Source organism: Chlamydotis macqueenii, chromosome 12, assembly GCF_036417535.1.
Source record: "Chlamydotis macqueenii isolate bChlMac1 chromosome 12, bChlMac1.mat, whole genome shotgun sequence".
Taxonomy (NCBI): Eukaryota; Metazoa; Chordata; class Aves; order Otidiformes; family Otididae; genus Chlamydotis; species Chlamydotis macqueenii.
The window spans coordinates 9,627,176-9,771,354 of NC_141567.1; the positions used below are offsets into that span (position 1 = coordinate 9,627,176).

The following is a 144,179-nucleotide window of genomic DNA, read 5'->3' on the forward strand; positions in this document are numbered from 1 at the left end:
GCAAAATATTTAGTACTGAATAGTCTGCATGTTTGTCTTCTAGAATCCAAACCTCTTGATATAAAAAATAATTAGGGGGAAAGAGGGACCAGCTCCTGTATCTGCTGTGGTTCCAGACACATCCTAATTTTAATCAGTCAAAAGAGAACAACTGTCATAAAAAAAAAATAAGTTCAATGGCTCCTCTATTTCCCTTTCCCACCTCCAATAGGCACTAACTCCAGATGTCAGAAAAGTTCCTCCATTTTATGGTAAATAGGACCCTATCCCAGGGCAGAAGTATCACTCTACCTGTGAATGTTACTGTTTGACTTCTATTCTGAAGCAGGAGTTGCTCCTTCTTCTGCATGCTATTCCCTTTCATGGCAGATATTACTATCATGACCTCACCTTTTGGGGTGAGATATCTGTCCTGCTGAAATCAAAGGCAAAACCACTCACTTCAAAATGCTCATGATTTCAGCTATCTTCTTGTTCCACACATTAATTGTGCTTTAGATTTCAAGTATTTCCTTTTATTTGTTTGAACTCTCTTAATTTTACTGCATTCTTCTTTTCCTGTCTCTGACATGAGAAAGCAGTAAAGAAACCCAGCTGATTTTCCTTATAGCATGTACTATCTCATAAACCTTTATGAATGCAGCTCCTGTCGGCAAAGGGGAGTGCAAATAATTCCAATCTTTTAATACAAAATTCCAGCCTCTGATCACTGCTCATTGCCCTTTTCCTGGTACAATACCTTTGAGCTAAGTAATGAAGATTGACCACAGTATCCAATATCAAAGCATACCATTAGTGCAACATGGTAGACACAGCAGAGGTTCTCTCTCTCTTTTTCCTTATGGCTTCTAAAAACGTGCTTTTCTGTTCACCACTGGGCACTGAACAATTACTGTACAGAGAAGATGGAAAAAACTGCAAAAGGTTAGAGTGAAACAACATGAAAAAACAGCCCCTCCTTGTGATATTTATGTTTCTGCTGCTGGCCCTGGCAGAAGTCCAGATTCCGAATGAACAAAACTCCCAGTGGCTTAGGGACTACAGTATTCAGCCCATAGCCAGGAAATGCAATAGCATGTGACAATGGGAAGAAATAAAAAAGCTTTCCAATGCTTTTGAGCTTCCAGCTCAATCAGTTTGGATCAAAACTCAGGAGCTGTTGAGATTTTGTGTGAATGAGTTCTCTATTGCTAAACAGAAACATGTGTGTTACAGTGTAAGACAGTTAAATAGTAAACAGCCTGTGCCTTTGCTTCCTCACTGATATTTCATTTTTACAGTACTAGCACTATAAACCCCCATTTCATGTACAAGGCCACTGCCCTCTCCATTCAAATACAGTGAGAAACTATTTCCCAAAACACAAAATCAGCTCCCTATTTCTCCTCCTTTCCAGGAAAGCTACTTGGTAACAGTTGTTCACTACTCAGTGTCAAATTATGGTTCTTCTACAAGATTAGAATTTAATAGAGTTGGGTAATGTTCCATGTTTATTGTCATTCAGTGATCCAGGTTAAAACTGTGCCCTTTACAACAGATTTCCTTTGGGGAACTAATATCCTGAAAACTTAATTGTTGGGAAAATAATGTCAAATTCTCTTCTTTTTGTAAACACTTTTTTTTTTTTTTTTTGTAAACACAACATAAATTAGCCACAATTGCATTATCAGGGACAAAGTGTTTCGGGGCTGCTGTAGACACTGTACAGAACAGAGATTTCACCTTCACTTTTTCTCCCAGTATATACATCATCTGCATGGCGGAGATCGTTGTCTTCACAGTCAAGTATCTTCTATCTAGAAGTCACAAGATCACTAAACATGAGACCATATCAGTGCAGTATTTTAAACCTATTTTATAATTTCACTCTCTCTTTTGCAAGTTTAGTGACAGACCAATAAAACCAGGACCTTCAAACCACAGAACACAGAGGGCAGCAGGTATCTAAGCACTCTCTTGTTGACCATTTCCATGAGCAGACAGGGCAAGGATATAAAATTCAGGTTTCTGTTTACATTTTCCTGAAAAGTATAGGATTTATAGTTTGTGAGAACATTCCAAAGAGGCCTCGCTATTTCAGTAAACTAATATTAACTGTTTCAGAGATAATTCTTTCTGTTATGGAACATTTTTTTTTTTAAATTTACAAACTCTTACCACAAAAATTCATTGAGAGAAAGTAGAATTCTGCAGCAAGATTGTCAGTGTAAGCAGAACTGAGGATTGACAGGTGGGGACTGATACATTGATCTGTGTTATCGATGAAAACAGCTAAGCGTGCCTAGGGACATGGCAGAAAGGTGGCTTCCTGCTCCCACAATTGATGGTGAATGCAACTGAAGCAGTGTTTCATGGGGGAAGTCGCCACAACAGTAAAAGCAAATGGTGTGTAATGGAGGCAACTGAGAATCTATGTCATAGTTCATTTTCCAGATGCTCTAAGGAAAAAAGCAACAATTTTCTGAGTCCTTGATCAGGTTGTATCACAAAGTTGCAGTCTAGCCCATAAAGAGGAGAGTATTTAAGAACTGGTAGGTTAAAGGGACCATGTCACTTAATTATGAGCAATACAAGGGCTTGGCATTCAGAAGTGGCTTATATTATGTTTTGGTCCTGGAGCAGAAGTGGCCTGTGAAACTCTTGCTATCTTAATGTTTAAAATATCTGCTAAAAATTACCAGAAACATGCTTGCCATCTCAGCCTCCAGCAGGAAATCCTGCACTCGATTAGCACAGATTCTGGCTGTGCCACCCTGTTTCCCCCAAGTCGGTTTAACATGCCTGAACCCCATCAATCCTAGGACCAGAGAGTGATGGGTAAAAACAAATGAGACAAACTCTTTAAATGGTCTCGCTTCTCTGGGTAGCTGGGAGCCTGCTGGAAACAGTTTCCCCAATACTGCATCCCATTGCTTTTGTTTATCTATCCTTGCTGACATTTTCTTCAATTAGGAAACAATAGCTCCGTTCCAATGTACTGAGCAGAATTACTGAAACCGAGTCACGTGACACCATGAGAGTGTGTTTTCAATTATTCACTCTGTCTTTTTTTGCCAGGCCTATGAAGAGGAACAGCCTTCTGCAGGAGTCAGGTTTGTCTGCCTCGCTGTTGTAAGTTCCTCCTTTTGAATTTTTATTTTACAATTAGGGATTTTAATTTTTTAAATTTTTTTTAACAGTAAATTCAACTTTCCAAGAGTTTCTTACTCTTTATTAGAAAACTTCCAAATCTGTAGCTCTTCCTACTGCCTGGAAATTCTAGACATCTGCAATAGTTCAGTGCTAATAGTACTGCTCAGTAATGAATCTGACAAAGATCACAAGATCTAGATTAAAATGGGATGCAAGATATCATGCTGTTAGCACTTGGTAATGGAAAACTCATCTTGTTCTTGCTAGTAAAGAAAAGTTCTGTTTTTCCTACTGTCTGGTTAACAGCAGAGCATTTGCATTCAATCTGGGAGCTACACCAAATTATTTGCATCTTGTAAATTCTCAGTTTAATATCCAATTGAAAATTTGAACCAAATGGGCAAAACTCAAATCATGTATTTCGTTTGCAGAAGACAGAGTTAGGGCTTTTTAGACTTAAAGCTGGAAAAACAAAGCTTAGGGGAAAAAAAAAGAAACAGAGAAGGAACATTTGGTTTGCATTACAAACCACAGACAACTTCCATCAGGCATGCTGGAGGTATAAGAATGGCAAGAGAAAATGACAAGCAGTGAGTGCACTGGAGGAAAAGATGAATTGTTTGGAGAACTGACTTCGAAGTAGTTGTCCATGCCACCAATACCTTGAATTAAATTCGGTGGAAGATGGCAATGAATCATAAAGCTTCTCTGGCACTTGCGATATTGGTTTTTTTTTTGTAAAATAACATTTCTGGATATATTTATTGGAAAATTTTATCGACTATGGTTTTGGTGCCTCCTGTGTTTCTGTCACTTATGCAACCCTGAATCAGCAGCTCTGCAAAGGATGTTACTTTAGTTAAGACTTGGGCTGTGATCTAAGTCTTAGAGCAAGAGCAAGTATTTAACTGAAAGTCTTCATGTCTACTGGGTTTATTTTCACCTGAGCCACTGACTTGCTTTGAGATACTAGGTAAGTCACTCAGGGTTACACTTGGTCTTTGAGCTGATGCAGCTGTGGTGGGGGTGGGGGAGGAGGAAACAGCTGATGCTGCAGGGCAAGAGAAATGTTCTCTCTGCATAAGGTAAAATTCTTGGAAGCACTGCAGTGGGGTGGGATGGCAGACTGCACCTTCCTTCGCTGTTCCAACAGGTGCTTCTGTGTGTTCCCTGCATCCTAGATGCTTAGCATAGTCAGAGGCATCTCTTGGAGCATTTATTACTGATGGCAGTGTTGCCTCTTAAGCTCAGCAGCTTCAGACAGAGCGAGAAAGGGCTCCTGCATCTCTCCATCCTTCATTCTAGCATGCCAGTCTCCAGAGAGCTGTATTTTGATCATGAAGTTATTAAGTTGTCTGCTAACCCATAGCTGTTTTTAAATTCTTTCTTTTTGGGGAAGTAAGAGTGCAGTTAATGTTTGTGCAACATTGAAATCCTTGAATGAAAAGTCTATTTCTTCTAATTTCCCCCCATAGACAAGATTGTTTAGGTCTGACTGTGCAACTCAGTCTCATTTCTGATATCCTTACTGCTAATGTCTAATAGTGATTGCCAGAATCACAGAAGGAGCAATGATCCCTGTTGCAGACTTTCAAGTGATGTGCATTCCACGCACCTTCAGCAAGTTAGCTCTGTTGCATCCTACTCCTGTACTCAGGGGAGGTACTTGCAGAAGTTCCCCTTGCCCTAGCCATTCTATTGCTTTTTTTTAATTCCACGTACTGGTCTAATGGGACCATTTTTACCTACCTTCAGACATATAGAAAAAGCAACATCAAGCTTTACAAGATTAATTTGCTAATACACTGAGAAAGCTGATCTCCATCTATGTTATACCTTTCCCCATGCCCTCTTGTCTCTGTGTCCTTACACATAGGCTTAGATGTCCTTTATTCAGCATGTGCTCTGCATCACAGGAAGGGGGCGTGGCTGCGCTGTTGGGCAGTCCTCTATCCACACCGTAGCTGCATTCAGCTATCGTTGCAAATCTTGTTATTCGTAAGAGGAGAGCCTACTCTGCAAAAAAAAAAAGAAAAAAGCAGAACATTCTGTGTACTGAAGGGAATGGAGAATGCTAGTTCAATTTGACCCTGAAAGCTTCCCTCATGCCCGCGTGGGAGAGGCTGGGAGCCCAGTGACTTTGGTTTCAATGTTCCCATCCAACAGGGTCAGACTTTCCCACAGGAGCAGAGAGGATCCCAAAGACACACAGGAGACCAGCAGAAAACACGTCAACATTCTGGAACTTGACATGTTCTATGGATACTTTCAGATTTAAATTTTGCCCTGGAATAGTGTCCTGCTAGGAAATCCGATGGGTTCCAATACTCAGGGCATGAGTTCCTGAAGAGTTAGTTAGGGATTTTGTTTTGGAAAACAGACATCAAGGAGCAGAGCAATATTAGGACTGGTATGATGGAAAATAAGTTACAGTGGAAGGCTGTAGGAGCATTACCTATCAAAAATGCCAGAGAGGACTACATAAATAAACATTCTCCTCCTCGGAAGATGAAGGGACCTCTGAAAAAGCTATGTGCAAATCTTTTTTTCCTTTACAAATCTCAACAAATTCAGATTCTTGCTGAATTGCGTATTTCTCAAGCAATTACCATATAGCTCCTTTAGACAAGTACTCAATGGCATATTGTTTATCATCTTTTTGTTTGTTTGTTTGTTTTTCCTGGTTATTTGTATATGAGAGGAAAAAAAAGTCAAATAATCCTGCAGATTTATTATAAGGCTGGCTTGGATTTATTATATGAATCTGGCTTGGTCAGAACTTGCAGGCCTGTGTTTATTGTTGTGGCTGTAAGGAGCCATTAGAAAAGCTGCTGCCTTCTATTTCTGTATCACCAGTGGCATTTCAGGCATAAAGTGCATACATAACTACCTAATTCTGCATAGAAGCAGGGTAAAAAAACCCTCAAAACAAACACAAGCACTCAGTTTAAAGCAGAATGTACAAACTTTTTCTCTCAAAAGTATACTTGAGACCTGCTATTCAAATTACATTGATTTTCAGTTTTGTGTAAAACACCTTTGATAGCATCTTTGATTTATGCAAATCCTTCAGTTTCAGTAGGTATTTTCCCTAGAATGGCAGCATACAGTATCAGTTAGGTACTGTGAAGAGAACAGAAAAGTTTGTGTAATAACTATTATAATAAAAAATTAAATGAGAAAGTCAAAGTAATTAATTTAGATTTCCTCTTGTTGTATTTTCAGCACTGACACATGCCTACAAAATATTTCTAGAAATCTTTTTCTGAGAGAAAAAGGAAACAGTTTAACAAAGCTCTCTTTGTTGTTGTAACATGCTAATTACTTTACTCATTTTACAAAAGCTACAACTTTTGCCACATTTTGATTGTATAGCATTTCTTCCATTTTCTCTTAATTTTGTATGCTGAATCATATGCCGAAACAAACCATATCTGTAATGGGACACTTTTTGTTTGATGTATTGGAGCTGTATTCCTTTATAGAGTTCAATGTCTAATCAGATATTCACATCTTAAGTGCTTCACTGGATCTCTCTGTTACTGCTAAATGCACAGTCTTAAGTGAGTTCTGGTCTGCAAAGGTAGGAGTTTTATAGCAGCCTGACATTCCTTAATCTCTCATGGCTAAAATCTACTTTTGCTAAACCACTTACAAATCGGATGTGCCAAGGAGAGAACTTAACCTTGACAATTTGATTAATCTTATTCGAATTATAGTGGTTTCATGAATCAGACTTCAGAAGGAGCTTCCTCTTTCCAAATAATGTTAGGTGGACAGAACAATGCTTTTAAAGTATCTTCCTTTTCAATTTGGGATTTCAACATGCAAATTCAGCAGAAGCCCAAACGAAGCAGCACAATAGAAGCATCAAAAACATTTATTAAAAGCACTCTGTTGTGCTTGGGGAGCACGGGAAGAGAATGAAAAGGTGAAGGAGAATTTAGTAGAGCACTGCACAGAAACAGAATTAGCAAGTCATGAGATATCACGTGGCTGTAAGCAGACTGAAAGGCTCTGTTGATTCGATTTATTCATTAGGGCTTTTCAGTAGTGTAGGTTATTAAGTGGGAGAAAGTGGCGTATATTACAACTTACTTTTTGTATTTCCTTTCCTGGAGGACATTTAGCACCATAGAAGCGGAGAAAGTTATTGAAAGTATCATGCCGCATAAATGGGAGAATGATAGGAAAAAGAGCAGCACCACCAGCTCTCTGAAGATGGATCGAAAGAGCAATGCTGGGAACAGGAAGTCAAGAAAGTTTCGCTCCATTTCAAGATCACTTATACTTTGCAATGCCAAAAACAGCGACGATGGGTCAAGTCCTGATGAGAAATGCCCTGATCCCTTTGAGTTTTCTACCAGTTGGGGTCAAGAGGATTTTGACTGCTGTCCTAGAACACAACTGCCATGCACATCAGAGACGGAAGACAGCCCACCTGATCCTCCGCCTGTGATCACCAGCATAGTCCAGTCCAAAGCTGCAGCAAATGAGAACTGCAACAACATGAGGAGCAAGTTACTCACCAAGGTAGGCAACTCGGTGCAGTATATTGTAATGTTTCCCATTGCAGTAGTTCCTGAATGGATTAATTCATATTTCTCAGGAACACAAGATTCTCCTCAGCTTTTTCAGAGCCTATGAGCCTGCGGCATTCCTGCTCTGTAGAAACAGCATGAAAATGTAATAGCGTCCCTGCTGGGCTGTTGCACTGTGCTGATTGACGTTCTGCTGAAATCAGTGACTGCTAGGCCACTCTCAGTGTATTCAGACTAGCACAGTTGGTGCTTTCTACCTGTAATGTAGTATTTAGCTCAAAACATAAAATTGTTACTATAGTAAAGTGCATTTGTAAAGTGTGATACCCTGAGAGCTCACAAGCTATGCAAGTACGAATTGTATTAACACTATGAAAGACACGGGAGATCCAGCAGGCAGATATTTTTTCTCTCTAATTCAGGAAGGAGGTAGTGATGGCTCTAAAATCACCAGATATACTGCTTTTTTCTAGAGATGTGAAACTCTTAACAGCCTCACATTACAACATTATTCTTTGACCAAGAAGTAACTATGTTAACCCCAATGATCTGAACAATTTTTCAGTCTGAGAAATCTATTTTAGATGCCGTTAGAAAGTTCCTTTTCAGTGACATATCCTAATTTTTCCATTGTCTCTACCTGTTGGTGTGATGTGTAAGAGTGACTTCACTGCAAATACACCGTGTCTTTTAATACAGTTTGTGTCCTCCAGGTACCTCCCTTATTATATGCCTTTTACTTGTGCTAAGAGTGGCGTATGTGAAATAACTGATTCTTTCTCCTGAAATATATCTTTCTTATATATTCTATTTTATTTTACATACCTTCAATAGAAATTGGCTAAAACTAGACCTCTATGTCTAAACACATAGTGGCACAGTGATGCTGAAAATCAGAACCTACCCTTAGTCCTTGAGTTTCTTGCTAATGATCACAGCATGCAGTCCAATATTGCAAAGACTGAAGCAGGACAGAGTTCTGGATGTGAGATATTTCAGCCCCTGGCAAGGCCCCAGCGTGAGGACAAAAACAAGCCAATTTTCTTTTACATTCTGACAGAAAACATAAACAAGTGACACTGACTCAAGTCCTAAAATACACTCAGTCACCTGCAAAAACATACCACCTTCTCCCTTTTGGAAGCAGTCCATATGCACTCTGCTGATTTCCTTCTGTGAGTGAAGAAGGAGCTGGCCTCTGCAGACTCCCCTCCCTTCTCTTTTAACAAAGCTGAAGCACTTTCTTAGGTGTGTCAGCTGCCACAGTCCACTTGCTTGCATACCTCCAAAATATGCAGGACTCCCACAACTATTGTGATCCATACCCATATGAAACTACTCAGTATCTTATTGCAGACTGTCAGTTTAGAGCATTTGTTTTTATAGCTGGCAAGCAGCTCAAATAGGGCTCTGGAGAACAGAGTAAGTCTCATGACTAACGCCATCGCACAGATAAAATAGAAGTGCTAAGGTTATAAATCCACACTTAGGCTGGAGTGTTATGTCACTGAATAGGACAGGTCAGGAGCCTGGATGGATGGTGACATAAAATAGTCAGCAACCTAGTGCCTTACAGCGGCATTTGGGTTGCTTAGTGCCATTGCTGACAACGGGTATATTAAATTCCCTCTCCAGAGGTCTCATAGCAACATAAACCTCTTCAGATGCTACTTGCTGATCTTCCATACCTTTCAGAGTCATGGATCAGTGAGTGATTCTAAAAAGTCTTTTCTCAGCATGCGAAATAGGATGAACTTTTATAACAGCTGCAGTGACCTTCTCCTGTACCACTGTTGCTGAGGCTTTTCCCTGTATTATGAAAGCAGTGAACTCTACTTCCATATGGCACAAGCCTGTCAGAACAATCTTCCTGTACCATGTGTCTTAGAGAGCTTAAGGTTAAAACCTCTCTCTTTAAGAAAGAAATCAACAAGCATTTTTCAAGTCCCAGTGTAAGAAACTCTCTCTCCTTCTCCTTGTGACACTTCAGAAATTCATGATGTGTGACTCAGAGCTGAAGGATCCTTTTCTTTGTTCAAGAAAATTGATTCCATTCTTCTGTGGTGTTGCTGAGAATATTCCACTATTCTTCTGCTTTCCAGTGCCTACAGCCCTAAGCATGACTCTGAAGGTACTAATAACTCCCTCAGAACTGAGCAACTCAATTTTTGCTGTCACATTGGGAGGAGAGAAGAATGTTTAAAAGTCCTGCATGATTTAATTCTCCCTGTGTGTTTCTTCTCCAGACCAAAGAGGAAACCTGGAACAGCATTATTCCAAATTCTTGTTCCTCTCTTCTGTTGAAAAACTTAAGTATCTCTCTCAGCCATACTCTGCCAATAGCATGGGATTCACTATTGCATAAATCATGAGCAAATCACACAGTGTTTCAGGACTTCTGCAAATGCATAAGAGCCACATTTTCCTGATTACAAAATCTTTAGGATCCCAAAGAATCCTATATCCCATTACTAACAGTCTGAGAAACTAGGTGCTGCTTACAACAAGGAAATGAGAGGTAAGAGGAGGATTTTTTGCAGATAGGGCTTCTATGTGTCATGACATCAATTCCTTTCACTTCAGTCTTCAATAAAAAATGTTGCTGTAGCCATTGAGGGAAGCACTGCAGCATGAGCACAACCTATATCAGACTCTAGAGAATCCCTACAGAAACACTTTATTCTTATTGCACTACCTGTAGAAAAGCCTTTGAGCTAGAACTTATATCTTATGATACACCAGAGAATTTCAGACGGCTGAAATTCTGATGATACTAGGTTTTGTTCATTCTTCTTGTCAACAAAATATGCATGGGTGCCAATAGTACTACAGTGATTGGGGGGGCACTGCAAATTGATGTAATTGCTCCTCTGTCATCTGACTCATAGTGCAGTGCTAGCACGTATGTGTGAAGGTACCTTGTATCGGATAAATTTGGCTCTTGTGAGGAGTATTGCAAAGGTTGGCCCACAGATGAAAAAAAAATTACTTGTACCTGTGCAGATATTTTTGTTTTTAACTGAAGCATCCACAGCCTGCATTTACACCACTAGTGCACCAAAAGGGCAGAGGATGGACATTGTTTAACTGTGATGCTGCCTATCACTTTTACTGTGATGACAGGGGAGCAGTATTCAGATGACAGAGGTTTCAGTTCATAACTGCATTTCCTATGCCGCTTCTTTGCAGCAGTATGTGGGGCACAGTGGCACACTCAACATGTAAAGCTGCAGGGATTGACCTTCCATTTGTATAGAAGTTGTAACAGGTGGAAGGAAATAAGGTTGAGATAAGACTTAAATAAGAGCCTATCCACAACTATTCAGCGCTTCACTACCTTCAGGGCAAAAACCTCAGTCAGTGGTATGCTCATGTGAACTGTGCAGTTACCTCAGACATTTGGATGACCAGATGGTCATTCACATCCTGCCAAGACATGGCCACTATATGTCACAGGGCCCTGTGCAACAGCCCTTAGCAGTTATATCCTCCTTTGACCTCAGCCTTCCCTACTGCCACAGATATCTCACTTCCCGGCTGGAATCCTATTTCCAGTCATTATTTTTTTTTTTTTGGTCACAGAAAAGTTGCTGCCATGACACACAGAGAATGGAAGAAAACAGGAGGTAATCTGGGAAAAGTGAAATGGAGAGGGAAGAGTGAAATTACAAAGACAGGAAAAGAGGAAATTGTTGACCATGGAATACTTTAAAGCTAGTGAAGTGAGGGGAGGAGAAAGCAACAGTCAGTAGCAGTGAAGGAATCATATCTGCAGCTAAGTGCATCACCTAACTACTCCCCACTTCCTATCAAATGCCACATGATTCCTTCTTTTCTTCTCTGCATTCTCAGCACGTTTTGTGGTTGCAACAGCAGCTTCATTCATCTACATGCTGGTCAGCAGAAAGCCAAGTAGAGATGTTCCCACTAAGAACTATCACTTCATAAACTTCCCAGCCCTCTTTCTCCTCCTGCCTCGCTGATTGTACAGGAAAGCAGCAGAAGCAAATAGTACATCACCACGCACACCCAGGCAAAGAAAAGCTGTATCAAAATCTTACAGCACATAACAACTTGTGCTTTGTGAGATAGTACTTGGGAAAGAATATCTCAGTCTGATCCATTAATCTCAACATCTTCTTCAAAGTGTCTCCTCTCATTATATACTCTAAATAGCAAAGATTTTCACCCCCCCTTCCCTAATGTACTGTCAGCAACAATGAGAGCAGATGAACAGTAGTTTAATTCATTTGGTTTCTGTATTCCATTATTTGCTCATATTGACTATTGATCATTGCATCTAGAGCACCCAGGATTACCTGAGTGCCATCTGTTCAGCCAGCTCCTGGCCCACTTAGCTTCCAAGATGAGGTGCACTTAGTCTGGTATGGACAGAGCTGGAAAGCCAGCTTGTCAGTGTATAAACAAGCAGATCTCCTTAATAGCTTGCTTCTCACAAAATCAGCAATTTTCAAGTGGTCTGAAAGGGAAAGAAAACAAAAAAAAATTATAAGCAGTGTCTGATACCTTGTACACTGACACAGCAAACACTGCGGAACATGGCCTTGCCTGGTTATGTCGTTACAAAGTCTGAAACGATGCCAGTTGTAGGGAGAATGGACAGGACTAGACAATACCAGCTCCTGTTCTTCAGAGAACAGCAGTCTCTGCTGGGTTTGAGAGCTGCTTCAAGAAGCAGTCCATTACCTCTTCCCTGCATTGCCAACACCCTGGGAAGTTACCAGCACCAACAGTTACCAGCCAGAGGGGCTGGCAGCAGGGTTGAAATAGCATCTAAAATAAACTATAAAAGGGAAGGGCTGACTCTATGAAAACATTGGATCCAAGTTGATCTGATGGCATGGCTCCACTCAGCTCTAGAAACTTCTCTATCCTCGCTTCCTTTGCTCCCTGGCCCTCTGCTTGAAGGAAGAAAAAAGCAAAAGTTCATTTTTCTCCCTTGGTCATGATCAGAATCTATATTTATTAACTTGCCTTTATGCAAACACCAGTTAGCTGGCCCTTTTGTACCAGGACAAGTGTTATGGCAACAGACTGTAATGTCTCAAACATGAGCCTATGGGCAGGACAGAAAAACCAAGCCAGGAGAGGAGACTGCATTTATTTAGACATTTATATTTTCTCCTTCCTTTTCGTACTTGTTCTTTTTCTGTCTTCCTGGCCTTCTTGCTTTTGTGACATCAGGGCCATATTATCCCCAGAGCAAGTTGGGAAAGAGGCTGTTATATTAAGACAGCATATGCTGCAAAATGTGGGCAAGGGCAAAGGCTCCCAGAAAAACATACCAAAGGCCAGATGATGGGTGGAAAGATCCAACTGTAACATCTGATGTGCTGAATCGTCTGTCTAGTGCAGAACCTGAACCCCATGTTCTGTTTCTTGCACCATACAAAGGCTTTCTAGCTTCTGCCATTTTATTAATTGCAAAGGGAATATGCTGCTGGGGAAATGAATTACATCTACTATAAATATTTTGAAAATACCAAGGTATTGGCTAGGGTATGTCAGAATCAGTGGAGTCACGTCAGTTAACGCCAGAGAGACTCCGGCCCTTTCTTTGTTAGAACTGATGCAGAAAAAAAACACTTCCTGAAGAAAATTCTCGAAGACTGTATCCCCTTAATTTTCCATTTGGAAATCCCGGACATTTCAGAGTCAGGAGGCCAGAAAAGCTAAATATTTAAATTCATGATTGTACTGTCATTAGATATTTCTCTTTGTTTTATGTTTTTAAATTTTTTTTTTAAATCAACAGTCAATCAGCTCATTGTCATATGCTTGGTTAACTGAGTCAAAGACCTTAGTTGAACTAGCCTTGTATAACACTTTACTTCATTTCAGACAATCTAACTACTGTGTCTTATGTTAAGAGTGCACAAAAGTTTTTCAGTTTTCTGCAGATGCCATGGTTACCCTTATTTCTAAACAACATCTGGAATTAGATGTTTTGAGACGAGACTCTGGGCTAGAAATGTCTAATGAGAGCATGAAGGAAAAAGAAATCTTTTAAATGGCAGATAGAAAAACATCCTCAGAAGCTTTGCATTTCACAAGACAAAAAAAGGGGAGTAGGAGGAGCGAGATGGCCTGGATGTACAAATTACTTTTCCAGAACTAAACACATGAAAAATTAATCTACTCTCACTTGTGACAAAAATGCGTTCAAGAAGGCTCTTGAGTTCCACCTTTGATTTTTATCTTTCAGCCAAGCAGATTCAGTTTAAAGACAAATTTTGCAGACTTTCTTAATTTTGTTTTCACAGTGATAAGTGGCTACTATAATGCAGCTACAAGTTCCCCCAGAGTCTTGAAGTGCTTGGTGGCAAAGCCCCTTATAAGCAGAGAGATTTTGTTCACTGGCAGCAAATACACTTTTAAACATATGTTCTAACAACGAGTAGGCAAGATTGACCTAGAATCCACCTGCCCACACCAAACCCGCCAACCTTACTTTAGCAAATTTTCAGCATTCACTACATTCAGCACTATAAATCACCTTTCAGAATGAGCAGGACATTTTAAAAGGAGGATGATGCAAAATAAATACTGTCTTTACTCTTGGAACCATCAGCAGTATTTCTATGCATAAAATAATAAGTGAGACAGGAAATAAGGCATAATAAAGAACAAAACCCAAAGCAAATTGACTGCTGGCACATGAACTGGTCGAATGTTTGTTTTTCTAAAGAACAGCTTTTATTAATTTTCTGTCATGTTGCAATAACTTGGATGTGACTATAATGATCTATATCCATGACTCAAAAAAGTGCAGATGCTAACAACATACAGATACTTGCCACACGTCCCTACAGCCCAATAAAAACTTTTTTAAAAAAAGTAATTCACATAACTGAATTGCAGAAATGATTGACACACAGACCTCATTTGAAATGTAGCCCAACATAGTAAGATGACTACAGATTTAAACAAAAATTGTTCCCAAGATTTTTATGTGGTGTACAAAGGATTTAACCTCTACTTTCTTTCTGAATAAGTGCATGCAACTTATTGCTTTTGGAAAGAATATTTGTATCAGTTTTTATTTGGTGTCATTTCACATGTATGTTCCAATACAACCCAGAATTTCCAGCCTGGCACATGTCCCATTATACAAAATAAAACATCTTCCCCAAAGGACTTACATGGTGCTGCAATAAAAAACCTTACTGCCAAACCCACTGCACTCTGTGATGTCCTGTGAAACTGATGAGAGACAAAGGACTTTTGGACAATTAATGATGAAGATGTTTATAAACATCACAAATGTGGTGGCTGTATACTGTGAACAAGTTATTGAAAGGGCATAAGCATGACTGTGCTCTTAACAGAGATGAGCTGGGCATAGGCTGATAAGGCCTACCGTTAAGTTAAAATCAGGAACAAAATGAGGTGTGGAGAACAGTTACGCAAAGCTCTCTATGCGTGTCTGACTAGTATCTGTGAGAGGATACACAGATATTTCAAGGGAGCAGTATACAAGAGTAATAACTCCTAAGAAGAGAAATTAGCAAGCCCAAACTTGAATTCTGACTACAGAAAAAAAAAGAAAACAACTTCCTTGAAACACTAACTCTATAATACAATTATTCTCTCACAACAGCCTCACTCCATGATCTGCTGATGTCTCAAAATACTTAGGAAACTGACAATAATTTACTACCTTTAATATCGATCTTACATTTCTCATATTTTAGAACAAGCACACTACCTTATTGAAAACCTTGTGAGTTTAATGGATGCTTCATGTATGCCGAATCTGGCCTGTAATTTCTTACTGATACCTAAAACAAAGGAGTAATGCAAACAAACAGGTAGATCACATCTTTTTACTACTCAAAATTTGAAATGTCAAGACATCAGAATTCTCATCTTTATTTTGTTACCATGTTGAAGACTTCAAAGCACTTCCAGAAGATAAAAAAGAAAATAATATAGTCCTGATTTCAAGTATGTATTTCCCAAGATATTTACCTTGGGTGAAAAGTAAATATAAAAGCTCCAAAACTAATACTGGAGTTCAAACAAACTGGTTTAAAATAGAATTCTGTCCATGCTTATAAGACTTACCTATTACTCACTAGAAGCACTCTTCATGAACAAAAGCGGCTTCGTAAAAATCAGACACTCCTTATTAATGGCAGACAATCTGGAATGCAAGCCAACCCACACAGTTAACAAATCAGTCAATACAAGTATGGCCCTTAGACATTAGCTACTGAATTCAGCCTGCAGCGAGCCTAGGGCTCAAAGTTAAATACTTTATTCATTCACAGCCTTAGATTTACTCTGGCAGGTTTCAAAACAGGAGCCAGGCTTCCATAGTCAGCCTGAAAGATAATGACCTTTATTGACATTGCTGTGAATTTGAAGTTTGTGTTTGCTGTCAGTCAGGTGTGAGGAGATCCCTACTGATTTGTGGTGAAAGGGCACCTGATTCTACGCCTCAGGGCTGGATGAACTCTGCTTAGGGCCGAAATGAAGCCCTACTGATGAAGAAGGTGGTTACACAGCTTTCCTTGTGCTGTCAGAGAACTACAGATTACTGGAAATAGTTCATGCCACTCTGACCGGGGACCCAGGAGCAATACAGACAGTTGACCACTGCTGTATTTTGTGGCCTGTCCTAACATATGAAATTTGCCTCCCCTTCAGAAATCTATACCTCAGTCATACAAATCTCTCGGGAACAAGCCTGGATCCAGGATACACTGAGAGCCCTCTTCACTTTGTGGAGTATGGAGAGGCTGGCGAGGGCAGAGGAGGTGGGTTCAGCTGGGAGCAGAACGAGGGAATACTTGAATTAGGAGATTTACCAAGAAAAGGGAAAAGAAATTGTGTGCTACCTTTCCAGCTTTCCTTGTCTCTTTAGAATTAAGTGTTCACGCATTTGTGCTACAAATGTGTTGTCCTTTGTGTGCTTAGTCAGTCCATTCTTTGCTTTACTTACTCATATGACTCTAGGCACTATTTCTCTTTCTGTATGGCCATATGTTAATGATTCATCGCTATGTAAAAAATGTGCTTACAATTAGTCCTCCAGATGTAACACACAGACTACAGCTACCTCACCCAGTCTGGAGTGGACAAAGAATCTTCCACTGTTGCAGTCCTCTCTGCTCCCCTGTCCCCACTTAAGAAGTCAGCAGCAGGGGTGGAGCTTCCAGTGTTTTGTATACACTTATAATTCATTCAGACCTCTTCTGTTTTCCAGAGTATTTCCTTTTCTGGCACATGTTTATTTTCCTCCCTGTCTTTTCTTACAATAGTTAGCATAGGCAAAGCTTATCCAGTTACTATGAAAAGTCTATTATGTGCTCTCTTCCCCTCTATGCAAAGGGACACTATTCTAATACTTCCCTCTTGTAGCCAGAAGCCACTGAAGTCCTAAGGAAAACAACTTATTTTAAACACTGACTATAATACAATTATTCTTTCACAACTGCACACTGTTAAAGGCCTATTCCTGTTCTACTTGGAGGCAATCTGGTTCTAAGAACATTTTCTGCATTTTTTAAAAAAGCTCAAGATAACTGTAAGTAACTTTTAACATCCTTGGTGTATTTTCTTTCATGCAACCTGTCATCTTCTGAATCAGGACAGCTGCATCTGCAGGCTGTGTACAACCACAGGGAACAGCAGCTCAGGAATCAAGCTCGCTAGGACTCCGAACTGTGCTTCTCTCTGGAAAGGGTTCATAGGCAGCCACGTGCCTGCTGGTGTTGCAGCAAACAGGTACAGTACACGTGGGGTTATCCAGCTTTTTAGGGAGACATTTTTCTGCACAGGTTTTGCATGACCAGCTTTCTGTGACAAACTATGCCTTGAAGCTCAGTTTCAAAAAAAGGCAGTGATGTTTGGGAATAATTTCTTACAATGATTCCAGTTACAGAATCATCGAATAATTTGGGTTGGAAGGGACCTTTAAAGATCCGCTGGTCCAACCTCCCTGCAAGGAGCCAAGACATCTTCAACCAGATCAGGTTGCTCAGAGCCCTGTCCAACCTGGCCTTTGGTCAGCGATCTAACGCTTCTCAATTACACTAAGAAATAAAACCTAGAAGAATGAAAGATTGTACATAACATCAAGTTTTCAAATAGTGTTTTCCTACTTGTCCTATTAAAGCGCAATGTAGAATGTCACCAGCTTAGCAAGGACACAGAAAGCAATATGAGACAAAGTTCCTGAAAGGGAGTAAAGCATATAGTCTCCGATCAAATTGCAAATACAAGGCGATGAGAAAAGAGGAATATTTTGCCTGGCTGGGACTACTCTATGCTGTCATCTTAGCCTGGATGTAAGCTGTATGTGGAAAGGCAGCCACTGATCACTAGGACTGAGCAGAAGAGAGCAGCAACAAGAAAAAATCCTAGAAGGGGATGGCATGCGTCACACATCAAGACATCTCAAGGCAGCTCTGTTCAAACCAAAGGGAGGATTTGCACCCAGCTCCTGAGTTAGCGAGACTTTTAGCAGAATAGAGCCATATTGTTTGTAAAATGATATGCAAGCATGTTCCTTTTTTCTTTTTTCAAGGGGTGGTCGTCTGAGCCCAGGGGATGAACTGTTAACACTAAATGGACAATCACTTAAATATCTGTCCAGCAAGGAGACTGAATCTCTTATTCACCCAACAACACGGCTGATGAACATCATCATGGCTAGCAAAGTAAGCAGGAAAGTTGTGGTCCCCTCCCACAGCAGTGGGGTGATTTGAGAATATTTACTTGAGAAAGAAGGGGAATTTGTGCATCAGACATTTGAAGAACATCATTTTGCTCTTCCTGACAAAACCCCAAACCTCTCGTGGTCACGCTCTGGTGACTTTCAGCATAGCTTTTTCCCAGATAAACAGAGGCTGTGGGGAGGCTGAGGCCCTGGGAAATTCTAGCAAAGGCTGTGCGACCCTTCCTTTTAGAAACACATAGTTTGCCAATGTTAATTTTCCATTTGGAAGCTGAGCAAAGGCAGAGGTGGATTTAAGGGAAGATCTACAAATCCAGCAGGCAGAGAGCAGGCCCTGTACTTAAGTAGTTTTGTGGATCTAGGATCTATAGCTAGGAACATTATGAATGTTCCTGGAGGCTGCTACAGAGAGAGGGGAACAGGAGGCAGCATTAAAAGGTCAGCAACCCCAGATTATCACCAAATCTTTCAGTGGAAAATCCTTTTGATCTTTCTTTCACAGAGTACATTTCATTGGATTAGACACTTTTCAGGCTTTTTGTCATCTCACCCCCACCCCAAACTAGGTGGCAGTAAAGGCTTTTAACTTGCAAATTCTGGAGGAAACTCGAGGATGTTGACTAGACAGAGTTAGTCACCTACTACACGTTTACCACTTTGAAAACAATAGAGTTCAGTCAGGGATTTGTTGCTTCAGATCTTGATATTAAAGGAAAAAAAAAGGCACTTTCGGCTTGTTATCTGCAATGGGATGGCACAGAAAGCTCTGATATAATCCTAGACTGAGAGAACACCCCTGACTGGAGCTGCTATCAGGCCTGAGTAGAGCGTGCCTCTTTTTAGGATGGCTGTGAACTGTCTCACCCAGATGTCTGCTGAATTCTGCCAAGATTTTTGTTTATTTTCTCTCCTTTAAATGCCCAAGTGGCCAGAGATTAAGTATATTAAACTTTTCTAGCAGAGTACCACCCAAGATGCAGCTAGGTGAACTGTGCATTTAAAGAGAAGCCTGCACCAAATTAATTAAGGGTTAATAGCAAATGCTTTTCAAGTGATCTAGCTTGCTAGAAGAAACACTGCAAAATCATTTTCGAAATGCCTCTTTAAGCATCTTCTCTGCATTTCTTATTCTGATGAGCTCCCTAGGCGAATGGGACTGGAAAGCCCTAGTAGGATTTTGCTACTTGGCAATGCCTCCACCTGCTGTCGCAGAGCATTCATTAGTTCTTGAGGTATTTCCTAACAGCACTACTAAAATCAGGCTTCTGGAAGAAAGTGTTTGTCTTCGTTTGCTCCAGACAGATTAGAACATATAGATCCTGCTCTGATGCTGCTGTTGTGGCCTTCTTAGCCCCTACAGAATACCACTGAGTAAAACCCTTTTATATTTGGAGTTTTACTGTATTTCAATCAGTTTCCATATGCTGTTTGTAATAATGTTCTTCCTTTAGCTATGATTCCCTCAGGATCTCTGTGTCACAACAGAAGCAGGACTTTCAGGAACCATACACATCCAAAAATTATTCCTAACATCAATTGTTAATCAGATGTAATTATTTATTTTCAACCTCTTCTAAAAACTTGCATTTAGAAAACTAGTTTTTAAATGCTAGTATATTAGTGGCCACATTTTCAAAAGCAACTAAAAGTTTCCAAGTAGAAGGGGCCGAATTTTTGGAAAACACTAAAGCCTAGTCCTTAGGTTTTAAAAAATCTGAATCATATTTTGACTAAAAACCATCCTGCTAAAATCAGCAAAAGTAACTATACACCATTGCAAAGCTGGGCCTAAGAATTGTCCTTTTGAAATTGGTGATGGAAACTGAATACGCAGAAGTGCCAATTATCTCCATAAATTAGTCAAGCATAGCTACTGTTTAGCCATATGTCAAAATATTAGTCTGTCTGAACCAACTGGAGGTGTCAAATTAATTTGCTATCCATTTTGACTAAAGACTAGAATCTATTTCTATCTTATTACTTTAGCAAGTTATAAGCATGTTTATAGCAAAGTTTTGAGCTGCATTCTCCTTTATCATGCTATTTATTTTAAATAATTAATTTTTCTCCATGTTTTTTTTTAATTCAAGCTGAAATTTTTGCAAGCCAAATTAGGAGAAATCTCATTTTTTAGTTTAGATCACTTTCAAGAATTTTTTTTGCATAGCAGTAGTGTTTTGGCTTTGTTTTTTTTTGCTTTTTTGTTTGTTTGTTTGGGTTTTTTTTTGTAGGAAACACCAACCTGTAAGGAAAGGCCTTTGGAAATACAAAATGGTTTCCTGCACAGTAAAGCTGCGTGTCAACGGACCCGCAGCAACTCAACCAGTAAGTTGCCAAGAAGTAATCTCTTCTCTTGTGATGTTCAGGGAGTGCACAGCACAGCACTTCATTCTGTGATGGTACTGCAGTGTTGAAAGAAACTGCAACTATTGTCCAAATTTAGTCTGGGATCCTCAGCTAAGAATTGCTGATGCATCAAAGCATCAGCCTTTATATTCACAGTCCACTACAGTCAGGGATTTTGTGCATAAGCATTCAATTTTACATTTTTAAAGGTGTATTCTAAATAGGCCAATGCTGTTTTGATAGTGAATTTTTGCTTTTTACTATATTTAACATTAATGGCTATACCTCCAGTAAGGATTGAAAAGATCACTCCCTTCAGAGAGAGATTTACAAGAGAAAAACATTTTTAAGCAATATTTACCTGATAAAATTAATGTACAGAGATGTCCAATGCTTGAGAAATAACCCAGCCTCTCTCTCCATGTCTGACAGGTGTAAACCCGTACTGGGTGGGAGACATGGACTGCATGACGCCCCAGAAAGCCATGCCCCTCAGAGACCGGCAGCCCCACACTCTCCATGCCAGCCGCAAAGCTCTTTCACAACAGCTGGACTGCTCTGGAGGGAGAAACCCAGTAAGTGCTACAGGAAATCACCTGAAAAACCAGACAAAAGTGTCTCCATTAAGAACCTCTCCTTAGCAGTCGCTTTCCTGCCAAAACCTACCTTCCTTGTAGGCCCTGTCAGGGAAGATAGCACTTGCACTGTTTGACCCCATCCCTCCTGTATGAGGAGGAGGAGAGCAGGAAGGGCTCTGAGCCAGCAAAACCCCATTTCTTGAGCAGCTTTTACAGGTTGTGTTGCCCCAGCAGGTTTTACAGCGTATGTAAATCCCACTGTGTGGTTTTGCAGCACCTTGGTAACCACTTGGACCCTCCTCAGAGCTGAACAGGCCCTTCCTGGCTGTCTCCCTGGTGCTGGCCGCGGAGGTGCTCTGTGCACGTGGCCCATAAATCCCTGCACTGAGCTTTGGGCCTTGCCGCCGCAAGCCTCCCGAGTCACCTCCGTTGGCCCAGCCATGGCCACAAGCAGGTGTGGACTCGCCTTGTGGCTGGCAGTTGCTGCCCCCAGCTGCACTGGCTGTGTGAGGCTTCCCCTTTCTGCCTCAAAGCGACTCAAACATAGTTAAACAACTTCATTAATGTAGGATAGAGACTGACAGTCTCTTGCTTTCCAGAGGAATTCCAAGCGATTTGTCACATGCAGGGAGAGCGGAGCCTGGGCAGGGTAGAGAGGGTGTGGGTATTTATGGCTGAAGATCTCCAGGCTCAAGCCTGGAGTGAGGAGATGGAGGTGAAGCTCCTCACTCTCAGCTGCCACATCCCACCCTGCCTGAGGGACTCACTGCTGCTCCCCTGCCTTTTCCTGGCCAGTCCCTCACCCTGGGGGCATCACAGACTGACCTAGGGCTTAACAGGGCTGAGGAGGTGGCACACTGGAGCACAAACCCAACCAAACAACACCTGTGCAGACAGACAGACCTTCAGGGATTTGCTGGGCTTCCTCCTGCTTGAAGGTCCTGCGTGGCAGATGCTGCACGTTGGAAGAGGCTCTTCGGCGGCATCCTGGTTTCGGGTGCCATTACCCACCACACACAGAAATACAAAATACACCCCCTCATACAGAAGCAAAAGAAATTTGAAAACTTCCACTTTCAGATTCAGAAGCCCTACAATGGAATAAGCAATAACCCAGATCTGGCAGAGGTATACTTTTCAGAGAGCATGTTTTTAGTATTGCACAGACATTTCCCTATTTATTCAGTATGGGATTTAGAACATGATTAAGAATCTTGTTTTCATGTCAAAATTGAGATATTTTCTCACATATGCAGAAGCTGAAATTTTGGCTGATGTTCCACACACTTCAAAATCTGTTAGTTTCACTTTGCTGCATTAAAAAAAGGTGTTGAACTCTCTTGGGCCTCTAAGGAGTGCAATTAACTCTGGCCCTGCTTAACTCCATGCATAGTTAGCTTTAGGTAATGACTTTTGTCAGTGCTTAAATTAGTTTGTAATACCCAATTCCGTGTTCAAACAGGAGGTTTTCATTAAGTGTTTCATTAAAGGTTGATTAAAATGGGTCAAATCTTAGGGGCCTGAATTGAGAAACCCACTGTCCGTGGAATGGAGGGAGGAAAAGTGCTGAGAAATTGCTTGTCTTGATTATCAAGCGAAAAGGATGTGCTTCATCTCTTTCAGCTGTAGGAAGAAGCCTATGTGGTGGCTTAACAGAGACAGTGGAGGGTAGTTTACAGTCTGAAGAACTTTTGTGAGCATTAATTCGTATTTTGGGGGAAATGCTGAAAACAGGTTCTATATGTGCCAAGATAAGGTTATTTAGTGGCAAGATGAGGGAAGGAGTTAGAATTTCTTGTTCTTATTTCAGTTCTTCAAGGCAAATATGATAATACTTGTTTAGGATCTCTAATGGACACAAATGAGATTTTGGCATGGAGAAACAAATGAGATCACAAATATAACTTTCTACGCCATCACTCCACTTGAAGGGCCAACATTCTAGTTTCCCTCTAGTTTAGTTGTTGCAGGACAATTTCAGTGAGCAGTGATTGTCTGAATAAAAAGTGGCTTCTGAAAATTGGAGAAAATATATATATATTTTTTAAATCTTTAGTACCATAAGTTATAAGGAGGAAATTTTGAAATAAACAAGCTGTCCTAATGTATCTCCAATAATTTATTGTTCTGCATTTAAAGGTTTTTTGTTTGGGTCTTTTTTGTGTGTTCACAGGCAATTTCGAGGCCATCTAGATCACTAAGTACAGCACAGCTAGTGCATACATCTTGTGGCTCACAGGCTTCAGTAATCTCAAACATCGTATTGATGAAAGGACAAGGGAAGGTGAGACTGGCTCTGTTTATTTACCGTCGGGTTTTACTTTGTTTCACAAATGTAAGCTGCAAAGTGCAGGGAAGTGACTTCAGGTATTAATGTTGCTACTTCTGAGTTGCCAATTCACATCCAGGCTTTGCTAGGAATGATTATCATCACTTGCTTCTTAACCTTCTGAAGCATCTCTCTGCTGAAGCACAGTCTTCAAGTTCTAATAACACAGCCACGCCAAGCTAGCCACACCACTGCTGACATTCACTGCTACCCTTTTTGGCAGCTGGAGGTAGGCTTGAAATCATAGACTCTGTGTCATCTGTAAGTTGCACTAGCACAGCAACCTTAGAGCTTCCTTCAAGTCAGAGTTGAGCCATAAAGACAGTTCTGTGGAGAAGGAAAACAAGAGCTACCAGGAATACAAACTACCTCCGTAAAAACCAGTAAACACTTGCAAAAAGACACAATAAAAACTGGAGAAAGACAGAAGATAATTAAGATAGAAGATAATTAATCTCTCAAGGCACGTTTTTGGTTCAAGGGCAAAAAAAAAAATTCAGATGCCTTCCTGTGTGCTTACAATAGTGTATTAATTGATTGCAACAACAACAAAAGCAAATAATGAGGGCATTCTGCTGAAATTTTCATTTGCTTTTACTACTAGTATGTGGTTGACTATTTTTTCATGGATTATACCACCTTGTTGACCAGTACTGCCCTTGCAGGTAACGCAGAAGATACTGCAAATTAACTATTATAAGAACTGAACATGGGCTCTCACACGCTGTTTTTCTTCTATAAATTAGGGATTGGGCTTCAGTATTGTTGGAGGGAAAGACAGCATTTATGGACCAATAGGCATCTATGTCAAAACCATCTTCCCTGGTGGAGCTGCTGCTGCTGATGGAAGGCTACAAGAAGGTGTGAAGTTCCTCTTCTTTCCCTTTTCCCTACTCCAGATTTCGAAAGAATGCTACCAAAAGGCAGAGTAAAGTGAAGCTGAAATGAGCCATAAGTGACTTTTACACCTGCATCCATTATTGTATTTGCAAGATTCCTTTTGAATACATGTATGTATCATGTAACTTATTGCAAAATACAGTAATAGTAACATGGTGCAATTTTTGTCTTTAAAACCAGGTGATGAAATCCTGGAACTGAATGGAGAATCTATGCATGGATTAACACATTATGATGCTTTACAAAAATTCAAGGTTATGTACTCTCCTTCCAGTACAATGTCTGTCTTTACATACAACGTGCGTGTGAACTCAGCCCATTCATTCATATCTTTTCTTTCTAGCAGGCCAAAAAGGGTCTTCTGACACTTACAGTCAGAACAAGCTTCAGCACACCTCATTCTGCTTCCAGCTGTCTGTCACCCAACTTGTGTCAATCCCTGAGCTCTAGTACATGCATAACCAAAGAAAACAGCTCTTTCAGTTCTGAAAGTGCAGCATTCTCATTAAATGCTACAAAGCCCAATGACAGGGTCATAATGGAAGTAACCCTAAACAAAGGTAAGTGCAAAAATTAACTGAGCACTGGCAAGGCACTGATTCACAAAACGCTGTTCGTTCGCTCTCTGTCTTTCCTCACTAACCTGATTCTTTTCCTGAACTAAGTTTTTTTAATATACTAAAATTAGGACTTTATGCCTGTCTTAGTGCTAACAGCTATCTATCAGCTATCTATCAGCAGGATTTTGAACACCATCTGTCCTCAAGAATCAATTAGTCATTTTTGTTTCACTCAAGCATTAGAGTCAGATTCATATCCTTCACATGAAAAAGTAAACATCTTGGCAACAACTACCAATTATTAAGCAGATTATGCAACTCTTACCCTTAATTATGTAAGCAGTTCATTTCATTCTTGAAAAGGCTTAAAAACAAATAAAATACATATCTATATCTTCTTGTAGTTCTTTCACCTCCTCTCCAACTGTCATCATCATCTATTTATAAACAACCACTGGCAGCATGAAATAAACTTTTAAATATGGGAACATCAAAACAACGAACAAAGCAAAGTCTCTATGAGGTAACAGTATGACTTACCAAACACACAGTGTGGGATCTAACATCAGAGTCATTCTCCAGAGCAAAGAGCGGAAATTCACAAAAATTTTAAGCTGTATTATATAAAACAGAAAGACAATTGAGATGATATAGTGAACAGTCGCCACATATCCTTTCCCTTGTTTTTTTTTCCCCCCTCTCCTTAATTTTTGTTCCTTTTTAATTTTTGTTCTTTAAAAAATTCTATTCTGTCTCCTTGTAAAGTAATTTGAATTCTTTCTCTAACAACATATATTTTGCAAAATAAATCTGCATTGCATTGTGTCTGTGACACACCAGTAATGAATTGCAAACGAGACCTTGGAACCCCACAAGCAATACTGGTGTGCAATTACTTTAATCATGGGCAGGGGGAAGGCAAAAAGCAGCAGGAGCAGCAGCTAATATTGAATGTGAAACATTCATGAACCCAAGACTTCGGTTCTGTTTTGTATAGAAAAAATAATTACATCAAAGATAGTTTTAAAAAAGGTGTCTCCAATGGTTTGTTTTGACTGCTTCTTATGTCTTTTTTAACTAATATTAATTCTTTCAGAGCCAGGTGTTGGCCTTGGAATCGGGTTATGTAGCATCCCTTACTTTGAGTGTATTTCAGGGATTTTTATCCACACCCTCTCACCAGGTTCAGTGGCACATATGGATGGAAGACTCAGGTAGGATGAGAAAGAGTGTCTGTCTTATACCACAAATTTTTTATTGCTGTTTTATGGGTTTATTTTTGATCTGTTTAGGCAGGAAGTCATAATGCTTACTGGGAGTTTTGGGTTTAAAGCATAGGCACTCTTCTGAGAGTTTGAGCACACATATTTAGGATATATGGGATTTCCAGATAAGTGGCAATCCAGTGAAATTATTGTCTCTTGTCCAGGCTAGCTTTGGGAGTCTTAGACAAGCGTATAACATTCCTCCTGGAGAAGATTTCTGAGTGAGCAGGTATCCGGAAAAACCCAAACATATGGCTTATTCTAGCTTGTTTGAGCACTAATATTTCCTGACACAAGCTCCTCAAATTCTATCCCTTCTTCCCACACAGAAATACAGATTTGCTGAAATGAGCTTTATAGAATCATAGAATCATTTAGTGGGAGTGTAGAAATTTACTTCGTAAGATTTATGACCAATTAGTAGTGTTGATTATATTTAGAATTGAACAGAACACAACATTTTCAGTGAAGGCTTTTAAATTAAATTTTACGTTCTCTGTAACCTCTGTGCATGTCTAAGACTTTAGCTGAAAGAACTGTGGTCTTATACTATTTGGAAATTTGCATGATATGAATGAGTGTCTTCAGTCAGACTCTTAAAATATGTGTATTGTAGTAGAGCAGAGAAGGGCAGTTTCAGTTTCCATGTGGACCAAATTTGGATTTAATCTAGAAAGATTCAGTCTAGCAGTCAGGACAATTACAATAGTTTGCCACTAGAATTTTTCTATTAACAAGTTATTCATATGTAGCAGAAACACAACAGCCTTTCTGATCTTAAATAACACTAGCAGACCATGATGACATGAAAACTGAAGTGTTAACTTGAAAGGAAGGAAGGAAGATGTAGGTGGAAGCAGCAGCTGAGCTGCATATGGCAGAAAGATCACAGACATGAAGTGTGCGTAGCTGAACATGAAGAAGGCTCAAATGTTGCATGCAACAAGGCAGTTAAGATCAAAAAAACCTTGATGTTCAACTCATTCCCACTCCATTTTCTGTAACAGAAAGAGAAAAATAATGGTTTAATCATTAATTTTAATGCAATGAAATTAGAGGTCAGCCACATGGATTTGCTTTTTGTATACTTTCCCATGGGTGAGACAAAGTTGAGAGAAAAAGAAAATCTGCTTTGTTTACATCCTCTCTCTTTTTTTTTTTTTAATATCTCTGTAGGTGTGGAGATGAAATTATTGAAATTAATGAAGCTTCAGTACAAAATATGACTCTTAATGAAGTTTATGCTGTGCTAAGCCATTGCGATCCTGGTGCAGTGCAAATTATTATTAGCAGACACCCTGAACCACAGGTAGCACACTCTGTATTCTTTCTCACTTTCAATAAAGCACATATTGAGAACTAAGACTAAGTGAGGGAGCAGGTACTAATCTAAAACAGGTGGAAAAATGTTGATAAAGATGCTAATCTCTTTATAAGTGTTGCTGCATTCAAACAAGCCTGAGATATGCACTGTCTTAAATATAATAATTTAAGATTTGAAGGTCACCGGAGACAGTCTTGCATGAGTTTCTGTGCTGTGAGTAAGAAAACTACAGAAATAACATTTAAGGAATGAACAAAAATACATTTCTTATTCAAGAAAGAATTCCCAATAATAAGAATATAATTTGAAAGAGGGAACATACCCCCCCCAAAGAAATAAATATTTATATGCCTGTCTTTCAGTAATTAAAATTTAGATCTCGCCCAAAAAATATTTATAACTAAATTAAAATATTTTATTCTTGCAATGTTTTTCTACAAAATACTTCCTAACACTAAATACTGTATAAATTATTATCAAATTTAAAGCATTGCATAATTTTTAACTAAAACACAGTATTAAATTATCTTATAGTGATAAATCCAAAACTGTACTTCTAGTGAAATATGCAAAAGAACATTTATCTTTGAAAGATCCCATTTTACCTAAACAACTAATATAAACAGCACATCCATCGATATACTTCAGCTATACTGGAATATATAAAAATTTAACGGTGTGCACTTAGCTTTAAATTTAACTGATGTGTGATAGAACTAGGTCTATTCATTTCCACTAGAGGACTTGCAAGACTTGGAAATCTTTGCGAAAGGAATAAATGTTACTCACCCCACAGCAGTCTCATGAGAGTCTAATGGCATGGTATTTCCTAGGTATCTGAGCAACAGCTAAAAGAAGCTGTTGCACAAGCTGTGGAAAACAACAGATTTGGAAAGGAGAGACACCAGTGGAGTACTGAAGGTAAGGGAGTAAGTGTGTTCATTGAGACGTGATAATTTTGATTTAAATTATCTATAGGATGAGTACAAGCTGTATTAGCATCTTTGGTAACAGTGAACTAACCCAGAGTAGAAAGGAAGGAGGGGAAGCCTCAAAGGACAGCACTTCTAACGTGCCTCCTAAGATACGTTACCAGAGTGATGAGAAAAGACCATGTCTGTCTGATCATCAGCAAATTTTTTTTTGTGCAAACTTCCTCTCGCTCTTGCTCATCCTCTCCAATTCATAACCTCTGCTTAAAGCTTTTCAAACAACTGTCAGTGGGTGACAGGACTTACAAGAGCAAGGAACTGTACAATGCAGGTGATATCCTGGGGACAAACACCTTGATAATCCCCTTGTGAGGGAAGGCATATGCAGTCATGGTTAGAGCTATTTGCCCAGTTCAGCAATGACATCCTCCGACAGTAATATATTGCAATGATACTCCTTTCAGCATCCTCATTTCTTCTAAAGGACCAAAGGAAACAAAATCATCATAAGTAAACTGTATTGCTGATATATATATATATATAAGGAGAATGTAATGTTATTTTGCTGTAACTGTTGACTCTTCAATGCATAAATCATGCCTTTGCCTCAACCAATGGAGATATTTAGCTGCAAATTGAATCAGCTGAATCTTAGAAGTGAGCACTTCGCATGTATCTGAACAGACATTTGGAGTGTGTTCCTCATACAGGTGTTAAACTAGAAGCAAGCTGGCATGGAAGACACCCATGTGAAAAACATATTGAAAGGAACGCTGCTCATTGCAACCACAGGACACAGAAGCTAATGACCCGCTCCAGCAGTGACAGCAGCTACAACCCGAGGTCCTCATGTAGTAACGGTGCTGCATACCAACTGCCTGACTTGAAAGCAAGAGTACATAGCATTGACGTACCAATTACCAGACAACCTGGCCTGCTGTACTCATTGTCTGGTAATAATTCAGAGAAAAATTCTCCTCCTACTTGTAGTGAGGGAGGTCGACCCTTGCAAAACACTAAGAAATCATCAGAGATCCTCGTTAGAAAACCTAAATCATCAAAGCCCAAACCTCCACCAAGGAAATATTTTAAGCAGGACTGTACATATAATGACCAGTGTAACGCAGACAGAAAAGAAAAACTTGTATCGGAAGTGGCTGTATTGCCTTCTGCAAGTGTTCAGGTAAAGCAAAACTTGAAAAATGTTTCTTCTTTGTGTTTTTGCGAGGCAGGGGAAGGAGGAAGGTGAAGTGACTTTGTATGATGGCAGGAAGAAAGGCAGGGAAGAAAGAGAAAGTGTGCATACATATGTGAGCACTGGGTGAAGGGGATGAGGCTCTCCTGTTTTGAAAATATTGTATGTATCTTGGTGAATCCAGTTTAGGTCAAAATGTGATGTTCAAACTAAGGTCAGAAGGCAGAGAAGTGCCTGAATAAAATTTTCTTCCATATCAAGGAATCTGAGTTAAAATCCTAGTGAGAGCACCAGTGAGAATGAATTTGGCATTCCTTGTCAACATGTGCCACTGTTGATATCAGACACTCACTGGTTCCAGTGTGACTGGACCAGTGATGTGCTCTGGGCTGGGACTGGAGGAGTTTGCACAGCCTCTGATGTCAGCTTGGTACGGTTGATCCTAACCTCGACACTTACAGAGTCAAATCATTTATGAAGCAGAGAAGTTGTGAAATAATTTCTTTGTTTCAGTAGTGGATTTCTATTGGAAGAAAGCGCTAACATTATGTATAACAGGTAGTCCTGGGCTCATATAAGTTTCTTGAGACCAGGAGGTACTAAATAAATTTACTTAAATTGCAAGGCGCATACTTCTTTGCTGATGAGCTACAGTATTTGAAAACTGAGTGTATATTTGTGCGTTAATAAATTTCAGTTCCCTCTTATCTAAGATAGAACAGAAAGAGTGTTTCACATTTGCATGAGTGTGAGGGATTGAGAGATCTGCATGTTGAAACAAAGTTGTGGTTTGCTTAAAAAAGAAACCATTTTCCTCTGGGTTTAGCAATATGCTAGCAAAAACGAGCAGATCTCAATGCAATGCAAACAAAACCCCTCACAGTTCTGAAGCTGCAGACATCAAAATAAAACGATACAGCTCAGACTGAAGTCCATGTATAATGTTAATATCCATGAAAGTTTCAATTGAGCACCTCATGTAAGGTCACTCTTTTACCATCCCCTAAGAAGAGAGCAGTAGAAACATTCATCAGCAACTACTACAAAATCACCTTTCAGAAGTAAAATTGAGGGAAATAAGTACTTGTTGAACTTAGCACTGCATGCAACTTATTTTTGTTCAGTATGCAGTTATTCTAAATGATAAGGAGAAAAAAAAATAATCTCAGGATCAATAAAGTCTATGAAAAGTCAAACTCCATTAATGAAGATAGCTTCCTCTAGTAAGACAGCCTGTATATCTCAGGGCAATAGCTCAAGTCCCCAGAAGAGAGGGTTTCTTGTCAGAATATATTTCAGATAATTAAGAGAAGGTTTTATTATTGCCTTTTTTTTTTTTTTTTAGCACTTATTCCCCAAATATTTTGTATTAGTCAATTTGAGGCCTACATACCACAGTTTTATATATGGGGGTTCTGCAGACTGAAAGGTTTCTTTTTCATAACCAAGAATGCTTAATTGATATTTTTAGCTGTGCTGTAGACCACATCAAGAAAAAGGTAGATATAACTGCCATTAGTAAATAGTAAGATAAAACTGTCTGTTTGTAGTGCTTCCACACATCTAACAGCAAGAGAACACAAGTGCAACTTTCAAGAAGGACCCTAGTAAGCAGGAGATGGAGAAAGGCTTTCCTAGAATAAGAAAGTTGCATAATAAACACCACCCCATTAAAGAAAAGCTAAGAAATTGTTCAAGTACTGATTTTTTTTTTTCAGGACAATCTCATTTGTTTCTAGACCTTCACTCTCTGTCCTGTTTGGTTTTGGTTCTTATTAGTAATCCTGGAGCTTAACTACATAGCATAGAGCATTTCCAGTGTCACAGCAGAGCAGATGGTAACTTGGTATCATTGATTACAAAGAAATCAAGTAATTCCAGAGCATGTGTTAATGATGTTGAGAGTGGCATTTGTTGCCACCTCAAACTAATCCACTCACTGTATGTTTCCAGCCAAAAACTCAAACTGCAGTAACGATTTAGCTTGTCTATCTTGTGCTTAAGGGCAAAAGGGCTTCAACAGAAAAGTGAGTTAGAGGAAACTGGCTTGGCTGGTTTGCAAAAGTCTGCTGAACATCTGATTTAAAAAAAAAAATTGAGAAGTATAGTAGGCACTCTTTTAGTTTATTATAAAGTTTGTTACTAAATTTTTGAGATGTTGCATTTTTTCACAGTCTGTTTACAAGTGTAAGCATAAAATATCATGCCAGCACACTTGAAATATCGACTAAATTAAGTTCTATGAAGATTACATCCCAAGCAGAAGTGAATGCTTGATTTCTATTCAATACTTCTTTTCAGATTAGAAACAAATGAAAATATGGGGTTTTTTTTCAAATTCATATATAGTGTGGTTTGTACAATTGCATTCTGACACGCTTCTGTTTCCTGTTTGTTCAGCAGGAAGCTGGAGAACCAATGCTAGAGGGACATCAAACTGATGTAACCCACAGTGTCTTTACCACTTCTCCTACAGCATATGATACTGAACACATAACTTCTGTTCCAGCAGGCAGAGATCAAGAAAGAAAAGTAAACTTAGGTATGTTTAATTCCATGAACTTTCTTTTGCAGGTGAACATAGCATTTAGTTTGGGTTCCAAAATGAGTATCGAGCTGACTTCACCTTCCTCTTTAACTGCAGACTTCAACCCATATCTGTAAATTTTGTGATTAACAGATGAAATTTCAAACTATTGATTAATCTTTGAAGAAAAGGGGAAAATATCAAAAGCAGCATAACAGATGATTTACTGTAAAAAAGTGTTAATGGACAAGTATACTATTGCTGTATTTCTTCAGATAGCACTGTTTATTTATATTGAAAATTTGCTATTAAAGGTTCGTTTTAACATTTCTAAAGCACATTTTTATGCATAGTTTCACGGCTCAAGTGTTGGAATGGTACAAAGTATTGATAATAAGTTAGTATCTCGTGCTAATTAGAATTAAGGAAACAGTGCTAAGGGAAGTAGACAATCTCAAGAGGTCTCTTAAAACTTAAACTGTTAGATAATTCTGTAACTGCTGGCTTAGGTCACTAAAAAAGTAGTGCCTTAAAAAATACATTTTTATTTACACTGAAGGAGATAACAACTGTGCAACTGCACAAAAGTTTGCTGCCATTCAGCTTTATCATGGCTAATATTAAAATGCTTAATTAGTCTGTGATGTAAAAAAAAGATTCTTACATTAGAATGAAATTTTTATTTACTAGAAAAAAAAGCAACTGAAAATGCCTATACAAATTTAAGAAAGCATAAATATTAATCAAAGTTCTTAATGGGAGAGTCTTTTTCGAGCAGGATATACTTAAAGAGGTAGGAAAGAAAAATTGTATTTTTAAAGAATTACTGTAACACCAGATTTTACACTAGGCTGCAAACAACATTGCAATTTTAACCCTCTATTTTAAATGTTATAGCCTGTGTCATGACTTCAGCACCCCAGAATTTTGGGTTACCTTTAGAAGTTGCTTTTCGAAAGGCAGCATCCCTTTAGAAAAGGGATCTTGTATATATGTACAGAATAGCCTTGCTTTTCAGTCAGTGTCAGGAATTGAAACTTGTAGATCAAGTGCTCTGAATTTTAAAGTTTAATTTTGTTAGAGACTTAAAAAAAATACCTGTTGGAGGCTTGAATCAAATTCAAATTTATTGAATTAATAGCAATGCCTAGATAAAGAATGGAGAAGGAGAATTATGAGGACACATTTATAATCAATGTTTCTCTAATACAGGGAATCCACTTTCATCGTTACAAAGGCCTATACTTAAAAGACAAGCACGAGTAGATTATAGTCTTGATACAACAACAGAAGACCCTTGGGTTAAAATTTCTGACTGCATTAAAAGCTTATTTAATCCTACCATGAGTGAAGACAACGTCCACTTAGATTTACAACCTGGCATCGACACAAACAAAGAGAATGAAAATCAAAGCAGCTCAGAGACAGTTCTGAAGAAATCAGAATCAGAAGTAGTCAGTTCAAAAGTGCTAAAATCAGATGAAAATGACAGTGTGAAAAAGGGTCCTCCTGTTGCACCTAAGCCAGCCTGGTTTCGCCAAAGTTTGAAAGGACTGAGGAAAGCAAATTCAGATCTAAAACCACAGGCAGATCGAAGTCTTCCTGACCTTGAGAGTATTTCCAGCAAAGAACTGCAATCCAGTTTATCCCGCGTCTCTCCTAGGGGATCATCAATAAAACAAAGAATAAGCTCATTTGAATCTTTGAGTGCTCCACAGTCACCTGAAAAAGTACACCGAAGGTTTAGCCTGAAACCATCAGACCAGAAAGAACACTCTCCCACTGCAACAGGGCCAGAAGTGGCTCCAGCTTATTCAAACCAAGCCTTTCTCCAACATCGTGAAACTAGCCAACAACAGACAAAGTCACTTGTGGTCATGGGTACGAAGAGCCTAGATAGATCTTCCCCTCCCAAGGAGGTTCTTGCGGCTAGCTCAGAGAAAAGCAACAGTGCCAACACTGAAAATTCCTCGGGTCTTTTAACTACTGAAGACATTGCAACTTCCCGTCTTGTATCGGTAGCAAAAGCACACAGCCTAAGATCACGAAGCTTCCCACTTACTGCTACACAGTCTTGTGAGATTATGAAGCCATTTGATGAAAAGTGTAGCAAAATATATTCCATCAGTAGCCAGGTGTCATCTGCTTTAATGAAATCTTTGCTTTGCCTTCCTCAGTCTCCAGTCTCTTCTGGAAATAATACATGGGAAACTCTGGACACATTGTCGCAGTCCTCTGTGGAGGAGGATGGGACTTCTCTCTCACCCACAAGTGAGAATCATCACCTGGACACTGGGTTTTCTCTAAAGTAAGACACCATATTTAAAAAATCAGATTTGCAGATCAGCACTGGTGAGCATCTGTGCTAATCCGCTGACAGATTAATATTCTAAGGTAGTGGCACACAACAGTAAAGCACAGACTAAGTGAAGACCTTTTTGGAGTGCAAAGGTTGACTAACTCACATGTTACATTTATTTTAATTTGTACTATATAAGCACATGTATATTGCAAGCTTCCTCCTACTGAAGCAGGAATATTTCTAGCATCTCCATGATGAAGGAGATTTAAATCTGTTTTTGCCTGGGGTCAAGAGATTACTCCTGTTCTTTTATGCGATGGATTCTACTTCGGTTTAGGCTGACATGATTAATTTATACTTGTATGTATTCATAATACTTATTATAGGAGCTACTACCCCAATTAAATGCTGAAAAGATCAAAAGGTAACTGCTCCAAAATTGTCTGTGCTATGCTTTTGTGGGTATGTTCTTTCATAACTCAATGTTTCTTTTTTATTCCTGTCACAATGGGACAGCCTCTCCGAGCTGCGAGAATATACTGTGAGCCTAGCAGACAATGAGAAAGAGAAAGAGGAACATGGCTCACCTCAAGCATCCGGTGTGTCAGGGCAGTCTGTCATCTCTCTACTTTCCCCTGAAGAGTTGGCAAAGCTTATAGAGGAAGTCAAATCGCTAGATGAAGAAACCTTAAAGGTAAATATGCTTTTTCTTTTTGTGCATGATTTTCAGAAAGCTGTGAAGTGGATGCACTTGGTTAATCTTTGCAACTTGATATTATAACAAATAAAATAGTAATCTCAATATGTACCAGTACTAATATTTATCTCTCTTGATCAAAATTCTTGAAGAAGTCTTCAAATATAGCTAAGCAAAAGTAATACCCATTTAACTAATGTGATAACAGTTACTCAGCAGGTAAGGTCAGTGTATGCAGAAGACAGCATTGATATTTTGGAGGCCTTTCATTTTATTTGGATTGCCAGTCTGAGATACCCAATGTCTCATATTTTTGGGATACTGAGCAACCTTTAGTCTTACTGGATTCATCTGGAATTGCGATAAAGCTCAGAATAAGTCAAAATCAAGGTTAAATGTGTGCATTCCATAACTGTAGAGACTTTTAAAGATTACTCATACTCAAAAAGCAGATAACATCTGCATGGAAAACACTTCAGCTTCTGCTGGCAGCTATATGCTTGCTGTGTTAAAACACTCCAAGCTGTGCAAAAGCAGCATAATTACGTTAACGCACCAATAAGCCTAAGCTAATATAACTTTTGCCTCTTAGCTAACTGCAGTGGCATGTCTCCCAGGTTAGTCTTAGTTTGTGTTTGTACTGCATGGAGCATGGGTAATGAATTCATGGCTGCCTATAGAATACTTGGTAGACATATTCAAACGTCAGAGACAAATTCTTACTGACCGCATCAAACTTTGCTAACACATTGCAAACAGAAAGCAGTTTGACAAGCAGGATTTATGAAAGCCAAGTTTTGTATTAATTTCTGTTTCTTGTCAACATCCCATGCTGATATTTTTGGTCTGATTAGCAATAAAAGCTATGTTGCCATATTACCCTCAATGGGCCATTAGCCTCTCATATCAAGTAGTCTGTCTCCATGGAACTTTAAGGCCAATCTCTGAGCAGCACATACCCTCTGCCTAGTTGCAGCTGGCCAGTAGATTCAATTGTGGAAGGAAACAAGACAATATCAAAACATGCAATTACAATTGCTCACATACTGAACATGATTGTGAAATTGTGTCCAAGAAAGCCATGTTTCCTTAGAAAACTCAGTTAAACAGTTGTTACCCTATACAAACTCATCTTTGGGATAACACAGTGATAGCTTACTCTACTCATTACAAAAAAACATTGTTAAAAAAATAAAATTTAGATTGAGAAGCAATTTTTAAGCTGCGACACTTATAGCCATGTGAGTTACATGCCAAATTTTTTCCAATTTTTCAATGAAAAGATCCTCTAACGTGATTCAGCAATATTTGTTCTTCCTACAGTACGTATCTATACTCTTCAATATAATGCAATTTATGGTCCAGATCCAATTGATAATCTGTTTACCAAACCAGAACAATTTTAGACACAAAACAGTATTTTATAAATAGGTAATTGATAGGTAAATTTGATCAAAACCAAATACTAAACATGTCTCAGTATGATGCTTATGCCACTAAGTCTCATTATAAAATGCACAATAGACAAAAAGAAAACATGCTGATTTTCCAATATCTATCGGGAAGTTCTTGACATTATTTCTTTCTCTACCCAGGAATTTGATGATATCCAGGTTACAATTTTGCATAAAGAGGAAGATACTGGTCTTGGATTCAGCCTGGCAGGAGGCATTGATCTAGAAAATAAAGTGATAACAGTAAGTAGCATCCTTCTTAAAAAATACTCCCAAAACAACTACTCTATCTAAAAATATATAAATTACTAGTTTTCTACTACAAAGGTTGGCTTTTGGCATAATCAAAGCCAGCAGCCGCACTGATAGTGTCAGAGGAATCATGGTCTTAATGGGTGAAAACAGGATCTTTCTGCACAGAGCTGCCCTCTTCAGGTGATTGGCAGTGGTAAGGAAGTAACCAACACCTTATTCACATGCTTATAGAAGACCATACAGGGTGGTCAGAAGAAATGAGGTAAGTGTATAGCCATGTAAGGGGTCTGGAAGATAGAGGCTGGCTTCACTTTCTTCCTCCCAGTAGCAGAACAGCAAGAGGGTCAGGAAGTAGCATAGGCCAAGCATGTGTCACAGGCAGCAAGGCCTTGGCCGTCTGATACTGGAGCTAGACAGATTTCCCAGCTCCTTGAAAAGGGCTGTACCCAGGAGAACTTATCAGTACAAATTTATTCAGCCCTCAGTCCTGAAATGTGCTAGAAGCAACTTGTTCCTGGCAAAGAATGGAAAATACACATGGTAAAAACTATTAACTGAGTCATCCAGTGATTCGTCCTTTTTTTTTTTTTTTCCCTCTTTCCTTGTGTATGTGGTGACTGGGCTTTTCAATAGGTTCACAAAGTGTTTCCCAATGGACTAGCATCTCAGGAAGGAACTATTCAGAAAGGAGATGAAGTACTGTCCATTAATGGAAAGTCTCTTAAAGGCGCTACTCACAACGATGCCTCAGCAATCTTGCGACAAGCTCGACAACCCAGACAAGCTGTTGTTGTCACTAGAAAAGCTAAAGATAAAGAAAAAAATCTCAATGTTTCAATCAACTCTAGTACATCTTCAGTAGCAAGTGATGCCTCACAGGAATCTGGTAAGTTCAGTGGCATTAGCTTGCCATCCTCACCTGCTAAGAAATCCTGGTTGTTCATAAAGCAGCTCAGCATTGGCTGTGTAAATTTGAGAAACATGACTAGAGACAGCATGGTTAATAAAACATTCCTGAAGCAGACATTTGGAATGGGAAAGAATAAATGGATTTCTAAAATAAAAGAACCCTCTGAAAAAAACCCAAGCACGATCCTTTGTATGAATTTATGTAGATACGCAAAGATTATTACTGTAGTAACATCTAATTGAAGGTATAATGACAACTCAGTGAACAGTGATTCTTTATTCTAATATTCTTAGATTCTAGCTTACAAGACTTTTTCACTGTAAAAGAGAATTTTGGTTTGAACAAACAATGTGCTATTGTTTGATAGAGCAGGTGGCTACATCTGAAACGTAGCAAGGTCAGATTTTTGCCAAACTTTTCACATTCTTAAGATATTTGTGGTTTGTTTGGTTTTTTTTTTTTGTTTTCTTTTTTTTTTTTTTTTTTTTCCTAAAACAGTCTGGACACCTGTAGCTTTATGTACATAGTGCAAAAATAAGCATTAGCAGGTTTGTAGTTGATACCAATTTCATAACTAACATAAAATCAAATGTTTACCTTAAATTTTGTTCATTTAACAGATTTTTCTAATTCTAGTAAATGTCACCAGCTTTCATTTTTATATTTCCATTCTGCTATGAATTCAAACAACTTTTTCTCCCCAGCTTCGCAGAGGGCCTTATAATGACAAAAAGAGGAATTAAAAGTTATCATTTTCTCTTTCATTTGTCAGTTTACGGTGCCTTTGCAAATAAAATAGAAGCATTTTTTTTTTTTTGTAACAGATGTTTCAGCTCTTCAGACTCGGTGGTGCCCATCTGCTAACTTTCCATTTGTTTCCAGCAACTGAAGATACAATCTGCACTGTAACTCTAGAAAAAACACCTGCCGGTTTAGGGTTCAGTCTGGAAGGAGGGAAAGGCTCTATTCATGGAGATAAACCCATCATCGTAAACAGGATATTTAAAGGTAAACACACCTAAATTAATACGACAGGTTCTTAGCTGATTCATACTTGTGCAGTTCATAACTGCTGATTTATACCCATAAAAATGGCATTTTTTTGGTAAATGCAGCATTGTCGTATGCAGTGTCAGTAATTTGTTTCCTGCTGAGACCAGGTGGTTTATGCTAAACATGCTGGTGAACCTTAATAAGTGAAAGATCTCTTAAAGCCTCCTCCACACAAAGAATTAAAAGAAATTAATTTTCTTTATCCAGGGACGGCATTAGAACAAAGCAGCCCTGTTCAGCCTGGTGATGAGCTATTACAAGTGCACACAACTGCCATGCAAGGACTCACTCGTTTTGAAGCATGGAATACAATCAAGGCATTACCTGATGGGCCCATCACAGCTATCATCAAGAGGAAGAATCCAAGTTCTGTTACCACCAAGTCATCTGAAACTTTGTAAAAGAAAGGATCAGACTACTGCTGATACTACAAACAAAAAGGGATTTTATTACTTGCGGCCATTTGGCTAGTACAGCAAGATACTCAGAAAGCGCATAAGAAAAGTACAGATGATCTTACTGCCAGTTATACAGCAAGCTGTCTGGCATAAAATAAGATGTGCATGATTCTCATTTCAACATTCAGAAACAGATGTTACAAAGTGTAGAATTATAAAAGAATGACTTTATTAATAATATACTGGTTGTAATAAAATATGTAACAGCTATAGTACTCTCCTATTTTAAGCCATTTACTTAAAAAATGTCAGAAGCACATTCTGTGTTAAGTTTTCAGTCCTACTGTACAAGTCTTGCTCCCTGCCTCACCTTCTCAAGAGGAAGAAATGTGTCTACAAGCCTACAACTAAACATTGCAGCAAAGGAAAAACCTTAGAGAATGCATAAAGGGCAGAAAAAGGGGATGCATCTTTGTGTGTCAAAATGACACATGCCCTGGAAAACTCCGGCTTTTCTATTCAAATCACAGAGCAGTCAAAACCTGTCTAGGGTGACTTTCTACTAGCAGTTGGCAGAGCCACCTCAAGTCCAGCAGGCAAACATGGGGAGGGGTGGCGGGAGAGGAGCATCTCACAGTATTGCAAGGGTGAGGCAGGATGCCAAGAGTAATGTAGCAGAGGTTTTTCTAACCTTCCTTTGGCCACAGGTCTCAGAGGACTACAGCAGGAGAGTAACAATGCCATAGAAAACTAATTCTTACCTTCTAACCACATACATTTTTTAAATGTCTGTGTGTCAATTTTGTAAGGGAAAGTACCAGTGAGAGTATTTGGGAACTGAAAGTTCTGAATCCAAGCGTTTATTCTGGAAACACTAAATAACTTGGAGATAAATCTATGTTTAAAATGCTGCTGTCGGCATTTTGGCAGTATGGAATTCTACCAGCAGCAGCATGTACCTCTATGGTAGGACTGTTTTGTTCACCCACTTGGTCTTCTCTGACCTATTTCACTAAAGGGAGAGATGCAACATCGGGGTGGAAGTAGTGAGTTGCCAGTTAAAACCCAGATGGCTGCATTGGTTCTTGGCTGTTCACCTTGTCATAGTCGGGAATTTGCTGCACCCTTCTTTGGTTACCTAATGTCACAAAACCATAAACTACAGGAGTTCAGAAGCTATTTTCCGTGCATTTAACACAGTGTCACAGAAACAGCAATTGAGGGAAAAGGAAGTAGGATAGACAGCAGAAGGTATTAATTGAATCCAGGTATATGACTTGCTATGGGCTTTCCTAACAAATCAACTCTATGTTAAACCTGGAAAGAACATTCCTGATGAGCCATCTGCCCCCACACTTCCAAATCCCTTCCCAGTTGAATCATCTTTTCCAAAAACCAACCAAACAATCCTCAAAACAAAATTTCTACGAATTGGGTAGCAACCAAAATAGGAGAAAAATGTGAGAGGGAATCTGTACGTTTTTACCTGGTACCGACCTAAAACTCTGAATATTTTTTTTTCTTTTTTTTTCTTTTTTTTTTTTAAATAATGTTTTGTATTTAAGTTAATCTGCATTACTGGTTTAGACTTAACAAAGTCTAAGTAAAGACCTGGTGCATATAAAAGATTGAAAGATTTTTCAACCACTTGCCCATACTACCAATACAGGAAAAACAAGAATGATTTCTGTACAGAAACACAGGCCTGAACTCTTCAGCATTGTTAAAGCTATTTCTTGTAAAAGACAGATCACACTTTTTGGTCAGCTCCATAACTTTAACAGAGACTGGACTAGCTACAGTCATGGCACAGAATGCCTTAATTACTTCAATGCCATGTGATGAAGGTGTCCTCACCTGAAACAGCTATTTAATTTCACTGAGTTAAGAACTGACAATAGAACCAGTAAGATGGGTTTGATCTTGTTTTCTTCCAGAGGTGCACTTCTCACTTCACTTCCAAAGTTTTCCAGTTTTTGCATGCCTCTGCAATTCCTGGCACCTGCCAAGATCAAAAGAAGTCAAAACATGTCGTGTGACAGGCAGCATGTCTCACTGGGGAGTCCTCCAAGATCTTACAAAATGATCTTTGCCAAGACATTTCCATCTCCAGTTTGGCAGGGCAGAAGGCTGCATATTAAGGGCTCTTAATTCCTTCTAATAGAACATGTTGAGAACTCAAAAAAGGGATCCTTAAGTTATTGCAAGGAAGAACCTTTAGTGCTCAGAGCAATGAAAAAAAAAAAGTAATAAATAATTAAAAGTGCCATTGTCTGCAAAAGGTTTACTTGTAGAAATAATAAGTGGTGACCTGAGCTGTTTTCCCCGAACTTTTTGCTAATTAAATTAACCACCCTCCTGCAAAGACTTGCTGAGATACTGAACTTCATATGGCTAACATCTTTAGTACATTTGGATAAATATGCACGAGCCTCTGGGAAACTAGGGCCCAAATCTCTCCTCAGCACATTTGTCACTCTTTGTAACTTTGTACTCTTGCTGCAGAAAGCAGCAATCTAAATTGGAAATAAAGGACCAACCAAGGGCCAAGAGGTTGGGAGAGTGAGTGGTCTCACCAAAACACCTTTATCCCCAGTTAGTGGGGAACGTAAACAGGAGTGAAAGCTTTTCCCTGCCTTGATGCTTTGAATTCAGAGAGATACCGAAGGTCCAAGTGGCTCTTAAGTTTCCTTGATGGCAAAGCAGGTGCATTTCATTTCAAATCATTTCAAAGGTGCAAATCATTTCAAAGGATGATCCAGGAAAACCAGCAAGATGTAGCAGAAAAATATTTATTTCATCACACTCATACAAGTTTTTACATCTTTGTACACAAAGACGACTAGATTAAAAACTATTTCCTTGAAAAATTTATTCCACAGAGTGAGATTTACAGTGAGAAACTTTCTGTGCAAGTCCATGTCCTATACTAAATATAAGACAAACAGAAGGACAGAAAGCAGAGCATATTAACCTTGTTAAATAATCAGAGTTACACCATTAAAATCACAACTTGCATTCAAATTCCTAATTCAGCAATTAGATTTCCTTTTGTAATTATATGTAATCCATAGCAATATCTGACACTCCTGCAGTAACCAGCACCATAAATATTTTCTAAAGCTGGTCACATTAATGCACACAATATCAGGAGCTGATTGCCCAAGATAGTGCTGTGAGGCAAACCACTCTTAGAAAAAAAAAAAAAAAAAAGCAATGTCCTTATGGCCTGTCAAGATTAAGCCACAGAAAAGATTATTTACCTGTTAAAACCTCTCACCACAAGAAACCAAAAAGCATTCAAGTGCAGTTAAAAATGGTAATTTCAAGTGCATTTTAAAAAATGGCAAGCAAAGTGCTTAACGCTCTTTATTTATTGCCACTATGTCAGTGCAGTCTGTTTCATGACATTGTGGAAATCACTGGTTTTGGTACAGAAAGAAGAAAGGAAGAGTGTCTACTTGCCAACTCACAGACCTATGGATCTATTTGCACTGGTAGATTTTGATTTAGAAAAAAAGCACTTAAGGCATGTTTACCATTAGTATTGAAATCTGCTGGAACAAACAAGTGGCATCCTCTACACAGTCCAATTTGGTCTGGCTTTTACCATTTGCTGGCTTGGACCCACTGAAGCATCTCAGCAGCTCTACAAGTGCTGGCAGCAAGAGCTACCTCTTGTTTTGGGGAAAGAACATTGTTCCACATGAGTGTACAGGGAGCTTCAGAGACAAATCTAGGTTGACTTGCACCTGGCTAATTCTGTAGTGCTAAGCTTTTAGCAATGCTCCTCCTCACAGACACTGACAAAGAGTGGCCAAGAATAGATCCAGTATGTGCACCTTCTCCCCACAGACAGGCAGCAGTGCTGCCTCCAGGATTCTTCCAGCCTCTACTGCGGTATTTTTCTAATTATGAAAATGAAGGATATTGTATTAGGAAAAAATGCATTGCTTTGAATAGAGACAGGTAGAAAATGCTGGTTTAAAAATTTACTTTAATCAATCTGTTGTTCCTCTTTCACCTCTCCTAAGTATCTTTGCTGGTAGTAAAGTCCTGTAAGGTCAACTTCCTATTTCTACCCTCAAGCTGCCAGGTTTTTTCCTACCCTCAGCTGGTGATGTCAACTATTGGTCTTATCATGCTTTTAATGTCTTAACAGCTTTGGTCAGATTGCTGTAAAATCCAGCTATACTAGTTGGAAAGAAGGAATCCACCACCGTCTGGGGAAGATAGCCACCAAGATCAGTCTGAAAGAAACTGAGGAGTTGAGTCCTGTCTGGCTCCCTGCAAAGACAATGCAAGTGATTTTTGTAGCCAGCAGTTGAAAAGCATTAAGAACTTTACAATGAGTCTTATATGCATTTTCTAATGCTAGATATTTCCAAGTACTTTTTTTAAAACAAAACAAAACAAACAACGGATATTAATTCCAAATTTCAATTAATGTGGCTATCCCCCCAAGTCAAATTACAGTTTAGCCTTGATTAGGTACATGATTCTGTTTATAAATTATGGCAACACAATAAACAACTGGATACCTTTACCAAAAATTTAGATCATACTTTTATGTTCTGCTGAATCTCTGCTTAAGAGGTCAGCGAGAATGCTACCGTGATGATTGTTCCTGAAACACTAAAGACTTCCCTCTAGGAAATGAGGAGAGGCTAATGAATTTGCACAAAAAAAAAAACCAAAAACCCACATAACAGAAAGGGCACTCAGTCATAATGATTACTGGTCAAAAGAAGACAGAAACATGTTATAGCCAAGAGGCTACAGATCACACGTGGCCATATACACGTAAACACACCACATAATAGATAAGAAGGGCTTCAGAATACATAACATTCAAATAGATTGCTTCTTACCCTGGAAGAGGAATACAGAAACAGCCACAGGGATAATTGAAACCTCTCACGAAATCTGGTTGAGGAAGACACAGTGGGTGTTCCACATTGGTGGCTATAAGAAAAAGCATTCAAGAAAAGTGTCATTTTCACAGAAGATGGGAAAAAGTCCTTGGTACTCAAAGCACCATCTGAGAAGCAAACCCACTGTATGACAATATATTTAAGAATAGCAGTATAATCTTTTCAATGTGGGGCTGTGCTATATAAGTGGTCAAAAAAGACCATGAAAAGGAACCACTCTGGCCATGGAATGGAGAAATCAAAAAAGTGTTAGATTTAGAGGCAACCATTACTGAGCTCTGAACTAAGCATCAAGATGCTGTACGGGAGTTCACTGAACCCATGTTGTGTGAGGGCACTGCTTTTCTTGAGAGGTCGTTCAAGTTGCTTCCAACCAATCTCTATGCCACAGATGTAATGTCAGTTGGCTGCTGAGAAGCTGCACTCTAGCAAGTACATAAATTCCTGGCAAGGCATTCCTGAGCAGGATAGGAAAACGGGATAGTTGAACAATGGGGCAGTAAAAGCACTGACATGTAACAGGTAAATAACAGGATGAAAGTGGGGGTGGGGGGGGACAGGACAGGGAAAGAAACATCCTTGCACCCCGTGGCAGCCCCTTAAAAACCAGCACTATTTGGTTTCATAAGAACAGTTATTTCCACATACAGGAGTGGCAAATTTTTTCAATGGCTTCATCAAAATCTAGAGGCGCTACAGAAAATGTTAAAACAGGATTTAGTATGAACAGGACTCCTTTTAAAAATTTCTGTAAATTCTTAAAAAAAACAACAACAAAAGCACACACACAAAAAAAATCCCAGAACTTAATAGTAAATTAAATACTTATTCAGTCTCAAAAGCACAGCAAGGGAAGAAACCACAGACTGATGGTATTATCTGAACATTAACGTGACATATACTCTGCCTGAGGACAACGATGTAAAGAGAACGCTAGTATTTTATCTTCTGATCAAGATCAGATCAACAACTACTAAACAGCATGTCAACTGCTTTTTATTTTAAATTTATTTCTGGTAGCTGCTGGTTATGTCTCAACAAAACCTGTACCCGTTGACAACACAAGCACCTTACCAGCAGATAGCATCGTCCCATCTTCATATTGCTTTATTAGTACCACATCCACAAATTCTCTCGGTGAAATAATCCTCATGAAAGCTGAAGGGGTTGTGGTTCTGCATACAGAGACAGTCTGGAAATCACAAAGCAGAGTTACATCAGTTGATGCTTTCAAAAGTACAGCAGAAAAATCCCTGTGCTTTCTGGTACTCTTTCAGTTACACTTTATAAACTGTATCACGGAGCTCTATTACACCCTTGGCTGAAAAAAAAAAAAAAAACCACAAATCAGCACAGGCAAAAGGCACAACCACGTGTTGATGAAGGACAGTTTAACGGAGAAAAACAGTGATGCGTTGCTTCCAGGTTAAGGACAGATACTACAAGGGATGTTGAAAAGCAAATCTAGCACATTTACACTCGCAGCACAGTTAAAATGCTTCTCCTTTCCAGGAAGTGCCATATCACACGGATCACAACTTGATACCCACATTTGTTACAGTGCAGAAACCTTAACGCTACCATCACCTTCTATGGAGGCTCTGTGGTAATGGGCTTCCCAAAACAGAAGTTTCTACCACACTGGGAAGTGGCAAGTCTGATAAAGTCTATGAATTTAAAGTGGCAGGTTGCAGCATTCCTAACATTTAAGTTTATAATTAATACTAAATGCCTGTAAGGTTCCCCCAAGAAAAATAATCTTCCCAGGACTTCCACAAACATTCCTGGGACTGCTTGTGTTTGCACCCTGGCTGCCTCCGAGCACCCACATCCACTTCAGATTGGGGGATCTAAATCGAACACCCTTTTAAGGTTCCAGCACACTTAAAAATAATTAAAGAAAAAAAAAAAAAAAGGAAATTGGACTGCATAACCATAGCAGCAAAAAATACTGCTCACGCATAGCCCTTTTCATCTGTAAGGCTCCAAGAGCAGCAGCTCCCTTTTAACGACAGAGAGAGCGAGGCAGAGCGCTGGCTCCCAAGGTCAGGCGGGCAGCTAGAGGCAGAGTGCCACACGCGCAGTGCAGAGCATCGCGCGCTGCCATGGTGAAAGACAGTGCCTGAATTAACGGCTGATGACGCCAACGCTTCACGGCTTCGCTAAATCCATGTATTCTCTATCCCTCCTCTTCTGTCACATACAGCTTGTTTAAAAAAAAAAAACCAACAAAAAAAAAAAAGATACTTCGCTTGATCTGCAGCACTAACAACAACGTAGTGCTGGAACCTTTAGTGTTAAAAGTTTACATATTTTTACGTATGCAGTATTTAGCCAAGAATGTATTAGTAGTTCCTTTCAAAAAGATAAAGTATTGTTAAAAAAAGTATAAGCAATTCACAAAAAAAAAAAGATGCCCAATCCCAGTATTGTCAGACCGATACAGACAGAAGCTGTAAAACTTTATTGAGAGCTTTCTACCTCCCCGCACGTAACACCGGCTGTCTCATGAGGCACTGCAACGAAAAGGTCTGTTCTACTCACACCGCCGCAGTTTTAAGGAACTTACATCGCTGACGGCTTCGATGACCTCGAAATCCTTCACGTTTTGGTCCCACCTGGTCCTGGGCCCGCCGGCCACCGGCTTTATGCACTCCCAGACATCCTGGGGGCTGGCAGGCACGATCCCCTCTCCCCTGTACCTGCGGCGGGACGAAGCGAAACCAAAACTCGACCCCGCCTGGCCCCGAACACCCCCCGCGGGGGGCGATCCCTCGCCCCGCCGCCTCAGGAACGGAGCGCGGGGCGCCGGGCGTACTCACACGTTGCCAGCAAACTCCGCGGACGGTCTCCAAGAAACCGAAACCTCGCTCTGCGGAGAGGGGAGGCGTTCAGCCGCCGCGCCGGGCCAGCCAGCACCCCCCCCGCGCCCCTCATCCCGCTCACCGTGCGCCGGCAGCCCCGCCAGCCGCCGGGGTCCCGCCGGTACAGCTCCAGCTTCTCGGCCGCCGCCTCGGCTAGCCCCGCGTAGTCCATGGCCGGGCAGGGCGGGCCCGCCGCTCGGACACCGCCTATGAGGCCGCCGCGCCGCGCCGCCCACCGTGGGCCGATGGCGGCACCGCCCCCTCACCTGAGGGGCCTCGGGTTCCCGCGGGCCCGGGACGCGATCCGCGGCGCGGCTGGCTCGGCCGTCCGGGCCCGGAGGCGCGGGTAGCTGTAGCGTGGCTCTCTGGGCAGCTGGTAACAGCGGCAGCCTCCGGGCAGCAGCCCGAGGGGAAAAGAGCCGGCGGGCGAGAGGCAGCTGTGGGGAAACGTGGCTGGGATCGCCTCCAGCCTTCAAACACAGCTTTGCGGGGCTGAGGAGCCTCACCAGAAAATTAACAGCGGATCTAGGGTTTCAGCTGGAAGGCTGGCACGATTTGCTGCTGTGAAAAACTCTGCCCCATGCAGCACGCTCTAAAGAAACTCACTGTTCTCTGGAATTCACCTGTTGCTGGTTACTTTTGAGCTACACCATATTCAAACTAGGAATGTCAAGATGTCGTAAATTACACTGTAAATAGCAACTCTAGTTGTAGGACACTGATTACCTGCTGAATTTATTTACTGGAAGCATCTTTGGCTGGGAGTGTGTCAAAGAGAGCCTCATCTGATGTATTTGTTGTAGTGGTTTAATTACAGTGCCTCAAGTACATAGCTGCTGATTTCCCAGTAGGTAGGGGTTTTGTTTCTTAACAGCATAATAGTAAGTAATAAATAGGAATAATTTTCTCTTCTGAAATTTACGATGTATCAGTTGTGATATTGAAGCAAGGTACAGCTAAAAGTAAGTAAAACACAAGGCTAGCTATGCTTTTCCCACCTCAATGCATACACTGTTGTTGCAAAGACTATGTCATAGCTGTTCCAACAGACCTCAAACAGCGAGTACAACAAACACACCTACACCTGTTCGAAACACAAAGGTTGGGGCATTTTCTCAGACATTTGAGCATACCAGTTCATTAGGCTCAGACGTATTTAGATCAACACTGGTTTTTGATTTCTTTTTGGCGACTTTTGTCCCAGGTTTTGGATACTTTTCCTTGCTATGAATGACCTGGATATACTGGTCATTGCTGCTGTTCTGTGGATCACTGCTGGATTCAATGGAAATTGAATCAGATTCTGTTAGAGATTGCTCTAGCTTTTGCTTTGATTTTGGTTTCACACGTGGCTCGGGATAGTTCAGGTGCACTTTCTTGTAAGCATATGGAGGCCTGTCCAGGTCGAGCTCAAAGCCATCATCCCAGGATTTGTAATGCACTCTGGCTAGATCCTTGCTCATAAGAATGTGGCCATCAGAACGTTCCCCAATGTAAAATCGTGGTGCTGGGCGAAGATCAGACAGTGAGCGAGGGCGATGGGATCTGTTCATGCATTCTCTCCCAAGCTCCTCTTCATCCTCCTCATCTTCGCTGGGATGAGGGGAATACATCTGGTGCGGTGTTCGAACCACATATCTCCTGACATTGCGTGGATACAACTCAATAATATCTCCTGAGTCGTCCTTTCTGAAGTGCCTTTGGAGTCGGGAGGTAGAACGGAGCGATTTTTTGCGGGATTCATTTTCATTAACAAGAAAATACCTGGTAGCATATGGCCTACGTCCCACAAAAACAGGAGCCACTGCCCCAAGAGCATCTGGATTTACCTGCCGAATGCTTTTTCTGAAGAGAGGCTCAGAATGAACATCTTCAGTGTACTTTTTGAAGGTGACAGGTGTGTAGGGCTTTGTTTTACAGAGCTCACTTGCACTCCCATGCACAACGCTTGGATACCTTTAGGAGGCAAAAAGATGAAGGAAATATTGAGAGATACAGTCATCTATCAAGCTAATTAATACATATTAAAAATTCATTGCTCTGGAAGTCAAACACTAGATTGTAAGGGTGGAGATTATGGAACTTCCATTGTTCTGCATTTTTAGGAATGGTTAGAGAAACATGTCCTAGATGTTAGGAGATACGTTTGTTCTTCCCTGGGCAAAGGCAGCAGACAATTGACCTCTCACATTATGTTCCCATTCTGTTTTCTTATGATTCTGGGAACTGTTTAAAAATGCTCTTTATCTGATCACTTGAACAAAACTAGATAGCTTAAAACATCAGTCTGCTGTCTGAACCAACGTGTCCAAAACTGGTTGTCTTACAGCTAGACTGGCACAGGCATTCTGCACAGATTTCCTTCACTCTTACTGTGTTTGTCTTGTTCATGGAAAGAGTATCCTGCACAAACTATTTCAGTTATCTGCTGGAGGGGAAGCTTAATATTTACCTTTGCTTGAAGTGTGTAAACTTCATCAACTACATAATTTCAGAAGTTTTACAATCCCATTTCAATTTAAGGGTGAGTTAAGGAGGTGGTGTCACTAGCAATCTGAGTAGTACCCATGAATGAATCTGCTTTTAAAAAATTCCTCAGCTGTTTTACTGCTCCAGACAGTCTGAATACATAGCTATTTTGTAAATAAACACAAGTATGTCATGGACCTCCTGGAATAAATGCCATTTCAAAACCAAAGCAGTCTTACCTGTTTGTGATATGATCATTTCTTGGTTTCTGTACACTGGATACTGAGGGAGCTGGCGTTAAAGAGGTTGAAGTTGTGGGAGTTGCGTTGACAGGTCTTGCAACATCAGGCACAGTTTGGGGCACAGACTGGGAAATGGTTTGTATTCTGGTGCCTTTGCTCACGGGAGATTCAAAGTTCAAGACACTGCCATTCTTTCGAGGAGTTGAGGACCGAACAGAAGACTCGTGACTGATATCAGTTTCTTGCTCTGGTCTCTTGTCATTCCCATCCAGATTTTGGATTCTAGCTAGAAAACAGAAATTATTACTGGAACTGTCCTGGTGTCTAAATTTAGAAGCGGTGAGTGAGCGGCTGCTGGGGTTAAACCATGACAGGTTTCCCATTGCTAAAATTAGAGAAATGGAAGCTGCATGTTCAAATTCCCTCAGATAGAGTAGACAAGTCTGAAGTCTTTTCATTGCCAATGAAGTGTTCAACCTGCTGAGGTCAAATAGGGGGCATTCCCTACCCTTCTTCTGCCTACTACCCTCTGAATTTTGCACAAGGTCTGACAGGATTGGAATCATCAGAGATGCCTCCCGGGTTCTGCCCTGTTAGTAGTAAAAGCAGGAAAATATCCAGTCCAAAGCTCTCAGCAGAGTCTGGGTATAAACTGCACACCTTGTGTTTCAGTGCTGGCAAGCTTAAGTCAAGTTGAACTCAAAAAAACATCTAAAAGGAGGACTCTACAGGAAACACTTTTTTTTTTTTTTTTTTTTTAAGTTTAGTTGAACTTTCCTGTTTGTATGAGAAATCAAAATGGTTTTGCATCTAAATGCTTTACTAATAGAGGCATTCCTAAAGCTCGCCAACTTACCCACTGCCATCTGAACCACCTTTTTCTTATCTTCAGTTCTTTCCTAAAATACATTCAGAGGAATGAGAAGCAGTAGATTATTATGGATTAGAGGGTAAACTCACTGCTATGTAAGGATGCTAAATACAGGATTGGTTTTACATTATGAAACACTGAAAGTGACTTTAGAGATACAATTAGGCTAGTACTTCCCTGAAGACCCACCAAGTTGCATATAAAACTGCTTTGAACTGTACTTACTGTTTGGATCTTCATTCTCAGTTGATTGTTGGTGAATTTTAACGATCTTGCAATACTTTGTAGGTAATATATTAGCATGCTAGAAGTAAAAGAAGTGATGATGAGTCACTTCAAAAGTTCCTGACAGTTTTCTCTTTGAGGGTTTATAAGTCATCAAAATGATGTATAGGTTCAGTGGCTGCTTTGCAGCCTTTCCTTTATACCACGATAACTGATCATAGCCTCTTTCAAGCAAACATACATGAAAGAAAGAAAGAAGTGACACTGAAAACACGTTTAACAGCAATTCTAACTGTGCCTGTGTTTTCTGCAGGTCTTTTCATTGTGCGTGTAACCCTGGGTACATTTCTAGGTTTTTTGTTGTTTTTTTGTTTGTTTGTTTGGTTTTTTTTAGTTCTAGACATGCTCAAAATGAAAATATTTTAGTTGTCTTTTTCCCTAGTCCAAGGTTATGGAACAGAGACACCAGAATTACACTGAGTTTGCACACTCATGCAATGCAATTTTGTTGACTGGAGTTAACACCTTGTTTACACTGGCACAGCCGAGCGCAGCCTGACGCAGTGGATTACCCTGGCTTTCAGGTGGAGTAAAGCCTTATAGCTAGGACTTCATACCACAAACATTGCATATGTGCTTAGCCATCATTTTGAAGCAGCCATTATATCTCCTTAAATTTGTAAATATATTCATGTTTACGTAGCTGAGATCTTAGAGGAAAAAGCTACAAATTGGAAGTATTGCTTCAGTCTTTTTGGTTTGTCTGAAAAGCCCACCCATGGGATAAACTCTGCATTCATCTGTAGTTTACAGGGAGAAAAATGATACAAAGGTAGAGGCAAGACAAATGATACTTCATAGAGCAAAGTGAATTTCAAACAGCTCGAAGTAGATATTACTTCCCAGCTGTGAACAATTATTTGGAAACTAGAGTAAGAAAGGACTTCCACTGGAAAGTCTGCAGCAAGTTGTATTAGATTAACACTTAAGAGCAGACCTTCATAATTGATTTACCTTGTCAGAAATCAAGATGACTGGGTAGCTTCTTTAAATGATAGACTGAGCCCTGTTCACAGTCATAAACTGAACTAATGACCATGAAGAAATGGAAAATTAATTTCTGAGCAGCTCTTGAGAGGGAAGAAGGAGCCTGAACTTCCTGGAACAAACAGCACTGCAAGCCTTGACACAATATGGTGAACTTGCTTTAACCCAGTATCCCAGAACAAGAAATTCCTTTTGAAAATGTGATGACAATCATGTTAACATACTCTCATTCCTATCTGATCCATATGCCACCTATTCAGTAAGGTAGATTTTTTCAGATATGCTTAATAAAATTACAGTAATGCAGTGTTTGTTCCTCAGTATCAGCATTTGACTCTCCAGAGATAGGGCCACTATTAATACAATCAATTTATCCTGCCTGTGAAAAAAAGTACTTACAACAAAAGTAGTAGCGCAGGGAGAACAACCACAGGACTGCTGATGTAAGTAATCACTGTGTTGAACCATGTTGGAAAATCATTTTGAATCGTTTCAGAAACAATATCATATATTTTTTCTTGTCCACTGCAAGAGGAAAAAAAAAAATAATAAGTAAGACTAAGTTGCCAGAAATCTAGGTACACCAATTCATTAATCAGTGTTGCACTGAATAAACAAGGAGTTTCATCCAAAACTACTTTGGAACAGTACAGTGAAAGGAAAAATAAAAGATAAAAAAAGGATAAAAGCAACTTGTTCATTATTTGCTTTTTAACAATTTTTTTTTCAAAAGTACAAAAGCATTGGCTGGGCTTGGAGGGTGCCTGAATTGAGACACAAGACAGTGATGTGTGCTAGACTGCTTGGTGGCACATTACATTGTGTAGAAATAAAATAACTGAACCATGTATATAAAGCAAAATGTTGAACCTCACTCAGAACATTGATGTATTCACCTAATTAAATCTTAAACTGGAAAACATTGGCAGAAGAAGAACATTGTCCTGTCTACAATTTTTTTTTTAAGCAATTTGTATATTACTGAACATGATGAATTTATTGTGAGAGGGTGAAATAAAATCTTTGCAATTTTTAGTAGTCCATTATAACTTACCTGAAGGGACCACAGCTTAAAGATGGCTTATATCGGGCAATAGCAAAAATTGTTGGTAACATGCATAAGAACAACATGAACAGCAACATGGCCAAGTAGAAATTATTGGATCTGCAAGAAGATGTAATGTGTTTCAGATTATACTAATCAGAGAGAAAAACAGAGGCAACATGAAAGGTGGAGGTCTATATCTACCCCAAGACGTTCAAGATCTATATTTCTGCAAGATCTAAATCATTCTGCTGCGATTAGAAAGTCTGAACAGTGCCAGTTTAAACAGACTGTTAATGATCAAAATCCTGTTTGCACTGCTTTCCAGATACCGCTGCTGCAGCCAGGGAACCATTTATAGCAGCCTGCTATAAAAACTGACCTTTCTGCCTGGTTGTGTTGGGGAAGAAAAAGAACAGTGGCAGAAGTTGAGTCATCTTCAAAACATGTTAGAAATGACTGATTCTTAAGAATTAAAGATGCCCTAAATTATTTCCATTTTGAGAAAACAATTAAGATGTTCATAATGATAGAAGAAAAATGAGGAAATCTGTTGTGCAATGCAACAGACAAAAGCAGATACTTCATAGTTTTCAGAGAAAGAAAGATCAAGGAATCGGACTTGCAACAGTTAACACATGTGGGTTATTGTGCTCAGTCAGATTTATATGGAAATAAATCATTTATGTTAGACCACATATGTTGCTCTAGGAATATTCTGTCACATATTTTTCTGTTCTTGCATATCTTTAACTACCCTGCTTTACAAACCCTCCTGTTTTTGCTATCATTATTACTGTCAAATTTGATTGTCAACTTTCACAGCTAAAATCTCCTGTCATTTTGTTTGTATGCACAGAAGACATTTCCATTGTCTGCACTTGATTTATTCTTTATCTTTCACTCTTATTTGGACTAACCGAGATGCTCTGAAGACCTGCTGATGTGGTACATTACAGGTTAACACAGCCCAGCTCCTCAGGTACATGAGTCCAATCAACTTGAGAACATTGAATGCTGGTAAGCAAGGTGAAAAGAAAGCTCCCATCCTGGAAAAATAATATCATGTCAATGCTTAGTGTGGCCAGAAGCAATTTTAATAGCAAAAGAACATAAAAAACCCCAGCTAAATAACAGCTCACTATCAACAGACAACCTCTTATTACAATAAAGTATAAAAGATTGCATTACCAATATCCTACTTCAGTACGTTTCCTCAGAAATCATCAGATTGCCTTAGCAATCAGCCGACAAAGACAAGAAAAATGAATTGTGGACTACGTACCAGATCATTCCTTGGTTGTAGACCAAGTGCAATACATTCTCTGCAATTTTGAATTCTCCATATTCTGGCTACAAGAAACACAGCAGCATAAGATGAATACTTTGTCTTAATCTTTCTTTCAGATAATTTATTAGAAACATTAACAGAATCAGTTTGCAGACAGCACATGGCCTGAAACATCCAGATCAAATGCCAACTTTTGGCAGGCAGTGGGAACACAGTAAAACCTGCTCTGCATCAGGAGATGAAATAAATTAATTCTTCTGTAGTTTACTTCACGACTTTAGTTAAGAACAAAGAACAGTCTTTATAGATATGTGCTACCAAGAAATTATTTATCTGTTGAAAGGCTTTAAGGATATTCAGTACTACTAAGGGAAGGAGCCTACCCATCTTCAGCATCTCAGTTTGATAAAATAAACTCTGTACTTACAAACTTGCTTTCTAGATCCCAGCACCAGCAATCACTTAAATATCGGACACACAGTCCACGGAAAAAATCAATTAGCAGGATGCTTGCGACTGTGAAAATCATGTCGATAATTGAAAGCTTTAGCATCTCCTGAAATACAGATTGTTCACACATACTGCATTATTCTGGAAGCAAATGGGTTGCATATGGCTTTTTTTTTTTGCATTTGTACTTGTATTTTGGCTCAAGTTTAGTATCCTGATAAAATATGATTTGAATATATAAATTATTTCCTTTTAAGCTTTTCCTGTTTGACTTTTCCCTTGTCTTTGTTCTAGCAAAGAGAACAAATATAATCAAGCTTCCAGTGTGCCTTCTATTGCTTGCAGCAATAAAACTCTGGTCACGATGGCTTCAAGCTTTCTTTTTAATGACTATTCTGAAAATTTACCTGGATAAACAGAAATGGGTTGATTCTTCTCTTGTACTTAATCCTTTATTATACTGACTGTTGTAATATGTACTCACTAAGTGCTTCACAATGAGAAACGCTTATTATTCATACAAAACCAAACCCCAATGGCAGTCGGATAATCAAGCCATAAAAGAGACCTGTTTAGTGCTTACAAATTAATGTGGTTATCCTATATATAATTAAGCTTTAAAAACTTAAAATGAAGTAGAAAAGATTCAATTCCATATATATCTAGCCCATTCTGGGGAAAAAATAAGCAATCAAAACACCCCATGAACACCAATTCTAAAAATTTCCTGATGCTTGTGCAACAGGCAGAGGGGGCATACAAGAATAGAAGTCAGGCTAATAAACCTAGGAGAGGTCGCTTTTGCTCCAGACAATCAAACAAGCCCTTTAGTGTTGCCCACTCTGGAACAAGAAGCTCAGCAGGTCATAAGCACCCTAGCATTATTCTTAACCTAGTGACGTGGGCGTAAGTGCTGACAGAGACCAAAGTACATTGAGATCTAATGGCATCTTTTTAATTGTGTGTGGTTAAAACTTCTCTCTGTATATGTTAGTGCTAGTCACTGAAAGCAAAGGCCACAAATAACGTACACTTCACACGTAGGGAAGGAAAAGTGTCATATTAAGCCTGCAGATTTCCTGCAACCTAACTGTGGGGACGTGCACACATGGCACTCCCACCTGACTGGCTCCATGCTTATGGACTGACAGTATTTTGCAACCTTTGGTTGTTATCCTCTTTCTCTCTGAAGAAGTGAAGGATGCTTGATTTTCTAGTGATGTAGTGAGGCAGAATGAATAGAGACTTCCCAGCTATTGTACAAATGACCAGTGAATCTCATGCTTAGCTCAGGCCTGCATCCTCATCAAACCAGGCAGCAATGTGATTCTGCACAGGGTGCATGTTACTGCTTATACATTTTTATAGTCATATTTCTTCTGTATTAGTTTAATAGGATGTATATTATTAAAATAGGATCTATGTCATGCCTCTATAGAGATCTGCCTGTGTAGAGCTGAAGACAGAGACTAAATTCTGGCAAAAGAACATTTGTACAACACTGAACACATTGTAGATGCTGAACAAAAAACAAAGCTTGTATCTGTGGCCATATCACTTTGCATAGTCTTTATTCTTTTTACACAATCCTTAGCTAAACTCTGGAATTTATAAAAAGAAAAGCTCTAAAACTGAACGTAAGATGACATAATTTTAATTTTTTTTTTGTCAAATGTTGATTAGAAATAAGTTGATGACACAATAAAACAATTACGTACTTGACCAACATATGTCTCCCAGCACTGATCCTGTGGGTTCTGGGTGTTATGGTTAAAGGAAACTGTGTTGTTAACCAGTGAGTCAGGGACTCCCAAGCCTTGAGCACGACTTCCTTCCAACGTGTCAATTCCATTTCTCTTAAATAGTACATCAGGAATAGTTGTAGATAAATTGTTGTCTTTAGAAAGAGTTTTGGTTGCTAAGAAGGTGGTAGAATTGCTTGCATTGTTGTTAATGTCAGAGTCCTGAAACAGTAAATATCCCAAAAGCTACTTTTTCAACTGTGTATACAAGCAGGTGTCTGTCTGCTCTATAATGTACACACATTGAAGCATTTCTTAGTGTATTTTCAAGCAGCAGTTAGGTGACCGTTAAGTAGCTGTCAATGTACAGATTGGAACTTGTAAGGACAGCACTGAAAGTTGATTGTAGGTAGCTGGAAATATTTGGCTTTAAGCCAAATTATGGCTTTTTAAAAAGTAGTTAAACAATGCACAGAAATCTATTTATTGTGATACATTAGCAATCAAATGAATCTAGTTATCCTAAAAAACTACAAGTAGTTGTAAATAAACATTACAAACTAAACTTTACAATTCTATAGAATTGTAGTATTTTTTAATCAATTTCAAAAAAAATTTCATCTGACTTCACATAGATCACAAATGGAATTATCTCCATAAATTCTACTAGCTTTATGCATCAGAAAGCATCATATTAAACTTACAGTGACACTCATACTGTCCACCTTATCCAGGAGAGCAATGATTAAACTGTAGAGGTTTCCCAAGTATAGAACAAGAACCCTGAAAACAACAAGAGTAAGATATGGGTTATCTGCATTGTTATTCCATCGATTTCTCATACATTTTCTAGTTTGACTGGACTAAAGCATGTGGCCAGAACACATCTCTCTTCCTCTCTTTTTTCCCCCACATATTTTCTACACTGCATAATGCCCATACCTGGCAAGCTGGAAGCGGAGAGTGGTCCTTGGGTGATACATTTCCAGAGCTGCCACAAGTTCGAAAGCAGAGGGTGCAATCATTGTAATCAGTGACACCACTACGCTTACCTACAGAACAGAAAGACGCAGCATTTTCATAGCTTTACATGCAGATCTCCGGTACCTTAACCGCTGATCAAAATACTGCTGATGCACTTGCTTTGGTCATTGTTTTTCTTGGAGAAGATGCTTTAAAAAGTTATTATTGGCATTAGTAATAACAGTAGTTGTGATCCAAAATTATAGATCTGGAATACCACTCAGGAATCTTTAACTCCAGACATTCTAGTTTTAGGGTTACTACTTTATTAATTAAAATTAAAAATAAAATATGAAGCCAGCATCTTCCTCTGAAATGGATGAGTAGCTTTTCCATACCTATTCAATTTCTACTTTCAGTATCCACTCATTCCTCTGAATAGAAATATACAAAAAGCATCCTTGGAAACATTCAAGGCCAGGTTGGATGAGGCTCTGAGCAACCTGATCTGGTTGGAGATGTCCCTGCTCCTTGCAGGGGGATTGGACTAGATGGCCTTTAAAGGTCCCTTCCAACTCAAACCATTTTATGATTCTATGATTCAGTTTCCCCCAGCTGCAATCAATAGCTGTTGTCAAAGCTGATTCCTTTTTAGTCCATTGGTCCAGTGTTTGCTCAGCTCTTTCATGGGCTTAACAAAAGTAGATCTCTAAGTGACAGAGTTTATACTTGTCTTCATGAAACGGCCAAGCTGGAACTGCAGTCTCTGTGAAATGAGGACCTGCAGCATCCCCCTGCCCGCTTCAGAGGGAGCAAGCGTGTGAAGAGAGTTCCAGGTAACAGCTGCTGTGCCCTCTCATTTTCCATTTCTCCTGGCTAATCTCTTACGATTTACACCTCAGTGCACGTTATTGCTACAGAGAGCCATGAGACAACAATCCTGCTTCTAACTCTGAGTTGGCATAAAGACAGCGTACCTCATTTTTTTCCCAAAGAGTCAATTCCTTTTTGGTGCGCTCTAACCTTTGCGATCGATCCACGACAAAGTATATGATGTAAATACTTCCAGCAAGCGAGAGAAGGACAAGGATGTTTGCAATAATTCTTAAGCTTATAGTCACTGCCCTGGGGAGAGAAAAAAAAAAAAAAAAAAAGACACAGCCAATACAGTCGGTTGTCTTATGACACCAGGGGTCTTTTCTAAGATGTTTTTAAGAAGTACGAGATAAGCAGATTAGCACTGCTATCTGCATTGAAATAGTGCTTTGAAAAGTGTCTCTGGGCTTATATACATACAAGTTTTTGCTTTTCTTCTTTTCCTGCTCTTCCAGTATAGCTTCCTTGAAAGAAACACAGCATTATCATTTGAATAGTGTTCAGCAAAAGTAACGCACACATCTTTCACAGAAGGTATCAAGTACACTAATAAAAAACTTCACATCCTGGAATTGCATAGCTTTTTAGGAGTGATAAGTGAGCTTAAATAGTGAAGGAATGTCAGTAATATAGTACAGAACTGTCACAAGTTATCCTCGGTCACTGAAATAGCTAAATATCATAGCTTATTAATTTATCCTGACACAATTTGAAATCATTTTCTTCAATGACTTAATGAGAATACACCAAATTTGATAAATAAATTACTTTTTTATGAAAACCACATCTGTTTTTAAATTCAAAATGCAAAGCATCTGTATTTAAAGCACTTTTCTAATAATGAGAGCGCTAAAAGTTGTCCTTGGACCATTTTTTATGGAGAGATGAAACAAATGAGTGTTTTCATATTGTTAACATGAATTTGATTTTATTACTTAAATGAAATGACATCACAAGCCAGTTTCTAGTTATCTAACTTCTTGTCACACATACAGTGGCATTAAAAAAAACTTTTCTGAAGAAGAGCACAATGGCCTTGCTGGGACAGAATTACGCTGTCAGCAAGTATGATGTGACTGCAATACCACGCAGAGATGCAATACCAGCCCTCCCCTGGGCAAACAGATCTGTAAATGAATACCAAAAAATAGTAGGAAATGCCAGGGAATGAGAGGAAAGATTTATATAGCTTATAGATTAACAAACAAATCAACTCTAAATAAGGTGATGGCCAGTTGCTCACCCTGATGCTGTTAACTATGGCAGCAGCTTTGCTCTCTGCAGCCTCGGGGTTTCCTATTAAATAGTCCCAAGCACAGAACAGTCTCCAGCAGAAAGTGTAATTTTCATCAGAGGCACTTGCTAAACTCATTCTTGAGTTTTTTGCCATCCTGTAAATAAATAAATAAATTAAAAAAAACAACCCAACCAAAACCAAATATTCAACTGTTGTTAACATGTAAAGATGTATATGAAGGAAATCAGTGGTTTGGTTCACAGTTTTCAGAAGTCTACACCTTTAGAACTACCAGAAGTTTGCAGTATTTAGTGTCGTTGTTGGCAGCTTTCTGAGACAAATAAAACAGGGTGAGGTTCAGAGCGTGAACTTCAGTTTTGTTCTAGTGCATAAGTGACTCACTGTGGAAGGGCATTTGGATATTTACATTTTTTTATAGCTGACAAATAAAGCAAGTAAATCTCACTAGAGATGTGGACTTAAACATGTTTCAGTTTCACGGTCTCCAGGTAGAATCCATCTGGAAGACAGTATCACGAAGATCACTATTACTGCGATTACAAGCTAATTTGGCAAAACTAGTGATCATGAACAAAATCTATTTGGTTTTTGTATTGTTTTCATCCTCAGCATAAACTTTATTGACAAACAGAAACTCAATGTGATTTTTACAGACCTTGGGAAAAAAAAGAAAGCCCCACCTCATCTCAGATAGGCAAGATGGCAGAATCTCGCGAAGTGTAAGAAATGACATGAAGATTTATGTCTTATGAAAGAAAGGTCATCCAAAAGGACAGTGTTAAAAGGGGAACTGCAAGCAGCTAAGCAAAGAGTCAGTGAGCTGAGATTGAAGGAGAAGAGCTAATCATATCCAGAAACTGCAGATACGTAGATCAGTGTCAAACACGTCAGTGACCCGTGGCACAAACCAGCAGACAGAGTAAAACTAAATTAAATGGGAAGGTTCAGCTTCAAAACTGAGAGTTATTACAGGCGGTGCTAAAAATATTCCTGGACTGCCCTGTGCTGGATAAATAGGTATCCAGAAGGGAAGGGAAAGCAAATCGAGAGAGGATAGAGTGACCTTGCCCCTCTCCAAGCATTGCGCATCCCTAGATTTATGGTCAGTGCTAGCAGGCTTGCTCTCTGCTAAGTAACTCCTTCTCCTAGCCCTTCAAACAGCGAAGGAATTAAGCTCACGTTTGAACGAGATGCCACGTACCAGCTGAAACAATGCAAATGATACTACATTTAGGATGGAATTTTTATATTTGTATTTCAACAGATGGGAACAATAATGCTGAAAGCATTGAACTTAAAATAAAAATGTCTATCATAGCAATATTTATACTAGAAAAGAAGAAAACAGAAAGACTTCCATGAGCGTTGGACCTTACACTATACAAACACAAAGCACACAGATCATCTTCTGTCCCGCCCTCCTTTTATAGATTGAGAAACTGAAGAAAAAGCGAAGATAAATGATAGCAAGATAAATGCAAGCTAGAATTAAACTCAGTCTGCCTCCCTGATATTAGCAGACTTGAACAGGTTAATAACAGAACTATGAAGAATAAATACAGAGGAAACGGGATAAACACACCATTAACGATTGCCTGAACAGCGATAAATGGGAAGTCTTACTTTTTTAAGAGAATGATGAAGCTATAAGCAAACACTGCCATCCCAACAAGGAAATAGGCAAGAGGCAGCCGGTATCCAGCTTTCCCAATCTTCCTGTCACGGCCATAGTAGCCATAAAACAAAACAGAGTACTGGAGGTAGCCCTGCAAAGACCAGAGGCCGTGAATAAGAGCAGCAGTGAACAGTTGCAACAGAACAGCGACAGCAAAAAAATAAAGAGTGGTTTTAGCCTTGCCCCTAGTGACCAGATGGTGTCCAGGTCTTGAGCAGATGCAATGTGCTCCTGAGGGATGGTCTTGCTGACTGTGCTGCCGAACGGCGTGCCGGCCAGGAGCTGGGAAACAGAGAGAGAAGGTCTCAAAAACCATCTGACCTGGGGCTGCACAGCAGAGCCCACCGAGAGCTGCCTGCACAGATGATGCTTTCAGGATAGTGAGTATTGGGTCATTCCTCCTCCTAAACTGTAAACTCCATGAGAGATCCTCCATTTGTTTTCCACTAAACCAGATGGGTGTTTTTTGCTATCTGTGCTTTAGCTATGAGGAAATTTAATGCTCTGCAGACATCTTCAAAATGGCTAAGAAATTAAGAGAGAGATCAACTGAAACCATTAACAAAATAGCTTTGAAAGTTACGTTTGTTTTAATTTAAACATTTTTAATTATATATGACAGTGTTTGATATCAAAAAGGTATTTCAAGATTAAATCTACGTTTCCTTAAAAATGGAACAAATGAGTGATTTTATTTTATTTCAGTTTACTTTTTTGTTTGTTTTGGAAATACTTACTTTTTTTTTTTAGTTTAGCCAATGAGAAGATAAATCAGATATTCCCATGTTTTCTGATAATGTTATTAAAGCACACATTAGGTCAGGTAAAATAATATTTATAAATTATTTAACAAAGTTAACAAATGGCCTTGCTTGCATGCAAGAATTAAATAAAGTTGCTGCTGTTCAGAATTTCTAGAAAATTATTTCTAATGCAAAATAATCTGTTGTCTGGAGAGAGATGTTTCTGCCTGTAAATGGCACTAACAAGACTTGAGTGTACTCCACACCCACTACAGCTTTTAGGATTTGGTTCTCCATTTAAGTAACCTGATACAAACATATTCTGTAAAAGCATTAGTACCATGTTGACAAAATATAATCTGTAACACTAACAGCTAAATTCTCTTATATTTTGTCAGAAAAAAAATCCCTCTTAATAGTGGAATTTATAAAAAATAATTAAATTTTAATTGTACATTTCAAATTTATGTATGCCTTTAAGAATGACATTTGTTTAATTCAGGAAGAAAAGTGTAACAGTAAGCATTTTTCTGTAAATATTCACCAACATATTCTTACCTCTGGTAAGACTACAAATGCTCCTGTCATTATCGTAAGTACAATATTGATTCCAAATAGCCATCTCAAGAAGATGAAGTAAGAGGCAACTCCAGACCCAAAATGACCTTAAACCACAGAAAGTAGTTATCTGAGCTACACAGTCTGTAAAAGTTCATATCCTTTATTCATGAAGTATTATTTGAATAATTTAAAAAAAAAAAAAAAAAAAAAAAAAAAAAGAAAAACCTTTCTCATTCACACAGAGCGTACAGCAAAGTAGAGAAAACGTTGACATGTCCATGAGGGAAATATAATTCCAACAAACTCTGTTGGGGAAGCCTCACAATTACCAGCAGCATTTTGCAAGAAGCTGCATCAATTTTCCTTTGCAGCTGAAGCACAGAGGTACCACCTGACTGCTGATGGAACGTCAAGGGCTGCTTTAACTCAAAGATTCAAGAGCTGGTGATGCAGCTTACAACCACACTTAACGCTGGGCAGATCTGGGTGTGTTGGCCCAAGGATGCTGCCCCGTGGACTGTGATAAACTATAACCAAATCTTGATGGATTTTCAGAGCCACATCAGGACAAATTTGGCTTTTAAAAAGTTACCCCCCACTAAGACCATAAATGAGAATTGTGCAGTGTCTAAGGCACCAGGAAAAGAAGAAAAAGTAAAGTTTTAAATGAAAATGTCACTGCTGAAAGTTTGTGTGTAACTCTTTACCCCAAATATTATTTAATTCAGTAAATCCAAACATAAACATAAGACCTAACATTTTAGCAAGTGCTCTGCAGTTCAATACCATTAAATCTTTATACTTACTCTCAATTTTCTTTATTCTCATTTCCCAGGGAATAAAGATTACCACAAAATTATATGCAAGTCGAACAAACTTCCTCCAAAGCTGAGGAAAAAAAGAAGAGAATTGAGAAATACGACACTTCTACATGTAAAAAATAAAAATAGTAATGCAGAGTATTTTGCTCATGTCTGTTCCATCTTGTATCGCAATAAATATGACAAACATCACTTGTTAAAATCTTAGAGCATGTCTGTGGGTAAGGTGGGTAAAGCAAACTGTGGTGGCTTTTAGAAACAAGCAAAACATGGGGGGCACAGGAATCCTTAACTGTATTTACCATCCAAATGGCAACAAAGATGAGACAGATCACCCTTTATACACCTCTGAGGGGACAGTCAGGAGCCACCAATCTGTGTTTTTTACACGCAAAGGCCATGAGGACCCAACAGAAGGTAGCCAATGGGTGCCATTCCCTGTCTCCTTCTCCACGACTGGGGCTGTGGAGGGGGGAAATTGCAGAGAAGGGGCAGGCAGCAGCTCCGTATTCTCCACTACTGTATTCTCAGCTCTGCCTATTACAGCTGGCACCAGCTGAAAACCTGTGGTTATATTTTGTAGAGCCTTTACTCAACCTCCATTTTTCGCCTGGTCAGAGGAAAGCATCTTCCTGCCCGCAGTGGGGTGTGCATGCGCGTGTGGGGGAAGAAACAAAATTTCCATGGGCAAAGTGGATGGTGATTTTTGATTTGTTGAATTAGAGCTATAACTTTACAGTATCAACAGAAAAATGATATTTGTATATCATGCATTAGAAAGTATTTTTAGTACAGCTAGATATTAAACCCCCCCTATATTTTAGGCAGCAGCAGTGTCAGTATTATATCATGTAATCTCATCTCCTAAAACCAAAGAGGAGTAAATAACATTTTAATTACTGAATATATCATCGGTCTCTCTGGCTGAAGTTAATTAATTTTTATGGTGGTATGGGTGTTTTATTGCATGAACAGGAAGTGTTTTAATGAATCAAAGAAATTGTAGATGCTGTGAATTGCATGGGAATTGCTGGGATTGCTGCCTTCATTTGAAAACAGGGTTCACAAGGCTGAGAAATGAATCAAGCAGCTTGTGCCAGTTGCACTGCAGATTTATAAAGCATATAAACGTGTCCATGTGGTATATGTGTTAAAACTATAATTAGATAGCTCTTTTTCTGCCTACTGCATACCTGAACATATAATTTATACTCTTAGAATTCAGAGTATGGGCAGCTGGTATCAATTGCAAATGTAAAAAAATACAATGCAAATATAAAATAATTGAACTGAAAAAGGAAAATGCTTTCACTGTCAAAACAGTAAAAGATGCTTTAACTTCAATTTTCATAAATAATAATAGTATGAATGGATGTCTGGTTATGAATGGTGTGTATTTTGCCCATTTAAAAACTTATTGTAAAACATACACTTATGGCTGCATTTTGTTCTTAGCACACGTTCAGTCCCCGAGTTCTTAACTGTGATGATGTAGTGCTTGTTTTTCTGTGCTACAATTTTTGTCTCCTTGGTCACCATGCTATTTTCTGAGATAATACATGAAAATTTCCAATTAAAAATAAAAATGCAGCTCATTCTGTTGCATTTGCTGAATTTAGCCCTGATATAAAGGCTATGTTCCCTAATTTGTGCTGGAAAAAAGAATACAGTTCTCCTACACAATATGAGTGGTGCTAATTACCTGCTGAATTATATCCTTGTGCTAAATATCTTAAAGCAAATACACACAATAGAGGCAATTAGAGCAGATACAAACTTTTATTAATTGTGAACTCTAAGATCAAAGCCGCCTTCTTTTATAGGAAGGGAAATAGGAACAAGTACTGATCCCAATCTCAGATTTACTGACAGGTATCGCAGACCTTATCACTTCTCTTTCTAGGTAACGTCCTAGTTTCACTCAAGTCAAAGGCAAAACCCAGTATCTATTTTAGCAGCCTTGGTTACTTCCGCTACATTTGCTACACACACAAAGGCAGAACAAGGAAAAAAATGAAATGAGGCTTTCCTACATTGAACAGTTGCACTTTTAACCTTCGCTGTGGGCCAACATAACAAAACAGATACACCTGCTGCCTTTCACTTGTTGATGTGAATAAAACGCATGTTGTTCTACTTTACTGTTACAACCCTGCCTTTCTGAATTAAGAGAAGCTACTCATTAGAATTCTGCTCATTACGATGGCAAAAATATTTTTGTACTGCTTCGATGACTAAAGATCTCTGTTGGTTGCAATTTCCTACACGTTATTAATTTCCAGAAATTAGGACCAGGGTCTATTTTCAGTGGTGTAAATAGATTTTTCTAAGATTAGATACAAATTCTTTGAGTGTCAAGCAAGCAAAAACCCTCTTTAACAATGCGTTTGCCATAAGCTATCATAGGGTTGTCTTCCAAACTAAAAGCTACATATTTTTCATACTAAACTATTGGACTGTGGCCCCAGAGTCTGGTGAAATAGCTCTTCAGAGAATACTGGCATCATATTGTTGGTGTCCCATTCCCATCACTCCCTTTAGCAGGCATCAATATTTGTAGATTATTTGAGAAGGAAGCTTATACTGCATTAACAGAAGGACATCCATCCCTCAACACATCAAATTAGTCTGCAAAAATGTAATTACTAAAGTCACAATAAATTTAAAAAAAATAAACTTTTAACTCCTTTTTCCTTCATCTAGAGAGTTCCTCAGTTGGAGATCAGGACTGCAGAGCAAACATAGGTTTCTGTGAATGAAAGCTGCAGATGACTACTGGTATAGAAAAGAGCTGTAATTTAAGAAAAAGCAGCTGTACCTCTGCACCAGCAGCTTGGTAACCTCTCGTTCTGGTGAGCCTCCCCTCGTACTTCAGCACAATCTCCTTCGCCTGTCTGCACAAGAAGTGGAAGTTCATTCTGCATTGATCTTGTTAGTCAGAGCCCCGAATTCTGTGCAAGCAGCAACTAGCAAAGTTGTTAAATTATCTGAAATATAATTGTGAATTGTCTCACCGTAAAAATCCTTATCCAGGCAAAGCTTTTTTTCTTTTGCTATTGAGGTTTTTGCTGGCACTTCACAACTACCGAGAATTTTGAATGAAAAAAACTCAGCATTCAAAACTTTGACTGCAGGGACGAGTTTTCTCTGTTTTTTTTTTTGTTTGGTTTTTTTTTTTTTTTGATTCCAAGTCTTTCTTTTAAAATTGTGCAGCCCAGGAAAGTAAAATAAAAAGATTCCTATTACAGTCTGGTTAATCGCATGCGGATACTACCACCTCTTCTGCAAATATGCTGTAGTGCTCTGCTAAGATGCAGAGAAGTGCATATTCCTCTGGTCATATGCAGTCTTTGACCTCAGCAGGAGGTGGATGGGGACCACCAAAATCTCCTCAATAGGAGCAGAAAGGCAGCAAGTCACAAACTCTGCCTAAGAGAGCTCTACTGCTGGTAGAGATTACTCATGGCTCAAATGCCATCCTAGCGTCATACAGGGTTCTAAGAGAAAGATACCAGATGAAAAGGGAAAATAAAGCCAGCCCCAAACAGATCACACTGTGAGAGACCTGACACAACTTAGACAGGTGGCCCGAGGAATTAGGCACTCAATCTTTCGTTGTAAGTCTGGAATTATTAATATAAATGTGATCTTAAGCTGTGAAACATGTTATTACTACATTGAATGTACCTCTTAAACCTAGAAGCGTCCAGTATTTACTGCCATTTACCATTTATTACCTGAAGATTATGACCAGCTTCTGTTCTCATACCATGCAATCACCTTGAAAGTGGCAGACACTTTTTCCTTTTTAGGATAGAGCAAAACAATTTAGCTTAAAAATTTATTACTGAGCATTACCAACAGCCTTTCCTTGACCACTGAATAGCTGGCACACTGTTTTAATAGTTAATAGCCAAAGTGTGATTCCTCGCTCTCTCCCCTGTACGGTGGCTGTCGGAGGGGAGCCCTGGGCACGCACAGGAGACAACTGCACCTGCAGACTTTCCACCCCGAGGCTGCTGCCTTCAGCCAGCTCTCAGATCTTGTCAGAGCGTCCTCGTGGCATGCTTTCCTGTCAGCTCTTTATCATTTCTTTGCGCAATCCCTTCCAGCTTACACTGAAAAACTTCTGAGGCTGGGACCACTGCCACAGTCAGCGAGCCTGAAGGCTTTCGTGCAAACAGCCTTACCTGAGCGCTCTCAGCTTCTGCCGCATTGGCCACGGCCGGCAGCGGATGTTGGACATAATCTCCTTCTGGTACTGGATGTTCTGAAAGATCCGCTCTGGGTCCTGGCTCTCAGTCTTTTCTTCACCGATGTCATCGTCCGAGTTGCTGGCAGCCCAGAGCACACCCCATGAGAGGAAAAACAAGTTATTCCCATTCAGATCCCTAGCAAACTCTTTAGAGCAACCCATTAGAGCAATATAACAGCAGTGAGCTGGGGAACTTGCATGACCTTATTGTTTTAAAGTTGATGAACAATTTGGATGATTTCCCCACCTCCAGGATGTGCCTTTTTTTTCTCCCCACCGCTTGCTGCTCAGTCATAAATTATCCCCGCTCCCCATCACGAATCCCAATCCTTCCTCTCTGAGCGTTTCCAGCCATACAGCTTGTACATCATGCTAGCAAGACACTCTGTATATTTTTCTGGAACAAAGTGCTGTCTAAACATTTCCAGCAAGAGCACTTAGTATACATTATTCGCCATGTGCTGTTGGCCTTTTGTTTTGATTGTAATAATGATAAAATATTTTCTTGTTTGAATGGGGGCAACAGATGCTCAGAATGTGGTTGCTTTTCATCCCCCTTCCATGCTGGGGGGGACGGAAGCGTAAGATCCCAGAGCATCAAGAATTACTCGTCCCTGTAAAAAAGATGCTCTGTGCTTTGATGCAGGTAGCTATGGGCGATTTTCAAATCATCCTTTCTGATACTGTCACCACATTTGCTAAGCTATAGCTCTCTCAGTTCCCCGTTGGAAAGAGGGTGTTGTGTATGAAACAGCAGCAATATTCATTCTTGCAGAAGCTCAGATCTAAAAACCTGTGGCAACTGTTTCCTCCAAATGAAGTGATGAGATCTGAAGTACTGCAGCAACAGCCAGCTAGGAAGTTTTCTAGTTGTATTGCTATGTACTTTTTGGGAAAGTTCCCTACAATTTTGCTGGAAAAGCAACAGAAATAAATCATAACCTAAACCATGCCTTGTAAGAACATTCAAAGGACATACTTTGTCAGACCACTGATCCATCAGTCCACAGTCCCATCTGGTTGGTGCAGGGGACATTGAAGGGAAATGTATAATACACAGAAAAAGTACAGAGAGATTTCTTGCCCTGTTATACCCTGAACTCACCGGAGTTACACTGTTTGCCGTACAGTGTTTATGTTGCAGTACTGAAACACGACTTTTGTGAAAATAAAAAAAAAATCAAAACAAAACAAGAGGTTTAAAATACATCTACATATAGAGAGAAAAGTGATTTTTCTCACTTTCCTTTTCACACTACTGCACTGTCTAAATGCAAGTTGAAAGAAAAGATCCCACTTTTGTGTTAGATAAAGTGGATTTGCACTTGAGGAGAGACGAGGGTCTCTTACCTGTGGGGTGGCTCCTGGTAGGTGTAGATGCCAGTGTGCCGCTTCACCGTCCGATACTTTTTGCAGGACTTGGCAGTTCTCGCTGCAGCGGAGCCCGTGGCTGCGGCCATGGTGGCAGCTGCCGCCTGCACCAGGTGAAACTCTGCCGCGCCAGACAGAAGCCTTCAGCTCGCCGGTCAGCTGTCTCGTAAGCAGCCAAATGTTATTAAGTGGAGAGCAGCGAGCGGAGCGGAGGATTGCTGCCTGCGCCTGGTGCTCCAGCAGTGGAGAGGACCTCTGCCTGGCCCTGCATGCATGCCTTAAAGCGGCAGAGCGCAGCAGCCCCTGCCCAGGCGCTTTCAAGCGAGATGCCCAGAAGAGAGGCGGGGAGCAGAGTCCAGCCGTGGCCCGTAATTCAAAGCCAAGTTTCCCTTGTCATGGCTAAGGTATTCACCCAAACCAGCATCTCGCTGCACAACGCTGGCCCCCTCTGGGTGATCTTTCCAAGGAATGCACTGGACATACTTGCTGACATCTTTGCTTCACATGCTTGAGAGAACATCCTTGCTTGGGTAAAGCAAGGCAGTTTGCATTTTGGCTTCTAATAACAGAGAAAATGCAACGTCGTTCTCCCACAGGACATCCAGATCGTCTCTCAGAGGATTGTCCTGACAGAACGCATGGCTGCTGCTTTCCTGGACCCTGGCCCCAACCTCTCAGCATGACCTCCATTCCTTATACCTAAATTTGTGGCTTTTCTCTTGAAGGTATCAAAAGCTTGCTATTCAGACAAATACAGCTTACTAAGCAATTCACTTTTCCTTGATAGTTGTAATATCTTAATTATGCTCAATTCCATTAATTAATGTATCATCTTTAACATTTACAATAAGCATTGACTAGGTTATTGATAATAATAATAATGTTTATTCTAGATCTAAAACACTAGAAAACATTGCCATCTGATGCTCATTTGTTACTTCTTCAGCTTACTACTTTCTACTACTTAACTACTTGTACTACAAAATTAATGTAATAGATGCTAAAAGTATATTTAACAAAGATCATAACTTTTAAAAGACAACAAATGAACTGGTGCTGTGACCTTGAGACCCCTGTATTAAGTAACTATTCTCTCTCTCAATTTCTATATGTCCTGAAGCAAATTCTTGCACTTTTATGCCTCATTTTCCATCCTTAAAGAAGGTTAGCATTTCTGCATTTCAGAGGAATAAAGTACTCAGTATCTATCATATGATGTTTGTATATTATTACATCATTAACTGGCATCATGAAGGCATTAATTTCCTAATTCAAAGTATTCATGTGCATGGTGAAACTGATAGCAAAACACCAGTTTTCAGTTTCGAATGTCTCAACCAAGATACAGCAGCAATAGCTTTGACTCAGTTTACATCTGCTCAAAAAGTAATCCATCCATTTAATCCAAAATTATCTATGGGCTACAGCACAACTGACATGCTGCACTTGCCAGCAGTTGTATTTTCATGGTGGAGAGTCCCCTGACACAACTCCTATAGTCAGCACCAACACCACCTCTCTTGTCAACATCTCTGCCATCCTGGTGTTTGGTTGTCAGGACAGAACAGATTGCTCCAAGCTTTGCTAGGACCAGGGCAGCTGGAGAACTTGACACACAGTCAAGTGAATTTCCAGTGCCTTTCTCCATCACTGAAGTTGTGGGTATTCTGGGTCACGTTATTAAAATGGAGCAAAACAGACCAAGGAAACTTTGTATAAATAGTTTCTATGGCCACAATTTGATACTCAGAACATGGGAGAGAAAGGAAGAGTTTACAGAGAGATTTTACTTGTTCCTAACTTGGTATTTTCTCTTCTTAACAGCTCTGTGCACAATGCACAAGGGTTTCAGTCACATAAATCAGTGCTCTGTTGTAGTTAACTTTTATTTGCAGCCTCTGACAAGAAAGAGCATTAAGTTCTCTCTGCTAAATTTCCTGTAGAGAATAGCACAGGCTGCTTTTTCTCCTCTGCCCTGAGTTAATCTGAAATATTGCCACTTGCTGAGAAATTTTACTTTTCCATGATCGTGGTTCTGTCCATTGTACTGCACTTATTTAATTACATAACCGAAGGGCTAAGTACTCACAAGCCTCATTATTTGTAGTGTTTTACAGTTTTGAAAGATTAAGTCCGTTTGGTGTAATTCACTCTGCACTTCTTAGATGACAAGGAAGGACCAGATAAAGACGACTCCACATTTCCAAAACGTAGCTAATAGTAAAGCCCTGGGCCCCAGGTTGTTTGAAGCTTCCCCAGGAATCTGGGATTCTGGTAGCACAAAGCAGAAGAGCCCCAGAATTGTAAAGAAATGCCCCTACTGAGAGTTCAGTAAATTCAGGCTGCTGTATTCTGCACCATTTCTACTTGGTTGTAGTCAGTTTTTTCCTTTGCATCCTGGCCAGCGGCACAGAGCTGGGGGCCAGATTCTGCTGCCTTAGCTCACGAGAATAAGTACCCCTCTATTCAGGCCAATCTACTAAAGTCCATTAGTTTTCTGCTTATTCCAGTTACGTACAGAAACGTTAAACTCGTAGTGCAGATAAGCATCTCACTAAAGAAAATTTTCACACACCCAGAAAGTTTTGACACAGTAAGATCCCGAGCGCCCCAGAGAACATAAGCTACATCGCCGAAAACTACAGGAGAGAAACCCAGCTATTTCTCCCTCTGTATTACTGATCTTACTTCATGCTTTTCCCTGAGCTTTCAGGTGCCCTATTTTTCATTCGAAGGAACCACAGTGGAGAGATTAAGACTTAACATCATTGGAAGTTCCCAGGGATTACTACAGTTCACAGATAAAGCAGTATCCTTGAATATCGTGGTGGTATAGCACTGCCAAAAACATTAAAATGCTAACATTAGTGATTTACATAGATTTAATTACCTGGTTTATCTTAACGTGTCAACAAGGAAGACAAGTTTTTTTTTCCCTTTGTTAGACAAAAGTCTAAAAAACAAAGGGACAATTTAAGACTGACGTTTATATAGCTCTAATACTGCCAGTGCTGGCATCACATACGTAATATGAAGTTACTACCAAACACTAAAAGCACAATGAGCAGCAAGAGACTCATTAATTCAGAGCCCCTCTGACAGAAGGATGCAGAGTGCTTTATAAAAGAAAACAGAAAGCAGGCTTCAAGAGCTTATCCCTGAAGATGGTGGCATCCTCCGTTGCCCATGATCCCTGCAAAGGCCTCTTTAAAGAACTGAAGCATTAACTCAGATCACAAAGAAGGTTTTGGTCTTGCTTTTCAACTCAGCAAGCGGTTTAGCAACCAGAGCACCCAGCTGCCCATTTCAATATGCTCTACTGAATCCAGAAACCTACCGTGGTTTGTTTTACTCTGAATGAATACTACGGGGGTTATAGATTTAATTTCAATTACCATTAACTGGATGTAAAACAGGACATTAACCTTTTACTGCAGAACTTATAGTGGCGGCTCTCTGTGCATAATAGGAAGCCTCACATTTGATCCATAGGATCATTTTGCATTTTCAAACACTTATCCAGGAAAAAGCCAGGTTTGTGAACTCTGCTTGCTGAAAATTCAGGCAAACAGTAGGCTGTATTCTCCACATGCTTGTCCATTCCCATAGAGTTTCAGTTTAAATTTTACTCAGTACTGCAGTTAAACTCTGGAGCCTTTCCAAGATCTCCCTGCTTGGGAGATTCCCACCAACAGTGCCGATTCCCAATGCCATAAAGGACCAAGTTTTCCAATCATCTTTGTAAAAAGATGATATTGTCCTTCCAGATCCTTAAGTACATAAAACAGGTAGGGGAAAAAAAAGTATTTGGAAACACTGAAAAAGGAGGCTTGTGCATCTTTAAGTTCTAAAAACATTCAACCCCATAGAAACCAGTGATAGGTAATGATGCTGTACAGCATTCAGGTTTGTCTGAAAACAGTGAAACTCCTCTTAATTTGAGGACCTTTACTTTTAGAGCTAAAAGAGCTAAGATCAAAGAACAACCCAGTTGGACTCCAAAGCCAGACATTCCATTCTCAAATTACAATCTATGTCCACCTGTTTAGTCCCCAGAGATATTAGAGATGTGCTGCTAGACATAAGAGCAGTTGTGGGATTTCCAGGGTAACAATGCCAAAGCCATTGTCTTCACTTACCGAGAATAAAATTGATCTACTGGACTGTTAAATCACTGTCTCCCCATAAGATGGTTTGGAGAGTTTAATTCCATACAGCAGGATTTGCTTTTCAATTTCAGCATGTTCATAACTCTTGCTGACATTTATCAGAGTTTGATCGAGGAAAATACTCCCATCGTGGTTCAATTTTCTTTCTGAATTCATTTCCCATATAAAAAATATTCCATTTTAAAAGCTCCTCCTATGCAGTTAACTGATCTTACATCATCATAAGATGACTATTTTTATTCATTAGATGAGTATCATGACTATTAACAGAAACATTTCTGTGACAGTACAATCCACAACAGAATACACTGAATTCAGAAAACCATCAAGAGCATTTCAGAGCCTGTTGCTAAGACAGTGGCTAAGGACAAATGGAAGGGGGGCAGAGAGGGGCTAAGGACAAAGAGAAGCAGCCACATGCAGAGCCAAGCACCCACAGTGGGGTGGAGCAGGGCCCATCAGTTTTTACAGCCAGTTCAACTGATGCACGTGGCTTGCAGCACTGCCCTGGTCTGCATGACACTGCCACTGTGACTCTCAATTCTCTGCTTTTAAGTGGCAAGAAAGTAATTACACACGGTAAGAAAACTTATGTTTCAAGTGTCATAGGTTGTAGCTCCTTCTGCTATAAGGGAATCTGTATTTTGTGCAGCTTTGTCTACCCAGCAGTACGACGTGCGTCCTACAGACGTATTCATTTCACCAGAGACCTTTTTGAAAGCACTGTAACCAAATTATTTTCCAGACTTACGTGAGCCATTATAAGCCAGACCTAGGAGCCAGTGAAAATGAAGATGATAATTACAGGACATCAAAAAATAAATAAATAAAAAGAACTTCCACGTTTTAGAAGAACAGAGGAAAAGTTCAAGGCAGAAAGATAATGGCAGACAGTAACTGAATAGTCAGGGTTTGAGGTTGTTTTTTTTTTCCATTTTTGGCTGAGATTAAAACGTTGAATGTGCATAACTGCTTTTCAAGGTCTTTTGACAACACTTTTTGCGTCACTTTGAAATGCATGGAATGAAGTTCTACAGCTAAGGAGAACTGAAACAGAGCAGTTTCAGTCAAGCCTGTGAACTTCCTCCTGATCTCTCAGAGCTCGATTTTGCACTAGTCAGGTCCTTTAGGCACTCCTTGTTCTTCCTCAGATCTTCTACCATCTGAGAGGGTCAAGGTGCTGTGTGTTTATGCCATTTGTAAGTCCCTGCAAAGTTTTATCCCATATGTCTAGCATGGAAAAACATGATTGAGCACCAGACACAGAGTTACCACAACCACCTTCATTTAAAGGCATGTGAAAAAGATTGTGATAATTTGGTCCAGTATCCCAGTGTGGAAAGCATGCACTGAGGAAGTACAAGACCTGAATTCTGTCTCTCAAAATAAAGGGATTAAGAAAATAGTACTTTTCCTGTACTAGAAGAATGCTTACACTGTATCAACTAGTTAGAGGTAAACAGTAAGAAGAAAATTGGGTGGGTACTCGTCACTTTTCTTGTTGAGTCATAGAATCATAGAATAGTTAGAGTTGGAAGGGACCTTCAACGGTCATCTAGTCCAACCCCCCTGCAAGAAGCAGGGACATCCCCAACTAGATCAGGTTGCTCAGAGCCCCATCCAGCCTGGCCTTGAACGATTCCAGGGATGGGGCATCCACCACCTCTCTGGGCAACCTGTTCCAGTGCTCTACAACTCTCATTGTACAAAATCTTTTTCTCATATCTAATCTAAACCTACCTCCTTCTAATTTAAACCCATTACCCCTTGTTCTATCACAACAGGCCCTACTGAACAGCTTCTCCCCATCTTTCCTGTAGGCCCCCTTGAGGTATTGGAAGACCGCTATCAGGTCTCCCCGGAGCCACCTCTTCTCCAGGCTGAACAGCCCCAACTCTCTCAGCCTGTCCTCATAGGAGAGGTGCTCCAGCCCTCTGATCATCTTTGTGGCCCTCCTCTGGACCCTTTCCAACTGGTCCATGTCTTTCTTGTGTTGGGGACTCCAGAACTGGACGCAGTACTCCAGGTGGGGTCTCACCAGGGCAGAGTAGAGGGGCAGAATCACCTCCCTCGACCTGCTGGCCACGCTCCTCTTGATGCAGCCCAGGATGCGGTTGGCCTTCTGGGCCGCAAGGGCGCATTGCCCTTGTCAACATCAACATCATTGCCCTTGTCAACATCACCTTGCAAAACACTATGATTTGCTAGCCAAATGAATCATTTAAGAGAGGGGAGACATGATTTCTAGTATGTGGTCACAAATTTTACAGAATTCAGTGCAGTTTATCACTGATGGAACTATCCTATTTGAGTCTGCAGTGATCTAGACACGAACGTTAATTCCTTGACACCATATTTCTGAAAAGCCAAAACCCACTAAGTCCAACGGAGGAGAGGAGAACAACACTGGTGAATATTGGAACTGCACTAAAAAGTGCAATGAAACATATAGTTTGAAAGGTACCTAGTGACATCACTCCAGCTGCATCCCGTGCAACAAAATTATAAATAGCAGCAGGACGTCTGAGAGGTCCATGATTTATATTTGAGAACAACAAATCTGAAATCCTATCTTGGGTGAAGATGATTGTAGAGCTTTCTACAGCAATGTACGTAGAACCAAATTCAGTACTGAAACTGAGAGTCTAACGTTTGCTTTCTGATTATTATGTGATGGCTAGTTAAATTCCCGATGCCTTAATGCTTTAATAAGAAAGAATAAAAGAAAAAGAATTAAGGCTTTGTTTTAAAGCCTCCAGTGAATGTTTTGGAAATGTTTTAGGGATAAACACTCAAATCATGAGTGTTTATATGATTAACCAACATGTTGTTGGTTAATCATATGAAAAACTCCATTTTTAGCTTTTCCAAGGGAAACATTGGGTGAGTTAAAAGGGGAGACAGTTTTGATTGACTAAAAATTTCTGGAGAGAGGATATTTGGGAAAGTCTTACAAGTCAAAAGCCTGGCAGAGGTGGGGTGTGGCTGGAGCAAACACCCATAAAAATCTATGTTCTTGTTTCCTTGCTTTTTGTAACATCCACTCCATTTTATAGTTTAAAAGTTTAGAGGGCCTTTGGCACTGAAATAGTAATATTAGTTCACCCACATTTAATATCTAACCTTTTCACAAACCAGTTACAAAAAAAAATGGGAGAGGAAGTCCAGATCAGCTTAATTTATTGTGTAAGGAATGATATTAATTCTATCACTGCATCAGCTAGAAGGCTGTTTAGATACACAACAGTTGTCTCATTAGCAAAAACCAATCATCTTTTGTCCAAGGAAAATCCCAAACAGAGCTATTGAAAGTATTATTTTCAAAGAGATGCACTTGCTGCATTTTCCTTTCCAGGGTGTCACATCAACACAGTACTCAGAAATGTCCAGGTGGACCAGGATGTGTTTACGCAATCACTTGAATTCAGCACCTCTTCATAATACTTCTGACAATCTCCTGCCTCTCCCCACCTCCCAGGTTAGTTTGTAGCAGATTGTTTCTTTGATTCAGCCACCATTTAGCAGCATAATCCTTACTGTGAGCACAAGAGAGGTGGGTGGGAATGAACCAAGAAGATGCAGGGCATCAGATGAGCTCATCCCTTGCAATGATAGGATGGACTTGTGTCAAAAGTACCGTCTAACAACTGCCTGAGAGTTTTTAAGGGCCACAAGAACTCCCCGCAGTAGTTCATTCACAGCCTGTACCTTTTAGAAGACATTTCCTTCAAGCTCTGTTTGGTCCCCTCCTCCCTTCCTTGGAAATGTACTTGTTTCCTCTATTAAATTTGTCTCCTCTTTTCCTTATTCACTCCCAAAGTCTTTTAGTCTTCCCAGCCTCAGACTTTAAAGGTTTCACCAAAATCTCTCTCTCTTTTTTTCTGGGTAAAGCTGCTCCCTGTACCTTTCTCACAGAGAATTTGAAGAAAACTTTCTCTCTTTAGACCAAGGAGGCAAAGCGGATCAAATGTTGCTTTCAGTGGCCAACATGCTCATTGGCAATTGCCTTGTGGCCCATTTCTCTTTTTAGGACGTGAAGCGTGTGGTAAGAACACAATGAAAGACAGCCAAGTATGGACAGAGTTTGCAGTATTAAAACAGGATTCAGAAATTCTACCTAGACAAAGTCCATAAACCCTCAGAATCAACCATGCGTAGTGAAGATATACAATACCCTTAACCTGGAAAACAAATCCAGCTGATTATCTCAAGATGTAATGTAGACCAGGCTGGTGATGAGAGTAACTGGCAGCATAATGATTTAGCTATAAGAGTTTTCTAAAGAAAAAAAAAATTGGCATTCATTAAAAAAAATACATCTTGTACCATCAAGAAACTGCCAAAGGGAAAATTTTGAAAGCATAATAAAACAAAACAGCAAAGATTTGGAGACTTCAAAACATTATAATCTGGCACAAAACTATTCTTAATATACTTGACACAAAGCATGCTAGTGGCTAAATGCTAACTCAACAACAATAAGATTTGGCATGTTGTCTTACTCTACCTATAAGACACACCTCAATTTCCAGGAATAATGACGTTAAGATTGATGTTTATAAAAAGTAGTAAAATGTTTTTATTTGATACAGTCTCAAAAGTGCTGTGCTGCCTGAACTCACTACATATCGGATGACCTTGAAAGTGCCTGAGTCGTGGGCAGCTCCAGCTGCAATCTAAACAACCATCTTAAATCTTATACGTTGTCATGTTCTCATTATCTGGACTTTGTACTTTCCTAGCATGGAAGGATTTTCACATAAATTACACAGGAAATGAAGCAAAATGTAATTACAGTGCCCAACAGCTCCAAGGCAGATAGATAGCACAAGGCGTGGAGCACAGTTCAAGAGTAAACTTTCAATAAATGTCACCTATTAGGAAGAATCTAAATGAAACATATATCACTAAGCCACCCGCTTCTAAATTATATCATTATCTCATCACAGGAGTAAGGAGTTATAAGGTTACAGCAATTTCAAATAACCCGCTTTCAAGCAGATTTCTCAAAGGGATTTTCACTCCTTGCTTTTACATGTCAAAATTTGGACTTTAACATATACTAGAAAATTCTATTACACTGTATTAAATTGAGTTATCCCAATGAAAACATCTCTAGCAAGGTTAACCCAGACATTTAATAATCCATTAGCACCACCACTTTTTCAACATAACAGATTCTCTCATAATAGCTTTTTAGTCTCAAAAGGAAAAGACACAGCAATAGAGCTTTTGAGTATTTTGAATTGACACAGTTCAGCTGAACAGAAGGAACACTGCAATGATGAATAAAATCACATTTTTGCCCCTGACAGTGGATGGTAAGTCAGACCCACAGCCTTTGCGTCAAATGCTCATAGCGTAGCTTCTAGAAGACAGCACAGACCACTCATGTTCCAGGGAAGATCCTTTCTTAACCCATTTTTTGCAGAGTAAAGATCTTGGATTTTTTGCTGTTTGGATTTCGGGGGCTTTTGTGTGTGCTATCCTCAGTGCAAAAGCATTATAAAACAACATAAAAATGCAAAATATAGTTTACAAACACTAAGGAAATACTGGCAACATTGTAACATCTCTGTATTTAAAATAGCCCTTTTTTTCCAAGGACCTCATGATGCAAATACATAAGCCTTACTCTGATGCTGAATTACATGTTATTTATTGTTGAGGTTGTGGAGGTGAAGTGTTTGAGCCCCAAAAGTTAGAAGAAAAACTTCATTATATAAAGCAGTGTAGAGACTTTCTCAGATACGATGGCAATGATTATCTCCTTCCTGCCAGGACACGTTAAACGTAAGCCGGTATTCATGACTTTGTGTTCACTGCTCTCATGGTATTTTTGCATGCTTCGTAGGTGGAGCGCTTTGAGAAAGCCCTATAACAGACAGCATGGGCTTAGCTAAATTAACTCGTCTAAGATTTGATAGGTGCTATGAAGATGCATTTGGACAGTCTCTAAGGCTCAGCTCATGCAAAGCAGTTTAAGCCTCGAAAATGGGATTGTGGATCACAACCTATCATTAATATATCACTTTCCATTAATGTTGCACAACAAAATTAAACTGATCAGCTTCATGCTTTGCTCCCTTTTCTTGTCTTTCCCTGCTTACAATGCGATAATGAAGTTCTCTTCTAGTCACAAAATTTAATTTTCACACCTTTTTTTAAAAGCATATATTCTTCTCAAGGTTTTAGGATATGCATTTCTTTTCACAATTTAAAAATGTTTCCAAGGTGAAACCTAAATGCAGAAATTATATCAATGGAATTAAATTATTTTGTTTGCAGGTTTAATTAAAGGAGTGCAATCTCTTTGTATACTCATAAATCATCTTAGCTGTAACTAATACTTATTTGTTTAATTAGGTAACTGGTTTACATACATAAAGTATTAAACAGAACCAAATCCATGTTAGGAAGTTATTTAGCAATTTTGTGCAATTTGTATGTATAGATTGACCTTTAAATTTGTATTCTGCAAAAGTGAGAGAACAGAACCACTGAAAGTATTGGTGTATGGTCTAATGAGTTCTTTCAAGATGAGCACTTATTTCTAAAGGGATGCCATATCTACTAATAACTAAGAAAAGATAATGAAAATAAATACATTGGGGGGGAAAAAAGAAAGAAAAAAAAGAACATTAGTGAAAGTTCTTATAAAAAGTCTTACTTTTACCAGTTTTTTTTTTTTACTTTTTCCTTTGAGGCTTCAATTTCTATTATCACACAATGAATCTTCTACCGTCACAAACACAGATGTTCCCTCAAGTCTGCCCAAATACCAAAAGCTCTTTGTCTTAATATCCACTCTGGAATGACTTCTTTGTTAATGAGGATGGATTAGCAATTTATTAAGTAATGTTCCTGCATCTGCTGCTGGTCCTTAGCCTTTCCCTTCAATGTGATCCAAGTCGAGTGCTACACAAGATGAGCCTGGAGCAAAGCATGTAATGAGTTTCTCGCAGGCAGAAGTCCAGAGAGGAAAGTGTGAGGATAGTATTCTGCTTTTATTTGAAAACTAGCTCTATATGTATGATGAATTTTATGCATCCAGGGATGATGAACAGGCTGGGGACCCTTTCATCTCCGTGTGACAGCAGACTATGAGTGCAACTGTGATGCTGGAAGTAAACCAGAATTTACTGGTCTGAACTAAATGCCTTGGTAATTAATTTCACCATTAGATGCAGTTTCCAGATCTGAATCGAGGGAGGGGGGGGAGTCATCCACATCTCTCATTACAGATATAAGCATAAATCACCGTAGAGAACGGCATTTCTAGGAGAATTTACGGGACCTAGTATCTCCCTCTTTGCTGGAGGGTTCTGGCAGAGTCAGCCAGCCCTTCTGATCGGTTTCCCTGCAGAGAAAGCAGAAAGCTCCACCGTGTGGCCAGGCTGCTTCCTGGTGTACTGCTTGCTGTCAGAGTTAACGGGTCCCACTGGTAAATGTGCTTTATCTTAAATAACATTTATATTAGCTCTTGGGAAAGCAAACAAAACGTTGAAAAGACGTTTTCAGCTAAACAGGAAAAAAGGTGGATAGTTTATTAGGACATATTCTGACCTGAATATTTCTTTTCAACTATCGCAGTTTCATTTGGAAGACCTGAAATGCTTTCCTTGGCTGCTTGACTAGCAACTTTGCCACAATTATGGTTCCTGAACTAGTCATTGGTACAGTGTGGGGCTTCAAATGTACAATCTATTTAAATAGCAATAACCTTGACTCATGCCATTATTTATTTTTTCCATTATTCCCCCTTCTTGTTCTTTCCTGCTAACTTACTTGCAATGTGCTTGTGACTAGAAACTTCCAGCTAAAAAACAACTCCAGATACAGTTGTGTTGCACAGCATAGATGGCACTGGGAAGTGAAGATGATCTCAAGAATACTGAAGTCACAGGAAATTTATGTGAAAGTCTAGAAACAATTAAATCCTTATTTGAAATCCAGGTCAGCATTTAAAACTTCAAGATAATTCCTCAAATTTGTTAGTAAGAAATAGTAAGCAATTAATTAGGAACAAAAAAGAGAGCCTTTGTAACATGCAAGGTACTTGTATTATCCTTCATTTAATATCCTTTTAATATCCTTATTATTCTTCTCTTAGATATATGAACTGCATAATTTTTTTTTCCTAGGGTTGGTGGTTTTTTTTCCCTTTACGTTTAGTATCAGAAAAAAAACAACAATAAAATGTTTTTTACTATCTTTTTTTTTTTACATAAGAAATTAGATGCTTTTGGTTTTTTTTTTTGGTTTTTTTTTTTTTTTTTAAAAAAGCATCTGATTCAGGTGAGTATTGTTTCCTAGAAATGTGACTCCATTGTGTAACTGTCATATAACAAATTTATTTTTTCTCATAATGATGAATAATGAAATCAATATACTTGTAAGTGCCAGAACATAAAACAAGCTTGGAGTGCAGACCACATGATATTCATGTTCATGGGAGTTTTTGAAGAAGGTAAATTAAACTTCAAGTGGGAACAACAGCAACATTTCAACTGCCAGAGCATTCTTCTGAAAAGTACTTTCTCAGGCTCCTAGTTTAATCCACTGTTTACTTACTACAGAAAGTCTCCTTGAAACAGAGTTAAGGGGCTGATGCATCCAATATCGAGTGCTCTGCTCTTCCTGCACACTCAAAGTAGACAAATTCTGTAAAATACAATTTTTTAAGTACCAGGTCCGGATATTTAAGCTGTTCTGTTTAAAAACAAGAAACTAATTTGATTTTGTTGTAATCTGATTTCGAATTTGTAACATGACTTAACATGAAGAAATCAGATCAATGAGATTAGGAACCTGCACTGAGGAAAAAAAGCCAGTAGAATAAATCCACAGACATACGCAGAGACAAAACAACTGGAATCTGAGATGAACATACCTAAACAATTCTAGCATTTGAGATGACATGCAATAATTTCCTTGTTCATGTGATTTGCTATAGGTCAATTAGGAACCAAGAATACCTGAAAGGGAAAGGTTCAAGACCTTGGATCACAAATAGCTGTTTTAGAAGATGGAAATTCTCATGCACCCATTTCTGATGGTAATATTCTCACTCTGGCCAGTGCAGCACCTAGCAGGAAATTCTGGAATGGAAAGGAAAGGTGTAAAAGCAATGCCTACAGCATTTTGTCTCCTGATTAGGAGAAGTGTCTGCAAGTTGCAATTTTACAGAATTAGGAAATGTAGCAATGCATCAGCTAGCAGACAACAATAGGAAGAATTTAAGGGAATCAGATCTAGTGCTGGAGCTCAGTTATTCAGGACACTATTACTCACACCATATCCAAACCAATTTGGAAGTAATTCCTTTGTGAGACTGGTAGAGATAAACAGCTTGTTGTCATCTCTACATGTGCCACAAAGTCCAGCTCTCAGAATACATACAAGATCAATTAGCAATGAGTTTCACTGATAGTTCATGAGCCATTCCTGTTTCAGCAAATAATATGAGCATCGTATGAATTATCAGGTTGGACAAATTCTTGAGACATTCCTAGGAAGAGAAGTTACAGTGGAAATGTTAAGATGTCTGAAGATTTTCTTTCAGTAATAAACATATTTCAAAACCCAAGTAGCCATGTCAATAATTATTACATTCTTGGTAATTACACTTCCATTTAGCTCTCATATTTCGTCCCACATCTCAGATCTGGTTGACAACTACTTGATCAGTTTATGGTGCTTTTTTACACAAACGTAGGTGGTTCAGCTGTTTAATCCTTTTCATTGCAAGATCATCTGTTGGGGATAATAGTCTCCGAGTGTTTAAACAAGTGCTACAGTAAACTGTATTTCCCTGATCAAACAGTGAGAAAATGTCTTTTTTTAAAAAAATCCTTTTGTGTGTGTGCATTTCTGAAGGAGAGTTAACAAAATTGCCCTTGGTGATGGACCAAAGCCAGAGGAACCTTTGGAGGATGCAAAAGCCACGGCCTCTCCCACTACTCAGCTCTTCACAAAGCTTTGGACATGAGATTCTCATGGCAGTCTTTTACCATGACCTCCCCAAATGGTGCACAGATAATCTTGGTTTCCATTTCAGAAATTCACCCACACTAAACCAGATATATATAGATAAACAAAGGCATAAGCCATCACACCAAGAAACCATTTCCACACTGCCCACCATATCAAGGAAACAAGGTCAGTGGGAGACAAACCTGAGGACTGGAATCCTATCATCAACTGGATGGTTAAACAGGGCTGGCTCGCTTTGGGAAGGGATGGTGGCTGTAAGGCCAGCTTGCTAGAAATCTTCAGGAAGCTCCCCTAAGGAATTAAAAGGAATATTACTTTCAGTGTTATTAGCACATTTTGACCTGGCTGGGTTAACAGCCTCTGACTACCTTTCTGACCCAAACTGCCAAAGAAGCACTAGACGCAGAAAGGGAAGCTTTGACCGGAATAAGTAACAGCACATGCTGTGGCAAAATGCTGACTGCTGGCAGCAGTAGGGCAGCAGGACACAGGGATAAGCATTGTCAAAAGGCATTAAGAGTCCTTAGACAAGAATGCGTACGGCATGGCTCGTACCTCCGTCCCTTGATCCTGTCTGGAGAAACCTGTTTCTGAAGGAAGCTTGCTTGATGTCTGCCTTCCTATAAGCTGAATCCACAAAACGCTCAGGAAAATTATTGCATCCTTTGTTTCACTGGTTTGCAGAGCAAAGAACTGCCAAGAAGACACAGGAGAGGACAGTAAAACAGTTATGAAGAGGAAAGAAATACCATCTCCAAGACAAATTTGGCTAGTTGGGTTGGCAGGATGGGAACAGTAAAGGTATAATCACGCATAATGGGAAAAAAATAAGACGTCGAGTTGATGGAAGGAGGAAACAGAAATGGACTGTCAGCCTATCAGTACTACTGTCAATCACAGGTAACCCTTTCAAGGCTTCTTAGGGAAAGTCAACAGCAATTCTGATGACTGGTGTGCCATAACATATAGATGAAATTACATAATAGATGTAATTTCAGCATGAAAGGGACCTTCACCTGCTCTGCAGCCATGTCCCTAAACTCTACATACTTACTCTTATAGTAAGTCTGTGGTGATGAGTGGGGGGGAGCAGGATTTAAATGTAAAGGAGAAATTGTCTACCACTATCTACAGTCACTACTCACTGACAGATGCCATGGGACTCTGCTCACTCTGACCCAGTAAAAATTCATTGTGAGATGGAAGTAAAGCTTAGAGTTTAGACTTTACTGGCAGGGCTATGTGCTGCTTGACCACATGAACGTCCCTCTCCGGCTCCGTGAGCTGCAGAGACTCCCCGCGAGATGGCTGCAGAGACTGCAGCATCACAGCTGAGGGTGCGGAGCCTCAGTCAAAGGGCTCAACGGGTTTCAAACGCACACGGGCACTCCAGAAAGTTGCTGCTTTCAAAAATGCAAATCCTTGTGAGATTTATCAAAACTTCATTTAAAAGGACGAAACGTTTAAATTAAACATTTCCTCTGTTTTGAGGTGTGTTTTTTTTCTTCCAGTTTTTCATTTCATTCATCTCATTCAGTTTTAGGTTATTATATGCTGCATAAGCATGTTTTAAATCATCAGTATTAGATTATCTTTTCTTTTCTTTCTGCTTTTTTGAAATAAATGTTTTTTGGAAGACCTTTTCAAGCCATTACATTTCTGTCCTCTGCAATTAAGATTTTTATATTGATTACTCTGATTATCAAACTTGTCATCTTTCCTGTGTTTCTCTGCCATTCAACTGTTGTTATTCCTGTTCACTGTCCCTGGTCGCTATATCACCTATCCACTTTCATTTTGTGTTTTTTGATAACTGGCCATTCCATGCCCTATCACAACACTGGCTGTGGGTCTTAAGCTCTAATTCAGCACAAATCCAAACATAAGCTTGAGTATGAAGAGCTTGGCCAGTCACCTGGCCCTGGAAACCTTGCTCTGAGAAGGAAGATCAACACCACCTAAACAGAAATCTAAGCCAAGGACTCCTCTACTCACTCTTACTGTGAACACCTGCAATCCAAATTCTACCTCATCCTACCTGAAACAGTTTTAGCATAGGTAATGAAAAAACTTTAGTCCAGGGAGATCTACACACCCTTACCAAACTCTAATTGTGATTTTATGACGTCTGAAAGACATAACATTGATTTTAGCCTGGGAACCTCTTCTGTAACAAATATTAAATGTCAACACAGCCCAGGGTCCCTTTTTTATCCTCTATCTAATTGCAGCCTTAGTTCGAAAAATCCTGCAGACGACTTCTCAAAAACACATCTCTATCCCTCTCTTAGTCAAACTCTAGCTCTTATCAGGTTCCTCTGTCATTCAGAAATCTTACACTTATTTAAATCTGTTTGAAATCATTATATTGGATCAAACTTTTGGCTAAACATTAAACCAAAGTCTATCTATTTCTACCCAGTCAGGCTTTAGGCATGATTACTTAGAGATTTATATCCCTTTCTTACTGTGCACCCATTTTTCAGACTGATTCTTCCAAAGTTTAGTCAAAGTACTGATGCCAAGCTCAGCCACAACTTCAGCATGGAAGCCAGCTACAGTTGCCAAATTTGATTTTTCATCTAGGTCTAACAAAAAATCCTATTGTTATCCTTCAAACGTGCCCAACCATAAGTCAAAAAATTCTAACCTCACACACATGGTAGTACCTTTGGAGTTTTTTTATATCCCTCTTCCTGCCCCAGCAGTGAACAAAATGATTCTATGTCTGACCTCCATGGACCTAGTTCATCAGAAAAAAAAAATCCACAACCAAAAAACCAAACCCTGATCCAACTTTCCAACATGAATCAAACTTCGTGGCCTCATCTAAACCCGGTCTGTTAATTTTCATGGTTACAATGTATGCAAAGTAATGTGAGTCACACAGATATCCGTTTGGATAAGGCCGTGAAGACTTTGTTCTCTAAGCCCTGGATGTGCCCATTTAACCTTCTGAAATCGATTTATATAGCCATTACTAGCTGTTGTTTCATGCTTGTGGATTTGAGGCTTGGCTCTTATTGAAGAGTTGATTGATTAATTACAACATTACAGAAACCTCATTTAGCTAGGGGGACATTTCTAGAGTTTAATTTTCTAACTGAAAACCAACCATAAGAGCACATTAACATTATCTAATTTTGAAACTCTGAAGCCTTTCATGAGAATTTGCATTTGGATATATTTATCTTTTTTTTTTTAAATACTTTCAGTCATTGTGTCACTGAAATTAGACATGCATATGACTTTTCCCCTATTTTTTAAAAATCGGAAGGAGATTTTCTTGTAGCCTGCCTGCAATTTACATCATCTACAAAACCTGAGAATTAAGAGAGAGTTAAGGCACTCCAGAACAAGGTCCAGAATATACAGTATGTAGGTTGAGGTCCTAGACCTGTGCATAAATACGTAGAAGACAAATGCTAAACTATTTATTTTAGAAGTATCTCATTACTAAAGCAGAAGGATAGTTAATCACTTTGTTTCTGCTTCCCTGGGAAACTGTTCCATTAATGGAATTTCCCACCAAGAAAAATTAATAGTTTATTAATAACTGAAATTAAATCAAGTTATGACCCTTTGAAGAAAGTAATATAATTGCAATTTAATTTCTTTTCCATTTTCCCTTCTAATTTAATACAATATGTGATTAAAATGTGAAAATGGGAGAGGGCATCTTTTTATGTCTATATTTCACAATTGTGAGAAAAGAGTGGGTAGTAGTAAATATTTGGGGAAACTTTAAATCTTCAAAAAACAACATGAAAACATGGAACACTTTCATATACAAATCACAAATCAGCCTTTGAGGTGAAACAAAACACACTGAAATATTCTAAGATTTTTAAAAGCAGCGATAATTTTTATCTAGTCTTGGGAATAAAGGAAGTTGCAAAATAAAGATTCCCCAATGAATATACAAAGATGAAGAAATTGTATAATCAGATAAGTATGAAAAGAGAGTTGCTTTCCCTGCTCAACAAATTACTATTTTTTCCCTTTCACTGGCTCACTGGAGATGTTAAATAATCCTGGTAAGAAACGCTTTTCTAGTTATAAACATAACAAGCATTGTCAGAGATGAACTCTAATTTTTGGAATGTTTTACATTCCGAAGTAGGATCAAAATTCATGTATCACAATTAAAAAAAAAATTGTTGGTATTAAATTATTAAACTATATTCTGAATATAAACGTTACCATTATTTCAATTTGTTTTAAATTACAACCTATTTCACATATATAATTTTTCTATAAATGATACATACAGATGAATATGCATGTATATCTTATGAAATTATCTAAATAAATGGAATATTAAAATTACTATGAAATCATATGCATTCAAACCACTTACATCTGCTCTGTGAAAAGGCCATATGAGATATATTGAGTAAACTAATCAAGTGGTGTAGGTTTTGTAATTACACAGCAAAACAAGTGACACAAGGAGGAAATATACTTTAAATGGTTTTATGATATCTAATATTGATGGTTTTGTTGATCCCACCCTCCTCCTCTCCAGAACCTCTTTGCTTTTTCACTCTGCTGATTCTACAGTTGATCAATACCATACACGGCTTCTCAGTTGAAAGCTTCACCTTTTCTTTACTTCAAATGTCCTTCTGTATGGTCCTATGATTCCGCACATTCAAACAACCTCAAAGCATGTTTGACTTCTCACTTTTCAGAAGGCACAAAAATGCTGAAGAATGCTTACAGATGCCCATGGAAAACATTCCTTACAGAAAGATCACTTCACATCCAAGAGAGATAAGACATTTCTCCATCCATAACCCTGAGGCTATCCATAAAATACTGAGATCTCTTGGGAAAAGCCTAGCTGCTTAAAAGAAAACTAAGTCGTGAAAAAAAGACAACACTTTGACTAGAAAAAAAATCTTGTACAGTTGGGAAAATGTACCTACTGAGAGTAATTTCTTCCCAGGATAGAAACTTAAGCTAATGTCCAGACAATGAGCTGCCTCAGGAATCCCAGTCTTGGAGCAATTCTGGTACTGTAGCTGTGTTGCGGCTATGAGTATGGGATGTGCTCTACAGCAAATATTTCCTATTAATGTTTGGTTGGTTTTTTTTTTTTAAACTAAGAAACTAACATCTAGCTCTTCCTCTTACATGGACAGCAGTGCCCTAGAGGTGGCTAACTCATTCTTATATGACCCAGGAAATATCTGTACGTGAAAGAAACACAGACAATCCCTTATTTGGCTAATTAAGCAGACAACCAGTATTAGCAGCTTTGAGAAAATCCAAGACAAATTTAAGCATCTGGTATTTTCCACTCATCTCTTAACTTGGGCTTTCTTGGCATATGAGCTGTCTTTTGGCTGATTTCCACTACAAGCAGAGAGCTTGCATTGTAGAAGTCAAGAAGAGTCCTCACTTTCCCACCATCCATCCTCAGTCTTTTAAAAAAAAAAATAGCGATAAGGCCAGAGTAATCTCTTTGAGCATCCCAGACATAGTGGGACACGTGACACTTCTAAAAAATTTATAATATATACAGTTGCAATATTTTTGACATTTTTTCCCTACACATCAAATTACTTGGGGATTCTTGATGGCCCTTTTGGCAACTTGTTTTCTTGCTGCCTCCTCTGCTACAAAAGGCTGATTTCCTTGCTAGTCCTAGTTGCATTTGGGAAAAAACAGCCAAGATAAGATTGCTAACAAATCAGCCAAAGAAGAAAAAACTTCTTGCTTCCTCCTCAAATATTTTCATGTATCTACATTCTGCAAAAACTATATGTTCCAGGGATTGCAAACATTACTAAAAAAGGATAAATTTCATGTTACTAATCTTCAAAATGCTGGTGCTTGAAAAACATTCAATCTCTTAACCGAGTTTATTTGACTTCACTTTATCAGGAACACAAGTTTACGATAGCTGATACCCAATATAATTAAAACCTGTTTCTTGCACATGATGAATACCGGTCTTGCACGCATTCCCTCGAAACAGTTCCAGCTTCTGTTCAAGCAAGACTACAGTAAAATGTAGTTTGGGGTCTCTTGTAAAACACTAGAAAAAGATATCACAGTTATATAAATTACAATTTGATCTCCAACATAGACAGTTTAATAGGCCATGATTTAGCAAAACATTTAAGCAAATGTTTAAATCTCATTGATTTAAGTGGGATTTAAGTACATATTAAGTACTTAGTTGAATTGGGGCCATACTGTGAAGGGACTCTTAGAACAAGGAAAGCACAGTAGGCTTTGGGGATCTTTATTTACAGCTCAGATGTTTAACTTAGCAAATTTGGCTTAGGAACCTGTAAAATGCAAAAGGAGCCAAGGACAGACTGCAAGAACATTTGGCTACCCAGGGTCACTTCAGGATAATGCAACATACCAGTATGGGATGGATTTAGTTACCAAAACACTTATATCTTATAATTTACCACATGTAATTTATAATTAAGGTAGTTCTCCTTAACGCATCATTCAGCACTTCATTCGACATACAGATTTCTGATGCTGCCAAATTTCTTGTGCCTCATTTATTCCTCTTCCATTCTTCCCTCCTGCTTTTAACTCCAACCTTCTGGTTATATGGTGAGAAGGAGACATACGATGCTTGCTGTTTGTCAGTCAACTCTCACTGCATAACTAGAAACAGAAAAAAAAAAAGCTAAGAGCAACAAGTGCACATGAAGGCACAGTTCTCCAAGAGGGGATCATACCAGACATTTAATCACAGTTAAAGGAGTTCTGTTAAAGTTACATAATTTCTCTTGTCGGTGTCCTAGAGTGATATCAAAACTATGTTTAGTCTGTATGTACTTTCCTTAATATTGTAGCTGTTAGAAAATATTATATTGCCTATAGGATGACTTTTAATTATTTCCTTATCTTTTTCTTCTTGACTCCAGATATTATATAAGTTATCTGACTCTACTGACACTATTGCAGATGGCTGAACTATTTCTATTTATCTTGCAGAGTAGGAGTTAGGTTTTGGGGACATTAATAATTCTTGTTGTCAGCTTCTTTTGGGGGGGGAGGGAGAGTAAGCCTATTTCCGGGGAGGTCTGGGAAGCTTTGTTTTCTCTGCCTAAGAATAGCCCAACAGGAAACAGAACATTATATCATGTCCAAGCACTGCCATTTGTAGTGAAATTAAGACTCAAGGTTTTATGAAATCATCTAATCATATTTTAAAACAGATTACTTTTGAGACTTGTTCTTATTTAGCAGTTATTAGAAACCTCTTTCCAGGTACTACCTTCATGGCAAGTCCAAATTAAAACAAGACCAACTTTTAGACATCTTAAAAAAATCTCCCTTGTTTTAATTGCTCTAGCTTATTTCTAATAAATATTTAATTATATAGATAATGCTTTAGAAATCAATAATATCTGTAATTTTCATGAGTAAATAATGAGTATTATTTTCTGTTAGATAAGAAAGATGAACAATGTTTGTCAGGCATTTAACTAGGTGTGGAAAAGGGATTCTAACAAAACTAATCCTTGATTTACAGATAAAATTTGCAGATTTGTACTGAACAAATTTGTCAGTGCTAGAAGTTAATTTCAACTTTCCTGACTCCTGCCCTGTGGTAAATTTTCAGAAAACCATGTTTGATTCCAGGGAAGATATGTGAATCCATTTACAGCACAGCCACTTCAATAAAAATACATACAATTATTCACTAGCTCAAAAACATCCTCTAAATCAGTACAAGATCAATTTAGTTACACAACAAACTGACTTTTCTGTCATTGCATGGACTTTTATTTCTGGTAATTAAACTCTGCTGAGGAAGTTACATTAACCAGTGAAAATCCTGATCTTTATTGGTGCAGGTGTAGATGAATACACCCAGCCCTGAGCATACAATCAGCCCTACGTGTTCTCACCTGAGTGTGTGCAAAGTGCTCTAATTCCATTACACAGAATTGTTCTGGATTTCTGCGTTAATCCCATCTTGAAACTTAAGACACAGCAGTCTCTGAACTGAGGCCAAATGTGTTTCTAATTGTTAGTAGATAATTAGGAAAATACTTAGCCTATTAAAATGAGCACACTCAGAAATGTAATTGGATAATTAAATAATTCTTTTCACACTGATTAAAACAATAAATTGGCATGATGGTTTGCACTCTGAAAGCATATTACCTGACAGTCTGTCAGAAAACAAAGAAAAAAAGTTACTAATTTTTACCAACAACATTCAGAACATAATGACTACTACAGGAATGGTCAGGGTTTCTAGTGTTTCCACTGTAAACACTTATCCTAAAGCAAATTTTTGCACTACCCAACAAGTACTTATTTGCAATGGAAAGAGGATTAATTTTCCTTCATTCTTAATCATGACAACACACGTTTATCTCATTTACCTCCTTAGTTGAATCAAATATTTTTGATAGTAGTATAACATAGCTAGAAAAATCTGCTGTAGCAAAAGATTTAAGTGAATGACTAAATAAAACCAATATTTTTTTCAAGAAATACAGTAAAAGTTTTCAATATTTCCAACACTTTTTGTTTTCACTTGCAGATTTTCCAAACACTTCAAACTCCCAAGCAGTAGAAAGCAAATAGCTTACATAGCACTGTAATACAATGGTTTTGTGCTGGAGAGGAAAAAGCAAAGATTTTTCAGTAAGCTCTCTGTTCAGTATATTACTACATTAAGCTGATGTCCATTTTACTCAGAATTTATGTTGCATGCTGTCTATCTTAACAGCTGAAGAAGGGGCTGTTCTCATTCAGAGAATACAAATCCATATCCCATTTCAGTTACTTGTGAAGTAAGAAACTTAAGAATCATAGTGGGTCCGAGAGTCTCGTGCCTGTGAAGTTAAAAAACCCAAAAACCCCAAAACATGTTTATTTTTGTCGTTTCAATATGATAAAAGTCAGTCGAACAAGAAAATGAAATCATTTACCAATTACAGTAATTAAGTAGCTAAAGCATCTGACTGACATCAGCATCCTCCCCAAATAAAATATGTGAACAAACCCCTCTACAATTGAAATTATAAAAGTCAAAGATGGGGATTAATTCTGCAGTGAATTGTGACCCCACTGTTATTACTTTACATGCAAATCACCAATAATCCAGGATGACCTTTACATAATCAGTTAGTCACACCAATAAGACAATTCTAAAAGGGATGGGGGGAAGAGAGAGAAAAACAGAGGAGTGGAGAAATGATCCAAGATTTTTTCAAAGGGAAAAAAGATTGTTAATATTTTGTAGGCTAGGGCTTACATCCTTTACGGAAAGTGAAAGCAAAGCACCATAGTCATACCCCGAGAGTGCGTTTTTTTTTTAGGCAGAATGGGGAATTCATCACCTTTTGTTGTTAGGTTTTTTGGTTTTGTTTTGTTTTTTAATCACCATTAAAGTACTTAATGATTTAAGACAATTGTCAGCGTCTCTGTTCTAAAGAGTGTAAAGTCTGGGAGCAATGAGCTACAACCAGGACAAGTACACTTGGTTTGAGTCCTTCTGAAAGGCTCAGAAAATGCAACTGCTGAGGTCTGCTACTGCGTTCTGTCCTCTGCCTCACTACAGAGCTGCCAGCGCCATGAACGAAGAACTAAAGCAGCAGTTAGAGGACGTGTCTTATTTCAAACCACAAGAATCCTGAAGTACTCAACCTAATGCTACACAGGCCTGCTTGAGTCTTGGAAGCCATCCAGCAGTCGCAAAGGAGAGATCAAGAGAGATTAATTTCATCTACCGCTTGAGTAAAATATCCTGCTTTAAGATAAAATAGAAATTTTTTACCTCATCCCTGTAAGATTAGGCTGTTCTTGGTACCATAGCAATTTTAACACAGCAAAGGACTTCATTGCAGGTTTCAGAGAAGGCAGACTGTTCTTTTCATTTCCTTGTTTTTGTGGCTATCAGTTTAAAACTGTATTCATGCCTTCTACAGGAACATATATGGGTAACACACAAGGTAGCAGCATCACCAAAGGCTCCTGGCAAGCCACTGTCAACAGCACGGCACAAGTGAAGAGATAGCACTTTGCCTGGCAGGCAAGGATGCAGAGTTTCACCACCCCAGCACTTTGCTAGAGTAAGATATCTACTGGGACTCATCCAGTGATGAGGCTTTAAAGGAATGTGGTGAAAAGTCAGCTTGGCCTGGGGAATTTACTGAGGAATGATCCCAGATGAGGAGGGAATTTACTGAAGGAATTATCCCAATGAGGCTGGAAGGCTCAAAACAATGTAATAGGTCTTGTCTATTGCTAGCATCTAGGAGATAAATTATGCCTCAGATGGAAACAGCCCAAAAGAGGGGAAAGTTATTTGGTAAATTCACCACAATAAACCAGAAAGAGACATTGTAACTTCAAAAGTAAAGTTATTTTCAGGCCAAGAAAGAGATAAGGATTTTGAGTTCTCAGCTATAAATATCCAAAATCATCCAAGAAGCACTTTGAGATCTCCTTAGACACAGCCAAAAGCACAGATCTGCCAGCTGTTCCTGTTTCTGTGATGTTGGCATCGGGTGATTCTCCACTGAAATCTTTGTCTTGTCCTCCACAGCTCATGACCCCTGTGAGGCTGCTGAGGAACATGCCACAAACAACAGTTTTCCCTGTATCTTTCCTCCATTTTTATAGGTTATCCTTTATGGTTTGAATGTACTGAGATAGACTTAAAAGGTAATTACTTATTCCATGTCCTACAAGTTTTATATCAGAGCTATGATTCCATTATACAGACATTTCTGCTGCATCTCAGTGCAAGCTGTAAGTTACTTGCAGATAACAGAGTGTGTCCATATGAATTACTGCTAATAGTTACTTAGGAATGTAAAGAAACTAAATTAAACAACTATGCCTATAATCAAAACCGCAATAATCTCTATAATTAGTTCTTTTTCCTCTTCTTTCTTTTTTTTTTTTTCCATAACAAAGCAGCAAAAGGTCACGGCTTCTAGCACACAAACAAGAATCAAGAACAGAGAATAAGATCAATTATCTATATTTTACCAACAATTTTTAGGGTCAGAGACTAGCAAGTCTGTGGAAAAGTCAATATACAGAACTTGTGGGCACCATTATGTAATTTCCTGCTGTTTTTCCAAGAATCCCGTGACCATTTAATGTGGCACTTGCAGGAAATACATAAAAGAGAGCATTGAAGGCAGCACTGCAGCAGTGTGGCAACATCAAATGCGAATACATACCATCTGAAGTTTATTCCCAAGAATGTTTATTTAAAATAATCAGCTCTAAATCTGAGAGCCTGAGATGGGTGTGTCTAACACGTATGTGAGTACCTCTCTGGAAGACCATTGCCAGTAGTCAGATTTCAGAAGGCAGAATCCAATAAGTTAGGCCATTCTTTTGAAGAAGTGCTAAGGTTGATACATAATCAGATTTTGAAGAACTACCCAAATCCTCCAAAGGCAACATGAGTAGTGAAATGGGTGCACAACCACAAGAGTAGTGAATTCAGGTTTTCAGAGGATTGGAGAGACAGCTCTTTGTTCAGCTGCAGCAGGCACAAAACATATATTTTGCCTTTGTGCCAGTTATTCTAGAAAGTAATGGTCTTGAGACCCAACATCCTCAAAGTTTTACTTGCATGTGGGCATTAATGAATGACATATCTGTCTCTCACCACAGATTATTCCCTGCACAAGTCAGGAGGGTCTGGAAGCTGGTCGTACCGGCTTGGCACACACTGCAGAAACTCCCAGGCCAACAAGCTAAGAGAGAGGACCAATATTTGATGTAGTAGAGCAGCAGCAGAAAGCAGGGTAGAAAGTCCAGGTCAGGCTATTTTCATCAGGGTTTAATTTAACCCTGTGCTAGCACAGTTTAAACTGTTTTAGTGTCAGCTACTGCTATGAGATTTGTTAGAAAACAGTGTAAATGGTGCCTTAAAACAGTATCCGCTGTTTGGAAAAGGAAAGTACTTGGGACTGCTAATATTTTGCCCAAATACGCTCAGACTCTAAAACGGGCTACAGACAGTAGATTATTAGAATCAAATTTTAACAACTTATTTTTAGTATATGTCAAGCGCTCAGTGGAGGGGAAGAGATCCCCCACCAAGTATTCAGTTAGTAACGATGATCTCACAATCCTATTCTTGCTGCCTGGGACCCTGATTACTCACAAAATACTGAGTTCTGAATGTTGACTGAAAATACTGTCACCAAGTGTGAAATAAGGCAATGGGAAAGAATAGGGAAGAATAATAAAAAAAAAAACTACTTCTAAAAGTTATAAAGCTATAAAAAGAAGTCTAAACATTACAAAGTGGAAAGCAGGAGGTGTTTGAGAAGTGTCCACACTGGAAGGTTTCAGGCTTCTATTTTTTATGCCATCTATCCCAAGGCATAATATCCCGAGGGACTTTGAAATCTACAGATTTTCTTTAGCATACAGTTAGGATCATAGGAATCACAATATCTGATCTGTCCCATCTTACTGGTTTTCAGAGGAAGATGAAAAATTTGTGAAGGACAATTATAGAACAAGGAGAATGGTATCAGAACATCTGCATTACAGGTAAGATAGTGCTTTCACTCTTTATCCCCCTGCAAATGTATTCTAAGCTCTCATTAGCTCCTCTGACAGCCACTGCCTGTGGTGTCTGTGATGTACATGTACAAGAATTCCACATTAGGCCTGAGCTCAACTTTCTCCCAAGAACTTTTTTCTGCCACCCCTTACAATAAATTTCCACCAACATCACACTGCTCCAGCATTCCGCTTCAATCTTGCTATAGTTTGTCACAATGTGTATAGCATATCACATCATCTGTTCTATTTTATTCTCAATTAAATGAAATAATATTGTTTCTCTTATACTTGATGACTTACATCTGATGACTGGAGAGGGCTCTAGTCATCAGGACTGGAAATCTATTTTCCCTTTGTCTCTATATGTGTTACGCCCCAACTTGGATTTTCTGTTGAAGAAGGCAAGAGACGCAAGATGGCAATAGAGAGCTGGAAAAAGCACATTCTGGGAAAGTACTATAAATATCCCTTTTGTTGCTTAATGTGTTGATAAACCTCTTGCTAGAGAGGCCTCTAGTGTTAATCTGCCCATCAGTCTCTCAACAATTCCCATCTAAAATTATCAACAAATAGTTTTGTCAGTAGAGAATGTTTATTTGCAGTTGCACAACCCTGTTTGGAGAATATTAGCTGCTTAAAACATAAGCAAACAGCCACAGTCTAGAAAAGTCAGTACTGTGAAAATTAATTCACAACCTTATTTTGCAGTAGATTTAGCGTTACAAGATTCAGCAGCATTTAGCATGCTTTGGACATGTCAAACACCTTAAGGCCAAACATTTTATTCGAATTTTTTGAAATGGTTCTCAACTTAAAAAATATAATTTTAAGATGATTTTGGAAAACAAACATATTTTCGTAAAGAGGACGTTTCTACTTCCGCTTGCATGGACTCACCCTCCAATGCAAACTGGATGCAGGTTTCTAAATACGCCTCGGAGTGCTGTGCAGCGCTGCCACGGGCTCCTGGCCAGCTGCTGCCTTCCATCCCAGGGACGGCAGGCTGTGAATGATGAATGAACCTATTCACGCAGCGATCTGGGTGTAAGGGATATACCCAATATACATTACATACATCTGCCTAGATGGATGCACACATAAACTAAATTTGGTTTAGTAGCATTGAAAAGCCTCCCAAAAGTAAGGAATTGTAGAATCATCACTTAACAGTATTTCCCATGTTAAATATGTCCAAAAAGGTAACATTTTCTACAAGATTATCCTTAATTAGTATTTGTCCCTTGAAGATCTTGTAATAGTTTGCCTCTTTCAGCCTAAGTGACTCTACTGGCTGAAGAATTTGCTGTGTTAAAGGCTGGGCCAGAGCTGATAAGGGTTTATCCCTTTACTTCAGCAGACTTCAGATCAAGCCTATGGCTCCTGCCCGGGGAGAAAAAAAATGGGTTTTATAAATAGGAAAGACTAATTTCTGCCTAAGCTGCTGTTTCTGATCAGAGCAAATGTTGAAGGCTTTAAAGCTGATTACAAATTAAAATATCTGTGTCCCCAAATGCTTGCCTGACTTCAAACAATTGGCTGCCACTGTCTGTGAGCTGGAGCTGTGGGGACAGGTGTGCCGAGCGCAGACGCCGACTTCAAGATCAGAAGAGGGCACTAGGGTTTAAGCTATGTTCAGCATAATCCAAGACAAAGAGGAGAAAATAAAACCACCCCAGTGAAGCATGTTAGAAATAATCTTTTGTTATTCTGCTGGTTCTCTCATAAAAAGTGAGAAAATACAGGCAGGGCTGGCCACCCATTGGACAAGGTGCCGCAGCAGCTCCAGCCTGGCTCAAGGGGATGTGTTCGGTCACCAACATTTACACCAGGGCCTCCGAACAGCGGTAGCCTCACTCCACCTACCACAGTCCTCCACCCTGCATGGGCACGTCTTTACACCTTGTTTCTCTGGTAGGCTCTCCACTTGCGACTGTGCTGGCAGCAAATTGATATGCCACCAGAATGACAGCTATTCACAGAGATGCTGAACTGCCCAGTCCATCATGCTGAGAAGCACTCAGAAGGGTCAAGAGATGTCCCCTGGGGGCTTGAGAGATGCGGTGAGTTCTACACTGTGGCTTAATAGTGGTAAAAAGCCACACGCACCCAACAAAAAGCCCCATTGTGTCTCCTTCTCCTTGCAGCTATGAAATAGAGTAATTGCATTGTGATTGTTATTCTCTCTTAAATCTGATGTGGTATTTTGATACAGCACAACCCTAATTTTCTTTACACAGGACTTACCACAGATTGTGCATGTTCTGCATTAAGGGGGTACACTCAGTGGTGATGGGCAAGCTGGGGTCAGAAGAAACCACTCAACACTCTGCAGCTTATATCAGCCAGCTCAGCTGTTTTATCTTCCCCTTCTATCAGTGGATGGAGGATTACCTGGAGAAAGAGAACACAAGGTAGGCTTTTTCTCTGCAACAACTTCTGCAGGAATATGTTGTTCCCAATTGGCTTCACAGGGGATTTAGGAAGAACTATACCACATACACTAAAATGGACATGTAAATATCCACTGCGTATCAGTAAATCCACATGAATCTGAGCACAAGACATAAGAACAGCTGTACTAGATTAAGCCAAATTATCTTGTGTGATAGAAGATAAATGCAGAAGACTGCAACAGGAGGGTAAGCAAGACTTTCCCAGGTGTCCTCTCCCAGCTTTCAGCAATTTCTAGCTCAGCGACTTCAAAGTCAGATGTTGTCTTTTGGTTAAATATCCTTTGGTGAACTTCTCCTCCATGGCTTTCCTGCATCTTCCTCCAGAGAGGAAACAAAGACCTGGAAGACAATATAGCGAATTTATTTTCCTGACATACATTTATGTTGTCACCAAAGACCAGCCCCAAGATTCATCTTTATCCCACACAGAGGTCAGTCCTACACAAGGCTGCTGAAGTACCTGCTACTGTTAGCTACAACTGGCTTAGAGACCTAAGCTCAGCATTTTGCCTGTAACACCTCTCTACTCATTATGTACATTCCTTACTGCTGAATATGAAACACATGTGAGCATCCCTTCTGAAAAGTCCATATTTACCTAAACCAGCTAACAGAAGCATTCAGCTTTATATTTCTGGGACTTGGAGAAATCAGAGGCCAGAAAGCCCTTTAGGAGAAAAGAAAACACTTCAAAGAAGCACCTCAAATGCAATTACTGTTTAAAAATACATTTACATCTTATTAAAATGGAAATGTCAGGTACAGCACCAATGTTGGGAAACACTGTTTGTAAAAGCAGCAGGATAGACATCAGCTATCCTACAATCAGTGTAGGATCACTATGTTGTACCCTTCCTAATGGCATCAGCTGTAGCATAGATCGAAATAGTGGAGGATGCGTTTGCTAGGAAAGTTGCATCCTAATAACTTTTTCTGTCAATTTTTAATTGTAAAAGAGTTATTTGATTCTATACACTAAAATACCTAAATAATCTACGTGACTGTCCAGTGTAGATTGTATTAGGATTTTTTATGGTTAGCTTGCAATATGTGTACATGTATGCAATGTGTACATTTAAAAGTCATCTCACAGTAAGCAAAAAATTATGTGTCAGGTATTATATTGTCTAGTGTGTGTCTATCTGTAAGCTAGAGGAGGAAAAAAAAAAATCAGCTTATGCCTAGACAAAAAAAAAAAAAAAATGTTCCAAACCTACTGAGAGTGATTCACATTGCATTTTATAACAAGGAATTTTGGGCACAAGAGAACATTAGTCTTTGTTTTTTAAAAAATTGCCTGTCAAAATGCAAGATCCCTAGCATGAGTTTATTTTCTACTTATAAAAATAATTATTATTGCGTTCTGGTGAAAAGTGACTGAAAAAAACCTGAATTTCTCATGTTACTTTTAAGATAGACAGAAACAGAAGGGGACTGGCACGTTTATGTGCAAATTAGGGAGTAACTTTAGCAAAGCAATTAATACAGTGAGTAGAATGCAAAAAAAAAAAAAAAAAAAATCAGGGAACAAACCATTAGGGTTTCTGAGACCTCTGTTCAGAGAGAGAATCTACCAACCTGTACAGTGCAGCGCCTCCCCACAGAGACTGATGCCATAAAAGCTTACTAATATGCAGATAACCAATGTCTTTTTGCAGCAGAAGTCAAATCTTCTGGGATTACTTGGTACTGCTCCAGCCTCTCCCTTGGACCAAGACTTTTAAATCTCATTCTGCAGCTTTTAGATCATCTTCCCAACCTGTTACTCAGGCAGATATCTCCTCTTTCCCAATGAGGAGGTGCTAATGCTACCCTTCTAAAACCTTAGAAAAAGATACATTTCATTAGCACAAATCTCAGCACACACGGAAACTTGAGAGGAAAAGAATGACAAGGCTAAATTACAGTGAGGTAAAGCTGCTGTACGTGCCGTACAAATGGGCTTTGCCAGAAGACCTAAACAACCTGTGTTGTTCACCTGGTAAATATATGTGTGTGTGTATATAAATTACAAATAAAAACCAGAATATACAGAATTCCTAAAATCTAAACTTTTTTTTTTTTTAACAGGGAAGACCTCGTGAGAATTACTTTTAACTCATTACAAATGATTCATGACACCACTGAATTTTTCTTGACTAATATCACAGATTGGCTATCACTTCTCTACAAAGCTATCTTCTTTTGGTTTTTTCTTTGCTTTTCACACTCAAAGAGTTGACTGAATAAGCTAAAAATGCAGATTATCCAACAAACACAGACAATATTGTTTTTCATACAGTCCATCACATGCTTGCGGAAGGCATGCCATTTTTATCTAAGGACCAAAATAAGAACCTGTGTCTTGCCAGATTCTTCTTGTAGCCAGTAATCGCACCTCAAAATTAGCAAAGTCACAAGCACACATCACTGAAAGGTTTTATGTTACTGAGTGGCTATTCTTCTAATGCACAGTCACAGACACTACAACAGAGGAGAGTCTGACTGCAAGGATTAAAGATACAATCTGCCAATAAGAATTGAAAAGGTAGTAACACCCAGAAAAATCTACTACAGTTACGATTCAGGATCATGCCACCACTGTCTTGGAATGTCTGGATATTTCAGCACAGACAGTGCAGGGGGCGTATGCTAACAGACATATCCAAAGGATTTCCATTAGCCAAGAAAGAGTAAGAAAATACTTGAGGAGGAGAGATTCTTGACTATAAACAAGATTATACTGACGTGCAACTCTTAAAGTGTTGGCATTGGTCTCACTGCTCCTCTAGTATAGGGCTGGCTAGGAGAGAAAGATTCTTGATGGTACCCTGGGAAAACTGGGAGCTGAATTTGAGCTGAAGTAGTTAATTTATGGCTAATGCCAGCTAACAATAGCAGCAAAAGTGCATGTTTATCACAAACATTAAAAACTTCAGAGGGCAAACATCCACGAAGGTGAGAGTCAGTAATGCCATAATAAAGCTGGAAAGTAAAGGGTCATAAATGAGTATTAATATTATTTTTCAAAGGGAAAAGACCAAAGTTATATTAATGGAGATGTGGAATAAGAAACACTAACAGCAAATGGAAGAATAATTAGGATAAAAAGCGTGGCAGCTTAGTGGGATTGATTTGCTCTTTGAAAGTTAATAATGAAATACACTGCCTTGAACAGGAAAAACAAGTCCACTTAAGGGCAAATGCTCATTACTTTTATTTATTAAAATCTGCAAAATAACGAGGAAGAGTTGAAATCTAGGGGCATTTTTTTTTTTTTTGGGAATATAGCATGTCCTGGAATTTAAATGGGAATAAAGACAAAACAGCAGTAAAAAGCAATTTCAAACTAAGGCTTTTAGAGAGATGAGATATGTATTACAGGAATTACTTCTTTCTTTTGGAAAGGGGACAATGATTTTACAGATCTTCCTTTAAATTTAGACCTTTGGTATTTTCGAGTATTGAATTTACCATCAGGAAGGGTTAGGAGCAATACGCCAGCTTCACTGATATCATCCATTTCCATTTGATCAAGCCAGTAACAGATTGGATGCAGATTGATCAGGATAAATTTGTATGGAGATCAGCTCCCCCTGGAAGAAAGCGCTACATGAAGTCAAACACGATTTCATGGTTTTATGAAAAAATGACGAAAACGGCACAGAAAAAAAGCAGAGGATTAATTTAAGACATTCAGAATTTGTAAATGAAGGGATTTTTAAAGGAAGTTATAAAAATTATGCAGGAATTGCCTTAAAAACCAACACTGAGCCTTTCACACATACTCTGCCACCTCAAGGGAGGGCACTTCCGTATTGATTGCTGTGGGACAGCTGCGCGTGCACTTATTCTTCCCTGTGAAATCCTCCCAGCTCTTATTAAGGCAAGCAAAGGAGAAACAAGGACGTGTCATGCTCCTTTTTGTATTTTCCTCCTCTCAGAGCACAGTGGGGATTTGCACTGAGGGTTTACTTTAGTTCCAGCTTGTGCACAGCTCTTCCTAATAACCATCCAAGCAACCAGAGCACTCCAGGACCGTGCTCTTTTGATTGTAAAACATGCTTTGCTGAAGACAAAAGAACCACCACCCACCTGCCCCAAATCCCAAACAGACTAAAACCTTGGAGGATTTACAAATTTACAATAAAATTAAGAAAAAATAGCTGATTTCTAACAGATCAGTGCTCTATCTCTTCAAGTTTTGTCTAGCAAGAAATTGTTCACTCCACTTTGATTTCACTTTACATTATAGTTTGCATCATTATAAGTCTATCAACAACTATCTCAACAGTGATCCCAAAAGGATTTAAAAAGGTGTCCGCTATTGCGGCCATTTACAAAATGCCAACTATTAAGATATTCCACAGCTAATCTATACTCTTATATTTTCATTGCATTTATAATTAGCATCTTTATCAAAGAAGGTTGATATTTCATTGCATGAATCTTCAGTTTGGGGGATGACAACATTACTTCTCAAAATCTCAGATGAAGACATCTGAAGACCTCAAAAAAGATTCTTCATCATTCAGCTGCATCAACAATATTCCAACATTTAACGGAGCTGTACAGAAAAGCCTGAAATGTGAAAATGCTTAAGGAAGCAAAGTGCTTTCCCTGGCTGTGTGCCACATTAAGCATCTGCCATGACTGAAAACACAAGGCCTCCGTGCAAATCTGAACACGTGAAGTGAAAAAAGGCTGATACCCAGTGACCCCATAGGGGTTTGCTCAAATGTAACCAGGACAGCATCTCTTCTTATCTCTTCTGCGTTTGTATTTTTGGAGATAAATACCCTCCTGCCTTCTGCTTCTCTGTGGTAGATGTTGAGAAATATAACATTTACGCTGCAACAGTCGCAAGTGTACAGACCTGTTCCTCATGCATAGCATACATGAAAGAGCATTTTACGTGACTGAACTGACAAGGGCACAGTCTTGCTCAATATGCTTCTTCCTTTAACCGCAGAATTTACTGCATGTTACAACAGCTAACAAAATTTTAAATTGTGGTTTTACTGAAATGTACAACTAACCAACAATTCTCCCGTAAAAAAAGCTGATTGCATAAAGTCATAAAGCATTGCAGCATAACAATGCACACATTTAAGATCTAAAAGTTTTCAGAAAAATGAGTAATTAGGAAATCTCACCAAGATCTTGGTGGAATTAAGACAATTTTTTTACAAGCTGAGGAGCCAGCCCTGATACTGGAACAGTTTTTCCACAGGGAGAGCAGTAGGTAGGATTGGCTTGGTAAGGAAATGCTCATCCCTAGCTCAGGAAATGTTTTTGGTGAGCCTCATGGGTCAGAGACCACTCTTTTCACTCTGCAGACTGTAATTCTTAAGTTCCATGCACAGTGCACAGTAACCATAAAGGACACTTAAAAAGCTGTTTTTCCACCCCATAGATTTTTGCAGTAACCTCTGCAGTTTTGAAGGCATGAAAGAAGTGGTAGTTTCCTACAGGAGGAAAGCATTTAGAGTGACATTACGGGCTAAATTAATGTAACATGAATAATGACAACTTACTCCTTAACTAAGTGCTAACGTTACTCTGCAGCCCCATGAGATGCTGGCAACACCTGTGCAATTTAAACATCAAATCTTAGATAAAGTCACCATATGCTTGTTCCCTAGAAGTAAGAGTCACCTTTAAAAAAAAATATAACTGCTCTTTCTTTACTGTGGTATTTTTCTTTGATGCTGGTAAACAGAACATGAAAAATACTGCAGCAATGTAAATCTCCTGAAGGTGAAACCACTCCTACACTAAATCTCATATTGTCCACATGGCACTTTGTTTTATGTTCATAATGAGTTACTGTGAAAATGCAAGCGAACTTGACCTTACTCTCATCTTTGGAGTTGCAAAATGATCTCTGCTTGAAACTTCCTCACATTTCCTTTCATGTGCCAGATCAAGACTGAGACCAATCAGATAAAGCAGCGTGTCTTGAAGGCTTGACTCACAGCTGTCCAGACAGTTAACCTCAGCCATTGCGGGGGGCGGAGAAAAAAAACAATCTGTTTTCTCTGCAGACTTACAACCGCTGTATCACATGATGTGACGCTAACTTCCCAACAGCATATACTTTGAAGCCAACAAGTGTTAAGCCATGATTAGGGATTCCAAATGAATGTAAGTACCTGTCACTTAGATGGGTCCCTCGGTGGCATTGGTGACCACAGGAAAACAACCAGGAATCCATCTCCCCATTTCTGTAGGAGGAAGGTGCTGCAGAGACCTAATTATAGGGTGAATCAGGTAACTTTCTCAGCAGCTGTAGATCAGACAGAGAGTTGACTCACAATCAGCCTAAATAAAATGCAGTTAGTTTTTATTTTACTATTAGGATCAAGGATCATACAGCAGACAAAAAACCCATAAACCACCAAACCCCCAAAATACACTATGGGAAACTTTGCATACTGCCTTCCAATACCTCACAGGTCTATTGTGATCAGTTTTATTAACTGGTTCAGAAAAAAATAGCTATTTTATCAATTAAACCATATATCCATTAAACATCTGTACCAAGAATGCACTAATTATAATAAATAAAGGAGAGGTGTAATTGAATGACTTCAGCACCTGCAGGGGAAATTACGACTTTTGAAGTAACGTCACTTCAGAAAAAAATGACAGCTTTTTACAGACAGTATGTCTTTGATACGTATACTATGGCTTATTGTATATGCTTTGAGCATGCATTTACTATTAAACAAACATGCAGTGCCTTACTAACAGGACACAAGATTGAGCTATTTTTGCTTCTTTGATAAATCATTAATTCCAGAACCTTTTTAGAGTAATAAATTCATGTTAAGTAAAATGCAACTGTAGAGGTTGTTAAATTGTAATAAACAGATACTATAAACATCAAATACCAAGTGAACACACTAAGTAGAAACACTACAGATGATTTAAATCAAGAACTAAAAGCTAGGAAATGAACAGAAAAATTCAAAACATTTTCAATAATTAATAGTTATAGTAAATACTCAAACCAATTGTTTAGTCTAGATTAAATCCTTATTGGGGACATATTAGACTAAAAATGCCTTCTGAAGTTTGTGTGCTGTTTTTCCTTCATGGAGGAACAGGAGGAACGCAGGAGAGGAACACTGACATTTTGCTCTCAAACACTTATGTGTATCAGTAATTTTAGCACATAAAGAGTCCTGTTGAGTTTGCTGGGAGTATTCGTGTAAGGAATTCCTCATGGGCATGATTGTTCACAGAATTTAAGCCATTAAAGGCTATTAACTCTCCTCCCTGGTAATAACATTATTTACATATTTCTTCTCAATGAATAGTGCCAGTCATTAAGAGGAAATAAAGAAAAGATTTCACTGGACAATACATTTCTCAAAAGTACAATTGCTTATATTATAGCTGGTCAAAGATGCTATCAAGCAAGGTGTTGACTAAAAGCTTGGAAATCAGTTTAGACTTAGCAAGCATTTTCTTAATTTTTTTTTTTTTTTCCAAAGATCATCCTAAAAGAGAGAGGAAAAAATCCCCAACACAGTAACATCTGTAACTTGTGAACACTCTCCTTTGACTACCGTCCAGCAGCTTTCAGTGCAAAATCGTTTGTTCTCCCTTACCCACACTGGGAAAAGTGACCCTTAAATTCATAGAAAATAGCAGCCCTTTTCACTGTCACAACAATTTTCTCAAGTCACTTAATGTCCACAGTAGTGTGGGCGTACGTTTCTCTCTCTACCAAAGACCTCTGTGTTGCATGTGTGCCGTGCCCTGGTAAATTCCAGGACCTTAATACAGCAGCAGGGAAAATGGGGATTTTAAACCCTTGTAATCACACTGCCTCAGGGCTCTCTATGTATTATACACATCGGATCTCCTCTTCTGAAAATTTTTCTCTGATTTGCACGCCCACCTACAGTAACTTCTCGTACCTTTATGAATCTTTTTTGCTAGTGGAAGTTATATTTGTCTCTCCCAAGAGCAATGGGCTTTAAAATACACAGTTATTGCAATTCCAAAACTACTTACAACAAGAAATTAATATCTTGTTAGAAACATGACACTGAGATGACGGCATTATAATCACTGAAAGATTTAAGTGGACGTGATTACAGTAATTTATATCTCGATGTGATTACAGTAATTTGTATCTATTAATTAACACACATTTTAAATCTCTTGCCATGTTAACTTTTTTAAGGAAATGATATACTTCAACTTAGTGACCTGAAATTCACCCCAAATATGTTCCTTTTTTCTTTTCAATTTTGATACACGATTATAACACAATCACAAAACAAAAAGTACCAGCTAGAGAAGCATTAAGTTACTTAAATATGTTCAGAATAAGTTATGAGTATTTTTAGCAGTGTTGGTGAAGACTTTTTTGAAGAGTCTTTTGCATAAGTGGCATAAATGTTATCTTCTCATGAATTCACCCATCATATAAATATAGCATTAAAGGGACTTATCAATATATCTTCTATCCATATCAGTACATCCCAAGTCAGATTTTGCTTGTGGGTCATTCAGATACATCTGCATTTCCAGACTACAGGGGACAGACGATTTCTGAAGAATAAAGATATTGAGCAATTAAAATGAATGCCTAGAGTGGCACCTTACTAGGATAATAACAGATAAGTAATAATACCTCATACTTCATGCGTTAAATAGAATTTGAAAATATGAATCACTGACCTAAGCAGCAACTAGGCATACGTGCTACAGCTGAGGAAAGTGAAAGGCAGTAACAGAAACATTTAGAAGGGTGAAATCTATACAAGGAAAGAAGAAGAGTAAGCCCAGTTTTTCAGACAGTAAAGTGAAACTCAACAGGCTTCTCTTCCTTCTTTTCTTTCATGTCTCCCTGTGACACGAGGCCTCTCCAAGCTGCCACTTAACCACATTTAAAAATTAGAAAAAGGCCGGCACTGACCAGCTTTTCAGTCTGCTTACTTTTAACCCGCTAGCTGATGTTGAACTCTTAATGCTGGCCAAGCATTTTCTCCTGGATTGGGATGATGATCCCTACCCTTTGCAGAAGGATGTGTAAGCAGTGGCAAGCACTGAGATGATGAGGGTAATGAAGGAAAATAACTAACAAACCCCAGGCGCAAGTTAGACAAAAAGGTCATAGACCAAACAGTGCCAAAGTAAAGTGAATTTGGCAGATGGAAAAAGAAGGGGGAGGAAAAGCAGTGCCAAAACCAAATTACCACTCATTACCACCACCTAGAGCCACCCCTTTCTTCCTAGGGCACAAAAATCAAATGCTATTGATCTTCCCTAACTTCTAGCAGATTTCAGGCAGAGGAGAATCAAGTTTCAAGAAAACAAATCAGGCCCCACAGCCACGATACACATTCTGCCTCCTTTCCCTGTTAGGTCTTTGAATTTCCCGGGCAGGATTGAATTCCGTCCATCTCTCACTAATCATAATTTTCATGTTTTACATTTACAGTAGCAAGCCAGAGCCAGCAGCACTTTTGCTTGTATCTTAAACTGGCATAATTTCAAAATATTGTGCCATAATTTCACAAAACAGGCTGGGGACACAGTTAATTTGTATTTACGGTTGGCAGCAGTTTATACCAAAGAGACATTGTGTCAGGACGCTATAATAGATTATAAAAATGGAGGAGGGTGCTCTGCGTAGCATACCTTTCTGTAGTTAGTTTCAAGCAACCCATGTATAACATTGTTACACTGCTATCTCCTAAGAATGGAACAACAAAGCTGAGCTTTGATATAGGCTAACTTGGGTATGAGTCATGAACATTTTTAACTTAAAAGCTATATAAGGAGTATTTGACTCCAGATACAACATTTAAATAAATCTACATAGCTGCTAAAAGCAGTTCCAGAAATTATGCGAGCACATGCAAGGATGAAAGTGGAAAAGTTAGTTTATATTAAAATTAATGACAAATTGGCTATTCTTTTAATTGAAAAAATACAAAGTCCTCCATTTGTCAATTGGACAAAATACATTTTTAAAAAGCCCACTCCTACCAGGTATTGTTTTCATATGGCTTGCTTTGTACAGTTCACATAAAAAACATATACGGACTATATAATTATTTTTTGGAAGCTTTCAAGGATTTCAGAAAATCCTTTAACAAATTGTCAAAAAAAATTTAAGTTGGCCCCTTTAGAAGAAAGAGTAGATAACATACTTATTAATGAATTACCAGATGTTGGTTCAATACCCAACACCTCCCGACTCTTTGCATAGATGGCCACGTTCGTTAGCCGTGTTCCCAGCTGCCCAGCTTCCTCTGATACATCCTAGAATTTCTTGCTACCTCTGCCTACATTATTTATGAAGGTAATACCTTCCCTGAAGCAGAGACTTTGATTTCTTATAAATGTATACAGTAACTAGAACAAAGGGGACCAAAAGTAATAACAGAAGATTTAATCACAGTAAATCAAATAAATATTATGGAACACATTTTACAACTCGGTAAACTGAACTGAATTGACCAAGATGAGGGAACAAAGTAACAGCAGCCTTAGAAATTAAAGCAAGAAATCTTATCTCAATATTTATTTTAACTAAGCCCACCGGATATAAGCAGCACACATGGCACACTCTTCACTGGAGGCCTTCCCCACCCAGCAGATGTTTCTTAGAGAGGAAGGCTTGCTGCTGTCCAGAGCACTACTTGTTGCTTAATATGATCCGCTAGCACGAAAGTCAGAACCCTTGCTGGAAATGATGAACCTGCAAGAGAAGACAGGCCATCTATACTATAGATTGTTAATTTTTTTATTATTATTTTTTGAAAGAAGAAAACGTTGCATTACCTTTGAAATGTAGATGTGCATGCCTGTATGGTAAGAGATAACCCCAAAGAGGCTGCCTTGACTGTTTTTCTATTTTGCTATCTATTCAGCTATTAAATGGCCATAATGTAGTATGTCCCAGAATTTCAGTCATCAAATGAAAAAAAAAAAAAAAGTACAAGAAACCTGCAATACTGGGATAAGTATTTTCTTTCCCACTTTTTTTTTTTTTTAAATATCTGACTACTGCTAATTCTTGAAATAGCAGTGTATAACATTAGACAAGAAATTACCTCTGGCTTCGTATTTCAAGATGTCTCTCTCTCATCCATGCCGCATCACTTAAAAATTCCTTATAAAGGTGACAGTGAGACCCTTTTCTTTTCCCACTTACACTGTGAGACCAATCAATGCCAACACACTTATCATGCTTATAACTGTAAAAGGTTCACAGTCTGTCCCTAATAGAATAATTAAATAAACAATGACAAAGACAGAAAAAAATTCTATGATGTTACCCTCACTTTTCCAACAAAACCCACATCAGAACAAAGGAAGGAAGACTGCTTGACTTGATAAACTAAGGAATGCATTTAAATTAAAACCTGATTATTGTCATAATGCATTTGTACTTCGGAAATCCAATGATTAACTGAAGAGAAAGTCAAAAGAAATGAAGTGTGACCTACAATGGAGTTGTGGAGGCAGCACTATTTAGTTGACTAAAAATATAGATTTCTCTATAAAACTGCTAGCAGGTTTTGTTTGACTGTTTTTGTGGGGTTTTTTTTTTGTGGTGTTTGTTTTGTCTTTTTCATTTTTCAAAAGACTCAACTTCATGAATTGTATGTGAAATCTAATTTCAGTGCCAATGAGTTTCTACAGCTTAATGAAAAAATATATTCATAGTAATGCAGATTTCATGTGTTTAGATTTAATTTGAATACCTAATGAGGAAAATGCAGACAAAAAAAATGATTGTGCTTCTCCAGGTTAAACAGAAATCAGCTACTGTTACTGTAACAAAATTTCTTGCTGGACAGATTTCATAAATGTTTCTAATTTATCTGCAACTTCCTGAGCAGGTAGAACATGTTTGAAATAGGAGCAGTCCTAGCTTTGCACTGCTAATTCTAGAAATGTGAAACGTAGATGATTTCTTTGCTAAGTTGCAGGTGTCTATCACCACCAGTGACACCACTAACATTTTGACTAAATCAATAATACATTTGTCAGTGTTGTGTTAATGTTATTTTTTATCAAATTAGAAAATTAGAATCATTCAATCATTTCGTCATTTGGGAATATTTCTTTTTTTTTTTTTTTTTTGGGGGGGGGGGGGGGGTTTGGTTTTTGTTTTTTGTTGGTTTTTTTTTTTTTTTTAAACAGCCTATACTTGGATATTTATAGAATAAATTCCTCGTCTAGGTGAGGTTGACTAATATTTCTTACTGTCACTGCAAGTGAGAAATAGCAACTCAAATCAGAATTGAGTCTGACGAAATGACCGAGACAAAAGTACTAAAAGTCTGGAGGTGAAAAATAAGCAGCAGAACAGCTTAGCTATATATAAAATATACCAAATGAGTTAAATGATATAGGAAATTCTAGTTGCTTTGATAACACACAACCATCACGACACATTTTCCACTCCAAAAAGGGTTTTCTTTGATGGAATAATGAACAGTTGTTACTGTTTTCTGACTTCCCAACTTTAGACTATTGGACATGTTACAATACACTATCGTATCTACATATCTTCCAAGATTTTGTTGGAAGAGGCTGAGAAAAGATGTGGCATGAGAGAGGAGAGAAAAAAAAAAAAAAAAAAAAAAAGGACTGGAAACAAATCCCACTCTTGTTCCAAGTAACGAAAGTGTTTTGTGAGCCAAAGACATCATTCACACGGAGACAGACCATGCCACTCTCACCTAAGAACTTGCAATGTTGGTGGTGATTTAATATCTCTAAGCCTTGACAGAGCTAGCCTAGCTTAGCAATGTGCTACCTGAGAAGAAAACCACAGCCCAGATTGAAGAGGTTTCATGGAAGTCTCATGAAACCCACACAGCAGGCAAGACTCCAAGAAGGCTTCCTTCACTACTTTTCTCGTGGGATGACTCATATGTGTTTGAAAGCTTGGGTACATGGTGACATCGCATTTTAAGCATTACAATTTGGAAAAGAGAAGAAAAAAGAAAGGTATTCTAAACATCAAGATTCATGAGGTGGAAAAGCAAAAACTCCATGTTCCTCAAACATTAGCACAAAATTATTGACTTGAAGTGTGATGATAGTTGCACTGAAGTCAGACAAAAAAGCACTAAGCTAGAGCTGTAGTTGAAGATGATGATATAGTTAAATATCACCCCGTCATTTCTTATGATGTAAGCTGTCAGACACATTTTTCTCTAAAATCATGCAATACTACATACCTTAGCTATATATAGATTTTTTTTTTTTTACTATGTTTCCTTCCCAATATATAAGAAAAGACTCAAGGCTTAGTATATTTCTGCATCAAATATTCTGGTGTTTTAAACCAGCAGTCAATAGCCTATGCAAGGAATAGCAGCATTTAAACATAAATGAAAAGACCTTGATTTATTAGGATATTATCATCAAATAAAAAAGGGGCTTTCTTAAAAACCCAAAAATTTATAAAGCAGTAAAAAGGAAAAATTGAACATCAATATACTTCCGAATTCGGAAAGTCTAAAATTGGTAAACACCCTTAGTCCTGTAGTTGGTAAGGGTTCCTCCAGACATTTGCGCCTTGCAGAGAAAAGACCCTCCTCTTTCAGGGGGTCAGTGCTCACTAACTTGCGCATGGCTCTTACAGATTCTCTCTCTTTCCATATTTTCATATTTTCTTTCACTAACTTGAAAATGCAGCCCCAGTCCATCCTGAAAGACAAAGAGAACAAAGGGACCCTGTTCACACGTCATATCTCAGCAACTCCCATGGCTACTGTGGTTTGGACTTCCATGGTGAAACCAGGAACACCGTGTGGGCAGAGTTTGATTTCCTTGTTTGTATACTGAAAATATTTGCTCTTCTCTGCAACAACAAATAAGACTAGTATATTTTTAAAGTGAACAAGCAACCCTAGGAACCTCAGACATCCTGGGAAGCCTCATAACACCTAAATTTTTGTCATCATAGGATTTCATAAAATCCAGCAGCCTCTACAATGAAGATACAGGGAGGAGACTAAGTATTAAAACCCTAACCTTTGCCTTTATTGTCAAAGTTTATTAGAGCATTTTGTCCACCTGCTTGAAAAAAATTTTCCAATATCAACAAATGTGTTACAATCTAAGAATAGTTATTGTTCAGTTAAAATCTCAGTGATGTTGCATATAATTACAATAGAATCCTCTGATTTCTGCTGCCCCCACAAAAATTACAGTAAAAAGTATGCAGCAAGGTAATAAAACAAACTTATCTTACAAAAAAAAAAAAAAAAAAAAAGAGATTCACATGTTTAATACTATTTTCTCCTGGGAAATAACTGTCCTCTGCCTTTATAATAAAAACCACAAATGTTATAAAATATATATAAAAAAAAATCATCACTGCCAAATGAGAAGGATTCCAGGTAAGTAGCACTTGCAATTTTGCAAGGTATAAAGGCACAGAGTTGTTTGAAGTTGGAGACCCACATAAATGATACGCTGCTTTCAAGTGCCAGTATTAGCCTATCTCCTCACTCCCTGGCTGCCCTTTTTGGCATTATGTCTATAAATGTGACAAGATACTAGATTGTCAAGATCATGGATTAGAAGGCTTCAGGTCCTGCCATGTACTAGGAGAATCATTTGGCCACAAACTTTCATCATGTTAGATGCTTTGACCATTAAGTCATGGGTAGCATCACCCTGGGAGTCCTATTTATCACTCTTATGCTTTGTTGTAAGGTCTCAAATTAAAAATAAAAGATGACATCAGTTCTTTTATACAGAGAAGAAAACTTGTTGAAATAAAGTCAAGTCAGTTGAATTTTCAGAGCAAAAGGAAATCAAGTATTCACAGTCCTGCCTTTGAACAGTGAAAGGAGCTTTTATTCTTTTTATATTTTTTTTTATGTGAGGTTTATAAATATACTTGGCAAATGTTAGCAATTTCATAACTTTCATTTACCGGATATTGACCCAGTTGATTTGTAATTAATTGCAGACCTTTTTTTCCTCATTAACTTATCGATTGAGGAGTCTGCAATGCATTCTTGACTGTATTATAAATTACAGCCTTGGTTCCAGGGTACATTTGGCTGCAGTTAATTCCGGTTGTCTACATTTTTCACATTGTATGAGTTACCTGCTGTACGTCTTGCCAAACTATATCCTTTACAGTAGAGAACTACAGGTCCTTTGTTATTGTAGATCCACTTCTATGAGTAATAAATCCAATTTTCTACTTATTCAGATTTAAGAATGCAACAGTGAAAACCATAAACTCCTTCATTCTCATGCTCTTAAAAAAGGCCTCAGCCAAAGCTCATGAAACCTGCTGGAGGTTTTCCATTGATTCCCAGGAGCTTTGGATCAGTCTCTCAAGTGAGTAGGTTGTTGTTAAAGCTTGAAGATCATTCTTTTTAAAAATAACCCTGTGCTTAAAGAGGCCTTACCTGATTTCACAATAGTGGACTTCAGTAAATATGCATTAAAGTTGGCATGTAATCAACATTCTGGACCATCTTTAGTGCCTATATAAAAAAAAAAAAAAAACAAACACAACACAGTAAGAAATTAATTTAAAGGAAAACTAATTCAGTCTAGATTGTGGCAGGAGAGAACAATGTCATGCCCTAAATTTCACTTAAAATAAGCAAGCCTAGCATAGCTCTCATAAAAATTAGAGCAATTTATTTTTCTGTTCCAGAAAGTGCAGTTCTGAACATCAGCTTTAGCCACAGATACACATCCTGACCAGAACCATGGCCAGATGTCTCAGCAGCCTATAATTCTGTTTCAGTGTTTTAGGGTTTAAGCTGGAGACTACTTTCCCTGAAATGCATCTCCTTAGCACCACAAACATAACACTGAAAATAAAAGGAATTCTCCTTTTCTTAAGTGCCTAAATTACCGAGATGCTCAAGTTGTTACTGAGAGGAAGCTTTCCTTAGAACAGTGGAGTTATGATCCATTTCCACCAAAAATGGAAAGGTCTCCAACGCCAGTCACATTTTAGAGGTCCATCTCCTCCCTTCTTGATCTTCACAGCAGAATTTCTACTTACTAAAAACCCGACTATGGGGGATAAAATAATGTCTTGCTTTTATATATAAAGGTTTTCCAGCAAATGAGATAGAATTAAGCTATAGAGAATAAACCCATTCCAGCTGAAAAAAAAAAAAAAAAGAAGAAAAAAAAAAAAAAAAAAGCTTGTTTTAGCAAGAGTTTCTGTGCCAGTATAGACTAACCCAGTTGCTAGAACAGAAGGTGGTTCAACACCAAAGAGTTATTTTACCACAATCATTTGAGGGTCTTTGCTAGACTGGTTTTAGGCTCAGTTGCTTTGCTTCCTACGCAGCACAGCTACATTGGTGAAAATTTTTAAGCACGGCTGCGGTCATGCTAGCAATGCACTGCAAGCAAGTCAATGCCACTGCAGTAGGAAGGTCAAGGTCTCCTGTGTGCAAATGTCTTCTCAACTGACAAAACAGCACTTGCACCACTGAGCACATTCAGGTCCTTTTATTGCTTGCTCCTGCCAAGCAAGTACAGACAGCAGAGTCAGAAAAATTGCATCTGCTCCGAGGGCTTCTCCTTACACAAATCTGCCTGACAGGGATCAAACTCCTTATCAAACCTGGCTTGACATAGGCCTGCCAGCAAACATCTGTAGTGTAGACATGGCCTAAAAGCCACTGCTTTAAAGGGAAGGGCCACCAGCTGAGTCTCACTTTCTCTTTGATCTTTTTGAATGCTTTTATCAAAGCAATCCAAAGGGCCTCTGCTGAAGTGATTGTTGCTGAACTGAAAAGGCAAAAACGCAGACACAAGAGGAGAAGAGGGATGCTGTACACACAAAACCCTCACCCCAAAAAACTAAAAAGAAAAGGACCTTTGAAATGGAGTCTTGGCAATATTAACTTTATTGTGGAGGCCTGTAACTGGATATCTAAAGACTTAACATGCTGCTTATATAAAAAAAAATTGTCTGAATGCATCTGGCCAGGGATTACATGTCCATATGTGCAAGCAAATCATTAATTAACCAACTTATTTCTCTTCTGCCACTCAGCGAATTTCTTTTAGAACAGTATCAGGTATAGTATTCGCACAGATGGAGGCATCCACCAAAGCCTAAATATCATATACTCAAAACATGCAATGTAAAATTACCGTGTCAGTGCATTATTTTAATCTATGCACTAAATTGTTTCAAGCCCTTGAAAAAGGTTACTGTTTAAACTGTAATTTATGAATAGTTTCAGAGTAATCGGTGACTGCAGCCAGCACAAAGTCATTGATCAGCCTGAATCTCTTCCCCTGGTTTTGACAGAGGCTCACGTGCTGTGTGATGGGCTGGTGTGCAGCTTCTCCCTCCCCGGGTGGAAACTCCAGACCTGCTCAAGTGTCTGCTCGTTTTCCAGGGTACTAGCTGAGACTGAACAAAGATATGCTGAGACACGTTCTCACACAGCCTAAAGAAACTGGAAATAAGGATTCTGAATATGTGCGAATGTCAGCTCACTGTCACATGGAGATTTTTGTTTACCTAGAGAACCTTGCCCCTTTCTCCAAGGCAAGCCAGCCAGCTCGCTCAAGGGATGGTGAACTTAACCTGCATTAATTTGACAGAGCTACCATCCTTGCTGTTATTCCCTGGACAAAACAGATAGTACTGGCCACAGTTCCTCAGGGGATGGGGGATGCCTCAGTAGTGCCCTTAGAGAGCAAAAAATTGCAACTGCCAAAATAATGAAAAAGGTCTTTCAAAAAGCCAAAGAGCAGACTGATTGGGCAATTTCTCTTCCCCTCCACAACACACTGGAGGACCAGGCAACCGTCTCACTGGAGGAGGGTAGAAACTCATAATCCTTTAAACCAAAAAGAAAAACAGAAAGCCCCAGAAGAGTTATCTTGAACACATTTATTAGCAAGACTAATCCTGGCCTCTTAGCTCCCTGATTATACTTTTAAAGACTAAGGAAGAAAGTTTCAGCTTTCCTGGCAGCCCCACTGAAAACTGCCAAGATGAGGAACAACTAAGACAGACCATTTTAATACCTAAAGCAGATGACAGAGGCAGACTTCCGAAAAGTAAGACATAAATGATGTAAAATGAAATGAACTGGAGAGAGTTAACTCCCTCAGTAAACTACAAAAGGTGGCTGGTCCAGATCCAGCTCTCAGTCTTTTTTTTTTCTGATCCATCTCATCTTGCTTTCCATCTTTGTTCCTCACCAGTATTGTTGTCTCTGTCCCTGCTCTTGATCATTTCCATTTAACCACATCTGTCTCTAAAGCAAAGATACACACATTCACATGTATACACACAAGCATCTCTCAGAAAACAGAGTTGAAAGTCTCCTCTGCACTGCCAGCCACCCACCTTGCTTGCCCTCAAAACCACTTTCAGATTAACTTCGTGATGTGGACTTGTGCACACCATAGAAACCAAACCTGGCTTACACAGTCCGAGACACCCTAGCTTTGATAAATTGCTAGAGGCTAACTTTACTCATGCTTGAGAATGAAATGTCCTTAGATGCCTCATAAATGGTTATTTTCATAACAAGCTTTTTATTTACAGTATCCCTACCAAAATCCACACTGTTGCACTCCTGTGCACAAACAGTGAATTATTTTTCTTCACTTATTGTATCTATGTAGACAAGTTAACTATTGATTAGCAACGTTAAGCCAAGCTTCTCAGTGGTGTAACGTATTAAAATGAAATCACAGTTACATGGGTTTTGGTTTACATTTATCCTGCATTAGGTGAAGGGAAGGAGAAAATAGACTTCGTTTCAAGTGATGTTAATTGAAAGGATTGCAAACAGTGCGCATTAGGTCAAATATACAATTAACTAGAAAGCAAGTACTTATACCTTTTATGTGCTCACAAAATCAGTCTAATGGACTACTTCAGTGGCAACAGAGTGCACCACAAAGGATACTCTTACATTGCCCAGTTTTGATGCAAAGAGAGCCTCAAAAAAGGCTGGAGGTGCAGACTGTGTTTACAGACAGCTTACAGGGATGTAGCTTGTGCTGGTCAATCACAAAAGCAGAAAATATACTAAAACTTCCTTTATCAGTTTACCTTAATCTAGTAACTACATGATTTGTCCTACACTATTTATCAGCTGGGTTTACTGCATCTACAAGAAAAAAAAAAACAAAACATTTGAACAGGTTGGATTGGTTTAACTGAATGGATTTTATGCAAAATTTTAGTAAAATTCATGCTTCTGGACAAGATGCTTCTATGCATGACACAAAGAGAGTATGATTCAGCGTTCCCTAATAAAGTGATTTAACTGCCTTCTGTTCTAATCTGTCATTATATCAGAGGCAGAGAAATCAAACAACAGGGTGGAAAGAAAGAAAAAGGGAAGGAGAGGGGAAAAAAAAGGAAACCTCTTCAAAAGAATGGAGCACAGTTTAGGTTTTGGTTTTATTAACCTCGACATATGACTAAGCTGGAGAGTCAACATGCAACATTCCTGTCACCAGTGATGTGTGTCTCACTTCTTCAGTGGATGATTAAATGGGTGTAAATAGCCACTGAGCAATTTTTCAGTGTAACGTTTCTGCCATGACTTTATCCAAAACACAGAGTATCAGCTATCAGGAAGCATGCTGCTTTCTAACACAAAGGCTTCAAAAAGACTCTATGACATTCCAGATAGAGCAGGAATTTCAGTGATAGTTTGAGCGTGCAGCTTGCTCCATAGGGTTTTCCTCCCCTAGAACCATATCATCACAGAATGGTGTCAAAGTTGATCATGCTACAAAAGACAGAGCTAGTCTACGAACATGGGCTGATGTGTCCTTTTACTTGCAAATCCCTGCACAGCTCATTATCTGTATATTCAATGAAAGAAAAAATATAAATGGCTGAATGTAGTCAGATCCTTCTCACTGCAAGAAGGGAGAAAAAAAAAATTATCAAGGCAGCTGAAGCTGATGGATTTCAGTTGATTAGATTGGTACTATTATACTCTTAAATGATTCCAAGAAAAGTAGAAAACCAGGCAAAATTATGACAGGCAAAGTCTAACTGCCACGCACAGATATCTAAGATCCAGTTTAACAGCATCTAACCTATCTGGCATGTTTTCTGTGGCAACAGGTATCAATAAGTCACCTTAAGGCCAAGAGTGGGTGTTTTTTCAGACGAGTGGATTCACTGCTTGAATCAGATTCTGCTTCTGTTATGAAAACCTGTAGTCTATGAAATGATTAATTAATGTGACTAATGTCCTTACAGAAAGCTATTAAAATAGACAATACTGTACTAGGTTTTGCTGAAAAGCAAGTAAGTTTGAGAACCAATTTAAAACTGCATCCACAATTACTATTTGATATTTACATAGAACCTTTCACCAATTCAAAAAAAATTAATCCTGCACAGAACAAAAAGCTTTTACATCAGCTTCACAGAAGCATATGACATGGTCTCATCATGCACACGAACAAACAGGAAAGAACGGATTTCTTGTGAACTGGGATTTTTGCTATAAATTAAAAGCCCATTCCCTTTTATATGTCATGTGTATTTAATTTCACTCCATAGGGTAATCCACTGAGAATTCAGAGTGTGCCAAGATCTACTTTCCCCATCCCTTTTATTTCCTTAGGCAAATATCTAGAATTAGAGACAGAGGAAAGATGAAAAAGGGGAAGGCCAAAGGAAATACAGAGGTCCAAGAAAGAAAGAAAGACCAGTCTAAACAAGGATTTTTCCTGGCCTATGCAAGCAGCACTGATTATTTATAACAGGCAAAGGCATCTGTCTTTGATTATGATTTCATGTATACTGTGCACGGTGGTGAGCTTACTGTGTGCCAGATACGACTGTCATCCTGCAGCATGAAATTCCAGTGAGAAAAACTAATCTCTCTCTCTCAGGGAGAGACTTCTACCTTTGTCTAACTGAAGGGTAGACGGAAAGAGTTTTTATGCCAGGAAAAATAAAACTGCAAGCTATTACAGAATGTAAGGAAATCAGATTTAATTTACAAACAAACAGATAGAGTCAAAGCACATACATTTTAAATAAGTATACTTGAAAGCGTAACTGTTCAAAGGCATTTCAGCCAGTTTTAATTTTGCAAAACTTAAGAACCCATATGATGTAAAAGATCAACTTACTTTTCTACAAATCTTTGCTTGGTAGACTACAAATAGCCTTCAGTTTTGTGTTGTTTGAGAAGCATATGCAGTGTCATCTTAGGGAATAAAAGCAGCTTATGGGCCCAAAAATGCGCTGGGTGAGTACAGCAGCAGCATGCACACAGGAGACATATAAACCTGCAGAGTTAACTGAGAAAAGCACTCTACCATGTCTCAACTCATGACAAGATGCTTCAGTCTAACTATTAAGCTGACACGTAAAACATTAAACTTGCTAAATCAGTGTATTATAGTCCCTTTCAATGAAAACCAGAAACAGCTGAACCTCTCCAGCCAAGCCAGTTCACAAGTGGAGACAACAGCAACCAGAAGTACCTCACAAGAAGAGGATTTTCTCAGACTGGAAAATGGGTGCTAATTCAGTGCTGTCCCTCTTGAAATGGTAGAAAATTACATACTACAACGACAGCAGTAAAGGATCGTCAATACGTGTGACATATTGCAGTCTGAACAAGTGCTCTAAACGTTTGTTTCCTTTTCTAGGGCTGAGAGAAGCAGCTTCCAATTAGCAATTCTTGCCATTCAGGGCATCCCATCCATATCTGAAACCAAATGAACGAAGCATGAAAGTCCTCAGGGCTTCCTTCTTCTCATTGCCAGATACATCAGAAAGAAGCTTCACTTGCTCATCTCTACTCCATCAAGACCAGATCTTAGGCCTCAGTTACAATCCGAATCTCTTTCCTGCCTTTTAAAAAAAGCCACCAACCAGCCTAACTGTACTACCAATAGTGCCAAAAAGGACAGCTGCTGATTTGATGGACAAGCTACAGTTCAGAGCAGTCTGAAATCTGTACGGCTTGTCAAAAGGCAAGGAGCTGACAGCATTTTGCTGACACGTTTCCTCAAAGTAATGTGCAGACTTACAGATTTGATTTTGAAATATTCTGCATTTGAACGTTGCCAAGTGATAACAACATGTCACAGGCACTGAAACTCCATCTTATCAGTTTCTCATCAGCTTGAACAAACTAGAAGGAAGGAGTCTAGATATTTTTTAATTGTAGTGGCAGGGTAATTATGGAAGTTTATCCACTGGAGCAGAATGCTGTCCAAGAAAAGCTCTTTTACTTATTGAGTGGCTACATCTGGTAATGTATTATATCAAAACTCTAAAGTCACATTAAACAATTTTTCTCATAGTAGCTACTATTTTACAGCTCCTCATTCTAACACACTCCATTAAAAACCAGAACATAAATCCCTGGTACAATAACAGAACTATGGTCACTAATCACCACTGGATTTCTTTAAATAATAGAGCTCCAGGCCTGAGCTTGTACTGTTGATGTGACTGGGACTTTTGCCATTTCAGTGCCACTGGAGTAGGATCAGACTTGGAGTCGGTTAGTTATAATAATAATGATAATGAATGATAATTTCTAGCAGGCAGCCTGGGTTAGCAGGAAGGCTGTCACATTTCTTTATGTACCTGACATTGTGCTGAGAAATTACTATCGCTGCGCGAACTGAATGAGGGCAAGTATTGTAAAAGAAAATGTCAAACTGAATCCAAACTATTTTCTTATTCTCTCACTTCACCTCCCTTCTTTAAGAGCTCACTTAACCCCTCTGATTTTATTTTCAGATGACAGCATTTCATAGACCTAACACCCCTGCCACTTTCCAAACCACTCCCAACATTTCTGTCTTTTAATTCTGAAAATAGAGGAGGAAACTGCTTAAAAGATTCCTAAGAGACAGGACATAAAAAAATAAAGCCAATACTTATTTATTATTATAAGTGAGTTCTGTGAAGGATGTGACACACCCAGAAATCCCAGTATGTCAAGAAGGGCTGCTCAGCATTTCAAGACTGTTAGGCCCCTCAACGTGCCCCAGATTTGGTGCTTTAAGACTAAGGCCACAAAATTCCTGATGACATTTAAGTACGTTAAAGCATGTCCAGAGTAAGGGCTTTGAGTTTGCTTTGCACATTTTCAAAATCTTGACTTTATATTACCTTCTTAATTGATTTCTGTGCGAGAAGACAAACCAAATGAAGCATCTGTTTCCTTCTTCAACACAGAGTCCCAGCAGGAAGAATACAGCATTTGTGTTTTGGAAGGCCTTAGCAAAAAGGTTTTTTATCCTTTTGGGTATATAAAAAGATCCTTTCTCAGAGGACACAGATAAAATTTCAAAAGCAGCAGCATTGGCTTCTCAGACAATAACGAACATCTTCAGCTACCCCAGGAATTCAGAGTCTGCTACAGACTTGCCATGTGTGGCAAAGCCAAGTGCAAACACAGCTTCCAGATCTAAAACCTGTGGCTGAAAAACTTAGAGGTTAAATGTCAGTCTCTAGTGAAAGCAAAAAGCTTAACAGTGGTAGAGTACCTTACTCACTGCCAAAGTACAATTACCTTGCTAATTCCTTTATTTATTTGTTCCTTTGTAATCTCACTCAAAAATATTTAAGACTCAATGTGGTGAGGCAAACACGACAAAACTGCAAAGTTAAAAGTTGATATTTGGGAGGGTGGGTTAAATGTCCTAACCTTTCAGCCAAGTCCAAAAACCAGTCCTGGCCTAGGTTCCCAGGGAACACATATTTGCGATCTCTGTGGACACGAACACATGGTCCAGAGTACGATGCCACATGGCAATAGCAGAATTCTTTGCAGAGCAAGACTCTGGAATGGAGTACCAAGAGCATTGTGGGTCACTACGGTAGCAAGAGCAAAGAAAACATGTTGAGAGTTGTAGAGGACATCCCCAGGCACAGCCTCAGCTAGCTGCTGCTGCCCAAAATTCATGCAGGGAGGCTTTTCTAGTACAAACTCCTCCAATCTTCTTCCTGCTTGCCTACAACTGCAAATCCTTCAGTGATATACCAAGTGATTTGTTACCAACACCAGACCCCCAGAGAAGCCAAAGGTCACTCTTACTCACCCTGTGTAGTTATCCAGGGTAGGGTAACAGGAACTGCAATCTCTGCTCCCCTTCTGCCACTCTAGGCTGCACCTGGGGACATCAGAGCTCATCACCAGGGACCATGAGGCAAATTTTGTGACCTGGAATAAAAACCAGAGCAAAACCCAACCTCAGAGACCATGCTAGGAGACGAAAGTGTTTCCTGTGACCAGCAGTCTAGTCTAGATCAGAAGCTTTCTATACTATGCTGTTCCTGCAGGTTTCTCTGTGCTGTGCTGCATTAATGAAGGGGCTGGTGCCCACCCACTTCTTATGACTGGTAATCCCACTCATGAATATTTGCACCTGGTAAGAGAGGTATAGTTCCCTCTCAATAAATTAGATGCCCCCTCCCCTCCACCTGAATTTTTTTCCCTCTGTTAAGTAGAGTTGCTTAAGTGAAATCCTTCACTGAAATTTTACGTATTTCCTTAAATGCAAAAGTTTGGAGATACTCCACAGGCAAATGTGAATTCAGATTCAAAACTAATATTCATTCATAAGAACTTTAAAAATCCCACATCTTTATATGATCATCTATTTTTATATGTTTACATGAGCAGGAACATCACCAGACTCAAGTAGAGCTAATACTTGATCTGAAGTGATGCTTTTTATCACTGTAGCTTTAAGGAGTGTGTTTGCATTTCTTCTCAACTGAATGCTTAAGAAAAACTATTTTAAAAAACGTTGCTAGCTATAGCAGTCTCACTAGAACGGGAAGTACGGCGATAAAATTTCCATTATGCTTAGAGGCATCAGCTATCAGTCAACAAGACAGGAGAACTGGGAACTGCATTTTTCAGCAACGTATCTTGGTTATTTCTCATTGTCTTTAATGCAATCTTTGTGCAAGGGAGGTAAGAAAGGAGATGTAGTTTCAGCACCACAGACAAACCTGGCTTGGAATTGCAGAAATACAAAATAAACACCTAGTCATTCAATCAATTTTAAACTAAACAACCCCGTATCTTTTAAAAATTACTAACTGCATTTAGTAAAATATCGCTCAAGCTTGACTATATCATAGCATTCAAAATTGTGTGAATTTTCATAAAATTGGGTGAATATTCATGCATGAGTCGTAAAACCCCTGCAAATCAAAGCTAGCTACAGAAACAGTGACATAGCTACCCTAGAATTTCAGTTTCACCACTACCATAATGAGCTTTAATTACATAATTATTTCACACTTCAGCTGATTTGCACATGGTGTTTATGATCCTAACAGCCACAAGAAGTAACATATCAGGAATCATAAGGCTCTGTCCTCAAAGCTAGATGTCTGCAAGTAGGAGGAACAATAGAAAATCCTTTGGAATCTTGTCAGAGTTGAAACATCATTTTCCTGTAAGGTCATAACAATTATTACCAGGTTCAATCTTGCACTTTCTGGATATGCTCTTTTAAAAGGACGCAACCCTGCTGAGGTCTGAGCTGGGTTACTGAAGCTAAGATTTACTGAACTGTTAGGATTGGTATTGGTGTTACTGCAATCTGGAAGTGCACAGACAGCAGAACTCAGTTTGAGGTTTAACAATTAATAGAAAACAAGGAGGAGATGCTTTTCATTGCATTAGGCATATTGAAGACTGAAGATTTACTGCATGCACATACTCCCTGGAAATGATCAGTTATTCTACTTAGGTTTAAAAAATTGCAATTGTCTTTGCAAAACAAATCATTAGATTTGCATACAATCACACTGTGTAGCCATATGAAAATAAATTCTATTTTCTGCTTGCATTTCTGTTGCAGATTTAATTGATGTAACAGTGCAGAAAACTGAGACAAAATTTTATTTCTTCTGCCTTTTAATTACCATCTGCTAACATAAGATTACATTTCTTAAAGTGACTGGGTCTACCTGCCAGCTGAATTTTTCGCCTGATTTCCTCAAGCTCTGGCAGCTGCCTTCATTATTGGTGAAAAAGGCATGGCAAAGCTAGCATGAAAAATGAGGCTAAGCACCTGTCACTTCATTTTTCTGCAAAGAAACAAAGAAAACACATGAAACACTATGCTCTGCACCATCTATACTCAGCAACAATTTGCTGCAAAAAGAATAAAGCATCAGTTTGTTCTTGCATAGAGTAAGAAGCATGACGTATGAAAGTATTTCTAGTAACCTACATATTTATGATAATCATAAAAGATAAATCTCAAAATAAACAATACAAGGAACTAAAACAAAGAAAGTGTGCATAAAAATTTGCCCCCTACTCATTATATTTCTGCTATAAATAGAATCATTCCCTAAACACTGGCTCTTTGGGGATAAGAGCGTGAACTTCACCTAACAGGTGATGGAGCCAAGCCTTCTATTAATTTCCTCTACAGCACAAAGAGCCTCCTGTGAAAGCATGAGTCAGCCAGGTATTAAGCACATTAAGCCCATGAGTAATCTCACTGCAGTCACAAGTGTTTGGATGCCTTAGTATTTTCTAGAATTGAGCCTTTGATTCCTATGGAAGACAGCTAAGATTCGGTGCACTTCAAGCCAGTGCCTCCCGGAAAAGGTAACTGTCTCATCAGAACCAGCTGTTGAGCATCCTTTGAAACCTGTCAGCTTTCATGAGTGGGAGAACTCACCTGAAGAGAACCCAAGAATGGAAACTATGGAGGAGGACAAAGAGAAAGGCATAAAAAGTACATGATAACAGCTCCTTTTTACTGAACTTTTTGTTTCATCACAAAATAAAAATGGTTATGTTAGTTGTTCTTTTCCCAAAGCAAAATAACCAGTTCAGGATGCTTAAGCAGTCCTGATGTAGTTAAGCTAAAACCAGGGCTAGATTACAACCTAAGTATCTGTTTACACAGGACTCCCAAGCTCAAGGTGAGCATTTTGGCCAATTTGTATCATGGTCTTCTCTGCATCCTCCTCAAGGTACAGAGCTACAGCAGCCGATCTGATTGCCTGGGAGGAGCAAGAGCGGATTCATGAGATAATTCCTTTTAGTGAGTACCAAACTCAGGTGAAGAAATACGAGTAGATTCTGTTATGGCCAAGTCATAACCTGCTTGGCATGGCACGTGGAGTATCTAGAACCACCTGACACTTAGAGTAACTTTTAGCTCTACTTCAAAAGTACACCAATTGCAAACTGTGGTGGTTCTTAAAAAAATGCACTGCACAATACAAAGGAACATATAACTACTGAAGTACTGAGAATTTTCTGGGCAAGAGTTTGCAGTATTGTTAGACCACAGGGGTAACTAAATTGTGACACAAGATCTTGCTGATTTGCTTGGAAATAATTTTCTGTCAGGCTGGATGCACAGAGCAACACTACCTGCTCTACATAGTGACAATTAAATCCTGCCAATGTAAAAAAAAAAAAAAAAAAAAAAAAAAAAAGCAGAATATAGATTTGCTACTTCTTCAATTGTTTTTTTTCTACGTGTTCTTCCCCCACTTCCTTTCATGCCCATTATCTTTTTTTTTCTGCTGAATTTTGAGGGAGTGGCTGCAGAAGATTTTACTGAAGTACGACAGAAACTATGAATGACCTTAATTTTACAAATGATCCAGCAACTGCTTAAAGGAAAGACCTCAAGATGTCAGATGCAGAAGTTTGTTTATACAAGGTCACAAAAGGGTTGTGATGGAAGTCTAAGCAAATACTTTTAAAGAATTCTCAAGTATTGTTTTCTCTATCAGAAAGATCCTCATTGCTCCTATTCTAATTTTTATTTCAGTATCTCTTTTTATTTTTCTAGCATATAAAAGAAAGCCTTATATTATGGAGATACGTGGGTTAGTTCCATGAAATTACTGAAGTCATCCTCTAATCCAAATGATCCATGAGAAGCCAAATTACCAACTTGGAACAAAATTTTGAAGTTTTATCTGAAAGGCATTCAAAATAGTAATTCTGTGAGATTCAGTTTTTGTACAAAACTGAAGTTGTCCTGTTTTCCTTTGGTAGTGAACATGCATGTAGTCCGAGGATGCAATTTTTTCCCTCTGCTTTGCCAAAAGAAAGACTTTTAGAAGGAAAAATCACAGAGAGATATGCAATTTCAGTCATGCTTGAATAAATAGAAGAGTTTATGGGATAAATATATACTTTATTTCATCCATATTTATGGAGGGATAATTGACATTATTTGCATGAGAGACTTTGATGAAATGCACTTGAGTATCTAGCAGGAAGCATGAGTTTTGTTGCTTTAATTCTTTTTAAAGACATTTCTATGAGACTAGACTGAAATATTGCATCAATTATTAGCATATTCCAAATAAATCATTAGCAGTGTATTTTAGCACTTATAGCACTTCCTGAAGAGTTCAAATCAGGGTCAGATAATAGTAATGCTATATGGGTTGTTATTAACTTCAGTTTTATTGCAGTCTCTTATCATTAGCATGTTAAAAATGCAAGTTCCAATGCACACAGTTAAAAAAAAAAAATTAAAATAAATCTGTTACTGAGTGCCATGCTGCAGTAATCTCATCTAGATTTGTGACACTGTACGTGGCTGTGTCATGTAAAGGCCTTGATTCTTGCACATTTCTTATAATGAGCAAGATAGGATTTGGTCACTATTTTGGGTGAGAAACAGGCAAACACAGATGTTGCAGGAAACAGAATTGGTAGTTCAGTAGGTGGCACTCTTCCCTTGGAGTTAGTAGTGAACCAAAGCACCAGAGATGTTACATGATGAAGTAGATACTAAAGAGACCTTTAATCACAAAAGGTCAAAGATCCAAAAGGATCTTTTCCAGAATATTAGTGGTAATCATAGCCTCCTGTTGAAGTTTCCGTTTTGTTAGTCACAGCCCATTAGATCTCCTCTTGACACTTCAGCATAGTAAGGAATTGTGTGGTTTGTGCAGTCCAACGCTGCAAATAAAAGGATTGAGTTTCCTGAGCACGAAGGATGTTCAGGGTGTTCAAACTGGGCACATGCCTCCTGGAGTATATAGCTGCCTCCAAAGGTTCAAGGTTTACTGGATGAAACCCTTGTGGAAAAGAAAGCTTTATCAACTATTCTTATGAGTGAACATGACCCTGAATGGATTCTTTACCTTATCCCTTATGGCATAACTTATATTAATTTTTAATTATAATAGGAGAAAAAAAATCAATATATTTTTAAAAAAACCTCCTACCCCAATCTCTGAAAAGACAGTCCAGATTATTTTAAAGATGTAGTAAGTAAATAACTCACTTTTCAGAAAGAAACATGAAAATGTTTGCTCTTCTGTCACGACATATAAGACAGAAGCATGCAACTGGAAATGCACGTGGTTGTTTATGATAAGGTACAAGGTGGTCTTACGCATTCAAGAAGTTACACATTATGGACCAAGTCACCAAGTACAGGCTTTGCCAGTCTTTAATTTCAACATGACAGCTTGTCATCTGTAGACTTACCATATTCAGAAAACCTCAGTCTTCATGTATAAAGCAACAAACTCAATGAACAGTTTTAAGCCTTGAGACTTTAAGGAAGTTAGTAAAAAAAATAAAATACATACAGTATGTGTACTTAATTAAATTTAGAGGAAAAATAATCAAGTTTTCTTTGTGCTATCTAACTTGAAGGTAAGCAAATGCCTCCTGCTTCTTGTAGATTAGGTTCAGCAAAGGTCCAATACATATACATATTAACTGGAGCCTCTGCTACACCTGAATTTGGGCAAGAAAACCCCAGATTACTTTGTGCATTGCAAATCTGTGATAAATACACAGTCAATGCAACTACAGTGAAAAAAAAAATGTCAGATGAAGTTACCAGAATATTAGAAAGAGAAACTGTGTCTCCACTGGAATGATTTTCTGGATGAGAAATGTAGCTTTTTTATCTCCCCAGCCCATGAAAAAGTACCACTAAGCGTTAAGGCCTAGATAATTGTTTTGTTTCATTTTTGGGTGTTTTGATTTAGCATTTTGCAAATCTCTTTCAGTGTTTTTAAGAATTTGATGTCAGAAGACTCCAAACATGACTATCTACAAGACAAAGAAAAAAAACCTACCAAAGTTCTTTGGCTTATGAAGCAGATCCCTTTGGAAATGAATAGTCCTATGTTTGAGGCCAGAAAGGACAATTCCTATATTCTATTTGAACTACTATATAGCATAAACCATGGATCCTCTTTCCATTATTTCTGGATCAGGTCCATAGTTTCAGACTGAGCTATGGCAGCTTCTTCATAAGGATGCTCAGGCTTTATTGAGGGAAGTTATTCAGATCACTATTTACAAAACACCATTGCTACCCCTAACACCAGTGTTCATTCCAGTCTTAACTATAGCTCTCTATATCCCACGTGCTACAGAGAAAATCTCCAACCTCTTGCTTACATTTCCATCCTGTTACTACTGCTAGGCTTTCATTACCCAATGGTAAACCATTTCTTTTATATGACCACTATGTCCTAATACTTGCTGAGGCTTACTGCAAAACTACAAGACTCCAAAAATAAGACAAACTATACTCTTCTCAGCTATATAGACCTTTATTCCATATAGAATACTTAAAATCTCAATAAAGAGATTAACAAAGGTAAATCTTTTATAGTTGGTCCTTTGATTATATCTGTGGTTTAATATACAAGAGAGCTTAAGATATGTTCAGTATCAATGGATACTGAAGGACTGACCCAGTACACTCTGTTAGTTGACATAACTCTTCTTACCTCCATTTCCCAATCCTGAGCTCTGGTTGTGGGCTAGCAATGCAAGAGAACAGAAAGCCGAGGTTTTCCTTTCCCCAAAGGACGGCCTCAGCATTCCTTAACTCTCTTTCTGGAAGATAAAGTCAAGACTTTCTTATTTTGAGATATATTAGAGGGTTTCCTTGCTTGAATATCAGAGAGTATATCACCACTGTCTCTACGGCCCTAAATTGCAAAAACTGACCTAAAGCATTTCACTGGGACACCAAGAGAAATCTGACCAACTTTTAACAAGTATCAAGTGCAGCCCTTTGGTTAGATAGGAAATGTTCAGGTATATTTGCAGAACGTGCTGAAAGTGCAGTGTGGATATCAAAAAGCTGAGGAGGTCTTTTAAGTCATTTGCTGTCCATATGCAGCATCATTATCTAATATCAATCCAGTCTTTCTCGGAGAAATCAATATTAGACTGCGTGCTAGGTTCATATTTTATTAACTACTTCATAGACTAGAAAGTGCATGTGTGCAACTAAGCTTGAACCATTTAATGTCATTTAAAGGTGATGAAATCTTTTAGATCCAAAACCTTTCTCAGCGTGCTACAATTTTACACCAACCATGGGAAGATATTGATAAAAAGGATAGAGGGAAGATGCAAGATTGCCCAGGTAATCTGAGAGGATACTATTTCAAACGTGGTTTCTGCTTTCATAACGTATGTGGCATCATGAAAAGAAGCAGACAACAGGACTTATTTACGCCCTCTTACACCGACAGTCTGTGTTACAGCCCATTACTGTGTGTAAAAGAATAGTCTGTCTCAAGCAGCACAGCCATAAAACTTTGAGTGGCAAACTGCATTTAGTAGGCTGCTGGGAGGTCTGTGTAAACAATAATAATTTATGTCAAGACTTATGTTAAGGGTCACTGTGGTTTTTTAGCATAATGATGTTAAACAGTGACTCTTTTATTAGTAGATAATATATTAGCAATATTTAATAACTAGTTATATTGTAGTTCTATGACAAATTCATCACTGGAAAAAATCCCAACAATTGCCTAAGATTTCCAGCCAGCTTATTTATATAAAAGGTACTTTGGGAACAAAACAAATTCTGTCATAATTCAATCTTATAGCCTACTACACTCCATATTAAGGGTGCATATCAAGAATTTGCAGAAACCTGTACACAGATGTTCAAGTCCCAGCAAATCAGAGTGAGGTTACCTTCTAAAACTAAGCCTTTTCAGAAGTTGAGTGAAAGCCAAAGACCAATCAACCAGTTGGCAGTTTTTTTTTGGAGCAGGACTCGTCCTCTTCAACAAAAAGATCCATTTACTCTTTCCTGATACCTTCCTTATTATGTATTCTCCCACTGTGATAACTTCATTTCTTTGCCATGCGTTAATTCCCAAGTACTTCTGACCATGAACCACATTTTAATACGTTATTTCATATGTGCTTTTAATCTAAAAATCAGTTTTTGACTCAGTCTCATGGAACACAAGCACAGAAACACCTCAGGCTGCAACCTATGTGTAGTCAATAGAGGTTAGCAACCAGAAGAGCCACCAACACAGCCTCATCTGCAACACGCCTGATGTCACACAACAGTTTGACAGGATCTGTGCAAGAGTCGTCAATTTCGGCTTGCAGTTTTGTGCAGATCCATTAAAGTGGTATTCTTGCTGTGATGGGTCTTCATATTTTCAACTGATAGAGATAAAGAAAATAAAAATAAGGTAATCCACTTTTCCATCAAAGCGGAAATATGCACTCCCTTAATATAGCTATACTGTATTTGCATTCCTCCTGTTCAAACCAATTTAAGGTGATACATACTGCAAATAAAAAAAAAAAATAAATAAATCAGAATCCTAAAATTCACCATCAACTTTTGAAGACACAGTACATTATTCTCACTGTATTTTAAGTATTGAACTGTTAGAATTGCTCACAATAGATGGATTGTATCTTGTCAGAAATCTTGGTCAACTTCTAAAACCACTGTTGACTGGAGAGAGAAGACTTCAGGTTTTCTTCTAGAATAAGCACAGCTGTGGTACAAAAAACATGAAGTGTGGATACAATTAAATTAATTTTGAACATATTTGTTTTCCATTCCATCTGCTATTGAAGATCTCTCTACACCATCCTGCTCATCCTGTTTTCTCCATCCCTGATTTCTTTCCCCATTTTCTTTACTTGTTCTTCCTCACAACAAGCCCTTCTTTGGCTAGATAATCACCATTTCTCAATTACTATTCCTCTGAACATTCAACAGAGGTGATATTCTCTTCCATAGTCCTTCCTGCACTGGCTTTAAGCCACTTCCTTTTTTTTTTTTTTTTTCTTTTATTACATTATTTGTTGATACTGGGCTTCTCATAAACCATCTTCACGGCAGCACCGATTAGTCTGTCTGTCTTTCCCAAACCTTTCCAACAATCAGCTTTCTATGCTGTCCTCAAAGAGCAAACTCTTGAAGCTTTTTTTTTCTACTTCTTTCAGGCTATTCTTCACTGCTTAAGGCTCTGTTCTTTCAACTACATTTTTTCCTGAACTTCTATGTTTGTTTCAGACCGCGTCATCAATTTTATGCAATCAATGTAAATGTATTTGTAGTCCTCAACTCAAATCTGGTCTACATTACAAGTTGTGTACATGCAAATAAGGTAGTTCAGGAACGTGGAGTAAATGAAGATATTGTATACTGTCTTTTGCTGTAGAGCATTTCAGAAGTGGGATATTCTCCCTGATTCTGCTACTACTCAAGTAAGAACTCAGTTTTACTACTTCACGAAAGATCACAAGACCTTACCAGAAAAGATCACATTTTTACGAAGCAAAACCAGGATAAAATCACATGATGGAGGATTACTATTGCAGCGCTGAAGAAGAGAAATAGGAAAAGTCCCACATCCTGGATGAAAGACATGAAACAACCTGGAGGTGAACATCCAATTTAAAATACCTCGTCATCTCACCACACTCCTATATTTTTATATCCCCCCCCACCCCTTCCCTGCCAGAAGGCTTACCACTATTGCCATATCGTTGCTATGACTCTTGATCAGACTAGGATTAGTTTTATCTAAAATGATTCTTTAAAGATCCTTTTCTGAACTTTTTTTTTCTTCCTTCACATGGCTTAATCATGCTATCCCTTCAAAACCTCCAAGTAAGAACTCTGTCATCAGGCAGATGCTATGATCAGATTTTTACCTTTCCATCCTTATATTATTTCTCCTGTAAGTACCAAATTTAGAAGCCCGCTCTTCAATCCTGATAATACAAATTCCTGTAATGCAAAATATTATTTAGCACAAAGTTTCTTCACCACATATACAGGAAGCTTTATTCTTCTACTGTTGACTTGTAATAGAAGTTAACATTAACATAAGCCCTTTCCATACACCCTTCAAGTGTATGGAAAGAATTTCTCAGAAATACAGAATTTCTCTGTATTTATACTACTACTGCTTTTAATTTACAGCTGTCTTCTCTCACTCAAGTCCAGCCTCTGTCTTGCTTGCTATCTATATGCAAGTCACTTTACACAGTTCTGTAAAGCATTATCTCATTATTCTGTCTCTCACTGCTGAGCATTTTCAGACCCTCTGTGTGAAACATGAGATATAAAAATAAATTGAATTGGAATACATGATGCTAAGTCCTGAACTTAAACAGACTACACTCACAGTGCATATGTAATTTGACAGCTACAGGCTATACTTTCATGACATACATCAAAAGGATTAATGCAAGGGAATTAAAGTTCTAACAATTCTGGGTAGTCCAACCTATGCATTACACTCATGTCCATATAATGCTGGGTTGTTATTAACCAATCTGACAAATTAAAACTGTGGTAATTATTACAGCGACTACTAATTACACTGCATGCCAGAGTCAGCCTTCAAAGTTCAATGCTTCTGTAAATGTTCACATTTTCTGTCCACAATATCCAGGTAGCATCCAGGCAGCTGTCTTAGCTGTCTTCGTTAATACAACTTGAGAAAGCATTTGTAGACGTAGAGATTTCTGTCAGACAAAAAAAAAAAAAAAAAAAACAACAACAAACCAACCCAAAAACCAAAAAACCACACCACAAAACCCCCAGATCACCAGCAAAACCAAACCCCCACAAAACACCACCACCACAAGATGTTTTAGAGCATTTCTAAACGGGAAAGCTATGTAATTTGGAGCTTTGGGTGTCAGCTTTGATAAAGCTGGACTGAGTAAGGTAGAAACTATTAGTTAAAATTGTAATTCTAAGGAGAAACAGGAGGGATGGAAATATCTAATTTGACATAAGGAAAAGGAAAGGCTCCATCTGACTATAGGGGTCTTAAAAAAATCTACACAATTCTCTGTTCTGCTTGTTTTCCATCTGTATTTCAACTCACATAAAAATAGAGAGGACAGAGATATAAGAAACTTCATGCATCAAGAATATATCATAGAATGAACAGAAGTAATTCCAATTGCTCTAACTTTAGTTAACTCTCTCCGCGCAAAAGCTGTGGCTTTAAAACTGCATTCCTCCATGTAGTCTTTAATCACAAAAATAATGTAGTACTAAACTGATATGAAGAATAAACAAACATGTTTTGTTTTTTTTTTTCCATTACAAATATGTAAGTCATCATGATCTGAATCCATCTGATCAAAATTAAATCTAAAATAGATATTATAACTTTTTAAAAATAATTAAATAATAGAAATTAAGACTGCTCAGATTTTAAGTTGTGGACATACAAGACTCTAAGATACTAAGCCCTTTGTGAATGTTCAGTTTCACAGTACACCTTTTCCTGCACTGACTATAATAAGATTTAAACTTGCATGCCTGCTTATTCATTTGCTAAAAATTCAAGCCCTGAAATCTACATTAATGCTTGAGTATAGGGAAAATTATTTTTACTTCAGTGAATCTCAGAAATATAACTATGCAAGGATTTTTTTATTTTTAAAGATAAAAACCAAGCAGCCTTATAAGTCTAATGACACATTGCACATGATCTGGTCCTTCATCATTTCATGTAGATCAAAAAATACAGTTGGAAATTATTCCATTTCAGGATTTAGACTGTAAAATATATATTTTTTTTTAATGCAGAAAAACCACCTGTTTCCACTTATTTTTTTCTTACTCAACACAGCAACAAAAAGTGATGTTCTGTTTTTGTTTTTTTTTTTTCCTCCCTCTAAATGCCTGTAACATAATATTGGTAAAGCTGTCTAATAGTGTAGGAGGAATTTAGCTAAGAGCAACAGCTGCTTTGAAGTGGATTCAATCCTTTCATTGAATCTCCACTAAAAATAATTTAATTCAGGTAAAATTTGACATTTTACCTCAAGCTTTCATTTAGAAGTTACTTACCCAGAAGCACATAGATTTGAAATCCGCATGGTATATTTTGAACAATCTGAAATAGAATAAATGATTTTAAAAAGGAACAAAGAAAGATTGTGTACAAGCTGGAAAGTAGAAACATTCTAGGAATATTTATTGTAATTATCAGCCAATTTTATATTTTAATGATCTAGCTTTAGAGAGAAGCATAAAACACACGCTGCAGAGAAGAAATTTCATTTATTCCACTAATAAGTTGCAACCTGGTTCCATTTTACAAGAATGCGCATAAACGTATTCAGTTAATATGAATTATGTATGCATACCTGAATGTTCATGAACCATTCCTAATGGCTTCAGGTTATTGAAAATCTGATATCCCAAATGTAAGTTATCCATAAGTATGTATGGAAGCAGCAAACTGAGCCCAGTGCCCTGTTTATCTATTTCTCCTTAACAGTGCTAAGGAAAAGCAATTTGAATCTTCAATTCTAGTGCTGCTAATGGGTGGCTTTTTAATTTGCCCAAGGGTTGCTCTAAGCAAGATGGAAGCCATGTCTTCAGAGTCATGACCGTCACTGGAAAACTCATCCTGCCTGCTGGATTTACGTAACCGTCTGACAGTTCCCCATAGAGAGAGATGAAAGAATCTGAAGACATTTAGACAAGAAGGAAAGATGGTCTGGGGAAGGAACATGATAAAAGAGCACTATGCTGCTTGGAAAAATTATATAAAAATATGCTTGAGATTTATAAATAATGAAACACAACCTGAAGTAGTTAGTTTCTAGACACAGTGTGTTATTATCATCATCTCCCTTTTCAAAATTCTGGATCATTTATTTTATAACCTGAGTACTGAAAAGTAGTGGGTCCTCCTGGGTCCTCTACGATAACCTGTCAGATAACCCTAGCCTTAGTTTTGCTCTGTGCTGCACACACCTTTCTTCCAGCCTTCTCCCACTTCAAGAAGCAGATTGACAAGCGTTCACGGGTAGTACAAACCAGAGGAATGCTATTTAACAATAACATTACTAACAAAAGGCAAATTCACCTAGATGTGCAGAAGCTGTATCTGAATCAATACTAGAACAACAGTAAACAAGCTGGATTTACACCCAACTGTGGCCAAGCCACCTGTTCCTGGGAGTAAGATTCCCATCCCCTGGCCGCTCCTAACCACAGGAGAAGATGGGCAAGCCTCATCTCCCCGTCTCTCCTCACAGCCTGAACCTTCCCTTTATGTTTATTATTTCACACAGTGATGGGATGAATAGTGGAGTGTTTTCTCAAAGCTAAGAAACACCCACTTACTCTCAGACAATGATGAACACAGATGTTAAACTCAAAAAGTACCAAACAAACAATTCCCATTGCAATCCTTGCACTCATCAAAACATGAGCATGGGGAGCGTTCCACTTCTAGAACTTCTCTGCACAAGGGACCTTTTTACTTCGGGCTTGTCCATATAATATTAAACAACTTTTATCATTGCTAAAGAAAAGAAATAACAGTACTGAATAGACTACTGAACACGCTATTTTAACCAATATCCTTCCTTTAAAACACAAGAGTCAAACTCTTAAATATCTTTTTTTTTAAAAAAAAAAAAAAAAAGAAAAAAACAGTCTTGATCCTAACATAAAGCTTCTCACAGGCGAAAACAAGAATATAAAAGAACAGTCAGGAATCTGAATTATGCAAATGATGATTTGACTGGTGTGTGGGTGTGACAAAAAGGACAACAGAAGTGCCACAGACAGGCAGAATTTTAGAAAGAAAATCCAGATGCAGGCTGGGCAAATGTGGGATGCAGCACTGAGAAAATCCTAGACAGAGCCTTTTGAGTCTGAGCACCAGCTGAAAACAATCTCCTGTTGTTTGATCCTCCTATGCTCAAGGAAAAGGTACTTGGCACATCTTTTTAAATAAACAGGATTGCATGAAAGACATTTGTCTCCAACATCAAATTCCCCTTGTAACTGGAACAAACTTGTGAGACAGAATGCTTGAATAACTCAAGAACAGTTATAATGTTTGGTTTTTTTAAAAAGCCTTTTAGTGTTTTTGTTGACAACATATGCACCCCGACAATTAAGTGGTCACTGTGTTTTAGCAGTTCAAAAAAGAATATTTCAAATTATAGCTTTACCAGAAAGCTGTAAAAACACCCATTCTGAAAGTAACCGTAAAGTTCGATAACCCATTACACTAAATAGTATTTCTGGGGACTAATCCATGCCGATAACTCAAGACATACAATCTTTTTCCTAAACTCTGATTTCTGGCACTGGAAGTAACTGCACAGGTCTGGGATATGCTAACTCCAGTATTGAATATCAAGAACTTTGAACACAAGATCTCAGTTCTAATCAAGCAACTATGTATGTTTGATGTAATTCTATCAATACAAAACACAATCTCTCCTTTCTTTGAGGAATTTGGATGGAGGAAAGATTCTGAGCTACATTCTAAGGAACAACTTGTGATACTTCTATGTAACATGATGAATTATACAACTATAATTCTGAATTTATTGATCACATAACATGAAAAATATTACTTTTCCTGAGAGGTCAACTAACTAGAAAAATATGCAGGTGCATTCTACTAAACAGAGAATTTCTCCAATCATCTAGCTGTTATTTTTATTCACCACAACATGCATATCAATGAAGACAAGTATAAGAATTAATATCATGGAAGGCATTTCATCTCCCTTATGCCTGGGAGAAGACTTGGCTCTACGCATTTTCAGACAAAACACAACTAAGTCATCATCATCAGCAATGTCAAACTTTATCAGCTTAGCGAGGGCAAGGCTGTCTGCCTGACTAATACCAAAGGTTCACCTAATTCATTTCCAGTCTCCAACTAGGCCTGTGATCAGATGCTCTGGAGGAAAGGAGGAGTATCCTGGCTAATTTACTTTCATGTTAAATCTCATCTGCATGTCAAGTAATAGCCAAGAGGAGTGCCAGTGCCCACACCATACGAACCTTCCCTGTTGGGCAGCCAGGGTCCTCATTACACTTTCCAATGGCTGAGCTGGACTGCACTCCACGCAGCTGCACACATTCCTTCCTTTTTCTCAGCTTCATATTTCTATTTGATTTTGTTGACTCTGTGGAAATGGAGCCAACTTCTCTGCCAGTTTAAATGGATTTCACCCTGAAATCAACAGAAAAATGCCCATCTATAATAGCTGCTAATTTAGTTCCTAATCTGTATTATGCCAGACAGGAAGTTTCTTTGGCTCTCTTACTTTGAGCAAAACAGTAAGAAACACAGAAATGAAAAAGGGCAAGATTTATCTAGGAGGTGGCAGCAGCTAAACTGCTTCGGCTAATGCAGCTGCTGACATTTCCAGCCATTCAGTGCATTCCTCCCTAGGGAGAATAAAGCTGAAAGAAACTACTTAGTATGAAACTACTGGATGTCCATTAAAAATCATTCTAGCAGTGAAGATGAAGAGGGCTCATTGGCAAAATACTCCTTGTATAAATCTAAAAACAACATTAAAAGCCATCCAAAAAGCAGATAGTTAAATAGATTCTTTCACACTGAGAACCAGCAGTACAGGAGACTAAAATGGATTCTAGGGAAAAAAATGCTTTTGATTTAAACCACTGATAAAGAGATTTCCCAGTCAATGTCTGTGTAATGCTGAAGAGAATGATTTTTTTTTTTTGCACAAACCCCCATGAGATGCTAGAAAACCTGATTCAAATAAGAGCTTTAGAAGCAGAATTCAAAGAACTTGTGGGGATGGCAGATCACTTTCTTATATTAGCATCTGTTATACAGGTTAATGAAAGAAAAAAAGTGCTTTATTCTAATGAAGGATAAAATTTAAAGGTTCTCTCTCTCATCAAACAGTATGGAAGTTCTGGGATCTGGGATGGTAGCAATATCTGATGCAAAAGAACTTATTTAGAAATTAATAGAGCCACAGCAATTTAAGCTAATCCAGAACGAAGTTTCCTCAGAATATTTTGAAAGTAACTGACATATGAAACATGGTAGGCAGTTTCAAGAAAGGAAGCTTTGTGAGGTAGCTGCCAACAACTGTGTCTTACTCCAAAGAATGGGAATATACCAGACATCTCTCTGGGCATGACACTCCCTAGGAACATGTGGTAGTAATTCCATAATCCTATTCCTTCATACACACAACACTTCTGTATGGTAACCCCTCAGGATCCAAATTAAGGCCAATACTTCAGTGCCCCAGGCTCTGTTCAGAGGAGTGAAAATTCCTGTCCCCAGAACTCCAAGCTCGCAAGCACATCTATATATTACTCTTGTTTGCAATTTACCTCTGGGAATGGGCAAAGACTGCATGAAATAGGAACAGACAAATGCTCCACAGAAATCCTATTTTACGTTCAAAACAGATACCTTGGTCAAGTCTGTAGCTCATGTGCTTTCTCCCCTCTAGATAGTACAGACACAAACGAGGCAGTGCGTTCCCTGATTTAACCAGATTTTTTTTATGGGCACAGTGCTATTTTGATGCTCACTGACCATCCTCTTCAATTGAGTTCACTGAATATAGTACAGTTACATGAGCTTCACTGTTAGATTTAACATTTTTGTTTCAGATTCATCTTCTCTGTTCACCTCCTCCATAGCTGGACTGAAATCCAAGACATTTACCTCATTACAAAAGCTGGAAAGAAAGATAAGTCTTTTACCTTGTTATATAAGCCTAAAGTGAAAAGCCAAAAGAAAAAGACATAAAAACTAAGTGGGAATCTTTGTTAACTTCTGTGAATGTCATTTAAAAAAACCAAACAGAAAATAGATGTACATGGAGAAGAAGGCTAAGGAAAACATTTCAATTCATTTTCAGCAAATCTGGTTTTCTATTTTTCTGTTAAAATGAAAGCACAAGTGGCAACAACTCCATGCCTACGCTTGTTATTGCCTACTCAAGAATCAAGTGCTCTTTCAGTCAAGACTTGATTGTTGGAAAGAAAAACTGTCAACTGGTGAGGCTTGTTATCAAGCTGAAAAATGAGAAAGGGTTGCTTGCTGCTGCTAGTTTTGGGATTTCACCAAAAGAGCTTTTAGAAGCACATTCTTTTGCTGTAATCCTTGAAGTAGTTCTTTTGGTGGAAGAGTATGCAATGAGGTCAGAGTCAAAGAGCACCCCAGGCTTGGTTTTCTTTGTGTTCTCATTCTTATAATTGAGACAACATGGTCCAGCAGAGGAAAAAAAAAAAAAAAAAAAAAAAAAAAAAAAACCAAAAAAAAAACGGGATTCCAGAAGCTTCAGTTCTTCTCTCAGCTCTGTCAGTGCCCTGTTCTTACACCATAGGAAAGCCACTTAATCCTTCTGTTCTTCAGTTTTCCCATCTGTAAGACATGACTGATATTACCCTTTTAATGACACACTAGGAGGTCTCAGATGATGGCTGTTTACACAAGCTAGCTTGCAACAAATTAATTTGGCATTTGAACAAACCTCATGTTCTCTGTCCCCTGCAAATAGCCTTCTCCAAGCTGTAACCTGTTCCTGTTCTCTAGGCAGCAGTTGCACTCTTCGTGTGTTTCACAGCATCTATCTATAGAATAGGATAAATGAAGTGGAGGCTTGTTTTTTGGTTTTTTTTTTTTTCCCATATCTCGGCTTTTCACATATCGCCATATTTGTAGCATTATACAAACATTATGAATGTCCCAATTTTTTTCTGACACTCTGCAGCTTCAAAGACTCTGTGAGGTTTCCCTGCATGTTCAGAAATATTGCACAAGAACTGTTTGCTTTGGCTTGGCAGCCTTTCAAGGTTTTCAAAAGTGAGTGCTAAACATAGGTATTAAATAATGTCTAGGTAAGACCCTTCCATGCTCCCAGAGGTGATGAAGGGAGGACAACACACACCCTAAAACAAAACAAAGATACAGAAAACCCCAATTTCCACACTTAAAGCACAATCTTGGTCCTGCAAAGTGGGCTTGTGGAAGTGGCTGTCCTCACATTAGCAAAATGAAAGGAGTGAGAGAGAAACACAAGTCCAGAAAGCTCCTGTAGTCACTCATGAAACCACATAACAGGAGGAATTAGTCTTCGTAATCATCAGTTACCTTTTAAAAACTGAACGCCTTCAATTGCTGCAATTTCTTCTGTAACAACATAGATCAAAGAAGCACAAAAAAGACATCAGAACCAGTACACCTTCCTGTAGCATCAGTTCACAGCATCTACTTTCAGAGGAAATAAGTCAAAAAGAAAAGGAAACGGAGGGAAACGGAGAAAGGAATGAAATGGTAATGATCCCAGAATGAAGAAATACATTCACCCTCTTTGATATCTAAATTAGAGTTGATCAGGGAATTCTAACAGAACATGTTTTTGTTGGGAAGTGACAATTTGTTGAAATAAGAATATGTAAAGGAAACATCTATTTCAATAAATCTTTACTGAACAACAAGCAGACACAACAGAACAGTACCTGTTTTCCTGCCAGGCTACCTCTCTGAGTGCTGCAAAAGCTTGAGGTTCCATGGCCTTAAAACTCTAGGATTGTCCTATTCTGCAAACAGGACTACCCTTATAGACTATAGTCTTTGGGTCAAACACCAGGAAGCTGGGTGCTCTGGGAGGCTTCAGATCAATATAGGATTCACTCATACCAAACAATGATTGCCTATTACCTTGGTTCCTTGAGGGTTCTCATGCTTTCCAGACTCCTCAGACATAGAGCATTCAAGAGGTCAGGATAGCTAATCATAGAATCTTCAAGGTTGGAAAAGTCCTCCAAGAACATCAACACCAACCATCAACCTAACACCACCATGCCTACTAAATCATGCCCTGGAGTGCCACATTTACATATTTTTATTTCTTGTGTTTTCAAGACATTGGAATCTCCCTCCTCGTCAGCAGGAATTTAAATTCGGCATATTTTATTTGATTCAGTTTAGAAATAAAAATTTAAAAGGGTAATGACAGGATTAATTTACTTTGCACCAGTGAGACTGCTAACCCATACTAAACATACATAGGGAAGGGCAGATATGCTCCCATAAACAACAGTCAGAGGAAATGCCATCCAAACTTTAGGCTGAAGATCAGTTTGCATGTAGAATGTTAAACAAAAGCTTCTTGGTCTGCTAGTGACTGTCACACGTGTATGAAAATCTTCTTAGGGTAAACCCTAGAAAAGCTACAGAATGCATACAGCATCCCACTGTGCTTACCACTTAGTTCTGGCTCTTGCAGCAGTACTTCAGCGGGAGACTACAAATATTGCTAATCTAAAGGCAGCAGAGCAATGGGGGCTGGAGCAGAAACTATTTTGAGTGATGCAACCAATAACTCCAAAAAGATAGTAGCAGCTCCATTATATTTCACTTGGTTGCCTGCGGAACAGCCTTCAATGAGACCTACGCACATGTATGCGCGCTATGTATTAGTATAACCTTGGAAAGTTATTAACTAACACTAAAAGGAAGCCTTCTAGATAATTAAATGTAATTAACCTAGGTCAGTATTCATGTTAAACAGCTGCAGTGAAATACCAAGAGATTATTTGCGTAGACCAGGTTAACACACATAATATGAACCAGTAGCAATATAATATGGTATGTAGAACACATTGCAGGACAGCACACTGGGAACAAAGAGACATTGTTGTACCACTGGATTTAGCCCAATTTAATGCATATGATTAAATAATACTGTAAATAAAATAATAATGTATGCAGAAGTTCTCAGAGCTAAATTGAATCCGGTCTGCAGTGTAGATAGTTGGTGCAGACCTTTATTGTGTGCTTTAGCAAGAAGGAAGCTGTACAGCGGGTTACACCAAAGATTCATTTAGCCTGGTATCCTGTCTCTGATAACAGCCAAAACAAACACTTAAGGAAAGGGTACAAACACACAGGAGAAGCATAGGGTATGCCCTGTCATTTCTCAGCAAACCTGCAGTTTAGAAACTTCCTGAGCTGGAGGCTGGCCCTGTATCAGGATCTTTAATGGCTCTTTATGAACTTTTTTTTTTTCCCCATGAGTTTATCTAATCACTTTAAGAAGCCATTTGTATTTTGGCATCTCCAACATCCTGTAGCAATAGCTTCCACAATTTAATTATGTGTTGCTTGATCATTTCACTCAGTTTTTGTTAAGTAAGAAATAATAAATAATAGCTATCTTCTCACTTGCTTCATGGCACTCCTGACTTTATGTAGCTCCAGTACATCTTGCTTCCCCCTTATCAGTCACCTTTTCCAAAAACTGGAAGAGACCTAGGTTACTGAATCCTCCCTTGCACAGAAGCCATCACATCCCTCTGGTGATGTCACTTTCTTTTGTACTTCTACAGGTTCCATCATAATCTTAAGATGGGACAGATACAATTGCTAGAATTCAAAATAAGTTGCACCATTTCTTTTATTCTAAGTTTAGAAAATATTAAGAACATCCTTTACAACTCCTAATGCATTTTATAGCATGCCCAGTTCCCCCTATTCAACTGACACAGCATGTCTCTCTCCTTTGAGTTTTGTTCTCAGCACAGCTCTATGCTTCCATCATCCCCTCACCTATGCTCTGACAGCACCACATCTTTCTCCTTCTCCCCGAATTCTTCTGACCTCAAATACTAGACAGCAAGTTCCCTGGCCCACATCTTTGCAAAACTGGAGGATTTATAGTGGCTCTCTGCATATTCAAGCTTTGTGCACTTCCCAGACTTACACACTGCATAATATCTATAGCTGCTTTCCTTTATCCTACCCCTCTCTGCCTTAGCTTAGCAGCTGAAGTCAGAATTTCAGCTTCAGAAGTATCCCCTGTACACTTTTCAGACATTTAAAGACAATTTTTATACAGCAAAATACTACAAGGCATTTTGCCTAAAGAAGTAAAGCTAAGTAAGACATACTCGCTCAGGTACAATCCTAAACATAGCTACATAAATTAGGCATGCAAATTGAGAGTCTAGTCATAAGCACTTCTCACAACCATAAGGGCAAAGAAAAGTTACTGTTAGGGCAGGTTCAGCTCATGCAGGGGTCAAATTATCCTTCAGAGATGCTTATATCTCATTGACTATATTGAGAATGTAGGACATTTACTATATTGAGAATGTATGATCCTAAATTTAACATCCCAGTTAAGTGAGATGTCTCTGAGATTTCACATTTCTAGGATGAAACAACCTGGGGTTATGTGAAAACAGAACAGCAGTTAAGAATCCAAGCCAGACTCCCTACACCCCAGTACTCTAATCCCTACAAGCAATAGCTACAGTTGTTTTAAAACCACTTTTTCCTAGGTAGGTTTTGCGTAGCTAAAGTTAGGCCATACAAAAATTGCAGTGGGCTGTGCCAGGCGAAATTCCCAGGGTGTTGGTTTCTGTTGGGAATAATTGCCAAATGGGGCAAATCATTGAAACTTCAGCTATTAGGTTTCTTGCTTTCCCTATAAACTTTTACAAAATGGGCATTTCAAAATGACCTAGTTAGTATCCAAAATGCTTCTTTCTTGGCAAGAATTTCTTTTCAGCAACACACAGTTGGAACTCCAGGAAGAAGCAGCAAAGCCACACCACCTGCAAACTGTCTCCTCCTTTTTCTGAACGTTGTGCAGTCCTTATATTTGAATTTCATTACTATTCTTGGTTTCTCAGTCTTCTAAGTGTTACTTTAATGCAGTTGCCTAGCTGTTAGCAGAACACTTATTGCCAAATGTTTCCTTGAACCAGTCTCATACTTCAGATCGAAACAACAAAACCAAACCTCAAGACTCACTCTCATACACCAATGTGCACAGACCAATTGGCTCCAGTTAGTGCTTGTTTCATTTTTATTTTCATTTCATTTCATTTCTTCATCATGACTGTAAACCAAAATAA

General features: G+C 38.6%; 3 protein-coding genes across 4 annotated transcripts; 1 reads left to right on the forward strand and 2 right to left on the reverse strand.

Annotated features, from left to right (window-relative positions):
- Positions 1–3,061: 3,061 nt before the first annotated feature.
- On the forward strand, positions 3,062–39,673 carry IL16 (interleukin 16). 2 transcript variants are annotated; one of them, XM_086757626.1, is made up of 21 exons: positions 3,062–3,111; positions 7,254–7,665; positions 17,290–17,426; positions 18,229–18,361; positions 20,610–20,703; positions 21,157–21,299; positions 23,476–23,586; positions 24,378–24,492; positions 24,712–24,785; positions 24,878–25,091; positions 26,188–26,305; positions 27,533–27,665; positions 28,514–28,601; positions 29,323–29,795; positions 32,208–32,349; positions 33,547–34,642; positions 35,153–35,330; positions 36,929–37,030; positions 37,676–37,928; positions 38,835–38,960; positions 39,213–39,673. In XM_086757626.1, the coding sequence occupies exons 1-21, from the start codon at positions 3,062–3,064 to the stop codon at positions 39,404–39,406; spliced, it is 4,386 nt and encodes a 1,461-aa protein (XP_086613752.1). In that variant the 3' UTR covers positions 39,407–39,673. The 2 variants fall into 2 exon arrangements, with proteins under 2 accessions (XP_086613752.1, XP_086613753.1); XM_086757627.1 differs by having other exon boundaries at positions 32,211–32,349.
- Positions 39,674–42,179: 2,506 nt separating this feature from the next.
- Positions 42,180–47,379, reverse strand: STARD5 (StAR related lipid transfer domain containing 5). Its single transcript, XM_086757340.1, has 6 exons — positions 47,284–47,379; positions 47,160–47,209; positions 46,907–47,039; positions 45,412–45,529; positions 44,275–44,368; positions 42,180–43,690 (listed from the first exon to the last, which is right to left on the reverse strand). The coding sequence occupies exons 1-6, from the start codon at positions 47,371–47,373 to the stop codon at positions 43,543–43,545; spliced, it is 633 nt and encodes a 210-aa protein (XP_086613466.1). The 5' UTR covers positions 47,374–47,379; the 3' UTR covers positions 42,180–43,542.
- A 937-nt stretch (positions 47,380–48,316) lies between these two features.
- TMC3 (transmembrane channel like 3) lies at positions 48,317–69,195 on the reverse strand. Its single transcript, XM_086757458.1, has 22 exons — positions 69,086–69,195; positions 67,671–67,814; positions 66,299–66,374; positions 63,466–63,547; positions 62,657–62,763; positions 61,539–61,637; positions 61,304–61,446; positions 59,666–59,813; positions 58,843–58,886; positions 58,524–58,671; positions 57,526–57,635; positions 57,288–57,366; positions 56,560–56,805; positions 54,819–54,947; positions 54,386–54,453; positions 54,021–54,149; positions 53,110–53,220; positions 52,455–52,580; positions 51,009–51,087; positions 50,769–50,811; positions 49,910–50,198; positions 48,317–49,157 (listed from the first exon to the last, which is right to left on the reverse strand). Exons 1-22 carry the CDS (start codon positions 69,193–69,195, stop codon positions 48,317–48,319), a joined length of 3,351 nt encoding a protein of 1,116 aa, XP_086613584.1.
- Between the last annotated feature and the right edge of the window lie 74,984 nt (positions 69,196–144,179).

Bases quoted from the DNA above. Each gene is read 5' to 3' on its own strand.
- IL16 (XM_086757626.1), top strand. From the start codon at position 3,062: ATGAAGAGGAACAGCCTTCTGCAGGAGTCAGGTTTGTCTGCCTCGCTG. The intron at 27,666-28,513 runs GTAGCACACTCT...GGTATTTCCTAG, and splicing joins GCAGACACCCTGAACCACAG to GTATCTGAGCAACAGCTAAA. The intron at 32,350-33,546 runs GTATGTTTAATT...TCTCTAATACAG, and splicing joins AGAAAGAAAAGTAAACTTAG to GGAATCCACTTTCATCGTTA.
- STARD5 (XM_086757340.1), bottom strand. From the start codon at position 47,373: ATGGACTACGCGGGGCTAGCCGAGGCGGCGGCCGAGAAGCTGGAGCTG. The intron at 45,530-46,906 runs GTAAGTTCCTTA...TGTGATTTCCAG, and splicing joins TCATCGAAGCCGTCAGCGAT to ACTGTCTCTGTATGCAGAAC. The intron at 43,691-44,274 runs GTAAGAAGCAAT...TTGTCTTTGCAG, and splicing joins TTCTGTATTCCTCTTCCAGG to GGAGCCAGACAGGACTCAAC.
- TMC3 (XM_086757458.1), bottom strand. From the start codon at position 69,195: ATGGCCGCAGCCACGGGCTCCGCTGCAGCGAGAACTGCCAAGTCCTGC. The intron at 54,948-56,559 runs GTACGTAATTGT...TCTGTATTTCAG, and splicing joins GGGAGACATATGTTGGTCAA to GAGATGCTAAAGCTTTCAAT. The intron at 54,454-54,818 runs GTAAGTACAGAG...TGTTTCTTGTAG, and splicing joins GGGATCTAGAAAGCAAGTTT to CCAGAATATGGAGAATTCAA.